The following is a 144,179-nucleotide window of genomic DNA, read 5'->3' on the forward strand; positions in this document are numbered from 1 at the left end:
ACTTTTTAGATTAGAGTCAATCTAAACATCAGGTCATAGACAGAGAACACAGGGGGCCAACACTTTCAACATATTGTCTGGCTCTCACCATGGTTAACAGCTAACCGAGAATGCAACTTTTAAAAAAAAAAGGTTTTGTGATTTACACATGAAAGAAGTGAAACTACCACTGTATTCTAACAGATGAAAGGCTTAGCAATCAATTTTTCAATGTATAATTTCAGTTATATCACACTGTAAATTTTTGCTATAAATTCTATCTGTTAGAATTGAGCCCTCCACTACCACCTGAGGAAGGAGCGTCACTCCGAAACCTAGTGTGCTTCCAATTAAACCCGTTGGGCTATAAACTGGTGTTATGTGATTTTTTAACTGTAATATAGATTTTTTGCAAGGTATCACCATCTATTTCGCTACTTTCTATATCTTCCATATTCTTTTCCACAGTAAATACTAATGCAAAATACTCGTTTAATATCTCCCCCATTTACTGCAGCTCCACACAAAAGCCACCTTGCTGATCTTTGAGGGGTCTTATTTTCTCCCTCGTTACCCTTTTGTCCTTAATGTATTTGCAAAAACCCTTTGGATTCTCCTTAATTCTATTTGCCAAAGCTATTTCATGTCCCCTTTTTGCCCTCCTGATTTCCCTCTTAAGTATACTCCTACTGCCTTATACTCCTCTAAGGATTCACTCGATCTATCCTGTCTATACCTTAAGTATGCTTCCTTCTTTTTCTTAAGCAAACCCTCAACTTCTTTAGTCATCCAGCATTCCCTATACCTATCAGCCTTTCCTTTCACCCTAACAGGAATATACTTTCTCTGGATTCTCGTTATCTCATTTCTGAAGGCTTCCCATTTTCCAGCCATCCCTTTACCTGCAAACATCTGTGCACAATCAGCTTGTGAAAGTTCTTTGAAAGACCATCAAAATTGGCCTTTCACCAATTTAGAACGTCAATTTTTAGATCTGGTCTATCCTTTTCCATCATTATTTTAAATCTAATAGAATTATGGTCACTGGCCCCAATGTGCTCCCCCACTGACACCTCAGTTACCTGCCCTGCCTTATTTCCCAAGAGTAGGTCAAGTTTTGCACCTTCTCTCATAGGTACATCCACATACTGAATCAGAAAAGTTTCTTGTACACATTTAATAAATTCCTCTCCATCTAAACCCTTAACACTATGGCAGTCCCAGTCAATGTTTAGAAAGTTAAAATCCCCTACCATAACTACCCTATTATTCTTACAGATAGCTGAGATCTCCTTACAAGTTTGTTTCTCAATTTCCCTCTGACTATTAGGAGGTCTGTAATACAATCCTAATAAGGTGATCATCCCTTTCTTATTTCTCAGTTCCACCCAAATAACTTCCCTGGATGTATTTCCGGAAATATCCTCCCACGGCACAGCTGTAATGCTATTTCTTATCAAAAACGCCACTCCCCCCTCCTCTCCTGCCTCCCTTTCTATCCTTCCTGTAGCATTTGTATCCCAGAACATTAAGCTGGCAGTCCTGCCCATCCCTGAGCCACGTTTCTGTGATTGCTATGATATCCCAGTCCCATATTCCTAACCATGCCCTGAGTTCATCTGCCTTCCCTGTTAGGCCCCTTGCATTGAAATAAATGCAGTTTAATTTATAAGTCCTACCTTGTCCCTGCTGCCCTGACTGTTTGACTCGCTTCTGTTCTCAACCGTACCAATGTGAAATTGATCTCTTTTCTCACTAATTCAGTGAACTGAAGAAAAGTTTACTTTTGATACTGAGGGAATTAAGGGACATCAGGATAGTGTGGAACAGTGCAATCAGACATGAAAATCAGTCATGAACTTTAAGAATGGCAAAACAGGCAAGAAGAGTCAAAAGGTAGACAAGCAGGAGGCAGGAAGAACATAGCAAGCCAGGTAGCATCAAGAGGTGGAGATCAAGAGGTGGATGTAACCCTTCTTCAGTCCCAGTTGCCTGGCTTGCTGCATTCTTCCAGCTTCCTGCTTGTCTGCCTTGGATTCCAGCTTTGCAGTTTTTTTGCCTCTATCAAAAGAAGAATCAAAAGGCATATCCCCACTTTTATGTTCTGATTAGCAATTGTCTTTGAAGTCGAAAATTGTGTTGCTGGAAAAGCACAGCACGTCAGGCAGCATATCAGGAGCAGGAGAATTGACGTTTCGGGCATAAGCCTTTCATCAGGAATGGTGGGGGGAGGTGAAGGGGCTGAGAGGAGGATGGGGGTGGGTGCTGGGGGAAGGTAGTTGAAAAGGCAATGTATGAGGGGTGATTGTGATAGGCCGTTGGGGAGAGTGGAGCAGTGGGAAGGAAGATGGCCAGGTGGGACAGGTCAAGAGGGCAGTGCCAAATTGGAGGGTTGGATCTGGGATGAGGTAGGGGGAGGGGAGATTTGGAAATTAGTGAAGTTGATGTTGATGCCGTGTGGTTGAAGGGTCCCAAGGGCGAAGCTGAGGCATTCTTCCTCCAGTTGTCAGGTGGCTTGAATTTAGTGGTGGAGGAGGCAGCTCAGGATTTGTACATCCTTGGTGAAATGGGAGAGGGAGTTGAAGTGGTCATCCACAGAATGGTGGGATTGTTGGGCGCATGTTTCCCAAAGATATTTCCTGAAACACTCCACAGGTTGCCCCGTTCTGTCTCCCCAATGTAGAGGATATCACATTGAGAGCGACAGGCATTGTAGATGAGGTGGGTGGATGTGCGGGAAAATCTCTGCTGGACCTGAAAAGATCCTTTGGGGCCTTGGACAGAGGTGAGGGAGGAGATGTGGTGCAGGTTTTATACCTCTTGCAGTAGCAAGGGAAGGTGCCAGGTGTGGAGGGTGGATTGGTGGGGGATGTAGACCTAATGAGGGAATTGTGTTTGAACACCATTATTTCCAAGTTGGCCTCAAAGTCACATGTCCTCCTGATTTTGAATATCACCATTTCTCATTGTCACTGGGGCAATATCCTAGAAATTCCTATTTCACAGCATCATGGAGACATTGCAAGATTTGAAAGAGAAAGTTAACTACCATATTCTGAGAACAAAAAATTATTGGAAAATAAATTAAATGCTGACACAGTATCATCCATATCCAAAAATTTTTTTTTTTGAAAATAGTCTTCAGTTTATCCCTATTACAACGACTGTAGGTTTTATCTTTGCTTTTCAACTTATAGCTTCTCTGTGCAGAACAGTACGATAATCATATAATCTCAAGGGCAGTTATTTTGCAATTTCATGTAGTTGCACAATATTGAAAAAAAAACTGCTTGAACTTTTCAATATATAGGTAAGTCAAAGAGTCATATAGCATGTAAACAGACTGTTCGGTCCAACTAGTCCAAGCCGGCTTTGTTCCCAAACCAAACTAGTCAGACTTGCCTGCGTTTGGGTCATATCCCTCCAAACCTTACTTATTCATGTAATTATCCCAATGTCTTCTAAATGTTGTAACTGTACCTGCATCCACCACTTCCTCATTCCACATACTAACCATTCTCTGTGTAAAAAAAGTTGCCCCTCATATGCTTTTTAAATCTTTCTCCCTTCACCTTAAAAATATGCCACTGACGTGTGAATTTCCCCCACCATGGGGAAAAGACCCTTGCTATTTACCTTCTCTGTGCCCCTCATGATTTTATAAGGTCACCCCTCAATCCTCTGTGGTCCACTGAAAAATGTCCTAGCTTATCCAGCCTCTCCTTATAACTCTATCCTTCTATTCCTAGTGTCACAAACTATATAGAAAAGGTAGTTTGAACAATCACACTTGTATCATAAATCTCTGCGCTTATAAAAAAAACTAGCATTTGGGAGTGAAAAATATTTATCCTGAGGATAGACCTATATTGGTTGAGAAGTAGAGTATTAGGTCAAATGTCTATGCTGTTACTGCTTCAAAAGGGAACAATTGCAGACTAAAAAGAAGTGGTTGGATTAGTAATAATATAATTTAGAAAGGAAATCAGGGCAGTCACAGTTGATACATGAGCTAAATCTATCGCTGTCTTTGTATTTTAAATCACTGGATTATTCCAATCTCCAGCTCAGACACCAGCTAGACCTTCAAACTGAAGCTCATAAAACAGGTTCCCTGATGAATCCTTGACAGTAAAAGCAAATCAAACAATGTTTTGGATTGTATTTAGAAAGCTTTTGAGGGAATCAATTTTACAAACAATGAATCATAGAAATTTATGACACAGAAGGTCATTCAGCCCATCATGTTTGTGCCAGCAAAAAGTGCTATCTAGGCTAATCTCAGCTCCAACCCCTGTGATTGCATATCCATGTACTCTTTAAATATAATAAGGGTTTCTGCCTCTACTACTCTTTCCAAAAAATAAGTTCTACACACCCATCACCCTCAGTGAAAAAGATTTCTACTCAACTTCCTCTAGTCTTTGAATGAATTACTTTAATCTATTTCCCTCTGCTCCCCCCACAAGATATTGACCTCACTGCTAAATGACTGTCCAGGCTTTTGTAGAGCCCTCATAATATTATACACTTCCTCAAATCTTCCCTCAGTCTCTTCCTTCCAAATAAAACAACCACTCTTTAGCCAATCTTTTAGCTTGGCTAAGGTTTATCAGGCAGGGCAAAATACTCATAAATTTCATCTGCAGCCCCTCTTGGACAATCAATGAAGTGCAATGTACATAGTTTTGAGTGCTAAAAATGCCAATGTAACCTCACAGCTCATATATTCAATACCTTGACTAATACGGGAAATTTTCTCATATGCCTTTTTCCTTACCTTATTTACCTTTTTAGGGATCAGTTGGCTGGTTTACAATGCAGGGTGACACCAACAGTGTTGGTTCATTTCTCACACCAGGTGAGATTACCAGAACAACTCTCCTTTTCAATGTCTCCCCTCATCTGATGTGCAGTGACCCTCAGGTTAAACCACCACCAGTTGTCTGTTTCTCATGAGAGGGCAACCCTATTTCTTGTAAGACAATGGCATCTTTACCCTTAACTTACCATCCCAGATATTTTCAGAGATCTGTGAACATGTACTCTAAGGTCTCTCCAGACCTGTCAGCATTGTCATGACAACAATTCATAACTTTGGATAATTATGGACGTATCGAATTTTAATTCCAACACTTTTTGTTTTGAAAGAGGACTGATACAGCCAAAATGACTGCAGATATAAATTCAGTGGCTATCTGGAGAGAAATTCTTGTGTGTCACTCTTGTACAGAGTCAGGAAAACTTGAAACAATAAGTCTAAAAAGGAACCGATAACTAGAGGTTACCTAGCCAACCTCGTCTGAGCAGGCCATCTCCAGAAGATATGTTTGTGTTTTACCCTTTCAGCAATATACAAAACATAAGGTTAAAAGTGAATTTCAATCCTATGTGTATGTTAGTGGCCTGACATCCTAGTGGATTGGTGTCGTTGTGCTATGAAGGTCATGGTTTGAGAACTAGCCATTAAGCACCACTGCACTGCAGGGTAAAGAAAGAGAAAAGACACATCTTTCACTCTGAGCATTGCTAGCCAGCTGCTGTTGGAACTGGGACAAAAGATGGTCAATCAACCTGCAAAGCCACAAAACCTTGAAATTAATTGTTCCACTACCAACATTAACATTACTGGTAACATCCCTTGTAATAGCCACAATATTCTACTCTCCACAAATGACTGAGAGACTGATGCAGTTTTTAAAAATTACTATCTTTGCTGTCTGACTTCTTACTCTTGTGTTGTATGTGCATTGCATTATTATTTCTTTCTCACATTTAGTAAGTGATAAGTTCGCTCTGTTGTTCACTCAGGAAAGCCTAAATTATTTTGGTCTAGTAGAAAGGTTTTCACAAGAACAGGAATTCATTCGAAATTTGCTCCTCTTGTGACCAACCAAGGCTGAAGGAGCAAGTGATTAAAGAAGAGGAATCAGAATTTTATGCAAAATATTGTGCAGAAATTATGCATTGCAGTTTGGGCCATGCAAGGTAGGAAAATATCCATTTTTCCCAGGAAGTAGGAAAACTCCATCTTAGCTGCAGAAGGCAGGAAAATGCTAAGAAATACAAGGAACACCATCTTTATTATTAAAAAAGGCAGGCAAACCCTAAAGAAGGTGGGAAAACCCAGTAAGCCAGAGGTATAGTATTACACAGAACTAGAATTTAAAAGTTTGAAAACAGTAATGCATTACGGAACAGCATTTAATAGAACTAAAAGCTTTATAGAAGAATTTAATAAAATATTTCAGTAATACTGAATTTAAGAGCATGGCAGACAAAGAAATTACAACTCAGTCTTAAAAGACTGGAAAATCAAACAAATTATTATCATATTGCTGTAGTACAGAATCCAGCAAACTTCACAAAAACAAAATTTAGACTGCTTTGATTGAATGTAAGAATACAAGCTTAAAGACAGTACATTATAAGCAGCATTGAGAAGATATAGATCTGAACAGCTTTTCACTAATAAAACTTAATCATATTAAGAAGAAACACAATGAAGCAAAGCCCTACAAGCACAGGGAATGGCCAGTGATGACAAAATAATGTTATGTCTGTAAGACTGTGGAACATTTCTAGAGGATGTGTGGAAGTAGGACACAGTTACAAAGCTGCAAAAAAGGAGGCTACGCACATAAAAAATTCAGAATTTAGGAGAATAAAGGGTGATATAATCAGGATCTTTAGGTTATTAACTAAGAAAGACAGGGTGGATAAACTATTTCCGCTGGTTTAAGATTCTAGAATCAGGGAGCATAATCTACAAGTTAGGGCCAGGTCACTCTGAGAGATGTTAGAAAGCACTTCCACACGTGAAAAGAAGTGAATGTTTGGAACTATCTTTATCAAACCGTAGTTAATGCTAATTCAATTCTTATATTTAAATCTGAGATAAACAAATGTTTATTTAGCAAAGGTATCATGGGTATAGGCCCTAGGCAGCCATATAAAGTTAGGCACAAATCAGCCATGATTTTATTGAATGGCAGACCAGGCTCAAGGGGCTGCTTGACCTACTCTTGTTCCTATGTCCCTAAATGGTCAGGCAATCTCCTTTAAAATAGATAATCAAGGCTTTTGTAGGGGAAATTTGCAATCCCAATGATTCAGGTTTCAAACAACTTGTGTCAATGGACATCCTCTTATTTTTTTTTAACTGGATACAAATGAAAATGTCACTACTCTATCAGACCAGTAAACATGACTGAACCATCAGAGGTTATACCAACAAAGGGGTGAAAGTACATGGGCATAAATGAAGAACAGTCAAGAGCACAAGCATACTACAAGATTTACTGCAAAGCAACATACACAGGAGAGCTTAAAATCTGTACATAGCACACAACCAACAATCTTCATGTTTGAGCCTGAATGCATATTTTGACCTCAACTTTATCTGCAGATCTGAAGTAGTATGACTACCAGCGAAGAATTGGCACAGAATAAAAATTGTGTCAAGTGGTGATGAAGATCTCAATGGGTTCCCTAGATTCATGACAGAATCCAAAAACAAAAACAACAGTTCAAATCACTTATGAAATAAATGTTTCATATGGCTGAACAGAAAATGGCCAGCAAGCCAAAAGCGGCTCCACCAACTTCAACAAGAACAAAGGAGTGTCCAAGATTGCACTGCCATTCACCAGGATTGTGCTGAAGGAGTGCTAGACAGTCCAGCAAGTTGGGTAAGAACAAGTATACTGAGTACTGACTGCATTTCAGAATTATCGACATTCCATATTTTGGATAACATATTGGAAAGGGTACACTGCATACATACAGGTATTACCAGATATACAATATGGGTTCAGTCAGCAAGGTGATAGCCAGGGATCTCAAAAGACATGGAAGATCTCATGACTAGAAGTATACAGGGATGCCAGATCTGATTTGTCTTTAGTGATCGAGTGTTTTTCCAGAAGGTAAAATTCTACAAAGTTGGTGTGGAAGTACTAAGAACATGGATGAGTAGCACAATGGACTTAAGCTCACTCATGAATCCTGACATTCTTTGGAGAGCAGAGCATTGTGAGAAAATTGACACAGCAGAATTGTCAAGGCCAGTAACACAAATCAACAATCATCGAATAACATAACTCAAAAAATTGAAAAGTCCAGAAGAGTAGTTGAACTATCACAGAGGACCATTGAAGATGTCCAGTCTACTCAACAAATTGAGGCTGTGAGCTGCATATGTCCCAGACTAATGTTCACAGATTCAGGACATGGTCAAGATGAAGAAACAATTTGGGTTGAACATCCAAGATACCACAAGGAAGAGTTCCTATTTCAATCAGAACAAAAATCCAGGACATTGCAGAGAAGAAAGTACTTGTTGCAACAAACCAGCTATCTTCCATATTTACAAGAATAAATTTTCCACAGATAAAGTCATAGCCAAATAAATAAGTCTACCAGGAACAATGCTTACGAAAAAGATATCCAAGAGGCAAAATGTCCGACAGTGGAAAAGTGATCCCTATTTCAGTCCTCAAAGCGGTCCTCAAGCAGAAGACAAAGTACAAAGTTAGAGTCTGGGAAAACTGTGAAACTCCAAACTACCTACATTTGAGTCAGAGATTTATGGGGCTATATACACAGCTGTAGAGATTATGGAGAGAAAAGCTTGCAAGATGTCATGTAAGATAATAGCTGTCAAAGAGTTGAAGTTGCATTAGCTCTACCAACCTGATGACTGACACTAACCTTCATAGGGATCAGATATATTCTGCACAGTTTCTGAGAGTGTTTAGTAATTATGCTTGACTAATAAGATACAAGCTACTTATTGCCATTAATAATGAGGGCAGCATGGTGGTTAAGTGGCTAGCATGGAGACCCAAACTCAGTTTCACCAATGAGCCACTATCTGTGTCTGGTTTGCACATTCTTCGTGTCCAGGTAGGTTTCCTCCCACAGTCCAAAGGTTAGATGGATTGACAATACTAAATTGTCGCATAGTGTCTAGGGATGTGTAGACTTGGGGCATTAGCCATGAGAAATGTAGGATTACAGGGACAGCATAGCAGAGCGGATCTGGGTGACTGCTGTTAGAAGGGATAGTGTGGACTCAATGGACCAAATGGCCTGCTTACACACTGTAGGGATTCTATAATTCTATCGAGCTGTCTTGTTAACAAAGACAAACAACTCTTCTGTTTCAATTTTCCACACATCCATTATTAATTATTGAAACAGATCCTAGAAAGTTTATTCATTTGATGTAAATATTACTGGTTAGGCCACTATTTATTGTCTGTCCCTATTTGCCCACATAGGCAGCAAAGAGTCAATTGTGGGTCTGGTAAGGGCATAAATTTCTTTCCTTAAAACAATATTAACAAACCAGATGTTTTCTTACCCTAATTGAAATGGTTACATGATTATCGTTTGGCTAACATTTTTATTCCAGATTTATTTTTATTATTCAAATCAAATTTTGGCATCTGCCATTGTGGGATTTGATCCCAAGTCCCCAAATCATTAGCTGAGAGTCCTAGATTGCCAGTGCAATCCACATGCCACTGCACCTCCCATACATTGGACAAAATGAACCACATGGGCTATGGTGAGAAATATGGCAGAATAATATGAAATGTCCAGTGAGAATTGTGTTGACATTGGCAACAACTCACTGCTTCTTTTATGTTGAGTCATATTCATTCAGCACAGAAACACGCTCGTTGGTCTAACACGCTTATGCCAACCAGATATCCCAAATTGATCTAGGCCCATGTTGCCAGCATTTGATCCATATCATTCTAAATCCCTCCTATTCATGTACCCATCCAATTGCCTTTTAAATGTTTTTTTTAAATCTCACAATACTAGGCTATGATCCAACAGGCTTATTTGAAAGAATAAGCTTTCTGAGTAAATGTAATTGTACCAGCCTCCACCACTTCCTATGGCAGCCATTCCATACACGCACCACCTTCTGCATGAAAAGGTATCTCTCAGGTCCTTTTTAAATCTTTACCCTCTCATCTTGGACTTCCCTATTCTGGAAAAAAGACCTTGGCTATTCACCCTACTTATGTCCCTCATGTTTTTATAAATATCTATAAAGTCAACCCTCAGCCTCTGACCCTCCAGGGAAAAAGCCCCATCCCACTGAGCTTCTCCCTGTAGCTCAAACTCTCCAATCCCAGCAACATCCTCGCAAATCTTTTCGGCTTGTTAAAGACCTTATTAACTGCACATTTTGCCTCATCAATATGGAGCTTCCTACTACCACTCACCACAAACTGAGAACCAGAATGCTGAGAGTTCGTGACCTAGTCAGAGTAGGTAGCTGGCGTTTTCAGCTCGCCAACAGGGGAAGATTCAGCCAGAGAGTTCCAAACAGACCAAATTCCAGTAAACGCTAACCAGGGAGAATTGAATAGGGCCCCGGTTCTATTTTGTTGTGGTTTTCAAAGCCATTTCCATGATTGAGAGACAGTTAGGTTGCAAGATGAACAAAGACAGTATAAACAAAGGAGAGTTGGTGGCAACATACTACCTCAACCAACCTTAGCCTATGCTATATGCTGACAGAGTACCATGAGGTTCCAACAATGGCAACCAGGGAAATATTACAATCTAGTGTGATATTTCACTGCAGTTCTGAGGGAAAATATTATTATTGGAAGTGTTGTGTTTTGGATGAGACGTTAAACCAAGGAATTATTTTCCAATCAGATGGACAAAGCAAATCATATTGAAATATTTGAAGTTCCTGGGTAATATTCATCCCTCAACCAACATCACAGAAAAAAAAAACTACCTGATCATGCTTCCCAGTGCTCAGAGATCTTGCAGAGTGCACACTGGCTGCTGTTTCTCTACATGTTATGGACTCAGCCAGACCACTCAAAACATTCTTAAGCAGGTAGTCCAGACCATAACTTGGCAATTTGTTTCGGTAAGTATACAGTGAAAATTATCCAAAGTAAGTTAGCTAGGTTGACTACCAGGTTTTAAAACATATAAAAAATTATTCACAAAATTATGAAATGAAACACACAGAATAAAGAACACCTACGGAATTCATTCCATCCAGACTAGACTTAATTATGCTGTTCCGAATATGCACAACATTCCCAATGATTAGGAGCCGGAGTGGTTTACAACCCCTCTGATTAAAATCAAGGATACAGTATCCTTGAGAAAAGGAACAGCTTTTAGCAAAAAAGGACCAGCTTTGTGACAAACACTACAGTAAGTACTTTTCAATAACATTTATTTGGCTACAAAGCAATTTGAAGATTGAGCAAAGCTTTGTATAAATAAAAGGTAATTCTTTTCTTTTCCAATTAAGAGTCAACTGCAGGAAGACTATGTTCAGTAAATGATGAGGACTTTCTGTTCAACTACAGCATTTGAACTATTCATTTGAGTGGATTATTTTCCAGAACACACCAGACAGAGGTCCAGCTTTTCAAAATCAATGTTAATTAAAATGACTCTACAATAAAAACATGGAACAATAAAAAGGTCATCAGATAATAATGACTGTTTCCCTCTTTAATCTATATAAACTGTACTTTCAAGGACCATTATAACTACGCTTTGATGAATTTTCTGAGAAATTAATTTTGAGGAAGGCAACAGAAATCAAATAAAACTGTAACGCATTTATCTAGCTCCATGTCTCCATGATTCAAATCTCATGAATAAAAGGAAGCTAATTAATTAAGCTGGTGTTGATGTAATTCACTTTCAGAATATTTAATACAACTATTCATTTTTGTTGAATTAATGAATATTCATTGATTTATTCAGTTTAATTACAAAAAGGTACTTTTGGGTGTTGCGCTGAAGTGAACTCTTGTCATGGACATGTGTTGTTTGGTTGACTGACGTATAGAATTGCATGAATATTTATAATTTAGATGTTTGTAGAAAATAGTAAAGTTTAATCTTTCAGTTTTATTTGGGCTTTATTATCTGACTAAACTTTTTATTGTCACACTTTCATAAAAAATGTTCAACAAGAAAGTGACTTGCCAGCACAGACTTGAAGAGAAGTAAAATGATGCTATTAATGGAACCCAGCTTTCAGGAGGGCGGGGGCAGCACGGTGACTCAGTGGTTAGCACTGCTGCCTCACTGCGCCAGGGACCTGGTTTGGATTCCAGTCTCGAGTGACTGTGTGAAGTTTGTACGTTCTCCTAGTATCTGCGCAGGTTTCCACCAGCTGTTCCGGTTTCCTCCCACAATCCAAAAGTGTGCAGATTAGATGAATTAGGTATGCTAAATTGCCCATAGTGTTCAGAGACTCATAGGTCAGACAAATTAGTCATGGCTAAATGTAGAGTAAAAGTGGAATGGATCTCGATGGAATACTCTTTGGAGGGTCGGTGTGGACTTGTTGGGCCAAAAGGACCTGTTTCCACTCTGTAGGGATTCTATGTTCAAACAACAAAGTCAATGATACTGTAGTGTGACACTATTAAAGTATATTACTTCCTGTGAATAAATACAAAAAACTCCCAACCAGCTAAATGGCTGAGAGATGTTAGGGGAAATGACATGATCAACTATCAAAGGCTACAAACACAGGTCAAGGATGAAGAGGAATAATTTACCTTTGTTAAAATCATATCAAAGTCACAGATTTTTTTTGATGCTACAGCAGGTTAAAAAGTCATAATTGTCCAAGCAGACCTTGGAGCTGCTCCATCAGAAGCACACAACTGGTGATGGTTTAATCTAGAGGTCACCATGCTTGGTCATTCCTGGTAACCTCAGCAGTGCAGGAATTGAGCCCACGTGTTGGCATGACTCTACATTGCAAACCAGCCATGCAGCCAACTGAGTTAACCAACACTTGTGGTAGGAGAGGATGGTTGATAGGTGCTATGGTGATATTCTCAGAATAAACTCTCAATCTCAGAATAAAGGGGTGCCAATTTGAGACTGAGATAAGTCAGAATTTTAATTTAGGATTGACAGTCTCCAGAACTCAACTGCAGAGTCTTTGTATATACTGAAAGCTAAGTTAGATAGATTCTTGATCAGTAGGGGACCCAGAGCTTTGGGGAAAGGACAGAAACATGGACATGAGGAATGTTGTATCAGCCATTATCCTATTCAATGGCCCTTTTTTTTTAAAAAAAAATCAAAGAATTCCTACAGTGTGGAAACAAACCATTCTGCTCAACAAGTGGGCGGCACGGTGGCACAGTGGTTAGCACTGCTGCCTCACAGCGCCTGAGACCCGGGTTCAATTCCCGACTCAGGCGACCGACTGTGTGGAGTTTGCACGTTCTCCCCGTGTCTGCGTGGGTTTCCTCCGGGTGCTCCGGTTTCCTCCCACAGTCCAAAGATGTGCGGGTCAGGTGAATTGGCCATGCTAAATTGCCCGTAGTGTTAGGTAAGGGATAAATGTAGGGGTATGGGTGGGTTGCGCTTCGGCGGGTCGGTGTGGACTTGTTGGGCCGAAGGGCCTGTTTCCACACTGTAAGTCTAATCTAATCAAAGTCCACACCAACCCTCTGAAGAGCATCTCAGATCCACCCCCATCCCAAACATCCTATATTTCCCGTGGCTAACACCTCTAATTTAACATCCCTGGACACTATGGAGCAATTTAGCATAGCCAATCCAGCTAATCTTTGGACTGTGGGAAGAAACCAGAGGAAATCTACAAAGACAATAGGGAGAATGTGCAAACTCTACACAGACAGATGCCCAAGGGTGAAATTGAACCCAGGTCCCTGATGCTGAGGCAACAGTGCTTAATCACTGATCCACCCAAATGATCTTACGAGTTTCAGCAATGGAACACTGAGAAAGTGGGGCAAGAAGTTAGGAGGAAACGTGTTCAAAGACTTGAGGAAAGAGAAATTGGGAATGGTTAGTTTTTAAGGCTAGAGGGATCAAGAATTTAAAGAGAAATGAGCAGAATGAGAGGACTGAACTATTAATATCATCTAACTCTCAGGAAATGAATTTGGATGCCCAAATATTTCATGGGAACAGGATTCACAGACCACTCAGCTATGATAACATTAATATCTTCATTGGCAATCCCTAATAGACAAGGATAGCTCCCTTCCACTCTCAAGGTAAGTCATTAAGGGGCAGTTTGCAGACTGATGCAACTTCCACAGATTCTACCTAACTCCTGGTAAGAGGTGGTAGTGGGAAGGGGTGTGTGGAGTTTGTGTGGCAGCGCACTCTTTCAATGGTTTTCACCTGGCTTCTGCTTTTTCCAGAAGGCAAGTCTGGAGGTGCTCAAAGTCCTTCCAGATGCTCCTCCTACACTTTAGAGTCTTGGGCCCATGATTCCCAGGCATTGGTAGGAATGCCACACTTCACCAGTGATGCCTTGAGGGTATGACTAAAGCATTTCCTCTGTCCATCTGGGACTTGCCTGTTTCAGAGCCAGGATAGCACCTGTCTGGGGAGTCTCCTGTCAGACATGTAAATGATGTGCCCAGCCCATCACAGCTGATCAAAGAGGAATAGTGCTTTGATGCTGGGGATGTTGGCCTGGTCAAGATCACTTGTTGGTGCATGTCTCCTCAGTGGATTTGCAGGACTTTGCACAGACTGTGTTGGTGGCACTGCTCCAGCACCTTAAGGGGTCTGTAGACAGTCCACGACTCCCAAGTCACACAGGAAAGTGGGAACTCCACAGCTGTAATGGTAATTGTTAGTTGGATGAGAAGAGCAGTTAAGATAAATTACTTTGGGAGAAGCCATGAGCTAGCATGAATTCCAGGATAATTTGCAAGTGATGAGTGTTCTTTTCTTCCCCAGACCTGAATGTGTTTTATGTAGTCCAGTCAGATCTGGTGACAAATGGATAATCCAGTTGTTCACTATACCTACAAGCCAATAATTTTGAACAAATACGCGGGTCAAACTGGAGGAACAGCGAGGGTTAGAGATTTAAACTTGCAACAATGCATTGAAGATGAAATGACAGTGTGACTGGGTAGACTGGTAGGTGCAGAAATGCTGTAACGAACAGAGGGGATAAGGCTAGACAATTGGGAATTTGAGTAGAGTACAAAGTGAATTGGGCAGAGTTTTTACAGGTTAGGTACAGAATTTTAAAAAAGGCATACGAGGACAACATGGGATTAGCTGGATAACAAGGAAGCAATGAGTAATGGCCGGAGATGTGTGCCAGCGAGGCCAGATGAGATGGTTAGATTAAACAGGTAGCCATGAGTGTACTTTGGCAGTTTACATAGCACAACAATAAATTCATCCATAATACAGAACTATTTTATGCAGAGACAGGAAATAGTTCAATGAGAAAATTGACTTGGTGACAAAGAACAAGGATCATAAAGGGCAAGGTTAGAAGGGTAGAACAAGCAGAGATGTTCAAACATACGAAAAACTGCCAAAGAGCACAGACAAAAGATGAGACTGAGTAATGAGGCAAACCACTATGATATATGTCTGTTCAAGACAACAGCTAGATAAGGCAGTTTCATTCATTCATCTTCCCAACAGAGGGCAAAGTGAAGCAGTACGGTGGCTCAGTGGTTAGTATTGTTGCCTCACAATGATAGAGATGCAGGTTTGATTCCATCCTTGGGTGACCAGGGGGAGACAGGGGGAGACAGCCCATATCTGCATGCTTTGGTTTTCTCCTCCAGTCCAAAAAGGTGGTGAGATGGATTGGTTACATTAAATTGTCCTGTGGTGTCGAGTGATGTGCAGTCTAGGTAGATTAGCCATAGGAAATGAGGTGGGGGGGAGGAAAAAGAGTGGAGGTAAAGGGTGCTGGTTCTAGGTAGGATGCTCATTGTAGGATCAGTGCAGAGTCAAATGGACTTGAGTGGTTTCTTTCTGCATTCTAGGGATTCTAAAATGATGTTAAATACATCTTGTGTATCCTTACTGTGATTATTTGCAAAAGAGTTCAAAAATACACAAGAATGGGCCTGCAGAAATGCAGAATCTGAGGGGCTGTACTGTCAGGATCCTAAATGTCCATTGTTCACTACTCCAGCTATAGGTTTCCCCTCTCTCTCGTGGCAGAATCAGAAATTTGAATAACACCAAACAGGTAGGAGAAGGATCCTGTTTTTGGAAGAGTGTTTTTGTAACAGTTCTACTATAGTGAGACAGCTGTTTTGAGGGGATAGGAAATGGCTACTTCTGCTACAGGTGCAACCCCAGTCCCAGATCTGGGAATTCACACTTCGGGCTTGTTTATACAACATCAGGTTGTCAGAAGTCAAGCATGCCCAGTTAGTTATTGTTATTAATGTTACTTGCATGTAAGTTTTGATTTATAGTTAGTTTCCCTGTGTGCAATTTTTAAAAACTTAGTTGATTGCAAGCTTCATTTGAGAGTTTGTGTCCAATCACTACTCCAATTGATGAATGTTTAAAACGGTCACATTTTTCATAAATGTTTATGTTGCAGGACACGGACGTTCTCTAAGAAATAAATACAGTGATTAAAAATTATTAAGTTGAATTTTTGTATTATGTTGTACACAACAGTCACCTTGGTTATTGGCCTAATTTGCAATAGAGGTTCAATAGCAAGCTAAAAGAAAGACTTTATATAAAGTCTGAAGTAATCTTTGTCACCCAAATCTTGGAGGAATAAAGAGTAACTGCTACATCTAATTTTGCAACATGCAATAAAAATGCCCTAGCTTTTCCCCCTGCAGAAGACATTTACAGTGATGGCTCTGTCGAGGCTTCTCAATTATTTTGAAAATTGACATACTGGCTTATGCCCATTTTCTTATGGCAATTTGAGCATTATTTAGGAAATTGGGTGCAAAATTAAAATTCAAAGTCACAACATAAGAGAATCCAAATAACCTATATCAACACAAATACAGAAAGTATTGTCATCAAGGGATGCAGTCACATTTCAGTTTGAGAAAATAAGAAGAAAGTTCTAAACACCAATGAGAGAAATTCTTAAGAGGCAATATTGAAAATTTTAATCCCTAGTTGCAAGGCACTTAGTCAAAACTATTATAACCTGTTTCTAAACTATGGAAGAAAGAGCCTCAAATACTATGGCACTTCAATTAACTTGGAACAGCTACACTTCGTGGGCTGAAATACTAATTGTTCAAATATAAACACAGATTAAATTTGCTTCAAAATAATAAAACCCTTCCAAGATGTGATGATCTACCACTCGAGGAAATAAAGAGCACCCGAAATGGGCTGACAGGAGCATGAATGATAATCAAATGTCAGCACCAGTTCTGTCCATCACACTTCATACCAATGCCTGCAGCCATCTTTCTAATATGTCTTTCATTCATGTTTAGTCTTAATCTCAGCTTTATATTTCCCTTACAGGTTTCGTGTTGAGTTGATAAAGTATACTGATTGACCATATAATATACATAATCTGTCTACCATATTGCTATAATATTAATTGTCACTGACTTCAGACATTATCCCAAGTGTTATCCAACCACTGTTAGACAGCGCATTGTAAAATATTCAGCATGCATTCCTTCAAATTTTTTTCAACTTCCACTTCCCAGCACCTTATGGTATTGACTATACACCAGCCTCACGCACCTTTCCTGCATTCCAATTTCACAAGTTTCCTCTTGCCCTATGCCATCAAGTGGGGCTTTTTTGGAAACATTTCCATTAGCAAAATTTCACATTAATAATGAACAGTACTGTACACTTTTCAAAACAATGAATACTGCCAGTGCTTGGTCAAGCATTTTAATAGGTTTCTTGTTGAATACATTGACCATAATACTCCAGTTAATTTACAAAGGAATTATAAAGCTTACAAGTATGTTACAGTGATTTCAAAAAGTATATTTCATTTCTCAAATGGGGAAATGAATACATGCTCGGTTGCAAGGATACATGTATACAAATACATCATAAACCTCTGAATACAGCAAACACCACCCTTTTACCAACTTAGCAGCTCAAGATTTTACATGAAGTACGTGATGTGCTAGTTTTAGAATAAAGTCTTTACAACTACTATAGAATTTAACAATACCACTACACCTACAGCATAATGAGTAAGCTTTCTAGAGAAGCAATATCAATATCTAAAATAATGCAACAGTCTTCACAAATTAAGGAAAATGACAAACTTAAAACAATTAGGGCATTAATTCACTGAAAGCAATGTATGTTGGGTAATTCTCATCCTGCTAATCAAGACTTCCCTTAAAATGAGCGAGAAGTCTCTCACCTAGCTCACCTGCTTAACTGATGTCAAATAGAGTGCAGATCCCAAAGTGTGCCATTTTGAGACATAGTCAGACAATTAGAAACCTTTAAACAAAAAGTTGTTCTTCAGGTCAAACTTATGAATCCTTTGATTTGAGAATTTAGCTTCCAAGTTTTACAAATGGTTCTCAATGAACAACTTGAGTGGACTGTGAAAAACAACTTCAAAAGACAGACAGACACAAAATGCTAATCAATACATGTTGCAGGTCGACAATATAGAAACCGGTTAATTTGTCACTTGTCCGAGAAAGGTTGACAATATAGTGGGGTATATTTTCTTTCGTAATTTCAAGCTACAAAATTCACTCCATAGTATGCCATTTGGTATTTTGTCAAAATAATTACAACGCAAAACCCTTTTATCTTTTAGGTGGCAAACAGGGATTAGAACAGCCAGCAACAAATTGCTGGGTTATGAGCTGTCACACAAGATGTGCGATTAAACAGATTTACAGGAATTGACACATTATATGCAAAATGGCTGCAATAAGAAGTCACCAAACAGAACATCACATCTACTAGTATAATGCATAACTTGGAAGACAACCTTTATAATTAGGTCAATCAGTACAAAGGCTGGACTTGTTACAAACAGATTACCACCTCCAACCAATTCTTCAGAATGAGTAAGTATAAGATTCATATAGCTCTCAGCTAATGTAAAGTTTGATAGCATTATTTTCTTCCTGGTGTTCAAGAAACATATGGAAACTATTTTCATTCAGCTGTGTACATTATTTAAAAAGTTAGTCAAAACAGCAGCTATGTTGTCAATATTATACCACATTGACATTTTTATTTTACACATTAATACTTGCAATTGCATTAATGAAAAAGGATGTACTTTATGGTATTTCCCTTCCCTATTTTTGCAACTCTTCTAAAGCTGGTTACTAGTTAGAGGTTATGGTAAATGAGTCTAGTCATCTTCCAGTAACCCAAAAGTGTGCAATGATGGTGTACAAGCATCCATGGTGAATATTTGTTATCTGACCATAGAAGCATTAGCCATTCAGGTTGCTTGCACTCAAGTCAAAAAAATCCACTTCCAGCAGAGATAATGGAAGTTACTTAAATCAAGACATTGCCTTATTTTTATTTCCCTAATACAGAAAGCCTCTTAACAGCAGAATTTTGACTATTGTTCATGTAGGGAAATAACTGAACAAACTATGAATATTCTTGGTCTGTATAGCTAAATTACATACTGGAAAGAATCTGAACTCTGGGATTTTGTGCATGACAAGATAAACCAAACTTGAAAACTGGCAAATAGAAAGTTCAGTGTGAACTTGCATGTTCTTAAGTTTTAATACTACTATAAAAATTAACTTGGTTTCTTGGACGACAAAAAGCAGCGAAAGGTTCACCAAATTCTGTTTTAGATATCATACATATTGTGTCCAGTAAAAAGTAGAGGCTAATTACTTGCACTGTTCTTCATTAACTCAGTAAGGCAAACTTCAGTTGGTTTTGCAAAATAAAGGTACTAAAAGACTAGTTCTAATTAATTTAATTCCAGCGTCAGAATTTTGACCTGAGCTCCAGTACACTAATGTCAACTGGCTAATTTGTTCCACATATTACAAACACATTGGATAACATTTCTAATTTACACAGTTTTTTTTTCCCATTCTAGTTTAGTGTGGTACAGTTATAGATCTCTGGAATCCTAAGAGAAAATTTTTCTTTTAAACATTAGGAACAATTAAGAGAGCAATTAATATAGAAAGTTTGCTTCTAACATACTAATTACAAATTCTGAAACTGTTAATCTTTGCGTAAATTGTGCATGTGTTATTTGTAGCTTTATAATTAACTAGAATTTGTCAATTATAAAGTCAAAGAGTTATAATCGTTAGAGTATATGGAGGCAATTGGACCTGTTAACCTACTCCTATATGATCTAATCTGTATACTTACTCCCCTTAAACAATTAATGTTCTATCCAACAGGATATTTTATAACTTCCAGCTTCAGGAGAAAAGATTTCATGTGCAGATATTCAGCTGAAATAAACTACTATCTTTTAAATTAACTGACTCACAAATAAAACGTGGTGAACTGCAACAGAGGTTTGCTGAAACAACTAACATTTAGACATTCAGATGTAGGAATTTTACAATTAAACTGCAGGACAATTTAGTTTAAAACAGATTAGTGTGGTTACCTTTCTGCTCAAATTGAAATATGTAAGTAAGGTAAATCCAAATCATGCTGCAATAGATAAAAACAAACAAACAAACTGGCTGAAATCAAAGGAATGGCTTCCTTGAAAGTAGATAGTCAATAGGTAGAATATTCTATGAATGATACATTTCAATGCATTCCTATTGTCTTGGCATGTCTAAAAGGCACGTTCTATAACCATCCACTACAGAAAAGGAGGTGTAATAGTGATTTTAATTTTGTTTTCTGGAATCTTTATAACTTGTGTGGTGCTCAGCTACAAGACAAGACCTTCATAAATTGGTCCATCAGCTTCAGGTGATTCTCTCCTCAGACGCAGATGCTCCAGTGTGTTGTGAAAGTGTTTGTTAATTTGCTCAGTTTCTTCACTGGATTCCAAGTTTGGGAGATCTTCCCTTATTTTTTGAATAAGCTGATTTAAAACTTGAATAGTCACCTGCATAAAGAAGTTTAAGGGAAAGTTTGCAATATTAACATTAACTTTGAAAGTTTATCCCCTTTAATACTGCACACTTAATATGTCTAAACAGAATATTCCACTGAGGTAATAACCACATTCAGAAAGGAACATCATGCATACAGTTTGATATTATCACTAAGACAACAAGTAAATAAGTGGGAAAAAAGCAGGGTTTGCAGAGAGAAAAAAATACACTGTAAAAGAAACTATTGTCAGGGATGCTTCGACTATGGTTTCATAGTTCATAACAAGGCAGCCCAACTAAATTGGAGAGAACTGAAGGAGCAAGTTTGTCTGCATTATCAGTTGTACAGAGGTCAAAAACAGTTTAAAAAAAGAATGCAATGTCATTCTGGATTTGAGGTGTTTTAATGTTTAGGTGGGACAGAAATCTGGTCATCAGGTACAAACTGCACTACTCATGTGAAATCCACAAGATCTTCTCAAACTCAGTCAGATCTTTATCTTTGATCACCTTTTTCAATCTTCATGGTATTCATTTTCAAAATGCTCATTAAATACATTTTTTAAAATGCTAAAAATGCCACATATACACAACTTATTTCATGCTGTCAAATCTCAAAAGGGTTGAGACCGGAGAACTAGTACAAATAGGTTAACAAGAGTGACTGAAGATTGCTCTTTCATTGCATCACCCCTTTTCAATGCAGTATCTAATTAACACAGATCTCCCATGTGTAGCGGCGTTGAAACACCTTACTCAGGCATCCATCGATCAAGTGGGAATCAAGAAACATGACTATCCAGAAACAGTGCAAACATTGAAGTGGTGGTCATAATCACTGCTAAAACTGATCTTGTTGATTTATCAAGTGAGTCAACTGGATAGTGATCCCAAAGAGCAACCTTGACTATTTTCCCCAGAAAAATGAAGTAGCTGAAACCAATTGTTAACCAAGCACCCATCACCTCCATACTGTCCTAACTAGAAAAAAACATGCAACAGATTTGTCTGCATGTCAAAAAAAAAGTTGTGTTGCTGTGTAGAACCATTTGAACTGAAAGAGCTCTATGACTGGACAAAAAAAAAAAACCACCTTTTGCTCCTCAAATCTCTTGGAGAGATTTACACCCACTCATTTTATTTTCACAGCTCATGATTCTTGCCCACCTATTTTCTTCAATGTATCAACACACTAAGAAATATAATGCCTGGTAATTAAACCCATTCACTATTTTTAGATAAATATTTATGCTGCAAACATTACTGCTTGTTCTGCCTTCTCCATTAGAACTATTCAGATCGGAAGATAAATTCTTTTCAGTTAATGATTCCTACTTAAAACACGAGTGCGTAATTTCTATTCACATGAGAGAGAACTTTCTAGCGAGTGGAGTCCAAAATATGTAATGCTCCCTCTCATTAGGATAGCATCTTTCAGTTCAGCACAGACCTTTAAAAGCAGTACTCACTTAGTTTGCTTGATTTATTATAAGCGGATAAGTTATTCATTTTTAATAAGCCTATACATGCAAGCACATTTTACTAAAAATCTGCTAAAAGGACAACTGCCAAAGTAAATAATTCAATAATCACTAATTCAAGCGTACCGCCTCATTTTCTTTTTCGTAAAAGTAAATGTATCGATTAAGGATTTCAGTGAAGAGCTGTACTTGTAGCGATGGATCCATGCACTGATTGGCTATTTTCAAAGCCTTCTTAAGGCATTCCATCACTCGCTTGCCGTCATGAATCTTTGAGGAAAAAAGCAAACATTGAATTGTTTAATGTGTTCAAATTAAGCAACCAAAAACATAAAAGTAACAATTCATGATCACAGTACCAGCAATGGTCTCCCTCCGATTATCCCAAAAACAACATACATGCAACATTTTCAAATAAATATTCTAATTACAAGAACAATTTCCTATTATTTCTAAGACAGAGGTTTTATGAAGTTACACTTGTTAAGCCTACATCAATCTCTCAATTTAATCACTGAATCAGTACACAAATTAAAAATTTCTCAAATGCAACTCTAGTTTTAAGCACTATGATATTACACCAATTACATTTTTGAAAATATCAAAGTGATTAACAATATTTTATCAATTATTTTATTTACATTCCAATGCAACTTGAAGATTCAAATTTGATGTATGTCATATACAGACATTGAGGGCAAAACTTCTAAGCCTTCTGAACATGCAGTCAAACTGAATATCCTTTCACGATTTAGAGATTGCTTATTTTTTTAGAAACTCGAGGCATTTAAATGCAATTATTTACATGTTGAGGGATGAAATAATTCTTACCAATATTTACAATTTTGCAGCAAGCTGACATTAAGTTAATAAACATGAACATAAAAGGTCAGATTACATTTTAAGGGACTTACTGATGGCTAAACATTTAACATTCTTACCTCCTCTCCATTCTTATCAGTGTTCCGCCCAGACCAAAATAAATGAGCACAGATGCTAACAGCACGACATTGATCTGGCTTCTTAAGCAACTTTGAAGCAGCCAATGCACATTGTGTCCTCAAAGGCTCGTGGTTCTCCTCACTGAAGCATTTCATGCGCTCAAATGTCCCAATTATCAATGTGATTGCTGCTAGCTGTGCCTTGGAGTCACTGATTTCATCTTCATACAGAGAAAATGCCTGGAAAATAGTTGTATCAGGAAAGTGTCACAATTACAAGATTTGGTATGACAGCTTTCAGAAAGCAGGCTTCAGAATTGTTTGTCACAATTGTAACATGCTAATGCAGAAAATTTTATTGGGAATTTAAGAAACATGCAGAATGAAAAGTCAAGTATTAATGACTGATTTTACAAGAAAACAGTAGACAAAATATTTAGATTTTATTGCCAGGATATCTTCCTTTCCAATACTTGGAAAAATTTGTGCCACACAAATATTAATCCTTACCTGTGACATGAACTCATAAGCCACAGTTTCATGGTTCTCAAACCCAATATCCCCAGCTGCAAGTGCTCCCTGCAGAAATAGACGGAGAGGCAACTCTGCAAGCTCTGCTTTAATGAGGGCACTGATAGTCTGGTGGGCAAAAGAAAATATCTTCTGGCATTTCTTTTCCCATTTTTCATCCTAGAAGATGAAATAAACAAAGTGCTCAAGGTAAAGAAAATTTCACAGCTGGTCTTTTTTTTTTGAAAAACAGTGAGACTCTACTCAGGTCACAGCAATAAAATATTTGGCATAAACTGCAATTAATCTGACATTAATCAATCCAACTTTGTGAAGCACATGGATTCAGATAAATTGACTCCATAAATTCTCAGTATTAATCTCCGACCAATACTGCAGAAATAACTGATATTGCTGTAATAAAAGAGATGCAAATCTTTAATTTGCTTTTCTTTTCCTTCCAAATGATGTGATGGAAGAAAGGAAACAAGGCAGAGAAGTTCCAGCTGATATCAACATTACAAGTGGAAGGGTAAGAAACATATAGAAAAAGTCAAAAACAATGAGCGTTTTGGGTGGAGGATCAGATACATAGTGGAAAGATTCAGCAGGTAGGTTATGTTGAGTCTTTGTGGAGAGAGGAACCAGTTCTTTGAGGAATCGAAGACAAGGATTTAAAGTAATAGTTCAGGGATGGTGATCCAGCAGAGCGACAAAGGCCGATAAGCCTAAATTGAATACAGCAAGATTGGAGAGTATGAAAGACTGAAGGCTGGAAACGAGAACAATGAAGTAATTTAGCCTGGAAATGTAAAGTGCAGCAATTGCTCTTCTGGAGCAAAAGAATTGAGAAAGGAACAGAAGTTAGTTACTTAATCATTGTCAGTGAGATGAAAAAGTAATGATTTGAAACTAAGCCCCTAGTTGAACAGGATATCATGGATGCCAACAGTTGAGATGGAACCAGACAGTCAATGAAAAATGTACTATACAAGGTGCAACTGGGACCAAGACTAAAAAATATAAATGTACTAATCAAACACTGGCTATATCCATTGTAATTGCAACAGGTCAGGTTGCAGCTGTACTGGACACTGGTTAGGCCACTTTTGGAATGTTGTGTGCAATTCTGGTCTATCAGAAGGATGTTGTGAAACTTGAAAGGGTTCAGAACAAAAATTACAAGGATATTGCCATAGTTGGAGGATTTGAGCTATAGGGAGAGGCTGAATAGGCCGAGGCTGTTTTTCCTGGACCATTGGAGGCTGAGACATGACCTTAGAGGTTTATAAAATCAGGAGGGGCATGGATAAGATAAATAGACAAGTGTTGGGAGTCCAGAACTAGAGGGCATAGGTTTAGGGTGAGGTGGGGGGGGGAAAGAGAAGATATAAAAAGGAACCTAAGAGGCAACCTTTTCACACAGAGGGCGATGAGTATGGAATGGGCTGCCAGAGGAAATGGTGGAGGTGGGTACAATTACAACATTTGAAAGGCATCTGGATGGGTATAGGAATAGGAAGGGCTTAAGAGGGATATGGGCCAAGTGCTGGTAAATGGGACTAGATTAATTTAAGATATTTAGCAGGCATGGATGAGTTGGACCTAAGGGTCGGTTTCCGTGCTGCAAGAACTAACTGGTTATTCGTATTCCATCAACTTGCATAAAGTAAGTGGCGTCAAAGCAATGTGTGAATTATGAATTAGTCAAAACGTTTACCAATGCAAGTGAGATCACTGTTTAACTTAATGAACATGGACTCCGATCATTGAATCGGGTCAAATGGTTTGGCATGAAAATTTAGAGAGTCACCCAAATTCACCAACGAAGTGCAGCCTGAAACATTAAAAGGCTTTGATAAGGACCAATATGGTAGACTAATTAGTAAAGTTAGATCTCATGAGATTCAGGGCGAGCTTGCCAATTTGATACAAAATTGGCTTGACAGTAGAAGAGAGTGGTGAAGCGTTTTACGGACTGGAGGCCTGTGAGGAGGTGGTGTTCCGCAGGAATATGTATTGGGTCCACTTATTTTATCATTTGGATGAGAATACAGAAGACATGGTTAGCAAGTTTGTGGTAACACCAACACTGGTGGTATAGTGGACAGTGAAAAAGATTATCTAAGACTACAAAGAGATCTTGGTCAATGGGCTGAGTGGCAGGGCCCTGGATAGTGTTGCAGAATAAAGTTAGGGATTCAGATATATATGTTGAAATATGCACCACAGACAGAGATGGTGTTAAGGGGGTTTGGAGTGTTTGCCCTCATTGCTCAGACCTTTGAGTATAAGAATTGAGACATCATGCCGAGTATGTATAGGATGTTGGTGAAGCCACTTCTGGAATATAGTGCGCATTCTGGCCACCCTGTTATAGGAAGAATATTATTAAATTGGACATGGTGCAATTTAAAAGACTTACCACGATGTTGCCAGGAACAAAGGCTGGGAATTTTTTGTAGGAATATAGGAGGTTGAGGGGTAAGCTTATAGAAGCTCAAAAGGTTATGAGGGGAATAGATAGACTGAATGGGGGGGAATTAAAAAAAAAGTATTTTCCTAGGGAACATCTTTTTAAGGTGAGCGGTTATAAAAAAAGTTTTAAAAAGGATATGGAGGGCAATAGTTTTTAACATGTGGAATGAACTGCCAGAGGAAGTGGTAGATGCAGGTACAGTTAAAACAGACATTTGGACAGGTACATGAATTGGAAAAGATTCAGAGTGATATGGGCCAAACCCAGGCAAGTGAGGCTAATTTATTTTGGGAAACTTAGTTGTCATGGAAGTGTCTGTTTCCATGCTATGACTATATTACTTTCATGACCAACATTAAATATAAAATTAATTACCATGCTAATCTTGAAGTTGAGTGGTTTATAAAAAATATAAATAAGCTTAAATTCAGCTACTTAAAACCTTGTGCAACACAAACTTTTACAAAACAATATTTTTGAAGTAGGTTGATCCATAACTTTCAGGTCATGGAAAACATCTATTAGATGTTCAAAGTTGAACACTACTTGCTGACGGGATGCACAAAGATAAAGCAATTCATGCAACAAAAATGTTCTTTTTGTACTCAGCCACTGGTAATACTACAGAATAAAAAGCCACTGACAGAAAAGATATTAAAGCTAAATGCAGGCCACTAAATAAAAATCAGAAACTGCAGCTCAACTATAAATATCAAAAGTACAGTTCATTATTTTTAATTGTATTTACATAATGGAAATTGCACATGATTTTACAGTTTATATTGTCTCTTTGCGCCAATGGGGAAGGTGGTCAGTATATTTAGTGAACCAAAAAGTTGGAAAAACTATTATACAGCAAAGAAATTTTCAAATGACAAACTTTTCAATACAGATACAGCAGAGAAACACTCGACTTATCACACCTGTGCCAGAGTACTCCTAAACCAATCCAGAAATAATCAAGGACCAGTAAACATGAAATACAAGGTCTCATCTTCCTCTATATTGCTTTTCTCATTAAGAAAATTACCACATTTTGTATCATTTGCAAACATTAACCTCTTCTGCCCCTGTGGTATTCTAAATTGATTATCTCTCAAACTCTCAACCAGAAAAAAATTTCCAGACTGTCAAAAACCTTTCAATTTACATCTATTAAACTTTCTTTCACCTTATCTTCTTCAGCGAAGACAGTCTCTCCTCACTAACTGTAGTTTCCTATTCCTACCCCCATCCAAGTAAATCTACACAAAATGTCATGGTTTTATGTAAAAATTGCCCAAATATTTAAAAGTCCAAAGTATTCAAACAAGCATTGATCAACTAAACTTCTCGCCCCCAACTATATATTGCTCGAAAAAATCTTCGGGTAAAAATGAGGTCTGCAGATGCTGGAGATCACAACAACACGACGGCTGGAGGAAGAGCGCCTCATCTTCCGCCTGGGAACCCTCCAACCACAAGGAAAGATTTCTCCAGTTTCCTCATTTCCCCTCCCCCCACCTTGTCTCAGTTGGTTCCCTCAACTCAGCACCGCCCTCCTAACCTGCAATCTTCTTCCTGACCTCTCCGCCCCCACCCCACTCCGGCCTATCACCCTCACCTTGACCTCCTTCCACCCATCACATCTCCATCGCCCCTCCCCCAAGTCCCTCCTCCCTACCTTTTATCTTAGCCTGCCTGGCACACTCTCCTCATTCCTGATGAAGGGCTTATGCCCGAAACGTCGAATTTCCTGTTCCTTGGATGCTGCCTAACCTGCTGTGCTTTAACCAGCAACACATTTTCAGCATTGCTCGAAAAAAACCCAATTTTTAAATCATAGACACCTGGACCATCAACTTTTAAATCAAAATGATCAAGGTGGCATATAACCTGGACTAGCTAGCCAGAAAGAGAATAATATCAATTTCTGTACTAATAACTGAATAACAGAAAAGATCCATTCTTCTCGCTAATAAAAAAAAATAGCACTCCTTAAAAATTTTCCAGCTTACCACTTTTGAATTCTCTTTGTAGCAGAAGGCCAGCTGGTAGGCAGAAAAAACCAATGGCGGCAAAGTGAAACGAATCCTTTGATTGCCACCAGCACCAAAATGTTTTCTGGCACTGTTTAAGATCTGTTTAAAAGAAAGAGGACATTAAACAGAAGAGCAGTTTTAAAAAATACACTTTCCTTTCAAAGATATACAACTCCTCCTTTGTAGAGTACATTTAATCTGAAACCATATAAAGTGCACACACAATTGTGGCAATGATAGTAAATTTCCATCAATTTGTGAGGTTAAGAGCTTTAGTAATGACTAAGTAGAATAGAAATGCCTTTTTTTTAAAAAAAAAGTTTTAAAATTTAGGTCAAATGAGATCCAACAATTCAACTTTATTTTTGGGCTGCAAATTTCCAATAATCAGATGTCATGAAATTTAAACAGTGCTTCTATTAGCAGAAATCTGTTTTGACGTACAAGAAGCATCCCTTGCATTTCCTCTGCAGTCCATATGTGAAAGCATTTTTTTAAAAAACAAAACATACATTGACATTTAATATTATATGCTCAGTCTCCATTCCTTTTTCCATCAGGAAATCGGAGGACTGAGACAATTTGCTGTAAACGTGTAACATCTATAGCACATCCATACCTTCATTATGGTGCAGACATTCCAAGAATGTCTGACAAATATGCCATGACAAACATTATGCCATAACTTGGAGGGACTTCTGCAGTCAACTGATGAAATTGTTTTCCATGAAATCTAAAAGGAACTAATTACAGCTCCACTCTACATTAAAACTGTGTTCTCTGAAGTAATTCTACAGGATTGCCGCAGATACTGGGAGGATTACTGATGGCTTGTTGCAACCACAGTCATATTGCTTATAATAAGAAATAACAGTTACCCTCCTAAATTGCTTTATCCAGTTTAGAGTCATCAGCACAGAAGTAGAAGGTAATAGGATTTCTGGTAGGAGTAATCTGCCAGTTCTAAATAGCAAATTACTGCCCAAATGTGTTTTTTTTTGGACAGTTCAGATATTAAAACTCTGCAATGCAATATATAGTTGTTACTGATCTCAATGCACACATTTACATTTTATTTTACAAAATCCAAGCAACCAATCAGAAGTAATATTGAGAATGCAGTCGGCTGAGTCAACTAAAGTTAGGAAACAAAACATTGCAGTTGCTGGAAATCAAAACAACAGAAAATGCTGTACCATAATTGGTCAGGCAGCATCTGTGGAGAAAAACAGAACAAACAGTTTAGTTGATGACCTTTCAACAGGACTCCAGTTTAGATAAAAAGGTTCTGGATCAGCGGTGCTGGAGGAGGCAGCATCCAAAGTGCAGCAAAATCGACGTTTCGGGCAAAAGCTCTTCATCAGGAATAAAGGCAGTGAGCCTGAAGCGTGGAGATATAAGCTAGAGGAGGGTGGGGGTGGGGAGAAAGTAGCATAGAGTACAATGGGTGAGTGGGGGAGGGGATGAAGGCGATGTCAGGGAGGAGAGGGTGGAGCGGATAAGCAGAAAAGGAGACAGGCAGGTCGGACAAGTCCGGACAAGTCATGGGGACAGTGCTGAACTGGAAGGTTGGAATTCGGGTGAGGTGGGGTAAGGGGAAATAAGGAAACTGTTGAAGTCCACATTGATGCCCTGGGGTTGAAATGTTCCGAGGCGGAAGATGAGGCGTTAGCCCTGCCGAGTTTTCACCATCCCTCCAGACCTCCCCCTCACTGAGGACGAACGATCAGTCCTCAAAGGACTCACCTTTATTCCCCCTCCGTCCACGTATCAATGAATTTAATACATGCTGTGACGTCGAACAATTCTTCCGTCATCTCCGTCTCCGAGCTTACTTTCACAATCAGGATTCCCACCCACCTTCCGAGGACCCCTTCGCTCACCTCCAACACACTGCATCCACTTGGACACCCTGCACTGGCCTATTACCTGCCCTCGACCTCTTCATTTCCAACTGCCGCCAGGACATTAACCACTTCAACCTGTCTACCCCCCCCTCCCCCACTCCAACCTCTCACCCTCAACGCGCAGCCCTCCAATCCCTCTGCTCCAATCCCAATCTCACCATTAAGCCAGCAGATAAGGGGGCGCAGTGGTAGTCTGGCGCACTGACTTCTACACCACTGAAGCCAAACGCCAACTCGAGGACACCTCTTCCTACTGCCCCCTCGACCATGACCCCACCCCCCCCATCACCAAACCATCATCTCCCAGATCATAAAGAACCTCATCACCTCAGGAGATCTCCCACGCACAGCTTCCAACCTCATAGTCCGAGAACCCCGCACTGCCCGGTTCTACCTCCTTCCCAAGATTCACAAGCCTGACCACCCTGGCCGACCCATTGTCTCAGCATGCTCCTGCCCCACTGAACTCATCTCTACCTACCTCGACACTGTCCTATCCCCCCAGTCCAGAAATTCCCCACATACGTTCGAGACACCACCCACACCCTCCACCTCCTCCAAGACTTCCGTTTTCCCGGCCCCCAACGCTTCATCTTCACCATGGATATTCAATCCCTCTACACCTCCTCCAAGCCCTCAGTTTTTTCCTCTACAGACGTCCCCAACAGTACCCTTCCACCGACACTCTCATTCGTTTGGCCAAACTCATCCTCACCCTTAATTTCTCCTTCGAATCCTCCCACTTCCTCCAGACCAAAGGGGTAGCCATGGGTACATGTATGGGCCCCAGCTATGCCTGTCTCTTTATTGGCTACGTGGAACAGTTGATCTTCTGTAATTACACCAGCACCAATCCCACCTCTTCCTCCGCTACATTGATGACTGCATTGACACCACCTCTTGCTCTCACGAGGAGGTTGAGCAATTCATCAACTTCACCAACACATTCCACCCTGACCTTAAATTTACCTGGACCATCTCTGACACGTCCCTCCACTTCCTGGACCTCTCCATTTCCATTAACGACTTGACACTGACATTTTTTTTTTTACAAACCCACCGATTCCCACAGCTACCCGGATTACACCTCTTCCCACCCTATCTCTTGCAAAAATGTCATCCCGTATTCCCAATTCATCCGCCTCCGCCGTATCTGCTCCCAGGAGGACCAGTTCCACTATAGAACACACCAAATGGCCTCCTTCTTTAGAGACTGCAATTTCCCTTCCCACGTGGTTAAAGATGCCCTCCAACGCATCTCGTCCACATCCCACACCTCTGCCCTCAGACCCCACCTCCAACCGTAACAAGGACAGAACGCCCTTGGTGCTCACCTTCCACCCTACAAACCTTCGCATAAACCAAATCACCCGCCGACATTTCCGCCACCTTCAAAGAGACCCCACCACCAGGGATATATTTCCCTCCCCACCCCTTTCCGCCTTCTGTGACTACCTGGTCAGGTCCACGGCCCCTCAACAACCCACCCTCCCATCCTGGCACTTTCCCCTGCCACCGCAGGACCTGTAAAATTGTGCCCACACCTCCTCCCTCACCTCTATCCAAGGCCCTAAAGGTGCCTTCCACATCCAAAGTTTTACCTACACATCCATTAAATGTAATTTATTGTATCCATTGCTCCCAATGCAGTCTCCTCTACATTGGGGAGACTGGGCACCTCCTAGCAGAGCGCTTTAGGGAACATCTCAGGGACACCCGCACCAATCAACCACACTGCCCCGTGGCCCAACATTTCAACTCCCCCTCCCACTCTGCCGAGGACATGGAGGTCCTGGGCCTCCTTCACCACCGCTCCCTCACCACCAGACACCTGGAGGAAGAACGCCTCATCTTCCGCCTCAGAACACTTCAACCCCAAGGCATCAATGTGGACTTCAACAGTTTCCTCATTTCCCCTTCCCCCACCTCACCCAGTTCCAAACTTCCAGTTCAGCACTGTCCCCATGACTTGTCCGGACTTGTCCTACCTGCCTGTCTCCTTTTCCACCTATCCACTCCACCCTCTCCTCCCTGACCTATCACCTTCATCCCCTCCCCCACTCACCCATTGTACTCTGCTACTTTCTCCCCACCCCCACCCTCTAGCTGATCTCTCCACGCTTCAGGTTCACAGTCTTTATTCCTGATGATGAAGGGCTTTTGCCCGAAATGTCGATTTTGCTGCACTTTGGATGCTGCCTGAACTGCTGTGCTCTTCCAGCACCACTGATCCAGAATCTGGTTTCCAGCATCTGCAGTCATTGTTTTTACCTTGGATGAAAAGGTCACTGGTTTGGAATGTTTCTCTTCACAGATAACACCTGGTTTGATTAGTATTTTCAGCTTTTTTGTATATTGAAGACTAAAAGATTCTGGTTTATTTGCAGAAATTCAATGGGAAGGGAATGGTCACTCTTCCATCTAACAAACTAACCTGTAAATGATCAAAAAAGAACTTCCTACTTGTTACTTAAGTAGTGTGAACTTGGATATTGTGGACTGACTGAAATAAAACAAATTGTTATCAAATTAAATAACTGACTAGATTCAAAATTCATATTAGCAGAACTTTTTTTGAAAAATTCATTAACTTGAAGTAGTCAACTATTTGCAATGTTTATCCAAAACTGTCACTTCAATGAAAAATTTATGAAGTGCAACCTCATTATCTTGGATAGTGCTTATAAAAATTCCTCAAGTTTACTTCAGCAGAATTAATGGAAAATGTCTCAATATTTCACATAGAACAATACTTTCTGAATTTATTTCACTGTAAAACAGATTAAGCAATTTACACAAATTTAAATTCACTCGTTACATATTACGCAACCTCTTCAGTCCACTACATTTACTTCGTCTCAAAACAAATGGATATTTACATATGGCTCAGATTCAGTGCAGAGCAAAATATGGAAGGGAAAGAACTACAAACATCTAATCGAACATACCTAATTTTCCATTCTTTAAATTGAAGATAAATAAACATTTTGGCAACGGATGTACAGTTTCCTTTTCCACTGCAACCACTTTTCCCATTGCACTCCACTCAAGGGCCTCAATGCCAAGGCAGTAAAGACAATTTTATCTTACTGATTTTACTTAATGAAGATTTTATAATTTGTCAGAAAATTAGATATTTTCTCAATATTTTTTATACGCATTTGCTGTTTCACTGTGAGCTCTGCAAGTCTTGCACATTAAAACCACATTTATGGAATACAAGCATTCAAGACCAGCTTGCAGCCATGATTTTCTTCCATGTGCAGACTGCCCAACTCTGGTTTTCGACAATCAGCAGCCTCGTGATATGGGAGCAGAGTATGCAAAAGTATCTTGAGCCATTTACCATCAGCTGGCTTCAGCCAGCACTGGATGCTCTTACAAAAACATTCCATTTTCTCGGCTTATGGACAGGCTTTGATTCAAGCAGTCCAAGAGACAGAAGCAAGTTGCTATAAATAAATTTTGTTCCTAAGGCTAGATATTTTGCATTTCTATAAATTGCCAAGTTTAGCCACACAAGTTTTCATAACACTGCCATTTGGGACTTCCCTTGGAGAAGGTTTGCTCTCATTTTACATAATTGAGTGACTGGTGGAACGTTTTTAAACAAGACACAGAGAAGCTGCTCTCTATCATTATTTTTATGCATATAAATATTAACTCCGTTCAAGATTACAAATTACATATTATAAAAGTCCTAACAACAAATCCATAAAATCAATGTGATCAAACAATCTCCAAACTACCTAGTTACACTAGAACAGCAAATCTCATAGCTCAAGCACCAAATACTAGTATTAAAATTGGTTAGTCAGAACTTAGAACTCCTAGCAAAGAAAAAGTCATGTGAAGAAAATTTAAAAAATGCATTTATTGATAAATAAGTGGAAGGAAAATATTTGTCGTAAATGACTTACACCAATAGCCAAAATCTTTCATTTATTTATAAAAAAGAAAAAGGAGCACCACCTAAAGCCATCAAGTTAACATACCAGATACTGTTGGTCAGGATCTTCAGATTGAAATAAATGAATAAATCGACCAACAAGGCTTTGTTCTTCAGCAAAATCTTCTGGGTCAGGATCTTCTGCTGGCTGATCTGGTTGATCCTGAATTAATGTCGACACCAGGTTTAGTATTGCATCAACCTGTATAAGGAAAATGGCATCTATGAAAACAGCACAATTCTACAAAGTCTCAATTAATATGCAAACTGATTGGCCAAAACACTCAATTCCGCAAGAACTTGGATCAAACATCTGCATACTGACGTAACTTGATCGATTTGAAACATTAACTCTGTCTTTGCATCCACAAATGCTGTGAGACCCACGTATTTCCAGCATCCATCATATTTTTGTGGCCAGATGATCCAAAATACCACTGAGAAACATCATTTTCCCCTTCTCTCAAAAAACATAACAAGACTCTTCAGATACTGAAACAGTCTATGCCCAAATGCACCAAGACCTGGATAATATCCAGGTTTGGACTGATAAAACAGCAAAGTAACATGAATAGAACATAGAACAAAGAAGGATACAGCGCAGTACAGGCCCTTCGGCCCTCGATGTTGCGCCGACCGAATCCTACCTAACCTATACTAGCCCAATAACTTCCAAATGCCTATCCAATGCCTGCTTAAATGACCATAAAGAAGGAGAGTTCACCACTGATACGGGCAGGGCATTCCATGAACACTCAACCCGCTGTGTGAAGAATCTACCCCTAACATCTGTCCTATACCTACCACCCCTTAATTTAAAGCTATGTCCCCTAGTAACACCTGACTCCATTAGCGGTAAAAGGTTCTTAGTATCTACCCTATCTAAACCCCTAATCATCTTATACACTTCTATCAGATCTCCCCTAAACCTTCTCTTCTCCAATGAGAACAGCCCCAAGTGCCTCAGCCTTTCCTCATAAGATTTTCCTACCATTCCAGGCAACATCCTGGTAAACCTCCTCTGCACTCGTTCTAAAGCTTCCACATCCTTCCTATAGTATGGCGACCAAAACTGCACACAATACTCCAGATGAGGCCTCACCAGAGTCTTATACAACTGCAACATGACCTCAGGACTCCGGAACTCAATTCCTCTGCCAATAAAGAATGTTATACAACTACCAACCAATTACCATCTTCAACAGGAGAGAATATACCCATTGCCTCTTCTTATTCAGGCATTATGATTGTGAATCCTCCATCAATATACTGGGGGCTACCTTTGACCACAAACTGAACAAGTGATGTAAATACTGTAGCTCCAAGAACAGATTAACATTTAGAACTCCTGTAGTAACTCACCTCCTGACTCCCCAAAGCCTGTCCACTATCTATAAGGCACACATCAGGTGTGTGATGGAATACTCCCACTTGCCTGGGTGAGTGCAGCTCCAACAAAACTCAAGAAGCTTGACACAATCAAAAACGAAGCAGCCTATTTAAATGAGCACCACATCCACAAAGGTACCAAGAAGGTACCTCACAAAAAGTTGTCATAAACTAAGAGCTCATGGCATTGCAGGGAGTATATTGGCATGGATACAGAATTGAGCAGGAAACAGAACGGGGGAAAAAGGGGTTCTTTCCCGGGCTGGCAATGTTCAGTGGGGTTCCACGATATATATTAATGACTTGGAGACAGGAAGCAGATGTAACGTAGCTAAATTTGCAGACAGCAAAAAAAGGTGAAAAAACAGGTTGTAGGAGGGATGCAAACACGTTGATAGGTTAAGTGGGCAAAAAGTCAGCAAATGGATTTGAATATGGGGAAAACATGTTAGTTGTTTGTTTCAGAAGAGAACAGAGCATTATTTAAATGAACAAAAAAACCGCAAAAGTAACTTGGAGATACTTGTGCATGAAACACAAAGCTACCACACACTTGCTGCAGGGAATCAAAGCAACTAATGAAATATTAGCCCTCATTTCAAATGGATTTAGACTATAGAGTATGGAAATCTTTATACTGAAACCATATCTGGTATTTGTGTCAGCAATTCTGGTCTCCTTCATTGGAATCGATCAGTTTAGAGAAAGGTTAACTAGGATGATCCCTGATATGGAGGGATTATATTACAAACAAAGGCTAAACAAGTTGAGACTCACTAGAGTTCAGAAGAATGACGGGTGATCTCATTGAAATATACAGAGTTCTTAATGGGCTTGAACAGGTTAAGTGTTGAGAGGATGTTTCCCCTCATGGCAGACACTAGGGCCAAACAGCATAGTCTCACAATAAAAGAGGTACCAATGTAAGACTGAGACAAGAAAGAATTTCTTCTTAGAATTGAGTTTCTTTGGAACTGCTTGCCAGAGTTGTGGGGACAGAATTTTAATGTTTAGGGCGGAGATAGATTCTTGACCAGTAGGTAAATCAAGGGTTTTGGAGAAAGGGCAGGAAAGTGGACATGAAGAATGTTGAATCAGCCATTGCCTACTGAATCCTAAACCTATCACAGGCTTCACAGGTCGAATGGCCTATTTCAGTTTCTACTGCTTATGGCAGTCATTCCCTTCACCAGATAGTAGCAGTAGAGCATACTGTTTACACGATGCACTGACAAAATGAATCAAGGCTCTTTTAGACAGCACCTTCCAAACCCATGACGAACACGATGTGTGGTAAATATGCCACAAGCATTTTTCTTTCAAGTGACTGTTCAGAAGCATCAATTCAATTTGCATTGCAAAAAAAATATCAAATCAGCTTTGGGAAAGTTGTACTTTTAAAGCCTTGTTCACAACAGAACCAGATTTATCACCTAATTGTATCAAAATATAATATAACACCAACATCTCCATCAGTTAATTTCTTACATAAACTTCTGGCCAGAATGTTATATTCAAAAGTACATCTTTCCAAAAAGAAAATTCAAGTTTTTTTTGCATTATTTGCTGTTGTCATTATTTTAATTACTATAGCAAATGAAGTGGTTCCTGTTAAAGATTGCAGAGTACATGCATGAAATCTTACCTGTTCTTGTCCAATTATCTCTGTGTTGTACTCAAGCGCATTGCTTAGTATATAACAGCTCATATTTTTGCGTGACTCATAGTCAAAATATTCAAACAAAGGATGGAAGTGTTTCAACTTCAATACAGTCAGGATGTTGTTGTAGGTGTCAATGGGAATCTTTAAAAGCCGAGTTAACTCTTTAGAAACTGCACTGCTAGTAGCGATACTAAATATAGTGGAGGAAAAAAAAACTTAATGAATTCTTCCACAGCTTTTGAAAGTGAAGTGAACATTTAAAAAAACTCAAGCATAGTTTAAAATACAAAGTTGTGATACAACAATTCCTAACTTGCGATAAAAGCATTTTTAAAAATGAAAAAAAGTACATACTGTTCAAGATTAAGCTTGTTGAAGATCTCTACAGTTGTTTCAAGCACTTTATCAACATAGTCCACCCTTTCAGGGTAACACTTCATGGCCAGATTGATCAGTGATACTTGCAAAGATACTACATCTTCAGATGGCATATCTTGTCTTGACTGAAAATATAACCAGGATAAACAAGTCTTTTTATCAAATCTTACTTTGAAGAATTTTTAGTAAATTGACTTTATCCTTAACTGCCAGGATTGCTAATACAGGAACTACAGAACGTTAAACAAAGGTGAGTTTAAAATAATAACTTGAGACACTACTTCAAATCACAAAACGTTAGCCTTCCTATTGATTAAACAATCACATTTCTTTTCCTATTTTATCAGTGAACAAGACAATTGGTGGAATCAAGGTATAGAATTAGGTATGGCTATATCACTTTTAAAACAATTCCCAAACATATGGCACAAGATTAACCATCACCAGCAAAATAAACTATTTCACAGGATGTGCACGCAAAGATACGGCTCAGACAAATACCACACAAGCACATTCAATGTTGAGGTTAGATCAGGGTAAAAGAATTTTACTTGACATTTGTTCATCTTACACCAGAGTTGGTAATGGTTAGCATTAATGGCAAGAAAATGTTCTCCATCTCAATGCAACTATGCAACAGAAGTTCACAGTAAAGAAGATGTTAACCCCCAGCAAATCCACAAGTGCTGTTGGTTTCACTTATTCAAAATTAATTGCACTACATCCTGTATCAATGCAAGTTATCATTAATATATTACAAGGCAAAAACTGACACCAAGTCAAAACAGCAACAATTATAATCGGTAATTAAAAGATAACTCAGAAGACGATTTTAAAGAGCATCTTCAATGAGGATAGAAATGGAAAGATGAGTGGCAGAGAGATTTGGGCCCAAAAGACAAAGTGTGGCTGCCAGCCATGAAGGAAGGAATTGGGAGTTGATGAAACAGCCTGAATGGGAGAGCTGGCATTGAGCGGAAAGCTTGGGTGGGACGCTTTTTCAGAGAGTCGGTATGGACGTGTTGGGTCAAATGGCCTGCTTAGACATGAAGGGTCTATGATTCTATGATAATGAGATTGAATTTTAAATCAAGCTTGAAGAGGGAGAGTGGATTGAAGACTAGTATTTTAAACTCAAATAAGGGCAACTATATGGGCATGAAAGCCGAGCTAGAGTTAATTGGGAAAATTAGACTAGAAGATAGAGGAATTGAGAAGAAGTGGCAAACATTTAAGGTTCTGTTTCAGAATGTTCAAAATAAGCATATTTGTACGATAAAAGAGTAACTCTAAAGAGAGGACACACCATCCATGGCTAAATAAGGTCATTGCGAATAGCATCACACTTAAAAAAAAGCGTAGCTACACAAAAATGAGAAGCAAGTCTTACAATACAACAGATTATAAAGAATGGCAGAGAATTAAATCAGGATTAAGGATTTTAAGTACAAAAGGAAGATAGGTAGAAATGTTAAACAGACTGCAAAGTGAAACTTGATGAAATTACGAATCACTAGGTGAAGCAAACAAACTGGTGGAGCTAAGCATTGAAATCTCTGGGTCTTGGTAGACCTCATCCTTGGGATTATGATCTCCATGTATTGTCATTTCTGTAATGGGATACTCTACAATACACAACATTTTTGCAGAAATTAATTATTACTTGGCATTTTATGTAATAGAACATGCAATCAAAAAGCAAAATTGTACTGGCTTAATTTTCTCAATCAAATCTACTCCAGGCACAGTCAATGTGACAAACTACTCAAACAGGGAAGCAGGATGGGTAGCAACTATGTTGTTATTGATAGCTACATTAATCTCTCCACAATTATGGAGAGAACTTAATGTCTAAAATTTCTCAAGAGGCCAGCAAGCAGGTAATCAAACCAGACAACCCATTATGAGACTTTCCAGCTATACGATAGAAAATTCAACACAAACTCAATATACTTAGAGTCCCAAATTTGCTCCCAAAATAATAACACACCTAACAGCAATGTATGATTACAATGGTACATCATCCATAGGAAATAAGATGAGGTTTAAATATCCAAAACATTTCTGTCCAATCTATACAGTTCTGCCAGTAGCAATAAAATCAGCTGATTTTTGTGGGATTTCTTGCATTTATCTATAAATTGTTCATTAAATTCAATTCAGATAGTCAAATGCAAATCTGCCTTTTGATATGCAAAGAGTTAATAACCGCTAATAAGTAGGCAGCGAAAATTATCTATTTCAAATACCAAATCACATTCCTTTGTTCGGTTTTTAAACATATCAAATTCTAATATATTCACCCAGTTTCTTCTTTGCCCTGCCCTCAATGCAGTCTTGTTCCTTTCTCATTTTGTTTCTTTGAACACACTGTTTATTCACTCACTATCTCATCCTTCCTGTATTTGTTTCTAAATCCTCAAAATTTCATAGTTCAGAAGATACTCCATTGGTTGTCCAGTTCACAAATCCCAAATGTCCTGTTTCACTTGCTTTCACTTTCAACATGTTCAACGATTTTGCAAGCAAAACAGGAGACAAAGTAGGGAGGAAATGTCCAGATTACATGTTAAATGTGATGCTAGTACAATGTCTTTAGCCTCACACAAACTACGTTCCCAACTAATGTTGTACTAGACAAGTCAGATCTCAAAACTGAAACAGAGATAGATCAAACTGACAGATCATACTGTATTTAGTTTTAGAGATCTCTGACAAACATGGTAAATTTTATTCTCACAATAAAAACAGATATTGCAGATAAATAAACTAAATCATCCACTTACAATTCAAAGAGTTTTAAGCACCCAGTAAAAGTATAATCGCATTAATACCAAAACACTTCAGCGTTTATAATTAAAAACTCCATTGTACTGAACCCAAAAGCACTTCTTGTACAATAGTCAAAAAAATCTTTTCTTAACACCAATATCCATAAGGCACATGTGACTAGCTCCAAATTTGAAATGCTAATAATTTCTTCCTGGAGCTACCATAGACCTGAGCTTAAATGTTCCCAGGTCAAAATAAATCCTTCAAATGCTATCGTACAACACTTACAGTATGGGCCTAATCACTAATTCCTTATTCTAAGGTAATATAGTTTCATTACATTCCCGTCTCAGAAGCACTACTCTATATGACAAATTCCATACAAGGACTTCAAAGAACAATTCATAATGTACAACTGAGAAAAAAAATCTATGTTGTTGAACTTGTGTAGAAATTTCTAACAGACCCTAAAGCACAAAGGTTTACCTTGCTAAGTTGTAAGCCAACCCAAGCAATAAGAGTTAATAATTAACTTCAGAGAACCTATGTGCCACTAACCCAAAAATCCTAAACCAACTCTAAATGACATTAAAAATAGATACTAAATACAGAGCTATACCATATACATGATTATGTTCAATTGCAGCTGAAAATTTTCCAAAATTCAGTTACCAACTCATCTCCAGTCAAAACATACATCTCTCAAAAGCACTTCACCAGCTTAAATGTGTTCACATTTTTACTGGAATATCAATTTATTGACTTGAGGTACATCCCACACCAGGTTCAAATGCCAAGCTGGTTTTATGCAAATAAGGCTCTGTCAGCGCACAGCAAACCACTAAGCTTAAGCTTAGGAAATGCTTGAATTTCAAAAACATCTAACATACATGAGCTGTGAATTCATAAATAAAGAGCCATGGACAAAGAAAAAAGTTTTTTAAAAAAACAATAAAGTCAGTTTCACCTGTATAACTGTAGCTACTTGCTGAGAAAAGATATCAAACAGTTTTATATCAGCAGGGATTCCAGGGCCATCTTCACGATGCGCAAACAAAGCCAACCTAAAAATTACAAAATAACCATTGAAAGCAATTCAAATGAGGAAAATGTAAAATCCCATCATTTATTGAATGAAACTGCAAAGAAATTTAACAGAATCCAATTCATCCAAGTAGTCTTACCGATCAATCAATGCAATGATGATGTTTTTGACATTAACACTTTGATGGAGCTCTGCACAAGAGCGAAGGAATGGATTCAGCGTTTGCAGATGAAACTCATCAGGGAACACCTGCAAAACAAGAAATACTTGCAAGTTCTCCTAAAAATGGTTACACATTTTAAAAGCAGCATGGAAGGATGTTATCCGAATTGAGAGAGATGTAATGCATTGATAGTCCAAGTGAGTAAACATTGCAGTTGTTACTTAAAGAACTGAAAGGCTTGCGTATTTCCAGATCTCTAAATGTGGATTCTTTACCTTTTTTACACAAAAGAAAAGTCATAACCTAATGCCTGTGGTTAGTCTTAAATAAACAGATGGCAATGAGGCATGGCAGCCTTTAACTAAAAAGCAGCATATACTTTTGACACCATCAAGGTGATGGCATTTTCAACAAACACAACTACTTTACTGAAGATCTTACATAGATTTATAAAGTGGGGCTCCTAAATTATTATGTACTAAGATCCTATGCAATGTCACTAAATTTGTTAGTCTGTATGCCATATTAGGCAGTGATCTCCAAAGTTTAAGGACCAAAAAGTGTTTATGAAGCACCTTTCAACAGGATTCACAAACAAAATGGATAGATAACCTCAACCTTGCTCGAAAACAGTACATTGATCATGCTGTTAACAGAGTATTTGAATGTTAAGAACAAGTTTATGATCAAACTTTTCTACCTTATCCAATGAACAACAAAGTACAATTTAAATTCACTTTTTTAAAGTTGTGTTGGGGCTGCACTAACCCCAACTATAAGGAAGTACTTTCAGCACAAAGTACATGTCTAAGTATAGAGGAAAGTTTAAGGTGAGGAGCTTAATAACCTTATTCAATGGAGGAACAGACACAGGGACAATAGGTTATCCTCTGGCCCTTCTTGTCTGCTGTACCATTCAGAAAGATCCAGGCTAAAGTGGATCTCAAACATGCCTCCTGCCTGCCCACCTTAATTATAAACTCAATTTATCAAACTCTAACTCAACATAGTATCAGTGAATTTATTCAATCTCCAATAGCCAAAGAAAATTTTGATCTTAACCTTCAGAAATTCACATCTCTGCACTGCTCCTCACAATAAATATCAAATTTTAGAGGGTGAAAGGAGGAGGAAAACAGTATACTGTTTCCACTCATTTCCTCAACAGAACTTCCTTGCAAGTAATACTCAATTGCAAGCCAATAGCTAAACGTTCAGGAATAGTGCTTCATTAGTTTCATCAAGCTGTCCTCACACAAATGATTCATTAAAGGAAATGTTATTTGTTACATAAATATCTACAGATCAAAGAAAAAAAATTACCTGAATAATACATTCCATGAGATACTCCTGAGCCAAACCATCCCTGCAGTTTACAACTTGCTCCAATATTCCAGTTAACACAATCTAGAGAGAAAAAAAAGCAGAGTCAGTTTGGAGTATTCTCTGGTCAAGTGTTGTGGGATTGAGCATAAATGCAGACTTTTCAAGTCATAAGCTCGGCTAACACACCAAGGATTGGAAGCACTGAATGTTCAGAGTTTGTTTCACGTTAATGTCTCATTCTGTCTGCTTGTTCTGGGAGATCAAACAATTGCTCCAGTGTTTTGAATAATATTCTTCCCTCAATCATTACTTATAAAAAACATTTTTTCTTGCAGTGCCTCACTGAATGAAAAAATGGCTTTTCTTTTTCTACATAGGTCCACAGCACTTCAACTTAATACGCAATCCACCAAACTCATCAGGAATTTTAAAAACGGTATAAAGATAGTATGGTTCTATTTAAATTTAAACTGAAATAACAGTCTCTGCTTTTAGTGAGCCTTTGACCACATTTTCATCAAATACCAATTTAAATGAGCTACAATTAAAATTCAAACTTAAAAGACATGGAAATTTAGATAGGAGAAACTGATTTAAAAAAAGCAAAATAATTTTAAAATGCCACACTAGTAACCTTTGAGACAGAGAATTTTCATCTCATGGAGATGAGATTTCATTTGCAAAAGACAGAACAATTTTTTTTTTGCAGGAACAATTTTCCTCACTTCATATTATTTTTACGGCATTTAGACATGTCTGAAAATCTTTGGGTGCAAAGTGCAAAATCTCTTTCTAAATCAGGTGATCACAAGAAAACTATTCCCTTCCACATAGCACTTGTAGGCACCATTTCAGGTTTTGGAAACAAAAAAAAAAGGAACTCCCTGAAGCTCGAGCAATGTGACAAACCTGCAGGAATTGGAATCATTCTGTCAGTCAAATGGGAGTGAGGAAGACACAAGGCAGGAAGCTACAGGCTGGTAAGCTGAACATTGTATAGGATGATACAAGTTAAAGAAGTTAAAGAAAAATAAAGAAATTATAGGAATAGAATAGAAAAAATCAGGATCAAAAAGAAATCAACATGAGCATAAAAATTGGGACCACAAGTAGGCCATTCAGCTCCTCATGCCTGCTCTGTCCGGAATCAGGTGGTGAGGGGACCAGATGAAAGGAAAATCATGTTTACACCTAATAGGGAGGTCCAAGAGAGAGTGTTGCCGAACAAACAGACCTTGCTTGGAGTATAGTTTCATAGTTCCTTCAAAGTGGAGTCACAGTAGACAGGATAACAAAGGTGACGTTTGGTATACTTGGTTTTACTAATCAGTGCGTGGAATATAGGGGTTGGGAGGTCATATTGCAGCTGTACAGAACATTGGTTAGGCCACTTTTGGAATATTACATTGAATTCTGGTCTCCCTATGATAAGAAAGTTGGTGTGAAACTTGAAAGTGTGCACAAAAAATTTACAAAATGTTGCCAGGCTTGGAGGATTTGAGCTAGAAGGAGAGGTTGAATAGGCTAGGACTATTTCCACTGAATACTGAGGGGTGACCTTACAGAGGTTTATAAAATCATGAGGGGCATGGATAGAGAGTGAATAGTCAAGGCTTTTTCCCCCCCAGGGTAGTGGAGTCCAAAACTAGACAACATAGGTTTATGGAGAGAGGAGAAAGATTTAAAAAGGGACCCACAGACAACTTTTCATGTAGAGGGTGGTGCAGGTATGGAATGATCTGCCAAAAGGAAATGATGGAGGCAGGTAGAATTACAATATTGAAAAGGCATCTGGATGGGTGTACAAATAGACAGGGTTAAGAAGGATAAGAATCAAATGCTGGCACATGGGACTACATTAGATTAATTTGGAATATCCAATCGCATGGACAAGTTGGATCAAAGGGTCAATTTCCATGCTGCATACCTCTATGACTCTATAACCATAATTTATTTGAATTCTTTGAAGTACTAACATTCACTAGTTCTCCTTTATCAATAGTGTATGTACAATGCATAGACTGCCAGAATCTTAAGACAGCGATTAGCATTTCTGCCTCTCAGCACCAGGGACCCACATTAGATTCCAACCTTGGCATCTGTCTGAGCATAGTCTGCACTATTCTCCCAATATTTGTAAGGGTGCTCCAGTTTCCTCTCTCAACCCAAATATGTGCAGGTTAGGTAGACAAGGCACACTGCATTTACCCGGAATGCCCTGGGATGTGTAGGTTAAATGAATTAACCATGGTAACATGGGGTTATGGAGATGAGTCGTTCTTTGGAGGGTCAGTGTAAACCTGATGGGCCAAATGGCCTCTATCTGCACTGCAGAGATTCTGTGATAAATTGCCATGTGTAAAGTATTGCAGAAGATAAAAATTCCGCATAGGGGCAACATATAGGCATGAATACAAGATTGACTAAACAGAAAAAGAATATGCACAATGAAATGAGTAGTGTTTGTGAAACAGAAGGATCAGTGTCTGTACCTCAATATTTATATAAATAATCTGAATAATCAGACCAAAGATATGGTAAATGAATTTGATAACAAAAATAGATTCGGAAAGTATGTTGCAAAGAGAACACAAGGAGGTTACAAGTGGATATTGATAGGTGAGTGGGTCTAGATGAGAATGATCTTGCAAATGAGGCACAACATGGCAAAATATAAAACTGCACATTTCGGCCAGAAGAAAAACATTTTGTCTAAGGTAGTGTTTATTGTGAACACACTAGGTAGGTGCAACAACTATTGACATTCAGGAACTCAGCACTACGGCCAGTTAACATTATTGGGCTCATCTGCACTTCTCTTGGCAGCAATTCTGGCATTATAATGGCCCCATTTATCTGAATGGGGAGAAAATAGAGAGCTCAGAGTTGCAGAAGGATTTGGGTACTTTGTGCATGAATCGTAAAAGGTTTGTGTACAATTCAACAATTAGAAAAAAAATGTCATAACAGTGACCATGCAGAAATTCTGAAAATGGTCAACAGTTGCTGCACCTACTTAGTGGTATAGTCACACTAAACACAACGTTAGACAGAGCATCATTTATCACAAGGCAAACACAATATAAAAGGTTATTTTATAAAATGATGCCATATCTGCAATACTGTGTACAGAATTTTTTTTTACACAAGGAAAAAATGTAAAAAACATTGCAAGAATTCAGAGGGGCTTGAGGGGCTAATACCTGGAATAGGCAAGCTGTCTGTGAGGAGAGGCTAAACAGTTTAGGTTTGCATCCACTGGATTTTAGAAAAGCACGGGGTCACAAATAAAATATTGCATTGTCTGAGGATACATAGAATTGTAGGTAATAGTGCATACACACATCTGGAAACATGTGCATAGGTCCACATGTCAAAACTTCATGTTCAAGTCCACATTGTGCATGTGCAGAGAAGGCACATAATGAAATGGGGTCTGGAGAGTAAGGATGGAGGATGATAGGAGGCAGGGGAGTGTTGAGGGTTTCTGCCTCTACCACTCTTGCAGGCAATGAGCTTCAGATTCCCACAATCATCTGAGTGAAAAGAATTTTCCTTACATCCCCTATAAATCTCCTGCCCTGACCTTGAATCTATGCCACCTGATCATTGATCCTTCCAAGTGGAAATGTTTATTCCAGTCTACTTGTCTACATGCCTCAATTTTAAAATATCTCAAATCCTGCCTGTGCCTCCTTCAGTTTCTGCTGCTTAAAAAGGAAAAGAACTCCAACTTATCCAATCTCACTTCATAACCAAAACTCTCCAGCCCAAGCAACAACCTGATGAATCTCCTCTGCACCTTCTCTAGTGTAATCACATTCCTCCTTAAATGCGGATTCCAGAACCACATACAGTACTCTACCCACTAATTTTCCTATCACCCACAAATTAAATCACCAACCCTCCCACGTTCAAGTGGGAATCATTTATAGATACTACAAACAGCAAAGGTCCCAACATTAACCTAGGTATGCGTTTGATGTGGTTTCTGAATTCATGGTTGTTTGATTACACCATTTATTGGTCACTTAAGGGATTAAACCTTTGTTTGAAGACTTTGTTACATGTTCTTGAGGAGGTTTATTAAATTGTTACTGACTTACTTTAACACAAAAGAAATCTCATTGCTATTGCATGGCACCTGACCACGCTACATTGTAGATATTGAATGTAAAGGGAAGCACAAGGTTTAGGAGCCTTTGAACAACACAGAGCTGGCCTTGTGTCTCAGATAACCAATATGAGCCTTCTAACCTCAACTCCCCTCCACCATTGCAGTGCAGCTTGCAAACTCCACTGGTGAACACAAATCCATCATGAAAACTCAAAGAAAGCCTGACATGAGTACCAAGTCAGTAATGAACTGCGTATGCATTTTGAAGACCATCTGAGATATTGTGTTATAGGTTATCTTTATTAACTCACTCTCCAGCTCATTATATTACTGCATTTTCACACCTTATCAGCCCTTGCTTTTTGCAGTGTTTACCTCTGAATAAGTGTGGCACACAGAAAAATATCTACCATCAAGTCTCCACAAAACATTATAATATGAATCAGCCCTTACCAACTGTCTCCCAGACCGGAATAGAATAAGTACCTGTTAAATACCTTTTAACTGAGCCATTATCTCGGCAAGAAACTGAAATAAATCTCACAACCCAGCTACAGTCATCTGTTCTTAGCTCATAAAATTAGTATTTTTATTAACATAAAAGATAAAAACTAACACTTCAATTATGCAAGCAAACCAAACAGACACTTAATCCTGTCAGAAGTAACAGCCAGCACTAAGCATATTTTAACCCATCTCCTGTCTCCCAAGACAGAAGGCCTTCAAAACCTTGTGTACTATAGATAAAGAAGTAACACCATAGTAATGGAATTTTAATATATGTTAGAACTGTGTACAAAGGGGCTCTTGTAAGAACTGTATATCGAGATTCTATTATCACCTCTAACTTGTGCTGTGATTGCGGAATAAAAGAGACTACTTTCGTCACTCAGAGATTCCAGTCATTATTTGAACACGATCTCTCAACCATAAAGAGCCTGACATGAATTTCTGAAGCCAAAGGGAAAAATGTGGGCCTATATATTCGTTCGGTCAGATCAGTTTCTTTTTTGTAAAAATGAATTTTCTCCTTTTAACATGCATTATGGGACATGCCATAACTTCAAGTTATTTTACCAGTGTCACACATGCAGTTCAGTTGGTTGGATGGCTGGTTTGCACTGCAGAGTGACACCAACAGCATGGGTTCAAATCCCCTCACTGGCTGAAATTCTTCTCAACTTCTTCCCCTAATGGGTGATGATTCTCAGATTAAAACACTACCAGTTATTTTATTCTAATGAGTGTGCAGCCCTATGGTTTGATAAGACTATGGCTACTTTACTTTCATCTGAACTAGCTCCTAAGATGATGGACAAAGGACCAGAAAATTACCTGAACTTTCCTTGATAAAAATAATTCTTCCAGAAGTACAAATCCATATCCTAATACTTATTAAGCAATTTATTTTGGGTACATTCTCAAGGTTGGAATCAAACAAAATCAATAAATACCTTTTCTCTGAATCTCCACCTAATCCAGGAAATCTCTTTGGGTAGATATTGTTATATGAAGATTAATTTCATAATTGAATATTAAATCATAACATGCAGAGAAGGAGAATTCTCACCTGTTTGTACCTCTCTACATTAACTCCTTCCAACTGACTAAGCCGGACTAAGTTTGTACCAACTAGGATTCGCAGCTCCTGACGTTCACGTTCACGTTTTTCACGGTCTCTACTGTGACCCTGGTGCTGCATGCGCACCCAGAGTTTGTTCATTTCTGCAAAGTTCAGCAGCACAAAGTCCATGGAGTCGTTGATATCTCCAGTTACAACTTCCCTGAAACAGGAAAAGGTAAGTGTTGAAGGGGACAAAAATCAAACAGCACAATATACTTCAATACACAAATTATGCTTAGTTATTAGTTTAATTCTGCAAGTTTCACCTTGAATCAATTTTTTTCTAAAAATTGAAACTAATCTCAAGAAAGTATGTATTAGACATCTTAAATACAATTTAGTAGAAACATAACAAAACAGGAGGAGTACTTTATTCATGGATTGATCTAGTTATTAGTCATAAGTAGGTTCAGTTTCAGTGTTAAAGGAGTGCTTGTATAAATCACAGAAAAAGGGTAAATCTCCTCCATACAGGCTTCCATTCTGCATAAAAGTTACTGGCAACCCTATTCTTCCATATGTCTCTCCTTCATTTGTTTATCAATGTTTTCCCATACGTGCATCTATGCTTTATCTTCAACTGCTTCATATGACAATGTGTTTAAAAATCTTCCTCCTATTTAGCAAAAAAACTTTTAAGAGTTCATATAGGATATATTCATAATTATCTTCCTATAACCACAACTTACATTGTTTAGACAATAAATATTTGTATGAAGTAGAATAGAAGAATATATGGATTACAGATAAAGTTTTACAAATCTGTGTGCAACGCTCCAGGCTCTATATTATCAAGAGTAAAAGATTCACAGAAATGAGATGGGAACCAAAACTATATACTTATTAGAAATGACTAAACAGGAATTCCAACCCCCTCACCTCCAACAAAATTGTCAGGACATGCATTTTAACTTTCTGCAGTACTGGAGGTAAAGCTTTCAACCCTGTATTAGTTTAATTGCATTTAAACAATATCTCAAACTGAGGGACAGATTTGAGCAAATTTGTTACACGGGGCAAGATGCAAGAAAGAACTGGATTACTTTTTTGGGGCCAATGTGTCGCTCTGTATCCCAGAACTTTTAAAAGAATCAGTTAACATCAGGAAATACAGCACAATGACTTAATTTAGTCTGCTGATAGTTTTAAAATGTTGTGGATTGTCTCAACTGCTGTGGAAGAATTTGTTGCAACTCTGCTCATTTTTTACTAACTTCCTGGACAGATTACTGGATGTGGCCTGGACTGAAGACTCAGTGAAACAGAAATCTAAAGACTTCTTTAGTTTTGCAGTTAGAGCATTGGCCAGGCAAATAAGAATCTGAAGAGCTGAGTAATTGCAGTCATACTGAGTTTACAGAGGGTGGTAGATATATATACCCTTGATTCAGTGTGCTCATTAATAAAGGAAACTGTTTGTTTGCTAGTTTACACAGAAGATATTTCTACTTGAGGATATCTGCATCTATGTTTACTTGCTATTTTACACATTATCAAAACTCACCACATTACAAGGCTTGATATTGAAGTTGGTTTGCCATTTACACATCCATTCTGCAGGTTTCTGAATGTCTTCTAGTACCTTGTTATTCTCTTGTATCAGCCATACTGTTTAGTTTCACCCACAAAGTTTGAAACTGCATATCCAAATCTTTATTAAAGAATGATCCCACTACATAGAAGTGATAATTTAGCAGGTAAGAAAGTAGCTTAGTGGGAATGTCATTAGTCAAGTGCGGTGCTGGAAAAGCACAGCAGGTCAGGCAGCATCTGAGCAGCAGGAGAATTGACATTTCAGGCATAACCCCTTCATCAGGATGAAATTTGTAATATTCCTGATGAAGGGCTTATGCCCGAAACATCAATTCTCCTGCTGCTCAGATGCTGCCTGACCTGCTGCGCTTTTCCAGCACCACATCTCAATTCTGATCTCCAGCATCTGCAGTCTTCATTTTCTCCTGGGAATGTCATTAGACTAGCAAGAGAGCAATACAGGTTAATGTTATGGGAACAGATTCAAGTCCAAACATAGCAGCTGGTGGAATTAATAATCAATTAATGAAAATCTGGATTTGAAAGCCACTCTGAGTAATTTGGTTGATAAAATTATCAATTGCCACAAAAATACATTTAGTTCACTAACATCTATTAGCAAAGGAAATCTGTCACCCCTACATGGTCTAGCCTGCATGTACCTCCACCCTCACAGCAATGTGGTTAACTCTTAATTGCACTCTGAAGTCACCTAACAAGTTACTCAGTTCAAGAGCAATTAGCAACAGATAATCAATGGGCCTAGCCAGTTATGCCTGTACCCAAAGAAAGAATTTTAAAACAGCTACTGCACAACTCTTTCCTAAATCTTAAGCTAATTGGTCTACATTTCCCTAGTTTTGTGCCAGCCTGTTTTTAAATACAGACACTCTGGCACTTTCCTTTTTCTTATATATACACCAATGGGCATATATTGATTAGTTAGCTATAACCATCTCCCAGGAACCAAAGTCAACCTTTGCTGCAATTCCTCCAGGGCAAGCGTAGTCCTCTTTAAATAGAGACCAAACTGAATAAAGTACTCCAGGTGTGATCTCACCAAAGCTTTATAAGTTCATAGCAAGGTGTCCATATCTTTTATCCTTTGCAATAAAGGGCAACATATCATTTTTCTTCCTAATCGCTTGTGTTATCTATCCATTAACTTTGCGTTCTTTAAACAAATACATTGAAGCTCCTGAGCATCTACATGTACAAGATTTGAGCTTTAAAAAAAATCTACTTCTATTTTTACTATCAAGCAAAGGTGTTCAAAAATCCCATATTATGTACCACCTGCCACTTTGCTACCAATCACAATCTATTAATTTTCCTTTGTTGCTTCAGTGCCATCCCCATACTGACATTCTCAAATTTATCAGCAAGTTTAGATATGCAACTGTCAGTATCTTTATTCAAACAATTAGAGATTGAGTAATTTTGGCCAAAGCACTGATACTTAGGACATTTCACTAGTAACAGCTTACTAAATTTGAAAATGCTATGTTATCCCTTCTTTGCTTCTTGTCTGTTAACCAATTGTCAATACACACTAATATTACCCATACTAACATTATTACTGTCAGCTTATCTCATTGCCCCAGCATTTCTGGCTTACGAGAAACTGGTGCGGCAAATGTTGCACTATGCAACATTTTATGATGAGCATGAGTAGGCAATGGGCCAGGATGCTATTAGATAAGCTGTGATGTCTCCTCAGTGTTGACTGCTGGGTAGGTATTGACTGATTGGGCTAAGAAACAGGTCAGAAAGTGGGAGTCAAATAGAAATAGTTCGCAATTCTTTTGAGTTTTAAAAATTTACTTGGATAGTTTGAATTTTATTCTGTATTAATTTAATTTAAATGAGTTTATAAATATGCAGAGTTTTAATTCGTAAATGACAATTTAAGTTTCTTTTGAATGAAGAAGTTCCTACGAATCTTTAGTTGCACCTCTCAGGAATGCAATGACAACATTAATTACTCAATGTAGTATATTATCTTACAATTTTGCAGGAATTAAGCTGTTTTAAACGTTAAGAAAAACTAAAACTTACTCAGACTCCTCTCCTTCATCCGGCAAAATATTTCTAGTGCACTGAAGTAGGTAGTTCCTGAGGAACAGCCCTCGCAATGGATGCTGCACCCCACGACACATTTCCACCAGATCCTTAAGAATATCCTTCCTTGACTGGGAAAATGACTTAATGTAGACAACTCCAACAGTGATGAGCAAGTAGCTGTACATTCAAAATCAAAAATACACTCAGTTTGGTTAAAAATAAGTGCAATGAGGCCAGAATTGTTCGAAGTTTTACAAGCAACATTTTAAAAGTCATGTAATACAAAGAACTCTAGATGCTGGAATCTGAAACAAAAATTGCTGGCGAAACTCAGCAGGAATAGTAGCATCTGTGGGAAGAAAGCAGAGTTAACAGTGAAGAGTCCAGTGACGACTCTTCATAATTGAAGAGTCACTGGACTCTAAACAGTAACTCTGCTTTCTTCCCACATATGCTGCCAGATCTGCTGGGTTTCGCCAGCAATTTTTGCTTGTGAGAAGTCATGACGGCACTCAAAAGTGACCCAAATTGCATAGTACCTATTTACGTGTTAAAAGTAGCCAACGTAAACTGAACATTTTTAATCAATGATTACCAGCATCCATGTATTTGATTAAAATTAATCACCAGAAGCAACTTAATACAGACTAAATGATTTGCTACCAAAATTTTCCTAGTGAGGGCAAAAAACAATGCAGGACACATGTCAAAAGCAGAGGTTAATATAGTTAACTTAGTCCATCAGACTCTGTTGCTCAATACAGAGCACTGTTCTTCCACTGATACTGTCAAATATTAAGTAGAACATTACTCTCAGTTCCCGAGAACTAACCTTGCATTTCAAATTTTGTCAGTTTGTCACACTAGCAAAGTAGAACCAATTAATAAAAGTCTGGCATCTACATTGTGATTTCAAGCAAATATAGAATTTAATATATAAATGAAGATCAATTTAGAATCAGCTGCCAACACAATGCAGTTTTAAGATACAAATTGACAAAATTTGCTGCATTTGAAGTATATAATCCACTTGCCCATTATCTGTACAATGGAGTGTACTTACAGTCTTGGAATGATGTTGCCGGCATACTGAACAAGTTCATACAGGTCAGCCACCTTTCGTCCCTTAGCAAACTCATCAGTCAGATAAACTTCCAAATAATGCAATTCATCTGAAATGGCCATGTCTATCCTTAAGTTAAGGGTTACTCCCCACTCAAAAGGTGGTTGTACAGAAAGAACATGAAAACAGATGTTTCAAGACTAAGAATTATAGTACTCAAATGATTCTACCGAACACATGAAGAATTATAGATCAAACTAATGCAAGACTTAAAACAAACTGCAATTGTATCTACCTTAAAAATGTCAGCATTTGAGTGGAGTGGGCTAGAAAATCTAGCAGAGACACCATCCTCATGCTAAGCAATTGCTACAGGTCATCAGGTATCACTATTTCAAATTTCGGACATACTAAATTACATGATACTTTGCAACTTTTTTTTGTTAAGGGGATTTAACTAAAAGAGGATCAAATATGACTCTCGCACTCACTTTTCTTGATGGACAAAGCTATCACTTCATCTTTTCTTTGCTAGCTTACCACTTCCTTCCCATATTAATGAAATATCTGTTTACCATATCAGTTCAATAGGTGTTCCATAGGAGCTTTTATTTTAAAAAAAAATCAGATGATATTACAGCAGTTCTCCAAAGTTGTTTTCTGTCTGGGGAGCAGAAGCTAAGATGAGCAACTCTATCCTTGGGTCCCAAAAGAATGAATTAAAATTTCAAAACAATATGCTACAGCACAAAGCACACTCACTGAAGCCATGACAGCAGTTTCCAACTGCTGAATGGTCCACATCGAGGAAAGACAGCAAACAGAGGATCCCATATGCAATTAAATTGAACAAAGCAGCTCAAACTGATGTTCGTTTACATGTTCTTTTCCTGTTTAGTTGTGATTGGATGTATATTTTAAAACAAACCGTTTGGTAGGAGTAACAAGAAGATGGATTACTGGGCTAATGGTAGGCTACTTGGTAGTGTGGATGAGCAGAGGGATCTTGGTGTCCATGTACACAGATCTCTGAAAGTTGCCACCCAGGTAAATAGAGCTGTGAAGAAGGCATATGGTGTACTGGGCTTTATTGGTAGAGGAATTGAGTTCCAGAGTCCTGAGGTCATGTTGCAGTTGTATAAGACTCTGGTGCGGCCTCATCTGGAGTATTGTGTGCAGTTTTGGTCGCCATACTATACGAAGGATGTGGAGGCATTGGAACGAGTGCAGAGGAGGTTTACCAGGATGTTGCCTGGCATGGTAGGAAGATCGTATGAGGAAAGGCTGAGGCACTTGGGGCTGTTCTCATTGGAGAAAAGGAGGTTTAGGGGAGATTTGATAGAGGTGTACAAGATGATTAGGGGTTTAGACAGGGTAGACACTGAGAACCTTTTTCTGTTAATGGAGTCAGCTGTTACTAGGGGACACAGCTTTAAATTAAGGGGTGGTAGGTATAGGACAGATGTTAGGGGTAGATTCTTTACTCAGCGGGTTGAGTGTTCATGGAATGCCCTGCCAGTAGCAGTGGTGAACTCTCCCTCTTTATGGTCATTTAAGCGGGCATTGGATAAGCATATGGAGGTTATTGGACTAGTGTAGGTTAGGTAGACTTTGGTCGGCGCAACATCGAGGGCCGAAGGACCTGTACTGCGCTGTATTTTTCCAATTTTCTATTTTTTTTATTTTCTATGTATATAGCATACCCTCTCCATGTACCCAATGACCATTATCTGCTGGAAGCCACACAGAGACCCAACAATCCTCAAAATTGTCAGTGCAATTCTTCAGACACAAGATTGCATAGCAAATATTGGTAATTGCAGGATTACATGAAGTGTTGGACAATGTTAGGGAAAAAGGTAAAAACATTTTCCACATTTGGGCTGGTTAGATATGTTCAGCATCTTGCTTGGTATAAACAACTGAAGTGATATGCTTTTTGATTCCATCTGGCAGATGGAGATATACAGCTTATGTACATTTACAACAGCACTGACATTACTCACTTGTGTCTACACTTGCCAATAAATCACCATTCTCCTCTTTGATAGTATAAATGCCATTTTATCCTCTCTTTGGCTTATCTTGCTAATTACACTAACACATAGAAGCTGAAAAGTTTTAGCAAAGTTATCTTTTTCAGAAATTCATGATAAAAAAATTTTAAACTAAGTTCAGATTTACTTTTTCTGTGCAAATATACAAAGTGATATGCATTACGTGCAAAACTTGCATTTCTACAAGTGTAATTGACTTATTTGTTCACCATATAAAACATTATCCCTGATAAAATAGCACAAATTATATTCCCTAACTAATAACTAAAACACAGCAAATCAGTTAATGTTCAAATTTCCAGCCATACATAATGATGGGATCAATTTTAGATCAGGACCAAATATTGGTTTTGCTGCAATAACATCTCACCTAGTCAGGTCCATCTTGTTGTACACTACCTTTTAGAAGAACTGCACAGTTGCACAAATTACACATTTTACCAAATAGATTTATTGAACTATAGATCACTTCCCATCTATATTACCCCCACCTCCATCCACAAGCTCCAAAGTAAATGGATAACCATCCTTGGAGAAAAGACTTTCCGAATTCACTTTTAAAATTCCAAATGCTTCCACTGTTCACAATTCTGCAGTTACTGATTTATTAAACCAGCATAATCCCTACCTTTGATATCCTTGACACCAATACACACTCTCCACAGTCGTTACTTCTGAGCAGCTCTCATTTTCATTGGTAATCTGAGGGACAAAATCTTGAAAGAAAATGGTTGACAATTGCATTGGTCATTCATTCAGATCTGAGCCATTCATCGACTCTGATCTCCAGCATTTGCAGTCCTCACTTTCTCCCATTCAATCTGACAAGACGATCAAGCCCTGACTTCTACTGCTCATTGCATTTTAGGATGATGCAGGGACAAAGATAATTCTCAACTTTCTCCGCCAAAAAGCACCTTCTAAAAGCCCTCACATGAAGTATAAAAAGCTTGTACTACTTTGTCAGGGATCAAAACCATCCAAGTCTTTTCCTAATTTATCAAAATGTACTTCAAACTCTGTATAGTGTTTTGATTCTAAACCAAATGACTTGAAACCTTGGCATCTTATTTAATGCCAAGATGAGCTTATAAACACATACCTTAATTAAGATGGAAATAATCTATGGCTGTAGCATTGCTACATTCCCCTAACTTCGGTTCATTTGCCACTGAAAATGCATTTAGTACTTCTTTATGACAACACAATGTTCTCCTATATTCTGCCCCTCAAAATTGTGGTGAGCCAAAACTGTTGCCTCTGTCCTTATTCTCAGCAAGTTACATTCACCTCCTCACGCGGCAGAAACAGAGAGAACAAATGATCGCCCATGTGCATAGGGACAGGAGTTCACGATCTACCCTCAAACAACAGCTTCAATGAATTATATAGTCATTTTACAGGGAGGAGCATCCAGAGAAGGCAACATACATATTAATTGGGTAACATTACAATCAACAAGTATCGTTGCAGAGGTCAAGCCCTTTACTGTTACAGAATGGGTGCTCTTAACTTTGTTAACTGGACTCATACAGTGGATGCTTTTCCCCTTGTTATAGCTGACCTTGCATACTGAATGCTTTCAATATTGTTTAATGACTGCTTTTCCATCGTTAACCAATTACCTTTGCCTCCAGCACCCTATAGTTAACTCTAAGTTTTATCTGAACCTCTTGTTTCACACAACTAACCTAATCCAGTTCCATTTGCCAGCACTTGACCCATACTCCTCTAAACTGTTCCTTTTCATATATCCATCCAGATGCCTCTTATATGCTGTAATTGTACAGTCTCCACCACATCCTCTGGCAGCTCATTCCATACTTGCATCACGCTCTGCGTGAAAAAGTTGCCCTTAGGACCCGACCTTTCTAGCTTTACAACCTTCCCTGTTTTACAGTTAAAATTTGTAGTCATCTAATTCTGACTTTTTGAACGTGCAATTTTAACTTTTCTATCACTGATAGCCACATTTAGTTGTCTAGATCACAAGGTCGAGGTTACCCCCATAAACCAATAACTATTTGCTTCTATCATCAAGACCCTCAAAATCTCTCTCTGATCTAGCTGTTTGCCATCTGCCCTAATATTGTCTTATGTGGCTCTATCTAATTTTGCTTCCTAATGTTCTTGGAAAGTTGCTAAGGATATCTTATTATTATATCAAAACACTATATAAATACAAGTTGTGAGCAAAATATTACTAGATTTTTATTCATTACTAAAAAGGATACAGAGCTCATAATAACTCTTTGGTGACAGCATTGAGGTTCGTAATTCACCAAGCATATTTGAAGCATGTTTTAGTGCATCCATCAATTTATTCTTGTCCTGAAATACAAAATATAACATCAGTCATCAGAACTTGAGCAAATGATTCATTTTTATTCAAAGTTTATATAATAATATAACAATGAAGCCAAAGTGTCTGGCCATGCCACAGCCATTGTTCCTGTGAATGCAAAACAGTTTAAAATCATACATTTGAAAACACATTAATGTCAAAGTACCAACCCATGTCAGTTGAATTAATATAATTCTTTGCAATATAATTGATAATTTCAGGAAATTTAAATACAATCCCAGCTCTATAATTGCCAGTGCTTCAATTAAAAGCACACGAATCTTGCAATCCTGCAATTACCATGCAAAAAGAGTTCCTAAATCACTATCCAAGCATATTATGTTTTCCCAAAATATACCACTGATCCAACAGCCCTCAGTTTGAACGTTTCCTCATATCACCAGTCAGATTAGTTCACTCAATAGAACCTATACTTTTATCACAGTAGGGTTTTAGCAAGTACATTTGGAGTAAAATGTTTTATCACCAAAGTACCCACAGAAAATTCACTGGTTCAGTCATTGGCCATGTTTTATAATCCTGACCATAGAAATGGGGGTCAAAGTTAAAGGGAAAAAAAAACAGCAGGATGTTTAGATGAGGATTGGCTTCTCCTCACAGAGTTGGATGTCTTTGGAATACCCCTCTCCAAAAGGCAATTGGCACAGTACCTTTAAATATTTTTATGGCAAAGGCAAACAAAGGTGATCATCTAGGAATGTCAGATTATCAGGAATATTCAAGAACACAGAGTGGAGGTTAAAATAAGATCAGCCATGATCATATTGAATGGTGCAGCAGTCTTAGAGGACACTGATTGTCCATATGAAGATCAACCTTGGGAACAACAATTCCAAAGCTCCTTCCAAGAATTAAAAGATCACTGGGCTGAATAAAAGATATTAAAAAGAAAATGTTTAAAATAATGACAAACATGGTTCCTATTCATGTCAACAAATGCATCAACTCTAGGACACTACTGCATCCAGTTCAATTATTTTTCTTGGAACATTTTCACTTGCAGAAATTAATATTGATCTGGTGCCTCTGAATTATTAGTGAAGGGTCTATAAATATTTTCTTCTGTGAAGCAATCAATCACTCAAAACCGAAGCAGCTTGTATACAACAGAAGTTTAATTTCTGAGGAATCTAGTCTGGATGCCACACATAATTACCATGTAACAGGAAAGATTTATCGGAATGGTTCCAAGGATGAGGGACTTCAGTTATGTGGATAGTTTAGAGAATTTTTTTTGGTTTTGCCTCAGAGAAACAGTTGAGAGATTCAAGAGCTATCAAGCAGGATAGATAGGGAGAAACTGCTCTCATTATCAGCATGGTTGACAAACAGAGGATACTGATCCAAGGTGAATGAAAAAAGAACCTGAAGATGAAAGGAGGGCAAAGAATTGTTACAAGTGATTGAGATTTGGAACGGACTCCAAGATGACTATGGATGTCAGTTCAATATTTGCTTTCAAGGGAAATCTGCTAAATATCTGGAGAGAAAATAAATATTCAGGGTTACAGGGAAAAGGCAAAGAGTTGGGCTTCCCGAGCTGAACTCTTCCAGAGAGCCACCATACACATAACAAGCCAAGTGGCTTCTTCAGTATTGTAGATATTTTTAATTAACCTCTTTAGATGTGATGTGACAAACTCTGGAGCAGGTGGACGGGAATCTGGGGCTTTTGGCTCGGGGATTTTTCGGGGGGGGGGGGGGCAGGGTTTGGTCCTACCATTTTGCCATAATACTCATCTTTTGGTGTTGTAAACCTCAATAATTTCTCTCTTGCGATGACAATTAAGAGACCATAACATCTAGCAAAATTAAACCATTCAACTCAAATGATGGCTGGTACATTTCTCAGCCTCCCCTCCCCACTCTCCAGATTTTCTCCCCCAACTCTTGATTCCCTTGCTAATCAAAGACCTATCCCGATATTAAATATACCTTAAATAGACTTGGCCACCACAGCCATCTGCTGCAAAGAGTTCCACAGATTCACTATCTTCTGGCTGAAGAAATTCCTCATCTCAGTTCTGAAGGGGCATCACTTCACTGAGGCTATGCCCTTGGGTGCTAATCTCTCCTACCAGTGAAAACATCATCAGCGCATTCACTTTCCTAGCCTCCTACTATTCTGCAAGTTTCATCAGATCCACCCTCATCCTTCTAAACTAAGAGTATAAACTCAGAATCCTCAAACACTCATAAGCCCTTCATCCTTAGGATCCTTCTTGTAAAACCTCCTCTGGACCCCCTTCAATACCTACACATTCTTTCTTCCATACAGGGCCCAACACTACTTAGAATATTTCAAACAAAATCTGACCAGAACCTTATACAGCCCCAGCAGTACATCTCTGTTTTTGCATTCTTGAGCTCTTGGAATGAATACTGCCATTACATTTGTCTTCCTAATTGCCAAATAGACTGCAGATTAGTGGTAAGAACTGGGGCTCCCAAGTTTCTTTTGTGCTGCAGATTTCCAAAGCCTTTCACCATTTAGAAAATATTCCATGCCTCTATTCTTCCACCAAAATGCACAAACTCTCACTTTCCCACATTGTATTCCATCTGCCACTTCTTTGCCATCTCCTCACCTGTTTAAATCCTTCTGCATCCACACCACTTTATCACCACCTTTGTCATCGGCAAACTGAATAATTCAACCAACCAGATCGTACCCCCACCTGTATTCACCTATCACTACTTCACCATTCCAAACCTCTCGCCACCACAGCTGGTCTACAGTTTCCTGTCTTCTGCTTCCCCCCCATTCTTGAACAGTAGATTGGATTAGATTCCCTACAGTGTGGAAACAGGCACTTCAGCCCAACAACTCCACACCGACCCTCCGAAGAGTAACCTACCCAGACTCATTTTCCTCTGACTAGTATAACACAATGGGCAATTTAGCACAGTCAATTCACCTGACCTGCACATCTTGGATGTGGGAGGAAACCGAAGCACCCGTAGGAAACCCATGCAGACACAGGAAGAATGTGCTGCAAGGCAGCAGTGCAAACTACTGAGCCACCATGCCAACCCTAATGCAGTGTTACATTAGTCATTTTCTAGTACTCTGGCACCCTCCTAGACTCCAGTGATTCCTGAAAGATCAAAGCCTCTTCAATCTGGTCAGTATTCTCCTTTAGAACTCTGGCATGCAGTACATAGAAAAATACAGCGCAGTACAGGCCCTTTGGCCCTCGATGTTGTGCCGACCCAAGCCCACCTAACCTACACTAGCCCACTATCCTCCATATGCCTATCCAATGCCCGTTTAAATGCCTACAAAGAGGGAGTCTCCACCACTGCTACGGGCAGGGTATTCTATGACCTCACGACTCGCTGAGTAAAGAATCTACCCCTAACATCTGTCCTATACCTACCTCCCCTTAATTTAAAGCTATGCCCCCTCGTAATAGCTGACTCCATACGTGGAAAAAGGTTCTCATCGTCAACTGCATGGAAACAGACCCTTTGTTCCAACTCGTCCATGCTGACCAGATATCCCAACCCAATCTAGTCCCTTCTACCAGCACCCAACCCATATTCCTACAAACCCTTCCTATTCATATACCCATTCAAATGCCTCTTAAACGTTGCAATTGTACCAACTTCCATCACATCCACTGGCAGATCATTCCATATACGTACGACCCTCCGAGTGAAAACGTTACGTGTTAGGTCTCTTTTATATCTTTCCCCCTCACCCTAAACCTATGCCCTCTAGTTCTGGACTCCCCAACCCCAGGGAAAAGACATTGTCTATTTATCCCATCCATGTCCCACATGATTTTATAAACCTCTATAAAAGGTCACACCTCAGCCTCCAATGCTCCAGAGAAAACAGCCCCAGCCTGTTCAGCCTCTCCCTATAGCTCAAATCCTCCAACCCTGGCAACATCCTTGTAAATCTTTTCTGAACCCTTTCAAGTTTCACAACATCTTTCCGATAGGAAGGAGACCAGAACTGCACGCAATATTCCAACAGTGGACTAACCAATGTTTTGTACAGCCGCAACATGACCTCCCAACTCGTGTACTCCATACTCTGACCAATAAAGGAAAGCATACCAAACGCCTTCTTCACTATCCTACCTGCGACTCCACTTTCAAGGAGCTATGAACCTGCACTCCAAGGTCTTTTTGTTCAGCAACACTCTCTAGGACCTTACCATTAAAGTGTATAAGTCCTGCTAAGATTTGCTTTCCCAAAATGCAGCACCTCGCATTTATCTGAATTAAACTCCATCTGCCACGTCTCAGCCCATTGGCCCACCTGGTCCAGATCCTGTTGTAATCCAAGGTAACCCTCTTCGCTGTCCACTACACCTCCAATTTTGGTGTCATCTGCAAACTTCCTAACTGTACCTCTTATGCTCGCATCCAAACCATTTACGTAAAATGACAAAAAGTAAAGGACCCAGCATTGATCCTTGTGGCACTCCATTGGTCACAGGCCTCCAGTCTGAAAAACAACCGTCCACTGCCACCCTCTGTCTCCTATCTTTGAGATAATTCTCCTTTTATTCCGTGAGATCTAACTTTGCTAATTAGTCTCCCATGGGGAACCTTGTCGAACGCCTTACTGAAGTCCATATAGATCACATCTACCGCTCTGAACAATCCTGTTACTTTTTCAAAAATCTCAATCAAGTTTGTGAGGCATGATTTCCCACGCACAAAGCCATGTTGACTCCTCCACCATTTCTTTGTTTCTCATTACTACTACTCCAGCCTGATTTTCCACTGGTCCAACATCCACTTCAGACTCTCACCTTTTTAGATTTTTTATATTACTAGCTAGCTTACTCTCATCTCAGCTTCTCCCTCCTTTTTACTTTTAAAAGTATCTTCCACAGGTTTTTTAATCCTTCCTAATTATCTTCACTACAATATGCACATTCTCTTTTGCTCTTACATAGACCCCAACTCTCACATAAGCCACGGCTGCCTCATCCTTCCCTTTAGGTTTCTTCTTCACTGGGATGAATTTTTGCTGTGCCTCTCAAATTACCCCCCAGAAACCCCTGTTATTTCTGCTCAATCTTCCTTGCTGAGCTCCCCTCTAACCAAGAAAAAAAAGCCATATTGAAGACATTCCATAAATTCCTTGAGATCTGTTACCAACCTAAATGTTCCCAATCCATCTACATATTGAAATCTCCCATGATTACTGTAGTTGTGCCTTTAAGTACTTTCGCTTATCTGACTTATTTTATTCCCTACGTCTTGACTACGCTGAACGTCTGCACATAACTCCCATCAGAGTCTTTTATTCACCTGCAGTTCCTCAACTCTACCCACACAGATTCTATGCCTATCGGCTGAACACTTACTATCTATTTAATTTTCTTTATTAACAATGCAACTCCACCCCCTCTACCTAATGGCCTATCCTTTCGCTAGGATGGATATCCTTAAATATTTAGTTTTGGGCCCTCATCCCTTTGCAGCCTTGCCTCCAAGATACCCACATTGAACAAGTCAATTTCTATTTGCACTGCTACTTAACTTACCTTATTTCATATACTGCTTGCATTTAAGTACAAGTGCTTCAGCCCTGCATTGACTGACCCCTTTGCATCATTGTCCCCTTATCTGCTATGCCTGATGCTAGTATGGAAACGGTCAGGAATCTGTCCTATTACCTGATCGAGATTAGTTTGTATGAGCTTATAATTAATGCATTATCAGATTAACTGGTCATTAATTATTTTTGTTAGATAACATATCAGACAGCACACTTATAGCTCAGTTGTACCTCACAGCCAGAAAGCCCACATGGCAGATGTGTCATTATATCCCAGAACAGGTTGTATAAAAATATTTTAAAATATACCAGAGTTTCTGAATACAATTACAGTACCTAAAAATAGACACTTTTAGGACAATGCACCCAATGGTTCTCAACATGATAGGTGACAACAGGACTATGTATAAAATCATTGTCTGGAATTAATTGTTTTTGAAAGCAATTTACCTTTTCCCAATGTTGTCATAATGCCACAGGTAGAAGAAACATTTTGAAAATAGTGAAGCTAAATTTAAAAATTTAACAAGATTAGAATGGAGGTGTATCAGACATGAACGGGGTTTCACAAACCCGTTTACAAGCAGACAGATTTGTGAACTAATCAATCTTGACAATTATTTTGAAAAATTTGAATAGCCTGACAACCATGCTCAAAACTGAAAATGTGTTGCTGGTTAAAGCACAGCAGGTTAGGCAGCATCTAAGGAACAGGAAATTCGATGTTTCGGGCCAGAGCCCTTCATCAGGAAACTCATTCCTGATGAAGGGCTCTGGCCCGAAACGTCGAATTTCCTGTTCCTTGGATGCTGCCTAACCTGCTGTGCTTTAACCAGCAACACATTTTCAGCTCTGATCTCCAGCATCTGCAAACTTCACTTTTTACACGAAGATTTTAACCATGCTCAAAACCACTACACAGCAGTCACTAAAGATAAAACTTAGAACTACGGTCGGTTTTTCACTATCCCAAGCCTGGATGACTTAAGAGCTCTTTAAAATGATAGGCAAGTGGCAATTCTACTTCTCCTAGGGTTTCCTATTATGTAGGGTGGCCCAACTTGCGAGCCTGCATACTTCACACTCAACCTGACCAGCTCTATTGCACGGATAGGCATGCTCTTGATCTTCATAACCTTCAAGTCAACTTTTCAAAAAAAAAGGTACGGCTTAGAGGACATATGAACATAAGAACTAGGAAAAGTAGCAGGAAATTCAGCCACTCATTCCTGGTTAGCCATTCAATACAACTATGGCTGATCTCATCTTGACGTCAAACCAGTTTCCTGCATACATTACATAACCTTTCCAGACATTATGAATTAAAAATGTCTATCTCCTCAAATTTACTCAGTGTCCTGGTGTCCACTGCACAGCAGTAGTGATTTTACAGATTCACAATCTTCTGAGAGAAGTGATTCCCCATCTGTCTTAAATCTGCTACCTCTTATCCTAAAGCTACAACTTCTCATTCTCAACAGCCCCATAATGGGCAACATCCACTGTCAACTTTGTCAATCCCCTATATTTTATATAGCTCAATTAGATCTCCTCTCATTCAAATTTAGGAGAGAGCCCATAGACCTAAACTGCTCAACTTCTCAAGACAAACCTCTGATCTCTATCTAGCGAACCTCGCCTGAACTGCCTTCAATACAATTACATCCCTCAGCAAAGGAATACATAGACCACTCCAGATACAGTCTCACTCATAACAATCGCAACTGTTATACTTCATTCCTACTCAATATTCACTTTTTTTTTACCGTCTTTATTACCCGCTATACCTACTGGCAGCATCTGAAGAGAAATCAGAATTAACGTTTCAGGTCCAGTGATCCTTCTACAGAAGTCCACATCAATACATTGTGAGGCAAGTGAATTAAAGGTTATTAGAGATAAATGGGAAAGTGGGATTTAGAAACAAATAAATCAACCACAATCCTATTGAACATTTTAGGTTTATGAGCCATAACTTGAGTTCCAGAATTCCTCATGTCAAACCATGCCGCTTCCACCAGACTCAAAACATTAGCACTGATTTCTCTTAAATGATGCGAGACCTGCTGAGCTTTTCCAGCAATTTCTATTATTGTTTCTGATTTACAGCATCCGAAGTTCTTTTGATTTTCATTTCATTTTCTGTTTTCATTGATTTTCTATAATTCATGCATGAGGGTACCCAAATCGATCTGTCACAAGCACACTGAAGTTTCTCTACATTTAAATACGAAGTTGCCTTTCTTTTCCTTCAATCAACAGGATAACCCCACACTTCTAAATGTTAAAGTCCATCTGCCAAATTTTGGCCTATTCACTCCACCTATCAATGTAGACTTATAAAACCTGCATTTCTTCAGTGAAACTTACTTTCTCACCTATTGTAGTGTAGAATGGCTGTAGAATGATAAGTACCCATGAGTCACAAAAGGTCAACCTAAAGGACAGCACGTAATTGAGAAGATTAATGGGCTGCTATCCTTTAATACAAGACAAATTGAACATAAAAGTAAAAAGGTGTTAAGCTTCGATTATGCAAGACATTGAGACCACATCTGGAATACTGAGTATGGTATCGGTTTCCTTATTTAAAGGATGGATGGAAATGCATTGAGGCAGTTCACAAGATGTTTACTGGACTAATACCTAGAATAAGCAGGTTACTTTTTGAAAAAAAAATTTGGACAGGTTGGCCATGTTTTCACTACACTTTGGGAGCAAGTGGCGATTTGATTCAAGTTTAAAATCCTGTACTATCTTGACAAGGTGGGTGTGAAAACTGTTTTCACTCTCATGGGTCAGTCCAGAACTTGGGGAAACTTAAAATGAAGGGTTACCTTTTGGACAGGGGGGTCCTTTTTCTCCCAGATTAGCCAACTTTGGAACTCTGCCTCAGATGGCGGGGAGGTGGAGTTAATGAATATCTTTATAGTCATGGTCAATATGTTAAGCGAGTGAATTAAGTAAGAATAAACAGGAAGGTGGAATTTAGGACACAAATAGATCTTATTGAACAGAGGAGGTAGGTCTACGACTGCATGAGCCATAGCCTACATGATAGAATTCCTCATGCCAGATTATGCCCCTTCTATTCAATATTGCATTATGAGGTGTGGTTGAGAGCTTGAACTCAAACATTAGAGAACTAAAACACTCGAGTCCCAAGGAAAAGATAGATTAGTTGACCGTTTTAGCTCTGACTGCTTTTGCCAACTAGACAATGTTTACTTGGGCAAATTTCAGAGGCAGGTAGTTTCTGCTATTTAAATTTTAAATTAGAGGGTGACCCCAGTTACAAGCCAAAAGTGTCAACGTAACGAACGAATGACTAATTTATTTTTAAAATTCTGTTTAACTTGTTTATTGACATTATACAATTCATTATTGCAATACAGCATACAGTGGGTGAATGGGTATGGAAGTATAATATGGCAAGGGGAGCCCGAGGGTCCATAGGGCCAAGCGCTGAGTATGAATTAGCATGTTTGAGACTTACGGAGCATGCAAGGAGTGCAGATTAAAGGAGCCTCAACCTTTTGACAGAACTAAGCCATGGTTCCATTGTACCACAGTAGACCTTTTAAACATCTCAACATCAAGCAGTCCTGCACCTCCCTCCAAATCTTTTCTCTGGTCAACAGGCCCAATTACAGCACAAACCTGCTTTCCAGCCACTCCAGGCCCCAACATGCAGTGGTAATTGCATCTCCAGAGCCTCTTTCTCCTGAGGCACTAAGAATTTCTCCAATTCGGCCATCTGCCAGAGACTAGAAATCCAGGCCATTAATGCCAATCCTAACATTTTCAAATCAACAGATCAGCTAAGTCAGCAGATAGAACTCCTTTTTGGTGTCACTGGATAAACTTTGAACCACTGGACAAGCCCATGTATTTTATTCTATTTTACAACATTTATCATTGCATAACTTACACAGTACATTTCTTACCAAGCATCGCTTCATCTGGAAAGACTGGACCTTAACAGTCTGAACAGCTTCATCAAGAAGCTTTTCCTGCTCATCCTGCGGTGACTGTTGAGTTGTAGGCTATATATAAAAAAAAGCAGAAAGGAACACCACTAGTCAAAACAAAAATTGTATTTGCTTGGAACATAAATAATCACATGAATTGTTTGGAAAATAAAATGTTTTCCGGCTGTAATAACTATTATGAAAACATCTTCAAATATCCCCTCTAGATAGAGAAAATTGTACGCACTTTTTCAATTTGACTTTATATTGAGAAGCTCCAAAGGTGTTTCAAGAATCTACTCAAACGTTGATACTTTAAAAACAAGTCTGCAATTTTACAAACTACATTTACAAAAGATCAATAGTATTTTCAGTAGCTAATGACCATTTCACATGGACTGGTTTCCTTAAGAATGGATATCTTACTTTTGAAGGTGGCAAAAGACAAACATCCATTTTGCAAGAGAGCTACAGAAAGCAACTTTGTCCGAGTGCCAGTTAGTACTCCAAATAATCCAGACTTAAAAATTGCATAACAGTTAAAGTTACTATTTAGTACTTTAACCTTGATCCAGGGATGCACCTGTAGCAAAACTGTTTCACTAACTTGCATGGGACAAGAATGAACACTTAACCAAATTCGTCAAAGCCAAAATATTTGAATTCTCTACCAATTATAATAGCAATTTTTTTAGTTTGCATCATACCAAATAAACATCAAGTAGGCACGTAATTATAAGTGGCTGACCAGACCCTTAATTATTAAGTCTTAAACTGTTTGTTCCAGGCTAAACTTTGGAGTGAGGATAGTGTAAAAACAGGAAGTGAGAAGCATGCCATTTGACCCTTCAGGTTTGCATCACCATTCAATATAATCATAGCTGATCATCCAACTCAGTACCAGGTCTCAATCAAGTTTTTCTTCACTTCTCAGATCACCTACTAACTTGACCCAGTATATTTTTTGCCTGATTATACATTTCATTGACCAACATAAAACATAGGTTGATGTTCGTCAAAAAATGTGAACTTGGGTAAAAAGAACAATTTTATGCTGTGAAGGAAAGTGAAATTAATGCTAATTTTTATCCTTGTCATTCTATATGTTAAAAAAAACCCAGTTACATTATTAGTAACTGGCTGAGTAATTAATCATCTGTTGATAGAGACTTATGAACCTTCTTCAGGATTCTGATGAGCAGTCACCTGACTCGAAACATTAATTCTGTTTTCTCCCCATCGATGCCACCAGACCAAAGTTTCGTCAACAACTTCTGTTTTTGATTCAGATCTCCAGTGCCCGCAGTTCTTTGTTTATGAAGATCTCTAGATTTTTGCTGGCTTTATTTTAAAAGATGAAACACAGTGGTGGAAGCAATATGTAAACAGCTGAACAACCTCTAATACAGGTTAGTCTCTAAAACCACATGATATAGGGGTAATTATAAGCCATTAAGCCCACTTGAGTCTGCTCCACGATTCAATCGTGTCTTCTTTCCACAACTCTCGATTCCCTTACCAATCTAGAATATTTCTGTCTTAAATACACTCAAATCAGTTGTCTTCTACAGCCCACTGCAATGAGTCCTGGCTGAAAACATTCCTATAATTCTGAAGGGTCACCACTTCATTTCAAAACTGTGCCCTCAGGTCCTATTAGTGAAAACTTCTCACTTCCACTCAACAAAGCCTCTCAAATATTCTCAAGTTTCAAAGAGATTATCCCCCTATATCCTGCCAAACTCCATAGAGTACAGACTCAAGGGTCCTCAACCGCAACTCTTCATCTCAGGACCATTCTACAAATCTATTCTGGACCCCTGACAAGGCCAGCACATTCATTCTCAGACAAAAGGTCAAAATTACTCAATATTTCAAATGCAGTCTGACCACAGCCTTATACAGCCTCAGCAGTATATCTCTGCTTTTGTATTCTAGCCCTCTTGAAATGAATGTTAACATTGCATTTGCCTACCGAATTGCCAAATGAATCTGCATGCGAACCTTAGAATTCTGAATTAGGACTGCCAAATCCCCTTGGGCTTCAGGTTTCTGAAGCCTTTTTGCCATTTATTTAGTTTATGCCTTTATTCCTCTTAACAAAGTAGGGAACCTTTTCCACATTGTCACTACTTTGTCCACTTTCAAAGTCACTCTGCAGGTTCAACACAACCTGTCCATCCGCCTATCGTTGTATCATCTGTAAACTGAACAATGCCCTCAGTCCCTTTGTCTAGATTGTTAATGGATAACATGAATGATTGTGGTTCTAAGACTAACCTCTGTGGAACTCCACTGGTCACTGGCTGCCATACAGGAAAAAGACCCTTTTTTATGCCTACTCTCTGCCAGCCAGTTGGCCAATCCTCTTTGCCAGTATCTTGCCCCTAACACCACAGGCTCTTATTTATCAGCCTCCTATGCTGCACTTTGTCAAAGTCTTTCTGGAAGTCCGAATAAATCACATTCACTAGTTCTCCTTTGTCTAACTTGTTTATTACCACCTCAAAAAATTCTAACAAGTTTGTCAAACATGACTACCCTTTGGTGAAGCCGAGTCAGTCCTATTTTACTATGCACTTCCAAGCACTCTGCAATCTCATTCTTAGTACTGGACTCTAAACATCGACTCTCCTGCTCCTCAGATGCTGCCTGACCTGTTGTGCTTTTCCAGCGCCACACTTATTGACTCTAAAATCTTATCAATAAGTAAGGTCAGACTAGCCAGCTTACATTTTCCAAGCTTCTACATCACTCCCTTCTTAAACAGGGTGTTACATTAGTCATTTTTCAGTCCCCGGCATCCTCCCCAATTCCAGTAATTCCTGAAAGATCACCACAAATCTCACATCTCTGGCATCTAGTACATCTGGTCTGGGTGATTTATCCATCTTTAGTCTTTTTAAGCTTCACCAACACCTTCTCCTTAGTGATTGATGACCACTGCACTTGCCAATGACCCCAACTCTCAAAGTTCTGGTATACTGCTGGTGTCTTTCACGTGAAAACTGATACAAAATACCTATTCAGTTCCTCCACCATTTCTTTGTTCCCACAAACAGTCTCCAGCCTCATTTTCCAGTGGCTCAATATCCATTCTCACCTTTTAAAAAAGGTATCTAAAATGCAATCTTCTCCATTACTAGCTAGCTTACTGTCAAATTTTATATTCCGCTTCCCCTCCCCCCCAAAATCGCTTTTATTAAGCTATCCTTTACTTGCTTTTAAAAAAGGCTTCCCACACATCTTCACCACACTACAGTATATGGCTTTTATGCTGTCCCTGCCTGCCCTTGTCAGCATGGTTTCCTCATCCTCCCAATTCTGCTTCTTCATTGGTGATGAATTTCTTCTGTGCCTCCCAATTCCCCCCAAAACTTCTGCCAATCTTCCTTGTTAGGATCCCCTTCTAGTAAAAAGTGAGATCTGCAGATGCTGGAGATCAGAGCTGAAAATGTGTTGCTGGTTAAAGCACAGCAGGTCAGGCAGCATCCAAGGAACAGGAAATTCGACGTTTCGGGCCAGAGCCCTTCATCAGGAACCTGCAGAGTGACATTCCTGATGAAGGGCTCTGGCCCAAAACATCGAATTTCCTGTTCCTTGGATGCTGCCTGACCTGCTGTGCTTTAACCAGCAACACATTTTCAGCCCAGGATCCCCTTCTAGCCAACTCTGGTCAGTTCCTCTCTCATGTCTTCATAGTTACCTTTACTCAATTGTAGCTTCTTCCTCTCAAACTGCAGTGAATTCTATTAGATTAAAGGTGACTAACCCTCAGGGTTCCTTCACCTTAAGCTCCACAATCAAGCATGCCTCATTACATATCCAGAATTTGCAATGGGCTCTACCATAAGTTGTTCCAACAAAAAAAAGCCATCTTGTAGACATTCCATAAATTCCTTTCCTTGAGATCAACTACCAACCCAATTTTCCCAATCCACCTGCACATTGAAATCCCCCACAATTATTGAAGCAGTGCCTTTCTTACATACATTTTCAATCTCCTGACTTATTTTCTTCCCTACACCAAGGAGTACAACTCCCATCAGGATCTTTTGTTCCTTTGCAGTTCTCCAACTGTCCCATGCCTTCTGACTATGTCACTTCTTGCCCTTTGTACTGGAACAGTTCGTCTTTCCCCACTTTTAGTGCAAATGTTCCATGACGTTGAACCCATTTCTCCCGTACCATCTTTGAGCTACACATTTACCTCTATGCTTGTTGACCCTGTGCCAATTCACTTGTGGTTCAAGTAATAGCCCAAAGATCAATGTCATCCTGGTTCTGGTTTTTAAATTTAGCTTCTAGCTTCGCATATTCGCCCAAGAGACCTCTTTCCTTATCTACATATACTCATTAGTACTTATGCAAACCACAACAACTGGTTCTTTCCTCTCCCACTCTAAGTTCCCCTGCAGCCAGTGAGGTATCCTGAACCGAGCATCAGGCAGGCAACACAGCATTTGGGACACTCCATTCTGGCCACACAGAACAGTATCATTTCCCCGACTGTACAATCCAATTACAACTACATTTCTCTTTTCTCCCACCTCTTCAACAGCTCCCCATACCAAACCATGGACATCTTGTTCATCCTCCCTTCAGCTCCACTCTTGCCCACACAGGGAGTAATAATCTCAAACCTGTGGGACAAGCTTAAGGATTGAGGCTCCTTCAGCACTACCTGCCTTATGCCTAGTCACACCCTTCTGTCCCTTACTGAATTCAATGTAGTTAATCTAAGACATGTTTGCCTCCTGAAACACAGCAATTGACTGTCTACCTCCCTGATATGTCATAGTGCTTGAAGATCTTGCTCCAGCTTAACTGTGAACCAGAACTCAAGAAACCAACTGCTGCTTCAGCCAGTTACTATGAACCACAATGGGGTCTTGACACAAGCAGCTGCATATACTTAAAAGGAACATATACAATTCCCTATCAGGAACTCTTGCAATGCAGTGGTAGTATGGTGCAGTAATAGCCTAGCAGTTTGTTAAATTACAGGCACAGGTAATGTTTAGGGGACCCAAATAGAAATCCCACCAAAGCAGATAATGGAATTTGAACTTAATTTACAAATGTGGAATTAAAAGTCTAATGACAATCCATTGCTGACTGTTCACGATAATCCTTTACAGAAAGAAACTGCAACCCTTACCTGGTCTGGCCTACATGAGACACCAGACCCACCAGAATATGGTTTAATCTTAACAGCCCTCTAAGGATGGGCAACAAATGTTGGTCTAGCCAGTGACGGCCTCCTCCCATGAATAAATAAAAACATAGCCCTATCTCAGCCGGAAGGTCTGGGTTCAAGTCCCACCTGCTCTAGAGGTACATCATAAAATGTCTGATCAGGCAGATTAAAAATACTAATAAATTCCCTATTAGAACTTACCCACTCACTCAACATATCAATAGCTTTGTCAACAACTCAATTTACAACAGACATAAGACAGATTTCATGTATAGGATGTGTTTCCTTAACTATCATTACCAAGAGCATTGAGAGATTTAGAAAACTATATTAATATTTAAAAATGTCTAACTTTCCAACAAGTAATTACTGCAAAGCGATACTATGAAATAATACAGCTTTAACCTCATATAAACTAACCATTTACATACAGATTTAACAAAGAGTTCAGGATTTATCAATGAACAGATAGTATAATAGTGAAGGAACCCAACTAAAATGCATTTACCTGAGCAGATACCTGTTTTACTGACTGACAGCTTTAGTTCATTGACGTGAAATGGAGAGCAAAATGCTTCATGTTTCATTTATAAGCAACAGAGGAAGACTGAACTATGACATTACTGAAGATATATCTGAAGTTGCACTGTTTCATAAAGGCAGGAATAACTATATACAAAATGTGCTTTGTTTATTAAATACCTCTTTAAAAGCTAAAATATCTAATATTCAATGGATTCAGAGGCAATCGAAGAGACCATAAGCGTTCCAACTTCAGATGCAAGTTTGAGTTTGTTGCTCCTTTATACTTCAAAATGTGAAAAAATCCAAGCATGCACAGTAAATGCATGCTATATGTCACATACCAATTCCACAAAAGCATTGCTATCAATAACTAGGATATCATAGGAGTTTTGAGCAGTGCAATGCATTATATATTATCTTTTGAACAAAATATGCCAAAAAGGTCACAGATTTTAATCAGTTTTATTACTATTATTGGGACAACAGCATAGATTAAAGCACTAGACCAGGAGAGTACACTATTATGGCTTAACCTTACTTTTAAAATGTTTCAAATCTGAAGTGAAATGTTGTACATACATTTCCCCAGATCTCCTGTAGAAAATGTGTATGATGCTCACTTTGCAGAGTAGTGTAAGAAAGACTGAACTATTCAAACACAGGAAGATAATTATGAAGACTTTGCTCATATATAGATGAAAAGCAATGTGATTAATTCCCTAAATCATCTTGTTTCAATCACACACTGCACACTTGATTAAATAATCTTTCACAAAATAATGACTGTACAGAACATTTAGAGAAAATATAAAGCACTGATGTTCTGGCTGCTATCTCCTCCTCTCATGAGGTAAGTGAATGCAAATAGCTGAAGCCCTCTAAAGCATCATAAAAATATTCCAGACCAATTTTATAACTTCAGAACATGCCTCAAAATTTTGCACTCAAAATTTAAGGAAACAATGATTCCACTGAAGTTTTTTGTTCTAACAATATAGATCCCATTGCTAACTAAGGCAGATAATTTGGTTATAATTTATAGAAATTAAAAATATAAAGCTCAAGATAGATTGTATAATATCCTGCTGTCATGTGCAGATTAGGTCTGCTACAATTTTGTCAACATTGGTCAATAAAAGAAGGAGAGGTGCCTGAGCCACTGAACTGCATGATCCTCAACCATAAATACACTATCCTCTACTAACAATACATGGAAAGCAGATAAGGAGAATTAAGAAATTACTGCATGGCCATAATGAATGACAGGAGAAAGTGAAGTTTGCAGATGCTGGAGATCACAGTAAAGAGTGTGGAGCTGGAAAAACACAGGTCAGGCAGCATCTGAGAAGCAGGAGAATTGACATTTCGGGCACAAGCCCTTCATCAGCAATGTCCTTCCTGATGAAGGGCTTCTACCCAAAACGTCGATTCTCTTGCTCCTCAAATGCTGCCTTACCAGCTGCGCTTTTCCAGCACCACACTCTTGACCCATAATGAATGACAGTAAGCTTAATGAGCCATATGATGCATAACTAGTTCTCTTAGCCTGAAACAGCCATTTTGTGCGTACACATGCATTCTAAACACACACACATTCAAACACAAGAAGAATGACAGGTGTTGAGGATCACAAATCTTCTCAATACAAAGGCCATTCCATTTAAATGAACTCCTGCGCTGGCTTGGATCATTTATTAAAAGTGGTAAAGATAAAGTTCCAACAGTACTTTGCTGTGTGAATTAAGACTCCAACACTTCAGGGCTTGCTCCTTAAATTGTCCCAATGGCTCACGTCAATAGACTATATAGATACAAGTCAAACAATAAACTGAAATGATTGACTATGTTCGATTCGCCCCACTCCAATATGAGATCGAACCTATGTTCTCGTGATTCGGGGCAGGGAGGGAGACATTTTGGTGAGTGAAAACGATGGCTTAGAGGGCACCCCCTCAACAAATATAATAATTTATTGACGACGTTAGAGTTTTAGGAGTAAGAGAAGTCAAGCAAAGCATAAAGCTGTATCAATGGCATCACGTTATAAATTAAGACACCAACTCCTGGTTCAGATTTCAGGAACGAAAATGGTTTAAAAATTGAATCTGGGCCCAAGACAGTCACAACCTCGAGGCCTCCGTTCATTATCCCCACGGTTGCAGCTTCTGCAAACGAACCATTTGCAGTAGAACCTCAGGTCCCATGCTCCCCCTCTGTCAACTGAGGGAGTTATCATGAAAGCAGGCCCAGGCCAAGCCTAACAACGCCCATTCACAACTCTCTGCAAACCGGGAGTCTAACTGCCGCTCCCCACAGCGAGGCTCGCTCTTGCTAACAAGTCGACACCAAAATCTGCAGCGTTGAAACTCACCATGATTAACGCAGCTCGATTCAGCTAACACGAGCTCGAGTCAGCTGACACACCGTCCCTCAATGGCTCCAGGAACAAGCCGGAATACCCAGCGAAGAAGCCGTTCCGCCACCTCGACTGATTGATTGACGCTGGCAACGAACCAAAGAGCAGCCGTCGCTGTGCGGGCCGCTCACGAGTAACCGGATTCAGAGGCGGGACCACGGCCGCGGCTGCGATTGGAGGACGCTCGCGAGTCGTTCCGGTGTTACCCGGTTTAGCCAATGAGAAGGAGGCGGTTGGCCCCTCGCGCTATGATTGCTATTCAGAGCATCCAATCAGCACCGGGGCCAGCTCAGTTTCCTCGCCAATGACCGTTATTGGGAGTGGGAAGGCGCGGAGTTTGGAGGGTCAGGTGCGGGAAGTTAGGGAGGGGGCGCGAGGAGGCTGTGAAGGTGGAGAAGGACATCTCTATTTTGTTGTGTGTGATCCTGGCTTTCCCACTGAGTTTCGTGATGTAGTGCCATTCTTCTGTCTCCCCGAACCCCTACACGCTGTTTCAACTCCAGTACTCATCTAAAGAACTCTTGAGTGTCTCCATTGAGCCCACGCACTTTTGTTTCGAAATTTTGAAAATGGATCGAGAGATGATTGTGCGGCTGTGTGTTAAACTAGGGATCGAATCAAGGAAAGTGATCCAGTGAGTATGCAATCCCAGTCGGTTTGCACCTGCCAGTCTCCTTTTTGGAGAGACTCTCAATGTGGTGTTTTTTTATTCCCTAATCAGCCCTACTCTTAAGGTTTGAAGTCAGCTGGAACCTTCAACCAGTTCCAGTGAGTCGGGTGCTGACTACTCTTAACATTCACCTTTGATCAGAGTTAGTCTAAAAATCATTAGCTTTGGAAGCATTAGCTTTCGAAGCGCTACGTCTTCCACAACCACCTGGGGAAGAAGCAGTGCTTCATAAGCTAGTGCTTCCAATTAAACCTGTTGGACCATAACCTGGTGTTGTGTGATTTTTAACTTTGTCCACCCTAGTCCAACACCGGCACCTCCAAGTCTGTAAAGAAAGAAACACCTTAAGTGCTGAGTGTTTTAGTCTTGTTTCTGTCAAAGCATCACAATCGTTTTATCCCCCAAAGCTGACCAGTTAGCATTGAACCAGAATTTTCCGTTTTGTTTTGTTCCAGTTAATCTGATTTTATTTGATCTTCACTGATAGAAGCCTCTTTCTTCTTGGAGTCTTAAAGCTAATTTTGCTACTTCCATGTTTATTGTTGTCTTTGTGCAGCTAGGTTTTTATGGAGTGCCATTCTCACCTGAGATATCATAAAATTATATATGAAAAAACATGGGTTTTGAGAATACTAAGTTTTGGCTATTGTATTGCTACATTGTGCCTTTATCACAACTCTGATGGTTAAGAAAAAGAAGGAAGCATATGTCAGGTATAGACAGGATAGATTGAGTGAATCCTGAAAAAAATATAAAGGAAGTAGAAGTATACGTAAGAGGGAAATCAGGAGGGCAAAAAGGGGATATGAGATAGCTTTGGCAAATAGAATTGAGGAGAATCTAAAGGGTTTTTACAAATATATTAAGGACAAAAGGGTAACTAGGGAGAGAATAGGGCCCCTCAAAGATCAGCAAGGTGGCGTTTGTGTGGAGCCACAGAAAATGGCGGAGATACTAAATGAATATTTTGCATCGGTATTTACTATGGAAAAGGATATGGAAGATATAGACTGTAGGGAAATAGATGGTAACATCTTGCAAAATGTCCAGATTACAGAGAATGAAGTGCTGGATGTCTTGAAACGGTTAAAAGTGGATAAATCCCCAGGACCTGATCAGGTGTACCTGAGAACTCTGTGAGAAGCTAGAGAAGTGATTGCTGGGCCTCTTGCTGAGATATTTGTATTATCGATAGTCACAAGTGAGGTGCCGGAAGACTGGAGGTTGGCAAATGTGGTGCCACTGTTTAAGAAGGGTAATAAAGACACGCCAGGGAACTATAGACCGGTGAACTTGACCTCAGTGGTGGGCAAATTGTTGGAGGCAATCCTGAGGGGCAGGATGTATATGTATTTGGAAAGGCAAGGACTGATTAGGGATAGTCAACATGGCTTTGTGTGTGGGGAATCATGTCTCAAACTTGATTGAGTTTTTTGAAGAAGTATTTCCAAGTATGGGACCGGCAAACATACTTTAAAGTGAGGGGAGATAGGTATCAGACAGATGTCAGAGGTAGTTTCTTTACTCAGAGTAGTAAGGGTATGGAATGCTTTGCCTGCAGCGGTGTAGATTCGCCAAGTTTAAGTGCATTTAAGTTGTCATTGGACAGGCATGTGGACGTACATGGAATAGTGTAGGTGGGATGGGCTTCAGATTAGTATGACAGGATGGCGCAACATCGAGGTCCGAAGGGCCTGTACTGCACTGTAATGATGAGGGCAGGGCAGTAGATGTGATCTATATGGACTTCAGTAAGGCGTTCGGCAAGGTTCCCCATGGGAGACTGATTAGCAAGGTTAGATCTCATGGAATAAAGGGAGAACTAGCCATTTGGATACAGAACTGGCTCAAGGTAGAAGACAAAGGGTGGTGATGTAGGGTTGTTTTTCAAACTGGAGGCCTGTGACTAGTGGAGTGCCACAAGGATTGGTGCTGGGTCCTCTATGTTTTGTCACATACATAAATGATTTGGATGTGAGCATAAGAGGTACAGTTAGTAAGTTTGCAGATGACACCAAAATTGGAGGTGTAGTGGACAGCGAAGAGGGTTACCTCAGATTACAACAGGATCTGGGCCAATGGGCTAAGAAGTAGCAGATGGAGTTTAATGTGATAATGCGAGGTGCTGCATTTTGGGAAATCAAATCTTAGCAGGACTTATACACATAATGGTAAGGTCCTAGAGAGTGTTGCTGAACAAAGAGACCTTGGAGTGCAGGTCCATAGCTCCTTGAAAGTGGAGTCGCAGGTAGATAGGATAGTGAAGAAGGCGTTTGGTATGCTTTCCTTTATTGGTCAGAGTATGGAGTACAGGAGTTGGGAGGTCATGTTGCGGCTGTACAGGACATTAGGCCACTGTTGGAATATTGCGTGCAATTCTGGTCTCCTTCCTATCGGAAAGATGTTGTGAAACTTGAAAGGGTTCAGAAACGATTTACACGGGTGTTGCTAGGGTTGGAGGATTTTAGCTATAGGGAAAGGCTGAACAAGCTGGGGCTGTTTTCCATGGAGCATCGCAGGTTGAGGGGTGACCTTATAGAGGTTTACAAAATTATGAGGGGCATGGATTGGATGAATAGGCAAAGTCTTTTCCCTGGGATGGGAGAGTCCAGAACTAGAGGGCATAGGTTTGGGGTGAAAGGGGAACGATATAAAAGAGACCTCGGGCAACCTTTTCACGCAGAGGGGGTATGTGTATGGAATGAGCTGCCGAGGAAGTGGTGGAGGCTGGTACAATTGCAATATTTAAGAGGCATTTGGATGGGTATATGAGTGGGAGGGGTTTGAAGGGATATGGGCTGGGTGCTGGCAGGCGGGACTAGATTGGGTTGGGATATCTGGTCGGCAATAGTCTGTTTCCGTGCTGTTCCGTGCTCTGACTCTATGATTCTATGACTTAACTGACAACGTGCATACATGAGTGTTGATGAATGGATTGCATTTGTTGGGCTTGTGTTTATCTAACTTTCCCAATATTCCTCACATAGTTCACTACATGGAGGACATTGTTAATGTCCATAATTCTGTGTACAGGCGAAACCATTACTCCATAAGTCAATGTAAGGTTGAGGATTGAAAAGCTTGCTTTGTAAGGGGAATTTGTATTTAAAAGGTGAATTGAATTCCATTATAGAATCTTTTCAGTACTGTCTAAGGTCAGGACTCAATGACTATCTTAATAAATTGTTCCTGTGTTCCAGTTGTGTTCCATACAATGTTAAGCAATGCTGTAGCTGATTTGTTACATGCTGCCAGTATCTGTTATTTCTTGGTGATGTGAAATTCTACCCTTAGGCTAAATGCTTTAATTAATTTAAGGTGATTTTGCTGAAAGAATATTAAATATATTGACAGAAATCAGGTTACAAATGTGTAATCATGTCATTTTCTGTTAATATTTAAATATGCTGTTTTCTCTAGAAGTTATTACATTGTTTTTTTTTAACTAAATAAATTGTGCCTGAAATTTGAATATTTAGAAAGCAACTGTACTGTGAGCAGAATGACATTGTATGGTTCTATGAAATGGACTGGATCTTCTGGTGTTCTTGTAATTTCAGGAATATGTCTATTGTCATTAATTTTAAAGATTTGATTTTTGTTTAGTTTGTAAGTATGAAGTGATTTAGTTTCTTTTTATTAAGTGAAATTTAAGCATTTTCTTTCAACTATTATGAATAAAAATATTAATTTCCAATGACTAAACATAAAACAAACTTCAGTATGAAAGGCTTTGCTTCCAGTTTTATTCATCTGATACGAGAGAATCAGTGACATGCTTTGTCTTATGTTTCAGGAAAGCAGAAGAGTATTTGCGTCTGTCAGAGGTGAAGTGCACAGGATTTTCTGCACATGTGACAGCAACCAGCAGCACAATAATGTGTCTTGATCTTGCAGCAACTTGCCTTAAATATCCACTGGACAAGGTAAACACACATGGAGAAAAAAGTTGGAACATTGCATGTTGTATTAAGAACTGTGTCTCAAGGAATTGTCAACATTGTGACAACTAACTGCTCCATAACTGATGGAGTCCACCAACTTAGTATTGCTATGGTTTTATTCTGGCCTTTGCATCATCTGATTGTTTGTCTGAAATCCTGTGCTGGATGAACAGGAATTATATCCAACAAAATAACAGGAACACAAACAATTTCTTTTTATTCCCTGCCAAAAAAATCTGCATTAACCATCCCTCTGTCTAGCAAAAAAGCCTAAGGTTGAATCTGACTATTTGCAAGCTTGATGACATATTTGACCCTGCAATCAGCTTCTGAACACAATTCCTAATACCACTAAGACAGCCAGTTTCATTACCCAGTGATGAAACACTTGTGTTTGTCTATTCTAATTTTGGACTTGAATATTCCAGTGTCCTTCTGGATCACTTCCAGATTCCACACTTTATAAACATGAGGTCATTCAATATTGCTACCTGTATTCTAACTTATCCTTCACACTTTATTCATTGACTGGCACTTAAGCAATGGCTGATACAAAATTCTCACTCTTGTTTTTAAATTCTTCCATTGTCCTTTTTCATATTGATCTCTAATTCCATCCACCCCTCCAACCCTCTGTTATTTGTGCTTTTCGGGCCTGTCGTACATGCCTGATATGTCTAAGGATTATAATTTTTGAGAACACTGCAAGTAAAGGAAATGTTTCTGGTAAATGTCATTGTTAGTGATTTTAAAATAATTTGGTCTTTCAGAAACTACATTCATGTAGTGCCTCGTTATCTTAGAGTGCGCCAAATCACTCCAGAACTAATGAATATACTATTGAGGTTGTAACAGAGGAAATCGAGCAGCCAATGTGTAGACAACAAACTCCCATAAGTAACTAAATGATCTATTTTCAGTGATAATTGAGGTGTAAATACTGGTGGGGTCATTAGGATAACTCCCCTGCTGTCCTTTGTGTAGTATGGGATAAAATAGAGGTTTTAAACAGATACTGTATTAAGATGTATAAATAACTATTGTATTAAATTATCTTATAATTCTACCTTTTTATATGGGCAGACGGTGGCACAGCAGTTAGCACTGCTGCCTCACAGTGCCAGAGACCCGGGTTCAATTCCCACCTCAAGCAGCTTGTCTGTGTGGAGTTTGCACATTCTCCCTGTGTCTATGTGGGTTTCCTCTGAGTTATCCGGTTTTGTCCCACAGTCCAAAAATGTGCGGGTTAGGTGAATTGTGTTAGGTAAAGAATGGGTCTGGGTGAGTTGCTCTTCAGAGGGTCGGTGTGGACTTGTTGGGCCAAAGGGCCTGTTTCCATGCTGTAAGTAATCTAATCTAATCTTAAAAAAAAAAGCGCAAGGCACTGATTCAAGTCCCAATCTAGTTCTTGAACACAAGAATCAAAGTTTACAAACTCTAGTGAAGTACTGATGGAGAATTGCACTGCGAAGCAGCTATTGTTTGATGAGACATTGAACTGAATCCCCACCTGCCTGCTAAGCTGAATGTAAATGATCCCATGGCACAATTTCAAAAAGCAGAACAGTTATCCCTGGTGTCTTGCCCAATATGTATCTATCCGTCAACATTACAAAAAAAAAGTTGATGGTTTCTGGAAGTTTGCTAAGTGCATGTTGGCTGCTATATTTCCTAAATGTTAACTGTGACCACACTCGTAAGTGTCCAAAACGATCTGATGGTCTTGAAAAGCACTATATAAATGAAAATGATTTTCCTTTCATTTCTCTACGGCTTTTCTTGTAAGTTAAAGTTTTACATATCTTCAAGGATCGTGCTCTAAAACTGTCTGGCTTGACCAAGAGGGCTTACCAGGTTCATTTGAAAGCATTGGAAAGTATCCTTGGAATATACTCTCAGCTAGGAATCCGAGATCTTGCAGTTCAGTTTGGCTGCACAGAGGCAGTGGATGCATCAGTCAAGATTCTGAAGAGGTAAAGTTTTCCTTAGAAAATTGTGTAAAATATCTTTCAAAAAACCAGCTGGCTCTGGGAAGTTAATTTGAAATTTGTTGAAAGAAATTTGATTACTTTTGCATAAAGTTTGTAAACTTGTATTATTTTTGAAAGTGGTGTCTCCATCATACACGTAATTCAGTCATAAAGTATTATATATTTAAATTTGTCTGGTCACTTAAAGTTGTGACTTCTTGCTTAGAGTCTGTTGATTTGCCTTCCCTTTTGAAGTAAATGTATACATTACTATCAGTGGTTTGTCATGTTTAGGTACATAATGTAACGGGAATTCAATTACACATCTGCAGCAATCACTTAATATTGTTCACCTAGGCTTAGGAGCCATGTTTAGATTATATGTAATTATTAAATCATGAGGTCAAGACTGGAACTTTGGTTTTATCTTGGGTAATAGATGATAGACTTGAGATTTTTGAGGAGATCTTTTTGGTGGCTAGTTCTAGAGTTGACTGATTTTGATCCTGAGGATAAAAATGACAGTGTTCTTCAGTTCTTCAAAACGTCTAAGCCTTGGAAATGGACTCTGAAGATTCCATGGTGGCCAGGTGGCAGTTCACAAATCAGTTTTATATGATGTATAGTGAAGGAAAGTTAAGACTTCTTTGAAAGTTAGTCACATCTTTTCACTTCATTGCAACAAAGTGACATCGGTCATTTTGATGTTCTGATATCCTTTTTCTTTCATGTTACATGATTTATTGTTACTCATAACCAAATAATTTACTAAATGAAATGGCAAAATATTTTGTGAATGGTGGAAAATATTGATTTTAAGAGGGATCCAAATACTCTAATATATCCACGGTAAAGTTAACAGCAGCTTTTGGAAAGCAAATGGTGTGATCGCCAAATTATAGAAGATTTGGACTTCAAGAGTTAAGTACAATAACTCCAGCTTCACAGGGTGTTGGTAAGTTGACATCTCTGAAGGACAATTGTGGCCTCATTATGGGATGAAGTTGCCTTGTAGGGAACTCGCCATACTGATTACTAAAACAGGAATAAAGTTGCCCCAAGTGGAGAGACTGAGTAAGCCTGTATTTCCTAAACTTTAGAAAAAAAGGAAGTGATTTCATGTAAACATAACAAATTATTAAGAAGCTTAGGAGAATATGTCCTTTCTGGTTGAAAAGTCTAGGACCAAAACCTTAGAGGCCCGAACACTGTCGGTTATGGCGAGATATATGGCAGAATTGAGCAAGGAGTCCAGTGAGGCCTAACTCAACATTGGAACAAATTACTGAATCTTTTAACTAATATCTGGGTGTCGTGGTGAGATTCTTGCTGTACAGTACACACAGATGTCAATGTAGCACCAATAGTAAGTGAGACTGGCAAACACATGACCATATCAGTCACATGTAGAGAGTTTGCATATAGTCCAGGGTCTTGGCCATGATGAGTGATCTGTTCAGGCCAGCTAAGGTTGGGGACATATCTGACTGTAGTCCAGGGAGTGGGTAATAGTTAGTCCTATAGGGCCATCACAGTCAGGGGAATTGCATGTCATCACTTTGCAAGCAGCAAAGACAGCATTTTGGAATCTAGGCAGCCATGTCTATGGCCTGCTTGTCAACAACATTCTTGGGGGTATGTTTATTGATGGGGAGGAATGGACATAGGAAGGTCTCATTTTCAAAAAGAGGTGGAAAGTCAAGATTGGTAGCAAGGTGCAGCAACATTGTTGAGGTCAGGGCTAGGGTGGGGTATGCAAAACAGCAGCAGTAAGCATGATGGACTAAGGGAAGGTTTGTTATAGGCGGTGACCACCACTGTGGCTTCCACAGGAATTGCAGAGCCAACTAGGATTGGTATCATTTAAAATGTAACATTGGACTTGGGGGCAGTGAGGATAGTTGCGGGCAATAGTAATGTGAAGGATCTCCACCATGGGTGGGGTGGGATGGGATGGGTTGGGTAGAAATGGGCTGTTGGGATAGTGTGAGATAAAATTGGATATAGAGATTCTGGAGAGTACCTGGTGACTAGACAGAGGCTAGTCATCACTGACCTTCTGAAGAGCATCCCACTCAAATTCACTTCTATGCTATCCCTGTAACTGCACATTTCACCTTGGCTAATCCACCTGGCCTGCACATGCCTGGACTCAATCGCCAATCCATCATGGCCAATCTACCTAATCTGCATATTGTTGCACCATGGGAGGAAACTGCAGCACCTGGCAGAAACCTATGCAGACATGGGGAGAATGTTCAAACTCCACATACGGTTGCCCAAAGGTAGAACCAAACTTGGGTCCCTGGTGCTGTGAGGCAGTAGTGCTAACCCCTGAGCCACTGTGACACCCAAATTGTCTGTCATAATGTATTACTATGGGCTGTCATGAATGCGGTGATGGGCTTCATGGTTCATGTGGGTCTGAGATGGAAAGAGGTTTAGGTAGCAACAGACCTTTTTTTGATTACAATGCATTGTTTGTTCATCTGACTTGGTACCTTCACCAAGTTGATGCACATGCTGTAACTGGTGCGTGATGGAGATGCAACCTGTGTTTTTGGAGTCCTACATGTCATATTGAATGGAGAAGTGGCTGCACCCCTCACCTGCCAGTATGTCACCAATGATTTCTGAGACTAAAGAACTTGCTTTGCTCCTGGTGTTCCTAACGCTAGTCATTTCCACCAAGAGTCATGTGCCCAACTAGTGAGATGTTATTGCTGTGATTGCATTCCCAAAATGGTGAAGGACAAAGACCAACAGCAAGTCCAGAAGCAGCAGCAGACCAGGCACAAGCTAAGATCATCCCACGCAGGCTGAGATCACAGCTGCAGAGTCCCTTGGGATACGTTGGCTTCACAGGAGTACCCAAGTGTTTCACCCTCACCATTTCCTGAAGGTAAGTGCGGAGCAGTGTTACCATAGACTGTATGTCCCAGTACACTGACAAAACTGTGTCAGTTGCTAGTGCAGGCCCTGAGGTCTGCAGATATGAGGGGCCAATCTATCCTGGTGGCTAGTGACAGTCTAGTTTGAATGTCTACTGTATGAACTCCGTACAAGGAGTGATGGGTGAACCATATGGGACCTTTCAGTCATGTACATGCAGCAGGACAGTTATTGAAGCCATCTGCGCAAGATCACAGTGGTTCATTTTGTTTCCCGGTGACTGTGTTAATGCTGCAGCCTGGGCAGTAGGATTTGAAAACATTCCTTACAAGCAGGGTGCTGTTGACTGTACACACATGGCACTGAAAGGGCCCGATCACAATGTTTCAAAGCTAATCAAAGCAAGGGTTTCATTTCAATTAATTGGCAATCTGTGATTGCAATTAACCACCTCCTGGAAATTTATGCTTGCTACCCTGGAAACTGCCACAACTCCTGGAGCACGCCTGTGAAGCTGATAAGTTTCAGGTACAAAAGCTTTACAAATTTGTTTTCAGTGACAATGCAGCATTGCTCATGATACCATCACACAACCTCCTAACTGATACGGAGCCCAGATACAATACTTCTCATGCTTTGAGTTGAAAATGTGTTGCTGGAAAAGCGCAGCAGGTCAGGCAGCATCTAAGGAACAGGAAATTCGACGTTTCGGGCATAAGCCCTTCTTCAGGAATCCTGAAGAAGGGCTTATGCCCGAACGTCGGATTTCCTGTTCCTTGGATGCTGCCTGACCTGCTGCGCTTTTCCAGCAACACATTTTTCAGCTCTGATCTCTAGCATCTGCAGACCTCACTTTCTCCTTCTCATGCTTTGACCAGAGCCACAGTGAAGCAGACAATAGGACCACTGGTTCTGCTGCTTGAATTAATCTGAGCATGCCATTCAGCATGGCCTGGACAGTGTGCCATGGTACTCTGGCATGCTGTGCTCTACCCAATTGGAGTATGCAATAAGATCAATGCTGAAGAGCTGGAGTATCAGGAGCAGTCTTCAGATGAGGATTGGGAAGGAGAAAGCTCTCCTTGTGCATGACTGAACTCTGCTGTGTTGGCTACTACAAGCCAGGCAGGACCTAATTAACACCAGTTCAAGCAAATGAGAGCTAGCTGCAGCAGACCATGGAATGCAAAATAGACATTGGTTTCATGGCAACATTTTGTTTGCATTGTGGTGAATTGCAGCTTGTAGTCATTTTGTTTGTGTTTGCTGTAAATTCATTTGGAATTGTCTGATTGCTTGTTCATATGTAGTGTTCCCTTCCGGAATACTGGGAAGTTGCAGGTTTACAACAGGCATTGCGGACAGAATAGCAGTGACCTAGAGAGTATGTTTTGACAGGATATAACTAACGACAAGTAAATTGTGTAAGTTTCAACCTTAGAACTAAGTTCACAGTCTTAAAATATGAGGTTGAACATTTAGAATTTGCTGTCTTCATTCTGAGTTGTGGATCTTTGAAATTTCCAACCTCAAAGACTGTAAACAAGTATGTTCAAGTCATAAATCAATGGATTTATTTGATAATAAGAGTATCTAGGATTAAGTGGATAGTATGGGAAGATGGAGTTGAGGTTGAATTCCACTATGTTTCTCTTGAAAGGTGGAGTAGGCTTACTGCTTGTTCTGATTTTTTTTTTATGGTCTTTAAACTTCATTACCATTTGCAGCCCAAATTCCATCTACTTCTGACAATTCTTTTATTCAAATACAAGAAGAACCGTTGTGGTTGTGTCAATGAAACAAAATAATTGGAGTTCTGAATTACACTCTCATCACATATTGTACGAAGTCACAACCTACTTCATTAGGAGTGAGGATTTGAATATAAGAATGGGTAGCACAGTTTTTTCTGCTTCTAGATCGGCAGAAGTGCAGAATGGAGCTGGGATAACCAACACCTGTCACAGATCACATGTTGGACATATAACTGCTAGGTGCTGAGGCAGGCTGATTAAAAGATCCAGTTTGGCCCAGTTGCTTTCTAGTTCTAAAACCCTTACCCATCTCCATGACTCCTTATGATGCTAACTCAGCCCTTTTTGCTCTTGCATGTTCCACATAAACTCACCCGACATCTAACATGGACAGATATAAGCAGCCATGGCTGAGATTTTAAGAAAAAGTACTAAACATCTATTACACAGGTCACTGTTCTTAGAAAAAAATATATTAATTCATTTAAGTCCCCTCAAGTACTTCTTTACAAAAACAAGTACTATATTTGTAACTCCACCAGCCAAGTCAGCTAGTCATTTATTAACATCATTCAGCTGTCAAGCAAATAGAGTCATAGAGATGTACAACACGGAAACAGACCCTTCTGTCCAACTCGTCCATGCCGACCAGATATCCTAAATTAACTAGTCCCATTTGCCAGCTCTTGGCCCATATTCCTCTAAATCCATCCTATACATATACCTATACATATCTTCCTGAAGAAGAGCTTGTGCCCGAAAAATCGATTCTCCTGCTCCTCGGATGCTGCCTGGCCTGCTGTATTTTTCAACTATACATATACCCATCTAGATGCCTTTTAAATGTTATAATTGTACCAGCCTCCATCATTTCATCTGGCAGCTCATGCCATGCACACACCACCTTCTGCATGAAAAAAATTGTCTCTTAGGTCCCTTTTAAATCTTTGCCCTTTCACATTAAACCTATGCCCTCTAGTTCTGAACTCCCCTACCCCAGGGAAAATACCTTGTCTTTTTATTCTATCTATGCCTCTCATGATTTTATAAACTTCTATAAGGTCAACACACAGCCTCCATGCTCCAGGGAAAACAGCCCCAGCCTATTCACCCTCTCCCTGTAGCTCAAACCCTCCAACCCTGAGAATGTTCGTGTAAATCTTTTCTGAACGCTTTCAAGTTTCACACCATCCTTCCTATTAGGAGGGAGACCAGAATTGCACACATGATTCCAAAAGTGGCTTAACCAATGTCCTGCACAACTGCAACATGACCTCCCAACTCCTATACTCAATGCTCTGACTAATAAAAGAAAGCATACCAAACACCTCCTTTGCTAGCCTAGCTCCCTGAAAGTGGAGTCACAGGCAGATATGAACCTGCACTCAAAGGTCTCTTTGTCCAGCAGCACTCCCCAGGACCTTACCATTAAGTATATAAGATGGTAAACTCACAACCCCCTTCCCACTATGCTAATGCTGTGGAAGGCAGTAAATGGGCAATTAGTAATGTTATAATGATGGCACTTGAGGTTTTGTTAACAAAGAAAAATTGAAATTACAAGAATTTTTTTTTAATTTTCAGAAATACAGGCAGTCTAATTTTTTTTTTAAAAGGGTAATGCATTTAAATAACATCAGTTTGTCAAGTCTAGATGTCCAATTGTCAAGACCTTGTGCATAATCTCTACATATTTGTAACCTTCACATTGCAGGACTCCTATTCCAGCAAAGTTGGTTTATTGACACTGAGTCAAAATGGTCCTTCTGGGTTCAGGTTTCCTACAGGTGGAAGTAGTGTTTCACCCTCACTTCTGAAAACTTGCTTCTGTGAGATATTGATTAGATTAGACTCCCTACAGTATAGAGACAGGCTCTTCAGCCCAACAAGTTCTCACTGACCCTCCAAAGAATAACCCACCCAGACCCATTCCCCTATCCTATATTTACCCCTGAATAGTGCACCTGACACTAGGCAATTTAGTATAGCCAATTCACCTATCCTGCTCATCATTTGATTGTGGGAGGATAACGGAGCACCCGGAAGAAACCCACTGAGAACGTGCAAACTCCACACAGACAGATATTGGAACAGGATTTCCACATCCATAGTCTGTCTGCCTTTTTGGACATGGAAAATCCTGCCCAGAGTCCCAAGTGTTAAATGTTGCATATTCAAAAAATGTGGTTCTACTATTTTGACCGTCAATTTATAATTGTTTTTTTCTGTTGAATCTTATAAATAAATAAAATTTTATTTTGCTCTTTCAGATATGAAAGTAGTCTGTCAGAAGCACAGCAAAGTGATCTTGACTTCTCAAAACCACTCTTCACCACTGCAGCTTTATTTACTGCATGCAAGTAAGTAGATTTGGGGTAATGTAAGATTTTCCTCATAATGTGCCTAATACTTGGTAAGGATGCTACATTTTTACAAGTCAACTGCCTGATATTTGATTTGTTGTGTAGAGGAATTTAGTGCAGGGACATACTACTACTAAAAATTCTCTCAGGCACTTTGAACAACTTGCAGAGCTACAGCAAGGATGTGATTGCGTTGTGGATACTAACCTGTCATTTCTGCATTTGTTGATTTATGATGTACAATGGAACCTCGATTATCTGAATACCAATTATCCGAAAATCAGATTATACAAAGGAGATCTCGAGGTCCCGATAGAAACATTACATCAAAGATGTGTTTCTTACAGTGATCGCATCTTTTGTTTCCTGTGATTAAACAGCACTGTCTCCAAATGACTGACCTCCCACCCTCTCTTTCCCTACACTTTCCCTGGAGGTCTACACAGGGAGGTGGGGCCTTGTGCTGTGTGCTGCTTCAGTCTCCTGAATGAGGAGCAGACTTTAAAAAACTCTGAGCCGCAGAGGAAAGGCATTTAATCGAGTAGTCAAACGAAATAGTGGCCGCTCACCTCGTTCAAATAATCAAGGTTCACCTGTATACTGTAGATAGGTCGAATAATCAAATAATAATCGGCATTACCAAGTATCTGTGGAAATCAATGTAATTGTTCCACATCACCTAAGTAATTGTCATGCTTAGTTCATCACACAGCCTCCCTAGTTGCGGTGGGTTTAATCCTTGAGTGAGATGTTCAGTGGAATGCCCACGCCAAATGGCAACACTGACAGTAAATGTGGCCCATTTTGGAATAAGACTTATGTTCGATGACATATGGATAAACACTGAGTCCAGAGTGCCCTGCGTCTATAAAAATCCTGGTTGGGCTGCCTACAAGAATGGTGAAGCAGACATAATCAATGATTTGAAGAGGAAATTAGATTGGACTTTAGCCTGAAGTCTTGTGTAGTAGGTGTATTCGTATTAGTTTTCCAAAGTTCCATAGATTCAGGAAAGGTTTCCTTCATCTAAAAAATAGCAAATCTAACACCCCATTCAAGAAGGGAGGGAGCAAAAAACAGAAAATTACAGTTTGGTGTTTGTTGTGTTAAAATAGATCATTAAAGGGATAATAACTGCACATTTAGAAAGGTTTTGAAGGAATTGAGAAGAATCAGAATGGCTTAATGAAAGAAAATAACATTTAATCACTTGAGTTCTATGAAGAAGCAACTTGCTGTGGCTAAAGGGGAACCTGTATGACTTGGATTTCCAGAAGGCATTAGTTAAAGTGCCACTTCAAAAGGTATTGCAGAAAAATAAAAGCTCTTAGTTCAGCGTGGATAGAAATTGGCTGCTTGCAGAAAATGGGATATGCATAATTTTTTTTAATCTAGTTGGCAGAATGTGAAAAGTGATGTCCAATCTGTGCTAGAGCATCAATTTTTCACAATTTACATAAAGGGAGTAAAGATGTAATGGCTAAATTCATTCCTACCATGATAGGTAGGAAATTATGTTTGAGAAGAAATTAAAATGAAGTAGCAGACAGCTTGAGTGAGTAGACAAAAACTGGCAGAGTGGTCATGATGTGGGAACATTGAAATTATTTGCTTTGGCTGGAAGAGGAATTGACAAAAGTAGGGATGTTGTTTCACTTATTCATTGTTAAGACTGCACCTTGAATGCTGTGCAATTTTGATCACTGAATTTAAGGAAGATTGTAAATGCATTGGACATGTTTCAGAGTAGGTTACTGGAGGAATTAGATTTAGCTTTTATTATCACTGTATTCAAGTACAGGAGTACAGTGAAAAGTGTTTATACTTTTGCCACGCATGGCACTACCTTTGGTACTGAGATACGTAGGTACAAAGTGGTAAGAGAAACGAGAGTTAAGAGTTAACCATTACTTCATACTATGAGTAGAAAAATGAAGAATGATGGTAATAGTTAACATTTAAAGTCTTTCATAATTTAAACTACTGAAATAAAGGAATAGTCTTTGAGTCCTCCACTTATCTCTCTCTCAGCATGTTTTGAGAAGATTTGTAGCTCAGGTTGAGGTTCTGGATGTAAGTTTGCTCACTGAGCTGGAAAGTTCATTTTTCAGACGTTTTGTCACCATGCTGAGTAACATCAGTGAGATTTCAGTAAAGCACTGGTGTTAGTGACCGCTTCCTATTTATGTGTTTAGGTTTCCTTATGTTGGTGATGTCATTTCCTGTTCTTTTTCTCAGATGGTGGTAAATGGAGTCTAAATAGATGTTTGTGTTTGTTGATAGAGTTCTGGTTGGAATGCCATGCTTCTAGGAATTCTTGTGCATGTCTTTGTTTGGCTTGTCTGTGGATGGATGTGTTGTCCCAGTCGAAGTGGTGTCCTCCTTCATCTGTATGTATGGATACTGGTGAGAGTGGGTCATGCCTTTTTGTGGCTAGTTGATGTTCATGTATCCTGGTGGCTAGTTTTCTGCCTGTTTGTCCAATGTAGTATTTGTTACAGTTCTTACAAGGTATTTTGTAAATGACATTAGTTTTGCTTGTTGTCTGTATAGGGTCTTTCATGTTCATTAGCTGCTGTTTTAATGTGTTGGTGGGTTTGTGGGCTGCCATGATGCCAAGAGATCTGAGTAGTCTGGCAGTCATTTCTGAGATGCCTTTGATGTAGGGGAGAGTGGCTAGGGTGTCTGGACGTGTTTTGTCTGCTTGTTTGGGTTTGTTACTGAGAAATCGGCAGACTGTTCATTGGGTGCCGTTCTTTTTTAATATGTTGTATTGGTGATTTTCCTCTGCTCTGCATAGTTCCTCTGTGCTGCAGTGTGTCGTGGCTCATTGAAATAATGTTCTAATGTAGCTTCATTTGTGAGCGTTGAGATGATTGCTTCTGTAGTTCAGTATTTGGTCTGTATATGTTGTTTTCCTGTAGATGCTGGTTTGAGGTTTCTCATTGGCTGTTTGCTCTACTGTGACATCTAGGAATGGCAGTTTGTTGTCGTTTTCCTCCTCTTTAGTGAATTTTATGTCAATAAGGATATTATTGATCGCCTTGAAGGTTTCCATTTAGTGATGACAAAGGTGTCATCCATGTAGCGGACCCAAAGTTTGGGTTGGATGGTTGGCAGAACTGTTTGTTCAAGTCTCTGCATTACTGCCTCTGCTAAGAATCCTGATATCAGAGAGCCAATGGGTGTTCTGTTGATTGTCTGTAGGTTTTAGGTGGAATGCCTCTCAATCACCATTGTTTTATGTTATTATAAATGAGGACCGAGATACCAATTGAAAATAAGGCAGTATGTTTTAATTTGAGGCATAAAAATATCTATAATGATTTTAAGTAGTTTGAATATGATTCTTTTATCTTTTGATGTTTAATTAATTTGTTCTGATGCCCTTTAGATGCTTGAAAATTAAAATTGATAAGTCCAAACTCATTGCCTCGTCGGGTGTGAAAAAGACCATCTTTGACCGACTCTGCTCTCAGATGGAAATGTTTGGACAACTTATTTGCAGTAAGTTTGAATTCCTGCTTTGGTGTACTTTCAAATTAATTGTGAAGGAGGACAAGATCATCCATGTTTTAATAACTATTATTGTTTGAATTAATTTGCAGATGAATCTATTGAACAACCAAAACACAATAAGAGACATAAGCCATTGGAAGAAAAACTAGAAAATGAGGATGGTATGAACTTGGCTTAGATGTGTGAAAGATACTTAATTGCATTTCAGAATCAAATCCATTATTTGTTTTAAACATTGAAAGAACTGAGGACACTGGAGATCAGAAACAAAAACAGAAATTGCTGGAAAAGCTCAGCAGGTCTGGCAACATTTTTGGAAAGAAATCAGAGTTAACGTTTCAGGTCTAGTGACCCTGCCTCAGAACAGATTGAGAGTTATGAGAAATGGTTACTGCACCCAAAATGTTAACTGTAATTTCCCTCCAAGGATGCTTCTAGATCTGCTGAGCCTTTCCAGCAATTCCTGTTTTTATTTCCATTATTTGTATTGTTTTTTACAATGGAGTTAGAAGTCCAAAAGCAAATTTTATTCAATCGTATTTAATTCTTCTGTTATTTTCCAAAAAAGCTTTTCCACAGGCGTCATATACTTTTTTTTTTATTTTGACTTGGCTGAAAGGTCTTTAATGATACCATTAATGATACCGTTAATGTGTCTCAAAATGTTTAAAGCTTTGTTTCTACTGTAGTATTGTACACTACACATCTGTCCAAGAACAGGGTGAAACAATCTGCTGCGTTAATGTCTTTTAGTAACTGAGTTCATTAACTTAATCTAATTAAAATGGGGCCTTGCATCTTCAGAAAACCTTAAAGAAGTGTTCTCTCCAATATGACCAGTTGTTACTTTCTTCAAGATAACGTGCCAAATTTCTTAAGTGTGATGATCTTGAATTGTCAAATCGGGCAATATTCATTCAAATGAATCCAGTTAAGAAAGTGGCCTAACTGAATTAGATTTGTTTTTCAAAAAACAAACTGTTCTAATTTTTAGCATATGAAGACGTTGCAACAGAACCCAAACGAGAAAAGCTTGAATCTAAAGCAACTCCGGAACAGGAATATGAAGACTGGAAAAGGCGGATTCTTGAAAATGCAACCAAAGTCAAGCAGAATAGTTCTTAGTTCACCCTTTTGAATTTTTCAAATCTGCAAAATTTGTTTGAAATTTGTGGTGGCAGAAATGAAATCTAATGTTCTGCCAATTAAACTATTGATTCACTGTAAAATCAGACCTTTGATTTCTATTGACTTTGTTTTTAACAACCTAACCTTTGAACTTTAACCTACACACTATTTATCCCTGACTATAAATATGAAGCTTGATTCTGGTTATACAAATCATTGAAATGCACAGCTTAAATCAACTTTGCAACAACCGGTGCTTTCACGATACTGTCCAGTCCACCACAGAAGACATGAGGAATATGTGGCTACTGAAGAAACTGAAACTGAGCAGTAAATCAAAGGACTTCCAACAAATTTTTTTGACGAGTAATTTATTTTGGCAATTTAATTAACTTGCTGTATATCTTAGGAACTTATCTTTTAAACTTATTTTTGTGTTGATTATTTGAAGTACAAATTCCTCTTTGGTCGAAACTTTTTAAATGTAAGACTTTTGAGTTTTCTCCAGTATTTTGAAATCGCTTTCAGAGAACCAACAAAACTGGATGCTGGGTCTTGTAAAAATTAAATTAAGTCTTTAAGGTGGATTTTCCATTTTTTCAAGCACAGATAATATACTTTGCCCACTAATCATAGGTCACTAAATCATAAGCCTACAATTCTGAGTGCTCATGACAAGATGGGCCTCTCCCATTCATGTAATGCACCTTGTTTTAATCCTACCAGTAAAGAGAAAACTATTACTACTTAAATCTCTGTCCAACTGTTGATTACAAAAATAATTATATATAGGTTGATATACCAAAGTTGATTTTTTTGTCAGTTGTTGTTAGCTGCAAATTCATAATTCTATGAAAATAAATCAGATTATATTTGTCAATTTGCGAGGAAGAACTTGTAGGAACTTGCAGGAGGAAATAGATGTCCATAATAAGCTGCTTCTACAAGTACTCTGCTGAAAATGTGTTGCTGGTCAAAGCACAGCAGGCTAGGCAGCATCTCAGGAATAGAGAATTCGACGTTTCGAGCATAAGCCCCTCTCCAGCAGGAATAGGAATCTGAAGCAGAAAGTTCAACTGTCAGCTGAGATTAACTAATTTACGATAGACTGACATCCTGCCTTTTTATGCTTGTACATGAATGTGGTCTCATACAAATAGATCAGAAAGTTTATATTTGATCCTCAGTCCTTGGTAAATGTGACCTTGGAAGCCATGAGACAACGCCAAAATTCAACAACAACCTGCTTTTTACTAGAACCTTGTTAATGTAAACAAAAAAAATGTTCTGAGGCTGCTTTGCTACACAAATTGCAGTCCACTCTGGTTTAATTCTTTTCCTCTTCAAAATTGTTATTATTTTACAGGCCCCTCTACCAGCCCATCATTCAAATTAGATCAATGCTGGTCCATGACTCAAATCTGTTTATCTACCTTTACCCTTTGGTACTGTTGTCTAACAAACTCTAATCAATCTCAGTCTTGACAAGATTAGAATGCCAACGAATGCAGACTTCTGATGGGGAGTGTTCTAAATTTTTAACTTTTGTGTGAAAAGATGCTTCATAATGTCACATTTGAAGTTATGGGTATGAGATTATATCTTTTTGCTTCAGAGCCAGTAGTTTGTCTGCATTAACGATATAAAGTCCTTTAATCGTAATACATCACAAATTAACCTTGTATATTCAAGGGAGTAAAAGCCAATTTTTGACAACTTAATTCAAAGTGTTACATTAAGTCCTGGTGGTAATCTGGTACATCTTCACACTTTCACACTAATATAATCTTCCTGAGGACTGCCTGTTCATTCTTACTGGCATTCTGTCTTTCAAATGTGATGATATTGTGTTTTTAAAATATTGCTACTACTTCAGCCATTCTTTCCACAGACATTCAAAGCCTTAAGTATTAAGGTGCTGTTCATCCCCATTTGGTAGCCAGGTGACTGTAAATGCCTACTACGTCATATTCTTTAAATTCCTGTTTCTCAAGAAACTAGAAACAAAATTTGTTGTTAAATTTTAAATGAATATCCAATATGTAATATAGTTTACTTGTGAGATATAGTTTATTTGTGAATGTTCTTACATTTCAAAGTGAGGTAATGCAGTAATATTCCACCATGTATTCACCAATAGAATAGGCTTGGCTATTTCTTATTTAATTTTGCCTTCATGGAAGGTGATTTACATAGTGTTTTTAACTATAGTATGGAGGCAGTGGTGGTTGAAAACACCCCATTTTCAGTTACAAAGCATAAATTTCATGTTGTTCACATTTTAATTCTCAAAATTTGAATAGTCATTCATACAAATACTTAGTTTTTTAAAGGGAATTTGTTAAACATGCACTTGAATAAATCTTTCTGTTCTAAGTTTTGAAAAATTTTCAAGTCAAAGTATAGCTTCTTCTAACATAAAGAAGGAAGTTCTGCACGCTATTATTTTTTTTTCGACATAAATTTCACAAATGAGGTGAAATAAAAAGGGAGGAGGAGGAAAACACACTACTTCCTCCTGTTGACATTAATGAATTGAGTGGATTTATGTGGTTGGCAGCAGTGAAACTCTAGTAACTACTAAAGATGATTTAATTAAAGGAAGTTCAGTTTGTGGAAGAATACTGTTTTGTACACAACACAATTTTGAATTTTACAGTTTCTTTTATTATAGTCTTTAATATTTGGATGTGTTGCATATAGGTGAATTATTTTTGCTTTTCTTCAGAGCTTTGAGTCTTGAAAATTTATACGTATGTACAGAGGGACCTCGATTATCCGAGTATCAATTATCTGAATTTCAGATTATCCAAAGAATATCTCAAGATCCCCATCGTAAAATTCCATTGAAGAGGTTTACAATGATTAAAAATGAATTCGGCAGACTGAAATACTGCCGAGAACAATCCTGGACATCAATGGGAGCTCAGGCACCGTCTCCAAATGACTGACTGACTGCTCTCTCGCTCTCCCCACAATTCCTCTGGAGTTCTGCGCAGGGGTGTATCCTAAGCCTCCCCAAATAATCTCTCCAACATTGGCCTGAGGTTAGGGCGGACAGCAGGCTGGGTTGGGGAGGGCGGGGGTGCACGTGCGGTGTGCTGCTGCCTAGTGTCCTGAACGGGCAGCAGACTTAGCAAGTGCTGGCTGTGTCAATCCCTTGAACTGATGGGGGCATTGGAGGCTTCAGCAATGCTGCTGTTCCGTTACAGAAGTGTGTCTGCTTAGAAACAAACCCTGAGACAAAGAGAGGGAGCAAGGCAGGCAGATTGAGGAAAAAGGAAACTTCAGAGAGGCATTAAATCAATTAACTGAATAATCAGTTATCTGAACGAACTACTGCACGCCTATCTCGTTCCGATAATCAAGCTCTCTCGGTATACACAAAAGCCACTACAATGTACTGGTCTGAAGAAAGATGAAACATAATCACTTTGCAGCCTTAAAATATTAAGTCCTTACATTTCTAAAGAAGCAATGCTTCTGCACTTTGCTCTTATCCTGACCAAAGAATGTTAAATGTCTGCCACAGCTACAATTGAGTATAATTTTCTTTCTCAATATCACGCTGGTGCACTTACGCCTTGAATTTCCTTGAGGCCTGTGAAGTGATTCTTCATTTGGCAATAATGTGTTGATTTTGCTAGAATGATGTGACATGGCAAAGTATCATAATTGTGCATGACAAAGCAGCCCTACTGGGACTAGTAGTCCTAGATAGCAAATAGGCTAAATTTTGGAACTCTACTTTCTTGGATGCATAGACAGCATATAAACATGAGAGCCGAGGCTGACGGAGCAAAACCCAGTGAAGAGACAAACAACGATGGCTGAAAATGCCATCTTGTTTGCACCTGTACCCTGGAGAAATTCAGAGGCCTGATGAAGCAGGGACCAGAACTGCAACCACCCACAATTTACTCTAGTATATGAAATGACTATAGGGCGTAATATGCAATCAGTATTTGCTATCGTCCTCAATGTAGTAACTAAATTGCAGGTTGTATCTGTCTTGCCTTAAGTGAGCCATACGTTTCCTTTTGCTCTTCTATCCCAAATGTATCCAGTATGTAGATAGCAGGGTAACTAGTCTTTTTTCTTTGCCCAGCATGAGTTACCTAATCTCCCACTCACCAGTTCACCCCGGGAGACAGTGAAATGAAGAATTAGCACTAGGAGAGTTTCAAATCAAAAGGGAGCCAGGGGATGAAAGAGTGCACTGCCTTTTTCTATGAAAGGTGGAAGAGTTAGGGTCTTTTCCTTTTTTTTAGAAAAAGGGGCTCTATATATGTTTAGACTTGAGGTCAATATTCTAGAATGTGCAACAGTTGGTAAGAGTCACCATGAAACCTGTTACCTTTGCGCAGCAACATTAGGAATCATTTCCTTTACTGCAGATGGCAGTGAAACACGTGACAGCTTTACTACATGCTAAAGTTGTTGTTCTCCTACAGAGGTGGCTTCAGAACAAGTCAGGTCATAACTTTCAGCATCAGCATCAGGCCTTGGGAAGAGTGCTGGGAACAAACGTATTTCCATTTGCAAATATTTCAAGCCAAGTTACAAAAAAACTTCTTTTGAGCCAACCAGGATCTTCTGAAATCTAATACATCGGCCCTTCAGTTGATCAGTCGCCAGCAAGAACTGTGGTTTGATTCTCTCAGGATAGTACAACAGAAATATCCCTCGTAGAGAGCCTGAAGAGCCCATCTCAAACAGCACAAAGGTCATTTGGTTTTTCTCTTGAGGTGGAAATGAAGTGTCATAGTTTGTTTCTTAAACTCAAAGATAGCAGTTGTAATGTGATGAAATTGGAGTGATTGTGAATGCTGGGGAGATATTCTGATGAATATAAGGAAGTTATGGTAATTCACTGAGTTTCTGCATGTAATCTCTACTTCCCTAGCACCTGGGACAACGTTGTCTGAATCAAGAGCCTCCTGTTGTTGAGAAGTGCTTCTGCCTTGACATCAGCCAGAAGTACATTTTCTAAAATATTGTTGATGTTGTAAAACTAACAGCTAACCAAAATTTAATTCCAGGAAAAGAACAATTTAAAAACACATAATAGTCCTTACACTCAGCTTTATACAACATAAAGGAATCTTGAGAGGCAACAGCTACAGCTTAATATTCACTGTAGTAATAGTAACATAAATATTTAAATAATAAGGTCTAAGGTTCTTTCTAATTCAAAAACAATATAGAATTAGTTTGTGTGATTCATCCCTTAAGAGATTTCATTTCACTTTCCACTAAAGATCTGTTGCTATTTGCTAGACATGTATTTATAACACATTTGCAATTTGCTACATTGTAGGATAAAATGTACATTTTGGAACACAATCTTATCAGATTCTCACTTCAAGATATTAATTGTGTATATTTGTCAGCAGTTCTTCTGTGTATTTCTATAATATATTTTGTGCAGAAACTGCAGATTACATTTCACTAGAATGATCAAGATACTGCTGCTAAGTCTCAAGCGGTAGATTTCTGGCACATTTCTTTAGTTTATAGCTTGCATTATTACTACTATCATCACTGATTGTAATATTAAGAAAAGTAACAAATGTTTAAAGTGCAGCATCTTGATGCAGGCAACAGCAAAATGGAGTAAATTCATTGATTTTCCACTCCTCTCATGGTAATTTTCCAACTACCAGTTGGCTCCATTTCTGCTGTGTTTGAATGTCAGTCCCAAGCTAAGCATTTTTCTGCTGGTTGAGCTTCCTGAGCCTGTTTACAGCAGCAACTGCGTAATAATTTTTCTGTAAACAAAAATTAAAGTGTATTGTTTAGGTTTCAGGCTCTTTTAAAAAACAATGGTAGCATTTTTATTCCCACTCACCGCCTTTACAGAGGTCTCCTACTCATCAAAGACACTCACATCTCCAAAGGTGCAAGTATCTAGACTTGGTTTTACTTCACTGAAGTGTTGTCATGGTAATTGAACAAGAATAATATTTATTGACTATGAAATGCTGTTCTTTAATTTCATATTATTTCATTTTTAAAACAGTAAACACTCATAATTTATTGTCTTTGGAATGATATAGAGAACACATTCTGATGAGAACAAGTAATAGAAAGTCATTTTCTCTATTAGAATGCTGTTATTGTATGATTTCTGGGACTGTGTTATAATAAAGGCAGTTTGTGGGATTCAGTATATCCTATGGTTTTATAAATACAACTGTCAAGAAATTGTCTGATGGCTTGGTGAGTTGATGGACTCATTTTGAATGGATATGAGCCATAAAATGGGCTTTATCCGTTGATCTTGTGTGGAAATACTCACTTTACCAGGTCAGAGTGGATAAACAAGCACAATTTTCCAATGATCTCTGGAAAACTCAAATGTGTTGACATAATGAGGAAACAAGATTAGGGTGGCCTGTACTGGTCCCTACGTGATAAATAGGAGACAGTGAAGTCTGTCGATGAGGGAGATCAGACTTGAGAGTGTGTCGCTAGAAAAGCACAGCAGGTCAGGCAGCATCCGAGGAGCAGGAAAATCAACTGGGAGCCTCTGGGGTGGAGAGATAAATAGGAGGGGGTTGGGGCTGGGGAGAAGGTAGCTGAGAATGCGATAGGTGGATGGGGGTGGGGATAAAGGTGATAGGTCGGAGAGGAGGGTGGAGCAGATAGGTGAGAAGGAAGATTGACAGGTAGGACGGGTCATGAGGATGGTGCTGAGCTGGAAGGTTTGATCTGGGGTAAGGTAGGGGTAGGGGAAATGAGGAAACTGGTGAAGTCCACATTAATGCCCTGGGTTGAAGGGTTCCGAGGCGGAAGATGAGACGTTCTTCCTCCAGGCATTGGGTGGTGATGGAGAAGGCCCAGGACCTGTATGTTCTCAGCAGAGTGGGAGGGGAAGTTAAATGTTCAGCCATGGGGCAGTGGGGGTTGATTGGTGCGCATGTCCCGGAGATGTTCTCTAAAGCGTTCTGCGATAAGGCGTTCAGTCTCCCCCAATGTAGAGGAGACCGCGTTGGGAGCAACGGATATAGTAAGTGATATGTGTGGAAGTGCAGGTGAAACTTTGATGGATGTAGAAGACTCCTTTGGGGCCTTGGATGGAGGTGAGGGGGGGGGAGATGTGGGCACAGGTTTTGCAATTCCTGCGGTGGCAGGGGAACATGCCAAGAAGGGAAGGAGGCTTGTTGGGGGGCGTGGACCTGACCAGGTAGTCATGGAGGGAATGAGCTTTGCGGATAGGAGTGGGGAGGGAAATATATCCCTGGTGGTGGGGTCCATTCGTAAGTGGGAGAAATATCAGCGGATGATGTGGTTTATGCAGAGGTAGGTGGGGTGGAAGGTAAGGACTGGGGGGGTGTTTGGAGGGGTGGGGTTCGAGGGTGGAGATGTGGGATGTGGATGAGATGCGTTGGAGGGCATCTTCAACCAGGTGGGAGGGGAAATTTCAGTCTTTAAAGAAAGAGGCTATTTGGTGTGTTCTGTGGTGAAACTGGCCCTCCTGGGGGCAGAGGCGGAGGAATTGGGAATATGGGATGGCATTTTTGCAGGAGGTAGGATGGGAGAAGGTGTAATCCAGGTAGTTGTGGGAGTCGGTGGGTTTGTAAAAAACGTAAGTGTTTAGTGGGTCCTCATGGATGGAGATGGAGAGGTCCAGGAAATGGGGGGGGGGGGGGTGTCAGAGATGGTCCAGGTGAATTTAAGGTCTGGTGGAATGTGTTGGTGAAGTTAATGAACTGTTTTACCTCCTCATGGGAGCATGAGGTGGCGCTGATGCAGTCATCAATGTAGCGGAAGAAGAGGTGGGGAGTGGTGCTGGTGTAACTCCGGTGTAGCTATGGCTACCCTGTTCGTCTAGGGGAAGTGGGAGGATTGGAAGGAGAAATTGTTGAGGGTGGGGACTAGTTCAGCTAAATGAATAAGAGTGTCAGTGGAAGGGTACTGGTGGGGACGTCGGAAGAGGAAGAAATGGATGGCTGGAGGCCCTGGTCATGGCAGATGGATGTGTAGAAGGACTGAATGTCCATAGTGAAAATGAGGCATTGGGGACAAGGGAAATGGAAGGCTTGGAGGAGGTGGAGGGCGTGGGTGGTGTCCCAAACATATCCCCACACTTCCATCCGCTATCCTAGACTTCTCCATCTCCATCCATGAGGCCGACTCAACACTGACATTTTTTACAAACCACGAGGGAGGGGAAATTTCGGTCTTTAAAGAAGGAGGCCATCTGGCGTGTTCTGTAGTGGAACTGGCCCTCCTGAGAGTAGATTTTTTTACAAACCCACCGACTCCCACAACTACCTGGATTACACCTCCCACGCTACCTCCTGCAAAAATGCTGTTCTGTATTCCCAATTCCTTTGCCTCCATCACATCTGCTCACAGGAGGGCCAGTTCCACCACAGAACACACCAGATGGCCTCCTTCTTTAAAGACTGAAATTTCCCCTCCCATGTGGTTGAAGATACCCTCGAACACATCTCATCACGTCCCACACCTCTGTCCTCGAACCCCACCCCTCCAACCGCAACAAGGACAAAGTTCTTCCCCCGGTCCTCACCTTCCACCCCTCCAATCTCCACATAAACCACATCATCTGCTGACATTTCCGCCACTTACAAATGGACCTCACCAGCAGGGATATATTTCCCTCCCCACCCCTATCTGCTTTCCACAAAGACCGTTCCCTCCGCGACTACGTCAGGTCCACACCTCACAACAACTCACCCTTTCCTTCCTGGCATGTTCCCCTGCCACCACAGGAATTGCAAAACCTGTGCCCACACCTCCCCCCTCACCTCCATCCAAGGCCCCAAAGGAGCATTCCACATCCATCAAAGTTTCACCTGCACTTCCACACATATCATTTATGGTATCCGTTGCTCCCAATGCAGTCTCCTGTACATTGGGGAGGACGCCTTCTCGCAGAGTGCTTCAGAGAACATCTCTGGGACACCTATACTAACCAACCCTATCGCCCCGTGGCCCAACACTTCAACTCCCCCTCCCACTCTGCTGAGCACATGCAGGTCCTGGGCTTCCGCCATCGTCACTCCTTCACCACCCGATACCTGGAAGAAGAGCACCTTATCGTCCACCGTGAAACCCTTCACCCAGGGCATCAATGTGGACTTCACCAGTTTCCTCATTTCCCCTCCCCCAACATTACCCCAGTTCCAACCTTCCAGCTCAGCATCATCCTCACGACCTGTCCCACCTGTCAATCTTCCTTCCCACCTATCCGCTCCAACCTCCTCGCTGACCTATCACCTTTACCCCCACCTCCATCCACCTATTGCACTCTCAGCTACCTTCTCCCCAGCCGCACCCTCCTCCCATTTATCTCTCCACCCCTGAGGCTCCCAGCCTCATTCCTGATGAAGGGCTCCGGTCTAAAACGTTGATTTTCCTGCTCCTTGGATGCTGCCTGACCTGCTGTGCATTTCCAGCAATGCACAGATAGTAATTATTTGAATGAGATACTAGAGATGGGTAGCACCTATGAAACTGTACACCTAACACTTGAAGAAGAAAGAGTAGAATGGGGAAACCATTCCTTAAAACTGTCCTGTAACATTTGATTATTATAGAGGATATAATACTTCCACAAAATTAACTCATCTGATTGTAACCAATTGTCTCATCCTACCTGTGCTAGCTCTCTGAAGGAGCAATTAACTTAAGCCTTCTCTATGCAGCTATACACATATTTTTCTGTCTGAGATAAGAATCCAATATGTTCTTGAAAATTTGACACTGCCTTCAGCACACACTCTCAGGCAGTGCATTTCAGATCCCAAACATTGCTGTAGGAAAAAGCATCTCCTGTCTCCAGTGTTTCCTTTGTCATATAATTTTGTATTAGGTAAAATGTATTTCTTCTTACAACATACTTCATTTGGTTTCCCAAGGATGATTTTACCCTGTAATGTGAGATTCATTTATGTTTTAATATAATTTATAATATAGTTTGGATTTTGAACCAGTGAGTTGTGGTTGTTGGTTTATGTATGAGAGGATTTAATGATTAACTTCTCAGTATTTCTGGAGTCATGTTTTTCTTCAAACCAGAATGAGAGAGAATGTTCCGAGAGAGCTAATGGGAATTTGTTTGCATTGGTAAAGTATGACTTGCTTCCATTACAGGATCAGTGATTGACTTATTGTTTTGCTTAGTGGAAACATCAATAGCCTGAAAAGCATTTAGTTTCAGTTTTCAGAATGTCCAGTTAGGGGAGTAAGGACCTACTTAAGAGAGGTATCAGCAGGGCAAAAAGGGGATATGAGATAACCTTGGCAAATAAGGTTTAGGAGAATCCAGTGAGATTCGATAAGTACATTAAGGGCAAAAAGAGTAACTAGGGAGAGAATAGGGCCCCTTAAAAATCAACAAGGTCAACTCTGTGTGGAACCACAGGGGATGAGTAAGATTCTACACAAATATTTTGGGTCAGTATTTACTGTGGAGAAATACACGGAAGCTAGGGAACTTGGGGAAATAAATAGTGATGTCTTAACAGCAGTTCACTTTACAGAAACAAAGGTGTTTGAGATCGTTAAATAGATAAAAATAGATACAAACCCAGGATCTGATGAGATGGTTCCAGGGCATTGTGGGAAGCTAGGGAAGAAATTGTAGGGCCCCTAGCAGAGATATTTGTATTATTGACAGCCACGAGTGAAGCTCCATGAGACTGGAGTGTGGCTAATGTAGTCCTTTTATTTAGGAAAGGCTGCAAGGAAAAATCAGGAGAATATAGACCAGTGAGTCTGACTTTAGTGATGGGTAAGTTGTTGAAGGAAATTCAGATGGACAGGATTTACATGCATTTAGAGAGGCAAGGATTGATTAGGGATAGTCAGCATGGCTTTGTGCGTGGTAAATTGTGTCTCACAAACTTGATTTTTTTGAAGAGGTGACCAAGAGGATAGATGAGGACAGAACGGCTGACTGAGTACATAAACTTTAGCAAGGCCTGATGACAAGATTCTGCATGGTAGACTGATTACTAAAGTTAGATCACATGGAATCCAGAGAGAGCTAGCCAATTGGATACAAAATTGGCTTGACAGTAGAAGACAGAGGATGGCAATAAGGAGTCTCTTTTGGACTCGAAATCTGTGACCAGCAGTGTTCCACAAGGATTGGTGGTGGGTCCATTATTATTTGTATAAACAATTGGATGAGAATATAGGAAGCATGGTTGGTAAACTTGCGGGCGCCACAAAATTAGTGGTAAAGTGAATGGTGAAGTAGGTTATTTAAGAGTATCCAGTAATGAGATCTGGATCAGCCAGGCCTATTGGCCAAGTCATGGCAGATAAAATTTAATTTAGATAATTGCAAGATTTTGCATTTTGATAAGGCAAATCAGGACAGGACTAACACAAGTCCTGGGGAGTGTTATTGAACAGAGGGACCTGGGGGTTCAGATACATAGTTCCTTGAAATTGGTGTTACAGGTAGACAGGCAGTGAAGAAGGCATTTTGCTTGCTTGCCTTCATTAGTCAGAGCATTGAGTACAGTATTGGGACATGTTGCAGCTATACAGGACATTTGTGAGGCCACTTTTGGAGTATTGCATATAGTTCTAGTTGCCCTGCTATAGGAGAGATGTAATTAAATTGGAAAGGGTGCAGAAAAGATTTATAAGGGTGTTACCAGGACTGGGGGGGGGGGTTGAGTTATAAGGAGAGGTTGGATAGGCTGGGACATCTTTTCCTAGAATGTAGGAGGTTGAGGTGCGTCATAGAGTCAAAGAGTCATACAGCACAAAATCAGTCCATGCCGAACATAATACCAAATTAATCTAGTCCTACAAGCCTGCTGCTGGCCCATATCCCTCCAAACCTTTCCTCTTTGTGTATTCATCCAAATGTATTTTAAACATTGTAATTGTAAAATAAAACCAATCAAGCCAGATTTCAGTTGTGGCTTGACTTGTCCAGCAATAATATCAGCTGGGATCATAACAGTTGGGACTCTTGCAAAAAAAATCACTGTATTTAAGAGGAATCTGACTTTTCCAGTAATAAAATTATCCTAGCTGATAGCAACAAGCAATGCTGAGAATTTGGAGATGATTTGTAGCTAAGGTTGTGGATCAGGGTTCAGCTTTGCTCGTTGAGCTGGTGGATTTTTTTTCAGACATTTTTGTCACCATTCTAGGTAACATCATCAGTGAGCCTCCGGTAAAGCCTTGGTATTCTGTCCCACTTGCTATTTATCTGGCTTGGTTTATTGTGGTGGGTGATATCATGTCCTGTTTTTAAGAGGCTAGGAAATGGGATCCAAATCTATATGTTTGTTAATGGAGTTCCGGGTTCAACACCAGGCCTCTATGAATTCCCATACTTTGTTTAGCCTGTCCCAGAATGGACGTATTGTCCCAGTCGAACTGATGTCCCTTTTCATCTATGTGTGGATACCAGTGATAGTTGGTCATGTCTTTTGGTGCTAGATGGTGCTCATGTGTCCTGGTGGCTAGCTTCCTGCCCGTCTGTTCAATGTAATGTTTGTTGTTGTCCTTGCAGGATATTTTGGATATGACATTCGTTTTGTTGGTTGTTGGTACAGGGTCCTTTAAATTCATCAGGAGATGCTTCAATGTGGTGGTAGGTTCATGGGCTACCATGTTTCCTCGGGGCCGGAATAGTCTGTTCGTCATCTCTGAGATGTCTTTGATGGGTGACCAGAGTCTCTGGGCGTGTTGTGTCTTTCTGTTTAGGTCTGTTGTGTAGGAATGGGCAGACTGCGCTTTTTGGATACCCATTGTTACTGAATATGTTGTATAGGTGTTTTCCTCAACTTCTTGTAATTCCTGAGTGCTGCAGTGTGTTGTGGCTTATTTAAATAATGTCCTGATGCAGTTCTATTTGTGGGTATTGGGATATTTGCTCCTGTAGTTGAGGTTCTGGTCCGTGTGTGGCTTTTCTGTAAACACTGGTCTCCAGCTCTCCATTGGCCTTTCGTTCTACTATGCTGTCTAGAAAGGGGAGTCTGTGATTGTTCTCTTCCTCTTTGGTGAACTTTATACCAGGAAGGAATGTTGCTTATGTGGGTTTCTTCTAATTTGAAGCATTTTGTGATGATGAAGTTGTAATCCACATAGCAGACCCAAAATTTGGGCTGGACCGTGGAAAGGGTTGTTTGTTCTAACGTCTGAATAACTGCTTCTGCTATAAGTCCTGATGTTGGTGATCCCACAGGCGTCCTATTGATTTGTTTGTAGATCTTGTCATTGAAGGTGAAGTGGGTTGTGAGGCACAGGTCTAGTAGTTTGAGGATGCTGTTCTTGCTGATGGAGTTGGTACTGTCAGGTGTTTGTGTTCTTGGTCCGTCTAGCAGTGAGGCCAGTGTATCTTTGGCTGGAGCGATGTTTATTGATGTGAATAGGGTCGACACATTGAAAAAACCATGACCTCGTTGTCCTCTACCTTGGTGTCTTTAATGATGTTAAGGAATTCCTGGGTTGATTGGATGGAGTGGGTTGCATCTTCTACCAGGGGTTTCAGTTTGTGTTGTAGCTCCCTTGCTGGTCTGTATATCGGTCTGCTAAGAAGTCAGACTATGGAGTCTGAGGGGGGACCCCTTGTTAACGAACCTTTGCTAATCCATAGAAACAGAGTGTGTTGGATCCTTCAGGTTTCATTCTTTAGAGGTCTGTTTTGTTAATTTCACCTGCCCTGTGTAATTTCCTCAGGGATGCTGTAACGTGGTTTTCTAGCTGTAGAGTCGGGTCCATCACCACCTGTTCCTAGGTGTCGGTATTGGCAAGTAGCTTTTTCAATGTATTGCATTCTGTTCAGGATGACAGTCATGCGCCCTGTGTCTGCAGGTAGGATTACAATATTTCTGTCATTTCTGAGTCCTTCCAGGGCTTTCTTTTCCAGAGTGTTGAGGGTGTTCCCTTCTTTCTTCCTGCTTAGTGTTGGTGCTAATGTCTGTGCGATGGCCTGCTGGGTTTCTTCTGTAAGTCAGTTGTCTTTCAGGGTAGATTCCAGTGCTGCTAGGAAGTCCTTTTTATCACGTCCCTGTGGTTGAAGTTCATCCCTCATACGACAATGGCTTCAAACTACTAGATCTGTGCCTCGTTATCCACTTCACAAAACGTAACAAATTAGAAGAAACTCAGAAACACATAAACAACATCCCTTACCAGTATAAAATTCACCAAAGAGGAAGAGCCCAATAACCGACTCCCCTTCCTAGATGTCACAGCAGAATGAAAAGCCAACAGAGAGCTGCAGACGAGTGTTTACAGGAAAGACACACTGACCAGATACTCAACTACAGGAGCAAATCTCCCAACACCCATAAATGGAGCTGCATCAGGACATTAGTTGAATGAGCCACAACGTACTGCTGCACCCAGGAACTATGAGAAGCTGAGTAAAAACACCTATACAATGTATTCAGGAACAATGAATACTTGATAAGCACAGTCTGCCCACTACTACACAACAGACTTAAATAGGAAGACACAACACGCCCAGAGACTCTAGCCACCCTGCCATACATCAAAGACATCTCAGAGATAACAACCAGACTACTCCGGCTCCTAGGCATCATGGTAGCTCACAAACCTCTCACCACACTGAAACAGCCCTTGATGAATTTAAAGGACCCTGTACCAACAAAGAGCAGAACAATCTTCATATGCAAAGTAACCTGCAAGGACTGCAAAAAACATTACATTGGACAGACGGGCAGGAAACTAGCCACCAGGATACATGAGCACCAACTAGCCATCGAAAGACATGACCAACTATCACTGGTATCCACACACACAGACAAAGAGGGGCACCAGTTCAACTGGGTCAATACATCCATCCTGGGACAGGCTAAACAAAGACACGAACGGGAATTCCTAGAGGCCTGGCATTCAAACCAGAACCCTATTAGCAAACATATAGATTACCAATCTCTCAGAAACAGAACCGGAAATGATATCACCCGCTGATACAGAAAAATAACAAGCGGGACAGTACACCAACCCTTCACCGGAAGTTCACTGATGATGTTACTTAGCATGGTGATGAAATGTCTGAAAACAATTCCACCAGCTCAACGAGCAAAGTTACAACTTAACATTCAATACTTACTGACAGTATTAATATGTTGAAGATATTGTAGTGAAGTGATGATATCACTGGACTAATGCTGTAAGGAAGCAGGGTCAAATCCCACCATTGCAGCTTGTAAAACTCAAATCACGTTAATAAAACCTGGAATCAGAAAGCTAGTCTCATTGGTGCTGACCATGAAACTATCATTGTTTGTTATAAATAACTAACTTGAGGGAAGGAAATCTTCCATCTTTAACTAGTTTGGCCTACAAGTGGCACTGGACCTATAGCAGTGGAGTTGATTCTTATGTGCTATCGGAAATGGCCTTCTCAATCCACTCAGTTCAAGGGCAATTAGGAATGGGCAACAAATGCTGACCTTGCCAGCAACATTGCCATCCCATTAAAGAATTCCTTTTGAAATCCAGTCCCACCTGCAAAAGGAGCTTAACAAAACTGGCTTTAAGTGTTTGCTGTAGATGGGAAGCTGAGCCACAAATGGATTATTTGTAAGTCATGTAAGCATGTTGCATCGGGTTTACTACTTAACGTTCTCATCATCAAAATGACTGAAATGAAAACAAACTAATGTATTACCCTCCATAAGCGTTGTGTGATGTACTTCCGCAGCATCACTTGAGATTTGAGTCGAACCCTGCACTTCTTTGCTTTTTCGAGTAAATTGTTGAGCCAGCTGTGTTTCAGACACTGTCCTGCACTGAATCTGTTACTAGTAATGTTAAAAATATACAGTATTAATACTGGAAGGAAGTGTATGCGAGCCATTCTGTAGAGAATTTTGCAGAGTGAAATCTAGATTTGTTAAACAGGTTCTTCCTTGAGAACATGCACGTCCCAAACCACTCCGTTTTGCCACAAAATCAGTAAAATGGAAATGCAATGAAAAATTCTTGCTCTTCATTTCAAAGCATTACATGTAATTTTTTGTAGAAATACTATATGCAAAGGAACAATTTTAACTCCCAAGAACAGCTGTCAGCAACCCCTGGAGGCACCTTGTTGGATGACTGGCAGATGTTCAATGTTGGACCTCCATTGAACACCACCAGAAAGCTTCTACCTATTTTGAACAGAAAGTGTCTACCGGATGTTTCTAATAGAATGGCTCTGCCTGTATCAAGGAAAGCTTGTTGATGACAAGGTAACCTTGAAGAAGTGAAGGGGGAGCCTCAGTGATCAGGAGTGTGTCTGCTTTTGTTCCATGAACATTATCGACGAAAAGTTTTGTTTTCTAATTCACCTTTAAATAAGTGCTGCCTTCATATCAGCTCTATTTGAGGACAACCTGGCTACTCCCCACTTAGGAATTGGTCAAAAATCCATCAATGTGTCACATCCAGCATAGAAGACCAATCTGCATTTAATAATGAGGCTTCTGTCGGAGGGTGACAAAAACGTCTTTTGTCATCAAAACCATGCATTAAAGTAGGGCATTGCTGTTGTGCAGTGCAAAGTTAAATAGCTACATTTTACACGTTTGTTTATTCCATTTTAAACATTTGAGGGAAATGTTCAAACTCTTCCTCTTTTACAAGTTTCAGCGCTGTACAACATCTGCAATTCTGAGAGGATTCGTTAACGAACTCACTATTGTGGTTATGTGGGAGGAAAAGTGAAATTTCCAAATTAATCAACAGATTAAACAACTCTGGTGATTATGTAACAATGAAATAATAACTCATTGGAGACAGCTGACAGGAACCCTTCTGTGGAGGATTAATTGGCACCATTATACATAAAGCAAAGGGAAAAGACCCAGTTCCTTTATGTTTGGAACATAAATCACTAGGTCTGACCAGATTACTTTTCCTCATTACCCAGAAGGAAGCTTGCTTTGTTCGCAGGATTTCCATTTAACATGAAATTCGACTTTCACACCAGCATCCAAAAGAAAAGCTAAGACCTTAGACCATCAAATATTTTAAGAAAGAAATACTTATTGAATCCAAACGTTTCATTACTTTCTTTAGTATATTTTTTTTCCCAGTAACTTTTATTTCAGGCAGTCATACACAGCAAACTGGTCAATTTAGGAATCTGGAAAAATTTATCTTGGATCCTATAGAGCTGGCTAAACAAATTTGAATGTAGTCTCTCATAAACCTTAGAAGGGAGAAATCTCTACAAGGACAATTATATTTTTTTTTGTCTTACCTCTTTTCTTTAACAAGGAGGTTTGAAACAAAATCTTTTGCTTCTTCAGACACACTTTCAAATCCTTCTGCATCAAATTCCCAGTTTGCGTTAATAATATTGTTCATGGTTTCAGTGTCATGATCACCCAGGAAAGGGGACAAGCCACTCACCCTGGAAAAAATAGACATTCATCACATACTTGGGTATAGAAACAACAATTTTATTAAATTTAACAAATAGAAATTGGCCAAGCCTACAGGCCATGTGCTAGAACATAGGATTAGAATAGTTAGGTGGTAGTTTTTGACTGGCACAGACATGATTGGTTGAAGGGCCATTTTATGTGCTGCACATTTCTATGACTCTAAAACCTAGTTGGTCTGATATTGGAACCAATAGTATTAGTAATAAAAGCACAATGCTGTAGATCTGAAATAAAAATGATATCACTGAAACATTCAGTCAGTCTGTGAAGAGTGAAACAGGGTCACAGTCTTGAATCAGTTTGGGGACTGTTCCCAACAGAGCAATACAGAACTGTAATATTGAACTTTTCCAGAAGTGTCTGTTTTTATTTCAGCAGCACCAGTTTCCTTTGGTCACAGATTGCTGATTTGGGGGCAAAGAAGTTTCTGAGGTGCATGCACATGAAACAAGTTTCACTGAGTCCCATACTTATGGGGATGTTAACAGTGAATCGCTACTGGATATATGCAATGTGGTAATGTCATGATGTCAAACCATCTGCAATATGGGTCTGACACTGGCTGGGTTATTTTAGGACTCAATTCTCTGGCCCATGCCATTTTTTAAACTGCGCAGCTGGTCATGTGTTCTGCTCAGGAGAATACCTACACAAACATTTTTTGGAGGGATTTGTTTCTTCTTCATTCATAGAATGAGGGTAGCACTGGCTGGGCCACCATTTATCTAATTGCCCTTGACAAGGTGGTGGTAGGCTTCCTTCTTGAACTGCAGGCAAGTACACTCACAGTGTTGTTAGGGAGTGTGTTCCAGGTTATTGATCCAGTAACAGTGAAGGAAAGGCAATATAATTTCAAGTCACAATGGTATGCAGGTGGTAATGTAACCACGGTTGTGCTGTTTTGTCCTTCCAGCGGCCACAGATTTGGAAAGTGTTCTTGAAGGAGGCTTGGTGAGATGTTGCAATGCATCTTGTAAATTGTACACACTGCAGCTTCTGGTGGTGTAGGGTGTTAATGTTGAAGGTGTTAAATGGGATGCCAATCAAACTGTCTACTTTATCTGAGATGGTGTTGAAGTTGTTGTTGAAGTTGCACTCATGCAGGCAAGGGGTTAGTATTCCGTTACACTCATGACTTGTATCATGTGGTTAGTGGACAGGCTTTGGAGTGTAAGTTGCTCAATGCAGACTTCCAAGCCTCGGAGCTCCTCTTGTAGTCACAGATCCTATGTGGCTGATCTAATTCAGTTTCTGGTCAATGGCAGCCCCCAGCATGTTGATAGTGGAGAATTCAGTAATACCATTGAATGTCAAGAGGCAATGGTTAGATTTTTGTTTGTTGGAAATGGTTATTGCCTGGCACTATGTACCACAATTTTTTTCTTGACCCCCATTAATACATGCCTGAATGTTTTCTATTTCTTGCTGTATTTGGGCAGGAGACTATTCAGTATCTGAAGAGTCACCAATGGTGTTGCACACTCTCGCTTCTAAGTAAATTGGTGATTAATTTATTTTGGCAGTTGGCACAAAACTGTAAGTGTTTGGTTCTTTAAGTTATTGCTTTAAATTGCAAACTTGAACAAGATTTATTGTGGCAAATGAACAAGGATTCTTGCTTCACTCAAAGCTCTGGAAATCAGTACAATAGTAATTATTACCTTTATGATTCAGAATAATTTGAAATATGAATGAAAGCCACACAAAGTAGGATGAGCTGCAAGCTGGGATATGGAGGGGGGAGGTGGGAGGAAGGGATTGGAGATGTCTGCAGGCAACTGTAACTACCCAAGGTGTATGGGGAACAACTTTGCTATCTGAACCTCAGTGTTGAACAATCTGTGATACATCTGTGCTTCAGTAAGATTCCTTTCTTTTTAAGTACGAATTCTTCACTGCAATCTGCCACAACTACAGAATGGCAAGAATTACATTGCCAGCAGACATAAAGTGAATGTTGTGTTAACCTAGCTCCTTCTAGGCTGCAGCTGGAAATATTTACAATAATATCTTGCAGTTTTCTGTCCATTGACACATACAGGAAATCACAGAAACCCACTATTACAGATGCATTTCATTCTCTATCTCTGGATAGAAACCATGGTGTAGGGTGCCATTGATAGCAAACATATTGCTTCACAAGGAGAAATCAGCCTATAAAATAACAGAAAGAGATTTTGCTCCCTCAATGTCCAGCTAATGGACTTTTGACAAATGCAGAAATGAAGTCATGGTTACGGTCTTTCCTTCCTGTTACTGACCATTGCTTGGTCTTCATGTAAAATTTAAAGCACCAAAACATAAATATTTCAAATCAAATTTGTACATGAAACCACCCAGTATTCCATACAAAAGTCAACCTATCATGCATATATGTTCCTTAGTGCCTATATTGCACACAGCCTTGCAGTATGGCTTGTGGAAGACTGCTCACTTTCAGTGGTGGAGACTGTATGTGATTGGCCTGAGAAAGATGTCTAGCAGGTTGAGGCCTATAAAAGCCAACTACAGATTGTGTCCATTCTACGTTGTCTAGGGCTGGCTGGTTGACAGACAACACCAAAAGCTATACCAGTGGACTGTCAATGGTGGAAGGATTTCCTTTTCCTTTTGCTTTCCTTTTGTTGCTGATAATTGTACTTTTGCCACTCCCACTTTTTAGAAAATGTTTTGTTTCTTTGTTCCCCTCACGGTCCCTTTTGCTTTTGCCCCCTCACCCCTTTTGTCATTTAATTTTTCTTGCCTTCCTTTCCATTCTATTCTTCTTGCACTCCCTCTTTTGCAACCCCTCCCCCCCCCCCCCCCCCCCCAATGCTAGGATCACAGGATTACAAATTTCCTCAGAAACTAGCATAATATGACTATAACCTTGCTATTATCAATTTCTATAGAGATTTACGATAAGAATTATCTACATACATAAAAATCAGAACATGGCATTAATGATGTCAGGTACCTAAACAGCACAGAATCAAAACTGACTTCCATCACAGTAGGACAGTAAAGTTTCTGCATTCTACTGTATTGTGCAGTAGAATGTCCTGATTACAAAAGGACTTATCTGTACAGCACCACTTACTGCTTTTCTAAGTTGTCCTTTCTTAATACTGTGCAGTGTTTCTACTATTCAGTGTTCCAGTTAACTCTCGTACAAATGAAAAAGTCAAAAGCTTGCATTTTGCAATGAGCAGCAAAGCACAAGCATTCATTGCTGACCTCAAAATAAGTTGCCCACAAAAATCTAGTAATCTCTGTGTGTGCCTTTTTCCTCTCTTGACAGCTGTTTAAAGCTGGTGGCAAATCAAGGGACTTTTATGGTGGTGATATCACCAAGGTGACAAACCAATTTACACAATACCAAACCAGAATGATAAAAGCACTTATTCCTTAGTTTTTGAGTTAAAATTTTAGGTCGAGAAATCAATGATTATTATTGATTTAAGGTAGATGTTAAAATGAAGGTGGTGGATCAAATGCAAATATTTCCCAAGTGATTCCATGCAAAGGATTGTTGCAGTTTTTGTAAAGATCGCAATAAATAGTAAGGCCCTGGGTGGTGTTTTAGAACCGAGAATTCTGGGGTTCAGGTACATAATTCTTAGAAATTGTCATCATAGGTAGACAGGATGGTTAAGAAGATGTTGAGCACGCTTGCCTTCATTGCTCAGACATCTGAGTATAGGAGTTGAGGTTGTACAGACGTTGGTGAGGCCTCTTCTGGTGTACTGTGTGTGGTTTTCATCACCGCTATAGGAAGGATATTATTAAACTGGAGAGGGTTCAGAAAAGATTTATTAGGATGTTGTAGGGAATGCAAGATTTGGGTTATGAAAATAGGCTGGGACATTTTTCACTGGAGTGTAGAAGGTTGAGAGATGAACTCAGTAGAACCTTTTGGCCCATCAGGTCCACACTAACCCTCCAAAGCGTATTCCAGAACACTCCCCGACCCTACCCCTGTAACCATGCATTTTCAATGGCTGATCCACCTAGCCTGCACACACTCTGGGTAATTTAGATTGGCCAATCCATCTAACCTGCACATTTTTGGATCATAGGAGGAAACTGGAGACCCAGAGGCAATGCAAGCAGACAGAGAGAAAAGGTGCAAACTCCACACAGACTGTCACTCAAGGTTGGAATTGAACCAGGTTCCCTGGTACTACAGGGCATCAGTGCTAATGCTGAGCCACTGTGCTGCCCATATAGAGATTTTTAATTTCATGAGAGGCATAGAGGAGGTAAATGGTGAAGGTTTTTTCTCTAAAGTGGAGGAGTTCAAAACTACAGAGCAAATTTTTAAGGTGAGAAGACAAAGAACAGGAGGGGCTAACCTTTTTACACAAAGTGTGGTTAGTGTGTGGAATGAACTGCCAGAGGAAGTGGTTGATGCAGGTACAATTTAAAAGGCATTTGGATAAGTAAGTGAATAGGAAAGGTTTGGAGGGATATGGGCCAAATGCAGGCGGGCAGGACTGGTTCAGTTTGGAAACATGGTCGGCGTGAACTGGACTGAAACGTCTGTTTCCTGCTGAATTATTCCATGGCTCGATAACAGATTATCTAACTATGCTCATTGTGATCTTCCCCAACATATTGAAGATATTAAATAAGATGAGTGATGGTAAGCAATGTTGCCTCACTCTTCTCAGTGACCTTGTTTAGTAAGCTTGTCTGTCACATGGATTTTAGGACTGATCAAAGAAAGTCTGTTTACCTTTAATTCCTGATGCTGCTTGTCTTTCAAGGCATTAAAGATAAAGTACACAGTCATAAGAACATATTCCAATGGGAATTGGTTTAACTCAGTTGGCTGGATCATTGGCTTACAGCAGTAGTGTGAAGCCAACAGTGTGGGTTCAACTCCCACCACTGGTTTGCGGTTACCATGAAGGACTCTCCATCTCAACCTCTTCCCTTGCCTGAGGTCTGGTGGTCCTCAGGTTAAATCACCATCAGTTGCTTCTCTCTAATAAGAGAGCAGACCCTATGGTGTCGGTATGACAATGGTGATACAGCAATGTGTTCCAATAGTCTAGATTTAATTGGCCTGTCTTTACTGTTAAATTAACTGTTGCACCAATTTTAAACAGGATTCACTTCTGAACATATTCTTATTAGATATGTGAGATAGCAGATTCTCTGAGAAGTGTTTAATACATACAACATGTAGGCGATGACGCCCACACTCCACATGTCTGTGGGGAATGAAACATAATCATAATTCACCACTTCTGGAGCAAGAAATTCGGGAGTACCAAAATGAACTTTCAGTTTCTCTCTTGGTTTATACCTAAAAACAAACAAAAATGTTTAAACAAACATTACAAGTGAGATCTTCTTCATGTATTTGAGTAATTTCTTATATTCTACTGCTGCATAAGGAGCATAATGTTGTGGTGATGGAATATATTTTAGGAAAACAGAAAAACCTTAAGTCTGCATTATACTGACATGGTTAAAAATCACACAACACCAGGTTATAGTCCAACAGGTTTAATTGGAAGCAGCTTTTGGAGTGTCGCTCCTTCATCAGATGGTTGTGATCAGCCACAATCACCTGACGAAGGAGCATCGCTCCAAAAGCTAGTGTGCTTCCAATTAAACCTGTTGGACTATAACCTAGTATTGTGTGATTTTTAACTTTGTACACCCCAGTTCAACAACAGCATCTCCAAATCATTATACTTACATGATTGTGTCCAGGCTATTTCCTCAACTCCCCATGAATCATATTCTGAACTCTGCCTAACTATAACTGATTAAAATCATTCAAGGCCGGTAAAATTAGAGAGCAATTATTGCTAGAACATCTCACAGATTGACATTGAAAGAGACCTTAACATACCTTCCATTGATTTGGCTGGAGAAGAGTGAGTGACTCAAGGAAGTAAACCCATTACAAATTAGGGTTTTTTTGCTCTTTAATTGAATTTGTAATTCTAACACTCAAAAAGACATTTATAACTGAAAAAAGTTTTGTTAATCAAGCCACTGTCATGAATATATTTGCCAAAGTTTTTACTTTGTCTGTCACAGATATTGAAATAGTAACACTGCCTGATACTTAACCACTCATTCTATCCTATCAAACAAAACAATTCCTATAACAGCTGACATTGTGTTTAAGTTTCAGCTCCTTATTACTAAATAATGATAATGAGATTTAAGGGGTAGAACCTTCATGATAAACTGTTGGAATATATTTGTTCTGGTTTGAGAAGGTCAAAAAAAACCAATGGATCATCAATATTGCAGCTACTTCACTGCTGTGTGTTTACTTGATCTGTATGTTTAACATTATGGTATGGAAGAAAACACCTAAAATTTGCTGAACTTTTTTTCATAACGGTAAAGATAGAAAGGACTTGACATTTATGTCCCCCTTATATACTTGAATCATGACATTGGAAACTGTGTAATTTGAAGACATTTCTATTTTGCTAAATCATCCCTTTTTGGTGTGAACAGATTTGCATCAGCATAATAATCCAAAGTTACAATTATAACATAACAATCATGTTTGTGTGAATTGTAATAGAGACTGTCGAAGATGATCTGTATCAATAACAAAAGTATTTTTACAAGAGGTCCACTTGTCCACAACCAGTGTGAAAGTAGTTATCCTGAAGTGAAACTATGCTCATGAAAGTTGTTTATATTTAACTATCTTTGGAGGTTCAATTGAAGCAGAAAATGAAAATTTGCACGCAGATCTTCGAGTATTCTTTGAAAGTCTATCACTCCCATCCCCTAGACCAAGCTGACAGGTCCTACTTCACCCTGCTCTCCCTAACCTCCCCTCCAAACACCACACTTTTTCCTGACATATTGACTCTCATCTGACCAATCAGATTAGCCCATACACTCGACACCCTCCAATTTACTCCACAATCTGACCCACCACACCCACTGTCATCTTTATCCACTTACATTCAGCTGTTCACCTATCCCCTTATCTATTCACTCTTATATTCTACTCACAAACATGATGGAAAGGTGTTAAAATGTCCCCAAGTTTTGAAGTATACAGTATATATAATAGTTATTGCCTTAAGCACTGGGTGAAGCTTGTCTTCTGCTGCTAATCCAGCACCACCAGGAAGGTGCTCAAAGCAAAACTGGTCCACCATTTCTGTAAAAGCTAGATTGAAGGACAAGGCCTGAAATGTCGAGCTTCACTGGAACACAGAAAAGTAGGAGCAGAGCTACAAGCTGACACTAACTCCTGGAAGATTTGGGCTATAATTGCAGCAGATCATCACTGCATCCAATCTAATACATTAGACATTGCACAGAAAATGTAACTTCGCATCTCCCTTCCTCCATGACTATTCAACTAATACTTTTGAAATTGTGGGCAGACTTTTGAATGCAGGAGCATTATAGTCAATCCGATTCTATCTTCAGTCATATATCTGCACTTCCCAGCATTAGTCACTAGATGGCAAGCATAACAAGGAACTCTGCCTGATTTTTTTCTCTTTTGTTTTGTTGCTCTGATACCAATTTTCACAATTTACTTTTTACCTTTATTCAATATGAAGCAAGGCTCAAATGTGAGGCCATCTCAGTCAGAAAACCTCTGTCCTAGACTGGGTGGTGTTCACACAAACTGAATGATGAGGCATTTAGGTGTTTAATCTATAATATTTTAGTTTTGAAGAACCAATTTTCACATTATGCCTATGATTTATAGGTTATTTAGATAATCAAATATCATAGAGTCCCTACAGTGTCAAAACAGGCCAATTGCCCCAACAAGTCCACACCGACCATCTGAAGAATATACCAACCAGACCCATTCCCCTACCCTATTGCTCTACATTTCCCATAACTAATGCACTTAATCTACACATTCATGAACACCAGGGGCAATTTAGGACCTCAAATCCCTCAATTAGATTCCAGTCTGTAACTCACTCCCGGGTACGTGTTGTTCTGTATGTAACACACCCTGAACCCCTCATTTAGATTCCATCCTGCAACTCGCTCTGGGGGATCTGTTATTCCTATATAAACCATCTGCAAAACCCTCGATTAGATTCCAGTCTATTTATGGGTTAACATTGCCAAATAGATTCCTTGCACTGTAGAATATTTGAATCAAACAATTTATAATTATACTATAGCTCTTACCTTCTAGCCAGACCAAAATCAATAATTTTGATTTGATTTCCTGTGCTGTTTACACACAAAATGTTTTCTGGCTGTGGGAGACAAGAAAGACATTTGAATGAAATCACAGATGCTGGGCGCATGCAGAAGTTTCAAATTTGTCGAGGCATCACATGACAACTCAAACGCCAGTAATATCCAACAACCACCCATTACACAAAAAAACTTATTTGCGTATTTATTTGAGATGCAATTTTCCATCCCAATTACTCAGGCAAGAGGCTAAATGTCAACTTCTAAGCTTCTGTCACTCCATAGCTGATAGGATCCAAGAGTCCTAAGATGATCTAAATGTCAATTTTCCCTATATCAATCTGTGTATTGACCACATGGACCCATGTGGGATTCAAGGTCTTGCCATACGATAAATGTGTGAAGCTTTTCATTACCACTCTGTCTTTCAGGCAATTATCTCTGCAGTATTATCAGGTAAACTTACTTGATTTTAAGTAAGTTTACATCATTTTACGCGGTCAACATCTTTTAAGTTAATAAAATTGCTCCTGAATTAAGTCATTACAAGTATTACATCCTGTTCAATAATGGGTGCAAGGATAAGCCCAGCAACTCCGGACTAGCTAGTATTACAGTGGTAGGAAAGTTTTGAGGAACAATAATTTGGAACAATATCAGCAATCCTTTTGATAAATGCTAATTCTGGAAAAACAGTGTGAATTTGTCAGGAGTTTAAAATGCTTAAGAGTTTTGACAAGGTAATAAGGGAAGAATTTTTCATCTAGTTCCCATTTACTTCACTGTTGTCAAGGCTGCTTAATGCCAAAATCAGTCAAATGCTGTCTTGTTGTCAAAGACAATCACTCTCACCTCCTCTCTTGAGTTCATCTCTTTCAGTCATAATTATTCCAAGACTTTAATGAGTTCAGAAACCAAGTGGCTCTGTCAGAACCAAAACTGAGTATCAACAATCAAATTATATTGTGACATCATCCATGTTCGTATCAAATGTCAGAGCAGGGTCATCGGGCTGAATTGCCTAATCCTCTTTATTTTTATGGTCGTATGCAGGCTCTCCCTGATAGCACTGCTGACAACACTTCCATCACTTTATTAATGATTCAGAGAATGCTGATGGGACAATAATTGGATTTCGGTTACATCTGTGGACATGACATAACGACAATTTTCTACACTACCAGGTAGATGTCAGTAGTGTTGCTGTACAGTGTAATTTGGGCTAGCCACAAGGCTAGTTCTGGAGCACAAGTCTTCACTCTAGCGTTATTAGGGCCCAGAACCATTGCAGTATCCAGCACCTCGGCCTCTTCTTGATTTTGTTTTATTATTTCATTGGATGTGGAGTCACTGGTTGGGCCAGCATTTACTGCCCATCCCTGACTGACATTGAGAACGCAATGATAAGCTACCTTCTTCAACTGCTGCAGTCTACCTGGTTGGGTAGATCCACAATGCTATTGAGAAGGGAGTTCCAGGATTTGACCCAACGAAGGAATGGCAATATATTTCCAAGTCAGGATGGTAAGTGGATTGGAGGTGAACTTGCAGATGACTGTGTTTCCATGTTCCCTTGTCCTTACAGTGTTTGTGGGTTTTGAAGGTGCTGCTTTCAGCTTTGGTGAATTTTTGCTTGTAGATGGTGCACACTGCTGCTACTGAGAATGGAGGGAGCGGATGTTTGTGGATGTGGTGCCAATGGAGCAGGTTGTTTTGTCCTGGATGCTGTCCTTGAGTGTTGTTGGAGCTGCACTTATCCAGGCAAGTGGGAAGTGGTCCATCACACTCCTGACTTGTGCCTTGTAGATGGTGGATAGGATTTGTTGAGTTACTTGCTGTGGGATTTGTAGCGTCTGACCTGCTCTTGTAGCCACATTATTCATATGATGAGTCCAGTTCAATTTCTGGACAATGGTAACATCCAGAATGTTGATCTTTGAGGATTCAGTGATGTAATGACATTGAACGTCAAGGAACAAAGGTTAGATTCTCTCTTGTTGAAGATGGTCATTGCCTGACACTTGTGTGATGCAAATGTTAATTTCTGTATCACTCGGAGTGATTTGGATGGGCTGAAGATTGACACCTATGATGCTAAATACCTCAGGAGGACGATGAAAGTATCATACACTTGGTAGTTCTGGTTGAAGATGGTTGCAAATGTTTCAGCTTTGCCTTTTGTGCACAAATGCTGTGCTCTACATCATTGAGGATGGGGATATTTGTGGAACCTTCTCCCCTTGTTAGTTATTTAATTGCCCACCACCATTCTCAACTGAATTTGGTGGGATTGCAGAGCATTGATCTGACCCATTGCTGTTGAATTGTTTAGCTCTAGCATGTGCCGCTTGTACTGTTTGGTATGCATATGGTCCTGTGTTGTAGCTTTCCCAAGTTAGCACCTCATTTTTAGGTATGCCTGATGCTGCTCATGGCATGCGGTCCTGCACTCTTCATTGAACCAGGGTTGATTCCTTGGCTGAATGATAATGGGAGAGTAGGGCATATGCTTGGTCATGAGATTGCAGATTATGGGTAAAGATGATTCTGCTACTGCTAACTATCCACAGGATATGTCTAGTGTTGAATTACTAGAACTGATCTCGATTTATCCTATTTACGATGGTGGTAGTGGAACATAACACAATGTAAGTTATAGCTCAGTGTGAAGATGTGATTTTGACTTCACAAGGTCCATATACTAGTCACTCTTACCTACACTGTCATGGGCAGATACATCTGCAGAGCTAGGTTGGTGATGATGAGGTCAAATAGGTTTTTCCTTCTTTGTTCGTTCTCTCACCATTTACTGCAGACCCAAACAAGGCTTTAGGATGTGGTCAGTTCAGTCAGCACTGGGATCCCAAGTCACTCCTTGTGAAGGCCATTGACATCCCCACCCAGAGTACATTCTATGCCCTTACAGCCCTCAGTGCTTCTGCTAACTGATGTTCGACGTGGAGGCGAACTAATTCATCAGCTGAGGGAGGGCAGTAGGTGGTAATTCGTAAAAAATTCCTTGGCCATGTGTAACCATATATCATAAGACTTTCATGGGGTCTGGAGTAAATGTTGAGCACCATGCATCCACTTATACACCACAATGTTGCAACATCTGCTGTGCTGTCAGACAGACCCATGGAGGTGGGGAAGTAGAACTTGGAATGTTTTTTCTTACAGAGAGCCAGTACAAATCTGACAGGCCAAATGGCCACCTTCTATTCTGCAATCATTCTGTGCCTCCATAACACTAACCAATTTACAGCAGCAAGATTGATAATTAAAAGTAAAATTCAAGGTCACCTATCACATTTTTACATATAAACAAAAAAAAATCATTAAATAAAAAATCATTTAGTTGTGGTTTTAGAAATGGAGACAGGTCTGTGGGTGTTAAACATACCTTAAGATCCAAGTGAAGGACATATTGTTGATGTAAATATTGAACACCTTCACAGATTTGCTTCACAAAGATGATTGTATCCAGTTCTGTCAGATTATAGTTTTCATCAATAATTCGGTCAAACAACTCTCCACCTCCAACACTGCAATTAACACAATCTTATGAAGTAATTTAATCATGCATCTCAATTACTTCTTACATTATATAAACAGATATTTTAAATAGTCTCAGGAGATTTGTTCCTAATGTTTGCTTTTTAAGAGCTTGGCAGTATATGGAAGAAAGTTACTGATACTCCCTCTCTCCCTCCATATATTTCCTCTGACAACTTATTCCTCATTTGGTACTGTGGGAACTGTAACATGCAGCTAAAAGGAAAAATGGGGACTTGATTTAATATCTCATTGAAAATTCTGACTTTGCTCAGTGCCACAATCACTCAGTTCTATAAGCAAAAACCAGTTTAAACTTTCTGTTCAAATCTCTAGATTGAGATTTGCAAACTGTGCTGAGGCTAACTTGACTGTAGACATATCTGAAGTATATCTGACTGTTTTGATTTTATTTCAGATGTTATATTAGTCATTATGGAGGTAGTTGCTGAGCTTCCTAATTAGTTCTGACATTTTTTCATTGACAGAGCTATTTAGCAATATGTTGGGTGATTTGACAGTGACTCAATCCAAGAAGACTACATAACCTTGTTTCCAATGGGGTAACATGTAGGACCAGCTGCTTGTAGATTTCAGGCAGTAAGATGTTGGTTTTGAAGAAGAAGTTATGGAGTTTAATTCAGAACTCCTGGAATGTTGTGATAGTTCCACAGCCCCAACACCACTCAGAATCAAAGGCCTGAATTTATAAACTGTCCTATTAATAATAGCTGTGTCAACTGCCAAGCTGTACTTGATACAATATTTTTGGTTGTGTACACATGATACTGCAGGTCATGTGTTAGCGTTACAAATAATAAAGGAGCATTGAGTTTTTAAATCTAGAGTCAAGATCCAAATGCCCTCAAAGTGTCATTCTCAGAGTTTCAGAATGTTCAAGATGTTTCCATTTATTTTATATGAAACTATCAAAAAAACTTACTATTCCATAATGAGGGTGACATTGTTCTTGGCTTCAAATGCATCATAAAGTTGGATCAGGTTGACATGACTCAACTGATTCATGACAGTGATTTCATTTTTCACTTCCTCCTAAATTAAAACAGAAATCAAATAGCAAGCTTTTAGGAACTGATTAATTGTAACTCAGGAAATAAGTTTGAATATTCTATTTAAAAATCGGGAATACACATTTTAACGTTTACTTTCCTCACTTACCTTCCCTTACCTCCCAAAGGCATTGATTCATGTTGGGGTCAGTCACTTTCCGATGCTTGACATTGTGTGCCAATGTGTAAGAGGAGAAATACATAATAATCAGGACTACAGACTTACCCAATTCTTTCTTCCAGTGCAGAGGAACTGTACCATTCACAGTGCCCCTACTGTTGTCTCAATTAAATCAATTCAACTGATTCACCTTAAACCCAAAATCTATACCTAGGGTATTCGTATTATTTTATTGCACCCTAGATAGAGCACTAGCTGATCAAAAAGCTTTTTTTTTCAATATTTGAAAAATGTATTAGTTTTGTCAACAGTCAAATCAAATTACCTAAATGATTTGTGTAGCATGAAATAGGGACATATAAATTGGCAATTGCCCAGAGTTAACATGTTATATGTAGTGGGGTGTGTGATTTCAGTCTGGGTACAGTGATATCACTAATATTGATCCCTAGATTAGGAGAATGTGGAAAAAGATTTTGCAGGGATGTGAAATTACCTCACAATCAGTCAATCTGCTGACACTTGTTCACTTATATCACAATGTCACGTAAAATAGTGAAGGGCTGGCAGACTCTTCATTCCTGATGAAGGCCTTATGCTCAAAACATTCATTCTTCTGCTCGTGACTGGCTGTGCTTTGCCAGCACCACACTCTCAACTCTGTGAATGGTCTATTATTTCCAGAAAAGAAGGAATAAAGGACCGAGATGCACTTAAAAAGGAAATAATTCCCAGGAAGATGCGAGGCACAACATTAGCTCTTCCTCCTCAGGCGGTTCAGGAAATTTGGTATGTCCATGAGGAGCCTCACCAACTTCTACTGATGCACAATTGAAAGCATAATGTCCGAATGCATAATGGCTTGGTATGGCAACTGCTCTGTCCAGGATTGTAGGAAACTACAGAGGGTAGTGTGCACAGCCTGGGCCATCACAAGAGCCACCTTCTATCCATGGACTCCAATTACACAGCTTACTGCTGTAGAAAGGCTGCCTACATCATCAAAGAACCTTTATACCCTGGTCATTATCTCCTTCAACCTCTTCCATCAAGCCGAAGATACAGAAGCTTGAACACACTCACCAGTAGGTTCAGGGGCAGGCTCTTCCCAGCCATTATTATACTATTGAATGGAATTTCTAGCCTCAAATAATGCTGATCTTGCTAATGTTGATCTCTCTTGTGTGCCCTGTGCACTGTTACCTGTATGCTTTTGTCTAAATCTTTTGTTCTGTACATCCTTGCTTTCTATGATCTGCCTGTAATGCTCATAAACAAAACTTTTCACTGAACTTTGGAACATATTACAATAAAGAAATCAATCAATTTGAAGTTCTTTCACCATTAACAGAATTTATACAGACCAATAGAGAGCGCTGCCTTCTGAAACCGCTGAAGTGCCAGCAGTTATCATTCACAATTCGAAGCAAAATTTTGCGGGATATGACTATAAAGTGGCATTGATATCTTTAATTCTACATTTATGACAGATAAATGGATTTACCCTTCATATGCCAATTTGTTTATATCAACCATATCATCAACAGAGAGTAGGTAGTTTACCAAATAAACAGAAAATGATCAGAAGAATCCAAACTTTTCTTTTTGATGCATCTAGTCATAACCAAACACAAATGGTAGTCATTAATGTATGGGATTTAAATATGTGTGCCATCTCTGCAAGATACACCAGATGTGAACTTAATAATAGCCAAAATAATTATTAAAAATGGGCATTAACATGGGTAGAAATGGAATTTTTCAAAAGGACAACTAATAGGCCAATTAGCCTAAACTCGGTTGTTGGTAAAATTCTAGAATCCATCGTTAAGGATGAGGTTTCTAAATTCTTGGAAGAGCAGGATCGGATTAGAACATGGATTTAGTAAGGGGAGGTCGTGCCTGACAAACCTGTTAGAATTCTTTGAAGAGGTGACAAGTAGGTTAGACCAGGGAAGCCCAGTGGATGTGATCAATCTAGACTTCCAAAAGACCTTTGATAAGGTGCCACATGGGAGGCTGCTGAGCAAGGTGAGGGCCCACGGTGTTTGAGGTGAGCTACTGGCATGGATTGAGAATTGGCTGTCTGACAGAAGGCAGAGAGTTGGGATAAAAGGTTCTTTTTTGGAATGGCAGCCGGTGACAAGCGGTGTCCCACAGGATTCACTGTTGGGGCCACAGCTGTTCACGTTGTATATTACTGATCTGGATGAAGGGACTGGGGGCATTCTAGCAAAGTTTGCCGATGATACGAAGTTAGGTGGACAGGCACTGAGGAAGTGGGGAGGCTGCAGAAGGATCTAGACAGTTTGGGAGAGTGGTCCAGGAAATGACTGATGAAATTCAATGTGAGCAAATGTGAGGTCTTGCACTTTGGAAAAAAGAATACAAGCATGGACTACTTTCTAAACGGTGAGAAAATTCATAAAGCCAAAGTACAAAGGGATCTGGGAGTGCTAGTCGAGGATTCTCTAAAGGTAAACATGCAGGTTGAATCCATGATTAAGAAAGCCGAATGCAATGTTGTCATTTATCTCTAGAGGGTTGGAATATAAAAGCAGTGAAGTGCTACTGAGCCTTTATAAAGCTCTGGTTAGGCCCCATTTGGAGTACTGTGTCCAGTTTTGGGCCCCACACCTCAGGAAGGACATACTGGCACTGGAACGTGTCCAGCGGAGATTCACACGGATGATCCCTGGAATTGCAGGTCTAACATACGAGGAACGGCTGAGGATCCTGGGATTGTACTCATTGGAGTTTAGAAGGTTAAGGGGAGATCTAATAGAAACTTACAAGATAATACATGGCTTGGAAAGGGTGGACGCTAAGAAATTGTTTCCGTTAGGCGAAGAGACTAGGACCCGTGGGCACAGCCTTAGAATTAGAGGGGGTTAATTCAGAACAGAAATGCGAAGACATTTCTTCAACCAGAGAGTGGTGCGCCTGTGGAATTCATTGCCACGAAGTGCAACGGAGGCTGGGACGCTAAATGGCTTCAAGGCAGAGATTGATAAATTCTTGATGTCACAAGGAATTAAGGGCTACGGGGAGAATGCGGGTAAGTGGAGTTGAAATGCCCATCAGACATGATTGAATGGCGGAGTGGACTCAATGGGCCGAATGGCCTTACTTCCACTCCTAGGTCTTATGGTCTTATGGTCTTAATATTGCATTTAATGTTGCAAAGGTACACACAGAACTGCCTGAATATACATTCATATTAATCGTTACAGATAACAATCCGGGCAGGCAATTGTGCTGGCGAAGCTCAATTAAGGAGAGCTAAGCAAGTTATGTAAAAAAAAGCTGTAAATCATTGCAGTATCTACGTCATTCGCCACGCTTTCAACATGAAACATCCCCCAGGTGACTGCAGTTAATCAAAATGAGGCAAGTGACGAGTCATGTTTGACAAAGTTATTTTAAGTAAGGAATTTACCCTGTCCTTTGGTCCTTTTACTTTAATTATTTTGGCAGCGAGTTCGAGGCCGGTTGATGTTTCTGCACATTTGAGAACTTGGCCAAACCGACCCCTGTCATTACAGAAATACAAGAGTAAATATTTAATGCACATACCACAGGAAATTACCATAATAAGTAACAGCTAATCTTTCTCTCCACCTCATTGCTGAATATTTCAGAATTTACTAAGGTAACTGTATGATTTGTTTTACTTATCATGAGTAAAGTATGAAATAATTATTGTTATAAGAAAATCCCAGTGGAATAGCAAAGCTATAATGTAAGTAGTAAAACACAAACAGTTACTTCTTTGAAATTTATGCTGTGCTAAGCACTTTTCAGAAAAATCCTATTGGTTCAACCAGTCTTTTGTATTGTACATTATCCAACAACAGCATCTTAAAAATATAACAATGTGTGCAATGATTTTGCCACTTTTCTTGTTTTCTAGTCTGGAAGCTCTGGTTCTTAATGGTATGAGGTTCCATTAATGCTTCAGACCTCCAAAGCCTTATTCAAGTGGTCATTGTGGAGCCTGATGACAGCAACAAGCTATTTTAAGATTGATGTGGAGTTGGGGAGGATGCATGATAGCTCATACTGACTTAATGTTCACTTAACATGTACATATATGCACTACCAGTGTGAACTATGAGATAGAACCCTGATCCTTTTGTCTCCTTCCCAGCTCAAAGAAGATTAAGCTAACTGCAACAATCCACCATCTCCAAACACTTATAACTGATATCAGCCCAGTTAGTTTGGGCCACAGACTCAAGACTGTGTTCTTCAGTGCAACAGTCAATTTACCCCAAAAACACTAGAGAAACAGTTGGGTGTAGACTCTATACACCTCAGTGAAGTTTTACTCATACACTATTAAATATATAGAATTACACCAATTTTAAAGTACCAATAATCTGAAACATTCAAATTATAAACGTCTAATAGAAAATAATTATTAATATTTCATCATGAGCTTCTGAGGGGTGTATTGACATAGGGGTCAGTTGGCTAAGTTGTTTGGTCAATTGGTTTTGTGATGTAGAGTAAACCAACAATGTGGGTTCAATTCCTGCTCTGGCTAAGGTGATCAGAAAGGATTCTCCTCCTGAACCTCTCCCCTTGTCTGAGGCATAGTGACCCTCAGGTTAAACCACCACCATTCCTCACGCTCTCTAATGAGAGCAAACCTATGGCCTTCTGTTTAGATTATGGTGACTTTATCTTTACCTTAGACTTATAATTAATTTATTGCTATAATCTAAGAAGGATTGACTGGAGACTGTTCCAGGTCAATGCTTTCTAACTATAACAAAATGATTTGAAAGCTTTATACTTATCATTATTAGTTTGGACTGCATTGCACATCTTTACATAACTATTGTTCATATATGTTTCAAACCAGAAGCCATGAGAATGTAATTTGTAAAGCTACATAGTGAAATATTTGCCGAATAATGAAGACCTTCATAATTATCTCCCTTCCATGGTCTTTTTTTTGTAGTTATCCAAAATGACTGAAAGATGCAATTAATAACTTACCCACCAAGTACCTCATTGTAATGAACTGTATATGAAGAGGTTACAAGTATTTTCTTAGTAGTTACTATACGATGACTGAAGGGGGCTGGAGGTGACGGACTATCATCTGAAAAGGAAAATCAAAACTTCACAATTGGGGTAACTTTAGAGTTTTACAAACAGGGTTGGAAGTGAAATATTGGATGTTGGAAGTAATGATGGGATTATGAAAACTAACTCACCAATAATGATGTGATCTTCTGGCTTCTGAACAGATCCCTTCTGGTCTTGTTCTTTGTTTGTGATTTCTGTAGAATCTGTTTCCTTCTTTGCCAAAACATTCATTTCTGTGATGTTCTCAGATTCATTGCTTGCTTTCTCAAGTTCTTTTGAATCCTTTAATTTACTACCTGCATCTGATTTGCACTTATTTTCTGCCTTATTTTGACAACTCTCAGCACTTTTCTCACTTCTCTGGCTTGTTTGAGTTTTGATGTTGTTTAAACCTTTCTCCTGGGTTACAGATGGCTTGGATAATTTGCAGACATTTTCATCTTGTGCTGGTTCTTTATCCTTTGTGGTTTTCTGTAGTATTGTAGCTTGCATGTCTTCTTTGGGCTTTTGTTGTGCTTTGTGTTTTTTATGTGGTTCCTTCTGTCCTTCACACAATGCAGGCACAAGCTCCTTGGTGGCTGTTTCCTCTGAACTGACTTTTTCTGTAGGAATGACTGGCATTACCTGTGTAGTTTCAAAAGCCCTGAAAAATAATTGCGGTACTAATTAAATAACAGCCATAATTTTTGTGAACACTTATTTGTACAAATGTAAAACCTCCTTTATTAGTGAGTACCGGAAACAAGTTTTCTTACCTTCAAAATTCCTGGATAGCCTAGCTTGAAATCAAGATTACAGTAGCATTAGAACATCACACAATCTCATTAAGTCACTATCAAGTAGCTTTGCAAAGCAAATTTCTAAATCACTAAATTAGGTGATGCCATAATTTGCTGGAGACCTAGTTTTCAATATAATTTGGCTCTTAGAATGACAATTCTCTTTCTTTAATAAATGAAATATTCAATTTATATAGAAATTATTCTGTAATATAATTCAATATTTTTGTGATCAAATCTGTCTCATATTTGCCTGTTTATTAGACAGAATGTGAGTTGCATATTTAAAGCAATAGGCTGGTGAATAAAACATTTAGCATCCAAAATAATTAACTAATATCCTAAGGTAAGTTCCTTACAAAGGATCATTGCTGCGATGAGCTATTCTGTTTATCAATACTGAGCCTGGAGACATTGTATGGGCATTCGTCCTGACTTAGTAACAATAACTTAGAGTAATGAGAAGAACTGGCGGCAATGAATCCACCCAAGACATTTCCTTTGATTCTGGCAAACAGGACCTCAACAGACACCATACCCGTGGAGCTAAGATCCATAAATAACTATAAACTTCCAGCAAAGGAAGTTGTGATTCAGCTGTATCATGGATAGATCAGATCATATTACTTCTGATCACTGAGAGAGAACGGAACCATTTGAGCACTGGAGTTAACATGGAATAGAAGTCAAACAATTACATCCTATGGCTGAAAATCTCAGTTATGGAGAATGACAGGATGACAAATATAAGATTGTCGGTCTGGAAAAAGAAAGAGAATAGTCCATCAATGGCAGTGAACTATTGTAGTCCTTGATTGTCCAATAGCGAAATCATGCCACATGGTTAGAAAACCACACAATTTTCTTCTAGTGAAGGATCATAACCTGTGATCTATTTCTTGGCCCTGTTCAAGGACATGGGAGCTCAAACAACATGAAACAACAAAGTTATTAACGGACATGTTTACGAGAAATGCCTCAGCTTTTTATAACCGACAAAGGCTATCCATGCTAACCATGCAGACAGTTTCAACAAATGTAAAAGTAATATCAGTCAGGAAAAATTCAGAATTTAAAAGTTTATCTTGTTTATATTGTTAAACATGTGGTTGGAGGCACTGGATACTACAAAGTCTATGGGGCCTGACAACATTCTGGCAATAGTACTGAAGATTTGTGCTCCAGAACTTGATGCTCCACTAGCCAAACTCTTCCAGTACAGTTACAACACTGGCATCTATCCAACAATGTAGAAAGTTGCCCAGGAATGTCCTATGCACAAAACACAGCACAAATCCACCTAGCCAGTCACTGCCCTATCGGTCTACTTTAAATCATCAGTAAAGTGATGGAAAGTGTCATCAACAGCAGCACTTGGTCAACAATAACCTGTCTGTGTGGAGTTTGCACATTTTCCCTATGCCTGCGTGGGTTTACTCTGGGTGGTCTAGTTTCCTCCCACCATCCAAAGATGTACAGGTTAGGTGAATTGGCAGTTCAAAATTGGCCTTGTGCACAGGGATTGGGTGCATTAGTCAGGGGATATTTAGAGTACTAGGGAAAGGAAACGGGTTTGGATGGGTTACTCTTCAGAGCCTCGATGTGGACTTGTTGGGCCAAGTGGTCTGTTTCCACACTGTAGGGATTCTATAAAATCCTATGAAAAACTTGTTCATCTCCAGGAGATGACTGCAGGGGTTCCTATGCCCAACCATTTTCAGCTGTTTCATTAATGACTTTCCCTCCATTATAAGGTTAGAAGTGGCAATGTCCGCTAATAATTGCACAACGTTCAGCACCACTCAACTCCTCAGTTATGGAAGCAGTCCATATTCAAATACAGCATGATCCGGACTATATACAGGCTTGGGCTGACAAGTGGTCAGTAACATTGTCAGACAATGCCAGACAATAACTACTAGCTACCTGATGAAGGAACAGCGCTCTGAAAGCTTGTACTTCCAAATAAACCTGTTGGGCAATAACCTGGATTGTGTGATTTTTAACTTTGTCTACCCCAATCCAACATCAACGCCTCCACATCATATTTCCAAAAAGAGACAATCTAATGGTTGAATAAATAAAAAATTGAATTGAGGATTAGGGTCTCAATGAGAATTCCGAAATGTCCTCTGAGCTGTAAGTAATTATTCCTAGTCCTCTAGTGCCATTCTGTGATGTTGCACTTGCCTGTTGTAATCAAGTGAAATTGTTAATTCAGGAAACTTGATATCACCACTGATTTTAGTAGGAGTAGGGCAATTAACTTTCCAAAGGGAATCTCTGTGAAGTATAGACCAACACATTTTTGAGTACTGTCATAAACCATTCATTGTAATTTTCAAGAATTTCTCCATCATAAGAGTGCTGTTGCCCATATGTTTTGCTCATATTTGGCAAATTGCAGCTCATTCGCTTATCTTTGAGGTTTTATAAAATAGTTGAGTATATGGAAAAGATAACATGGAATATTTAATTTAAAAAGTGAAATTTCAGTGGATATGGTAATATAGTGGTTTTATTTCTGCATTAGTAATCCAGGGCTCTGCACCAATGATCTGGAAACTTGAGTTTAATTTCAATTCAGTTAGAACAAAGAACAAAGAACAAAGAAAATTTACAGCCCAGGAACAGGCCCTTCAGCCCTCCAAGCCTGAGCCGATCCAAATGTACTGTCTAAACCTGACGGTCAATTTCTAAGCATCTGTATCCCTCTGTTCCCACCTACTCATGCATCTGTCCAGACGGGTCTTAAATGAATGCCTGCCTCTACCACCTCTGCTGGCAACGCATTCCAAACGCCCACCATGCTCTGTGTGAAGTACTTGCCGCGTGTATCCCCTTAAACTTTCCACCTCTCACCTTGAAAGCGTGACCTCTTGTTACTGAATCCTTCTCTCTGGGAAAAAGCTTGTCTCTATCTCTATGATTTTGTAAACCATGAAGGGTATAGACAGGGTAGATAGAGACAAGCTTAAGTTCATCAAATAAATCTAAAAACAAGAAGTTAGTCTCAGTGATGGTAATCATGAATCTAGTGATTGTCATAAAAATAAAATATCTGACTTTCTCATGTGCTTTAGAAAAGGAAATCTGCTGTCCTGATTCAGTCTGATCTCAATTGGCCCAACAAGTCCACACCAACCCTCCGAAGAGAATTGTGCCCAGAGCCATTCCTTTACCCTATTACTCTATATTTCATCTGACTAATGCACCTAACATACACATCCCTGAACACCATGGGCAATTTTGCATAGCCAATTCACCTCATCTACACATCTTTGGACTGAGGGAGGAAACCAGAACATCCAGCAGAAACCCATGCAGACACAGGGTGAATGTGCAAACTCCACACAGATACCCGAGGCTGGAATCGAACGCAGATCTTGGTTGCTATGAGGTAGCAGTGCTAAACACTGAGCCACCATGTCTCCAGAGCCATCTGGAGGCTTGTGCCAAAATCAGTAGAGCTTCGCATAGCCTAGCCAAACAATAGCTGAGCACAGCCATTGTCACTGGATCATACATCAGAGCCAGTATGACAGACACCATCCCTGGTAAGCTTTACCTTACGGGCAGGACAAACCTCCCAGTGGTGCAACAAAATGGGTGCATAGGGAGGAAACAATGGTCTTGGAACATCCCAGCATTGACACCTAGCATCAGTGCCCATGAAGTCTCATATTTTCAAGTCAAAGAATCAACCTTCCAAATCCCACCTCTAACACTCTCAGCCGATGAATCAATCCTACTCCATGTTGATCACCTCTTGGAAGAAATACTGAGAGTATCAACAGAATATAATGTTTTCAGAGATTTTAATATTCACCACCAAGATTTATTCTATAGAATGCATCTACCAGGTCTGCTGTCAAGGAAAGGCTGCCAGCATTCTCAAAGATCCATCTTATTTTATATTAATGATATATTATATGATTTTGTATCATTAATGATGGTGAAGTCAAAATGGAAACATATGCAACCACCTTCAAGTGGATGATCCATCTCAACCTATTACCGATATTGCCACCATCAAACAAGCCACTCTTCAGCCAATTCAATTCATTCAAGAAATGGCTGAGTGCACTCAGTCATAGGTAATATCTCAACTGTGCTGACTATGTAAACTGTAGAACTAGCCATATCTCAGTGTATTCCAACTGTCAACATAGAAAATTGTCAAAAATGTTCTATCCACAACAAACAGGTCAAATTCAATGCAGCAATTACTGCCCTATTGGTCCACTGTTGTCATCAGTGCCATCAAGTGGCAATTGATGAAGTATTGTATCAAGGAACCTTAGCAAAATTAAAATCAATGGAAAAATTTCTTTATTGGCTACGGATATATCCAGACAGATATCCCCACATGAGGCTCAGCAGATGGAACTTGTGGATCAAACAAAAAGCCTCAGGTTCTTGGCCAATGAGACCTGTCTGCATCCTGCCTTCTAGATCTCTATAGATCCCAGCCCCTAGCTCTTGCCTATGGTTCCATCATTTAGCCACTAGCCCTAATTGTCAAGGCGCCAGTCCTACCTCTCAGTCATGGCTCCAGCTTTCAGTCTCCAGTCCCAGCTTTCAATTTCCAGTTCTCACTCCCCAGTCCTTTCTCTCAGCCCTGGTCCCAACTCTTGGTTCAGTCATCACCATCTCTAATACTTTGACTCAAGAATCCCAGCAAAAAGTTCTGCTAAAAATTCCTCAACATTGAACTGTCAGCGCTGACTGTTCTAGCTGCTCCTCCAATCACAGGCTGTTTCTGTCCGAGGGTAGTTGTTGATAAGTTTACAAGTAAGTTTATCAATAGTAAGCATAGTACAGAATGAACTCATGATTGGAGGGGCAACTCTTCACCAGTCCATCTATTTTGTTTAGCAGGGCAAAGTCTCTCCGATTGGTCACCCCATAGTCATCTTGTAACTAAAGAAGCTGTTATCTAGGTACCTTTGTACCCCAGATGGTGATGTAAGTGACAACATATAAACTTTTCACTGTAGTCATTCAGTATATGTGACAAGAAAGCTCATTCATTCATTCATCTTTATTCATGGATAACTTGGAGACTTCTGGGAGTGAATTTTCCCACTATCACCATGTGTTTTATCTGTCTCCCAAACCCACGAAATAAGCTTGTATAATGGAAAAATTTGAGAATCTTTTAGTGCAGATTTTTTTTCAAAATAGCCCAAATGGAAAATCTTACATGTATTTACCTTGTAATAAGCAAGGTCAGCAGTATTTTATCTTAAAATCAGATAAAAACAGATTCCTTCTTTGTGAAATGTAATCTGCTTTTGAAAGGAAACTTATGAAGCAGAAATATAGCTGATCTTTTCATCTTTTTAAGGCAGTATAGTAACTACCATAAGAAGCTTGGTTATTCATTTTCTTTTTGGTAACTGGTCTAAACCATGAACTCAGAATTCACTTGATCAGTTCCATGATATTTTCTGTTATAACTAGTAGTCATCAATGGTATAACAATTAAAGAAAAGCAAAAGTTTGAAAGATAAGGATAAACAGTAATTGATAGGTTGTTGAAATTTAAACATACCTCTGTACCAGTGCTGAGGAGTTTCCAACAACTTTTGACTGATTTATCACCAGACTGACCTCGGGGGGTTCAATTGTGACATTGTCCGTCTCTTTTCCTTGGCTTCTTTCAACTCCATGTGTTTTATATGAGTCATTGTTTGTGCTGATTTTATTTATTTCTTTCATGTTGTCTGTTGTTGAGGTCTGATTCTGTGTGTACTTTTTGTTTTCCTGTGGAACTTCCTTCACCTTTTTTGTTCCGGTAGAAATTTCTTTTTTGCAGACACCTCCAGAGGTATTTGTTATTGCTGAAGCCCCCTGGGGGTCTTTATGTTTTCCAGCTGATGCTGGGGGTTGGTGCAGTGATTTACCTCCTTCAGAATTAATTGTTGCCTGTGATGCAATTAAAATGATGCTGTTTGCCTTTGCATGCTCATCTTTACCTTTCTGGACATTTCCACTGGTTTGGATATCTTCATTGGCCTCTGAGCAATGATGTTCAACAAAGAAAGTTATATGTTTCAAAACTTTAATAACACCTATCATTTTGTAAAATGCCATTTAACATTCAAAATTAACACTGTTACTCTCACCTGATCATAGGCTACCATTGTGGATTAGCTATCCTGAGTAGAAGCCTATAGATAGTGCACCTGTTATGCAATACCCTATTCCCAAACATAATGAGAATGGATTTGTTTTAATGAAAAGGGAAGAAAATAGATACATTTCAATTACAAATTAAGCAAATGAAAAGAAGGACAGTTGTGTAGCTCAACACATTTTGTGTCCAGGTTGGTCAGGGGTTTATGCTAAGGTAGCAGAACTAGCCAAGTTATTTTTAACAGGTACTAAGTATGTTACAATAAATCAAGGGCATGGAAATTATTAGTGGTTTGAAAAGTTCTTTTCATTCAAATTATGGTGGAAAAGGACAAGTGAAGTGTGTTCTGTTACTCATATAGGTTTTGGAGAGTTAGGAATCCAGTCTCTGACATGGTCTTGTTATCGTGTCAAGACCATATCTTTTTTTATTGTTGTGAATTTTTGATTGTTAACACAATTGGGAAAAGTATTGGTTTAAAAGTGAGTGATTAGTCTGTGAACCAGCATTCCCTCTAATTTCTTTCTGGCTTCACAGGCCCCTGAGGTGTATGTGCAGCAGAAACTTCCAGAACCAGAAGTCAATATCATGATTGGTATGCCAACACTGTTTGCCATGCACAGAACACTGGAGCATATACCATGGCCACGCAGCTTGGGTGGAATGTTACTATGGACTATTAACTAATTATCAATGAAAAGATCTCCTCCCAGCCAACAATGACATGATTGGTTCCTAGGTAGCTAAGCAGCTAAGGGGTGTGAATGTTTGGGTAAATGTAATCAAATCTCGGGAAGGGAAGGAACTGTTTTTTCTTCTCAGCAATAAAAATTATAATCCTGAAGATAGCCAATTTATATCAATTACTGTGAATTCTAATTAATAAGTCAGAGGCTTTCATACATTGAACCTGTAACCCTGTGCCTCCTGCATCGAATCTGAAAGAAGATCAATAAGCAGCATTCTGATCAGTGAAAGGATCATCTCAATAAACCCTGCGAACAGAGACTATTGAACTGCCTTGTCAGTCTTTCCCTCCATCCATAGCACCATTTGTCTCCATGTGTTTCTGTATTTGTAGAGGGAACTGGAACAAATAACAGCACAGGAGCAGGCCCTTTAGCCCACCAATCCACTGCTGACATATGGCTTCTTCCTAAACTAAAATCCTTTTGCCTCTATACAGTCTGTATCCCTCAATTCCCTATTCATGTATCTGCCAAGATGCCTCAGAAATTGCTTTTGTGTCTGTTTCTGCCACCTCCACTGACAGCACATTCCATGCACTCATCACCCTCACAACTCCTTTAAATTTACTCCCTTTTACCTTAACCTATGTCCCCTAGTAATTGACATTTCTACCTTGGGAAAAACTATGCATTCCATCCATGCCTCTCATAATTCTGTAAACTTCTATCAGGTTGGCCTTCAGCCTCTGATGTTCAAGTGAAAACAAATCAAGTCTGTCCAATCTCTCCTCATAACTAATACTGTCTGAACCAGGCAACAACCTAGCAAACCATTTCTGTACCCTTCCCTAAACTGCCACATACCTCTGGTAGGTGACCAGAACTGTATGCAATATTGCAATATTCCAAATGCGGCCTAACTAAAATTTGAGGCAGCTGCAACATGACTTGCCAATATTTGCACTAAATGCCATAATCAATGAAGGCAAGAATGCCATATGCCTTCTTAATCAACTTATCCACTTGTGTTGCCATTTTCAGGGAATTGTGGACCTGTACACCTAGATACCTCTGGATGTTGACACAACTAAGAATTCTGCCATTTACTGTATGTTTCCCTCCTACATTGGATCTTTCAAAATGCATTACCTTGACAAATCCTCTGTCTGGATTAAACTCCATCTGCCATTTCCCCACCTAAGTCTCCAGCCTATCAATATCCTGCTGTAACCTCTGGCATCATCCTCACTATCTTCACACCTTCTTGTGCCATCTAACAAATTACTGATCAAACCACTTATGTTCTCCTCCAAATTTATATACATTAAAAACAACAAGGTTCCAGCACACACTGATCCCTGTAAAACACAGCTGATCACAGATTTCCAGTCAGGAAAACACTCTTACAACACTACTGTCTGTCACGTATGACTAAGCCAGCTTTGCATTATTGTTACCAGCTCACTGTGGATTCCATGTGACTTCACCTACCATGAGGGACCTTGTCAAAGGCCTTTCTAGAGTCCAAAAATACAATATCTACTGCCCTGCACTCATCAATCATCTTTGTCACTTTCTCAAAAAACCTTTTCAGGTTTGTGAGACACGATCTTCCCCATACAAAGCCATGCTGCCAATCAACATCAATTTCTGTATGTAGATTAGAGTTTTATTTGGTGGAGATATATATATATATATATATATATATACACACACACACATATAAATGATTCAGAATTATTTAATTGTTGTTAGAGTCTATTTATTTAAGTGCAGAACGGTGGTCTGTATTCAGTCAAACTGAGGCTAAACTGAAGAACTCTGCAAACGTTTTAAAAACTTTAACTCCTTACTCCAGCAATAGCAGGGTTTGATTTCCCATGTGCTACCACAGTAAGATGTAAATAGCCATAGCTTTATGTGTCTGGTCAGTTGGGTTCCTGCTCAACAGTGAACCACAGGACACTGATAGTGCAGGATCATATGAAAGCTCTTCAATATGAAATGGTTGTGTTTCTTCAGATGATCAAAGCTGACCCTTGTCATTGCTTAAAATTTTATGATGAAAATATTTAATGAGTTTTCAAGTTTTTTTTGGATGCAAAATATTTAAGAGAAAGGAAAGCTTTTTCTTAACAATTCTCTTTAAGGGTGTTTAGCATCAGTGACTATATTGGATGCAGTTGCTTTGCTGCAGTAATTATGAACACCTAAATATGCATTGTACAAGCTCTGTTGGTGAAAGAAAACTTAGAAAGCAGTCAGCATACAAACACAGGCCCATAGTGTTAGGTGCATTAGTCAGAGGGAAATGGGTCTGGGTGGATTCTCTTTGGAGGGTCGGTGTGGATTTGTTGGGCCGAAGGGCCTGTTTCCACGCTGGAGGTAATCTAATCTAATAAAAACAACAGTTCAGAGAAACAGGTTAGTTACATATAAAGATGTGGGTCTGGTATTTACAATGGTAGCAGGCTTAATAACTGGTTTAATATTCCATATCTGAAAAGCACATGCATTGGGGGTAAATATGTACCAAGGCACACTCACAACTGTCCACAACTGTTCAGAAAATGAATAATCTTTCTATACCTTCAAACAATTCTCTGTTTACTTGTGCTTGGGCCCCTCTGTTGCTATATCCATGCTTTGGTTTGGCACCTTTCTCGTCAGCTTTATTGTTTCCCTGTTAAAAAGAAATTTCACAAAATTTTAAATGGTCATAAAAAGTATTAGTACACAGGCATCTAAGTGATACAAAAAAGGGTATCAATTTTGAAGTAATTCACAAATTAGCATTGCATGACCATCAAGTTAACATTGTTTCTTAACTATTGTGGAAACTTGTAGCTTCTGTCAATTTAGACATACATATACTTGGCACGGTGGCTTAGTGGTTAGCACTGCTGCCTCACAGCACCAGGGTCCCAGGTTTGATTCCAGCCTTGGGTGACTATCTCTGTGGAGTTTGCACATTCTCCCGTGTCTATGTGGGTTTCCTCCCACAGTTCAAAGATGTGCAAGGCAGGTGAATTGGCCATGCTAAATTGCCCATAGTGTTAGGTGCATTAGTCAGAGGGTAAAGGGTCTGGGTGGGTTGCTCTTTGGAGGGTCTGTATGGACTGGTTGAGCTGAAAGGCCTGTTTCCACACTGTAGGGAATCTAAAACAAAGCTTTCTAGATCATTCAACCACTTTAAATAGTATGTGCAGTATTGTGTGTGATAAAGCACTGCAGCCTCGAGATGGCCTATGAATTCTGAGCTCTGGCAATCTAGCTATTGAAGCTCCTTAGTTCAATTTATCAGTTGCATCTTGGCTTTATTTTAACTTTATCAACCTGAAACTTTGGAAAGCACTGTTGAGTTCATCCATGGTTAAATTCTGAAGGATAAGAGCAAGATTGGTTATCATTGAAATAACTCCACAGAGGCCCATATTCCATCATCAAAACACATTTTATTTACACTGATCCAGCTTCCTCAGAGTTAGCTCTCTGAGTGAGCAAAACCTCTGACATTCCTGGTTATATCTGTCAGCCAGGGCTTCCTGATGGGGCCAGATTAACAGTCCCAATTAGGGGACTCATATTCGATGAGGTCTAACTGGCTGACTTCATTACAATCACTTTATTTCAATTACAGTGCCTGAAATAAAGGCAAATTAATGGAAACATTGATTTAACAACAAACCTGCATGATACACTAAAATTCTAATTATCCAGCCTCATGGAAACTTGAATACTCCACCTACCAGAACTGTGATATCCTCATTATGACTACAAATCATACATCTCAATTTCATTTTCATTTGAAGGTGCTAGTCCTGATGTAATACTATTTTTGATTTTCTGCTTTTTGCATCTTTCTCCTTCTTTATCCAAGTGGTGTTTGGTGCATAGGAGCAACTGAGCATAACAAGTGTTGAGCAATAATTGTCTTCCCAGTCCGCATTTCTTTTCCATGCTATTAGTAGCAATTAATTATTGCTTTCTGTATGAAGGTTTTTGAAGGGAGTGTTTGTTGTCTCCAAGTACAACTATCAGCCTTCCTTTCTGAGGAACTCAAAAGCATCACTCCATAAATAGGCAGACAAAGTGATTGTTGATAGTAGGCAAGTTATCATTGTGGGAGGGAAGGGAAGGGGAGAGAGCAGAAGTGCAGGAAATAGATCAGACCCCATTAAGGACCTTGTCAACCATGATTTCAAGGAACCCTTAGTTGAGGAAAAAGGTGGGCCTATCTGAGGCCCCCCTGTGGAGGGTGGTATCATCAGAACACAAGCAACGGAAACAGAGAGACTGGGAAAATGGAATAGAATCCTTACAGGAAGCAAGATGTGAGGATGTGTAGTCTAGGTAACTATGGGAGTTGGTGAGTTTGTAATGGATATTGGTGGTCAAACTAGCTCCAGAAATGGTCACCATTTGGACGGAGATGTCAAGGGTGGGAAGGGAGGAGTCAAATATGGACCAGATGAAGCTGAGCGAAGTTTGGAAATTGGAAGCAACATGGATCCGTTTTTCCAATTCCGAAAGTGAGAGGGAAGCAGCACCAAATGATGTCATAGATGTACCAGAGAAAAAAGTTGTGGAGAAGAACCAGTACAGGACTGTAACAAGGAATGTTCCAATACCCCACAAAGAGACAGATATAACTGGGGTCAATGCAGATCCCTATGGTCACAGCTTTGATCTGAAGAAAGTGAGAGGAATTAAATGAGAAGTTGTTCAGGATGAGGACGAGCTTGGCCAGGTGGACGAGGATGGTGATGGATAGGGACAGTTCAGAAAGAAGTGGAGAGGCCTGAGACCATCCTAATGATGGGGCAATGGATGTGTAAAGGGATTGCATGTCCATAGTGAAGATGAAACAACTGGAGCCTGCAAACTGGAAATTCTGAAACTGACACAAAGCATCAGAAGAATCACAGTGGGAAGAGACTGGACAAGAGGAGAAAAATATTGAGTCGAGATAGGAAGAAATAAGTTCTATTGGGCAGGAACAGGCAGAAACAAAGGGTCTGCCCAAGCAATCTTGTGGTGGATTTTAGGGAGAAGGTAGAAGTGGGTTGTACAGGATTGGAGGACTCTGAACTGGGAGTCTGTCAGCGGGAGATCCCCAGATGAGATGAGGTTGGTGACCATCAAGAACACAATGGCTTGATGCTCGATGGTGGGGGAAGATATAGGGAGCTGTCCAAGAGCTGGTGCTCTGCAAAGTAAAGGTCAGCACACCAGACAACAGCAGCACCACTTTTGGCAGTAAGTTTGATGACAAAGTCATGGTTGGATCTGAGAGCACGGAGTGCAGTCGGTTGAGAGAGGGATAGGTGAGAATGGCTGAGCAGAGATATTAAGGTGACTGAAGTCACATCAAGAGTCCTTGATGAACAGGTCAAGCGCATGTAAGAGGCCAGAGGGAGAGGTCCAAGTGGTGGCAGAGAGTGGAGGTGGGTGAAAGAGTCCAAAGAAATGGGCACAGAGGTGAAGACATTGTGTCTGAAATTTGTCGACGTGGGGCACAAAGGGATAAAACTAAGCCTTCGCTGAGTAAAGAACATTCAGCATTAGAGAGTAGATGGTCAGAAGTTAGCCACTGAATTTACATCTGCAATTAACATTTGATTGTATGTCTCTTTTAAAAGGTATCTGTTGGATTTTAAAAATTCAATGTGCTTAGGTGATTTGTGGTCATGGCAATGGGCACAACCCATTACTTCACGTATTGAAACTACTATGGGAGCAACAAGCAGTAATATACCTGAAAAAATACATATATAAGATATAGGAGCAGAATTAACCCATTTGGTCCATTGAGACTGCTCTACCATTCAATGAGATCATGACTGATCTAATAATGCTCAACTCCAATTTCTTGCCTTTGCCCACATAACTCATTCCATTACTGATTAAAAATGTCTACCTCAGCCTTGAATGTACGTAATAAGCCAGCCTCAGTAGCCCTCTGAGAGAAAAAATTCCTTCTTGCTCTGTCTCAAATAGACGGCTCCTCACTCTGGTTCTCTGGTCCTTGACTCCGCTACAAGGAGCGCAACCTCTCCACTTGTAGCCTGTCAAGCTGGCTAAGAATGTTATGTTTCAATAAGGTAGTCTGTCATTTTTCTGAACTCCAGTGAGTTCAACTCTTACTTACTCAAACTTAAGAAAATCAACCGAGCCAACCTTTTCCAGACTGCCACCTATTCTTCTTTAGATAATTTTGCAGTATTCCAGCTCTGATCTGACTAGTGCCTTGTATAGTTTTAGCAAGACTTCCCTATCTTATACAGAATTCCTTTTGAAATAAAGACCAACATTCCATTTGCTTTCACTATTTCAAGCCGAAATTGGATTTTTGTGATTTATGAAAAATTAGAACTCCTTTAAATTCCTCTGTGCTGCAACTTTCTGGAGTCCCTCTCCATTTAAATAATATTCAGGTTCTCTATTCTTCCAGCCAAAGTGCATAGTGTGTAACATTATATTCCATCTGCTAGATGTTTGCTCACTCGTTTAACCTGTTCATATCCTTATGCAGACTCTTTGTGCCATCCTCATCACTTGTTGTCTTGCCTTTTTTTTTCATTTGCAAACTTGTTGATAATATATGACTTTTCTCATCCAAGTCATTAATATATGTTGTAAATAAGTGTAGCTCCAGCATTGATCCTTGTGGCACATCAGTACTTACAGCTCACCATTCTGAAAATGCCATCTTTATTCAACTCTCTGTCTCTTTTAGTTATTCTAATATATTCATGCTATACTGTAATATACCTAATATACATTTTAACATATTATTCCTAACACCATGAGACCATATCTTATTAAGTATCCTTATGTGCAGTCTTGAATTATCTTTAAGTTTTAACAGTAGTGCCTCAGTAATTTGGTATGGAGATTCTGATGACTGGGTTTCTGCAACAGCTAGCGTAAATAAAATGTCTCTACATAACCATTCATTTGTCACTGTTTATATTAGTCATCTACACAAAGAAAAGAGATATAAATAAATTAGTGAATAACAGTTTTTATTTATTCAGGCTGAATTACCATCACCAATTGGGCACTGGCCTAACAAATACCAATTTAACTGCAGCAGCAATTTAGCTGCTACTATTCCACTTTGGACTTATTGGTGGTAATACCATGCTTTCTGTTATACATTATACCAGTGCACAAAAAGGATTTCCTTGGATTTGCTGCCATTGTCACATTCAAACTAACAATGTACTGCCAGCATAACATACATTAAATACCAGGAGCACAGGGATTCAAGATTTTATAGGCAGTAAATCTACTGGTGAAACTTATGAAAGTGATTACTGTGTACAGTTCTAGTCACCCTGCTATAACGTGGATATTATTTAATTGAAGAAAAAGGATGTTATTGGGACTGGAGCATTTGTGTTAGAAGGACAGGCAGGATAAACTAGGATTTTTTTTCACTGAAGCATTGGAAGATGAAGGGTAACCTTATCGAGCTTTATAAAATGAGGGGCATAGATAAGGTGAATAGCAAAGTTCTTCTCCTTAGGGTTGAGGAGTTCAAAAGCAGAGGGCATAATCTTAAGACAAAAGGACAAGGAGTTAAAAAGGGACCTGAGAGGCAACTTTTTCACACAAAGGTTGGTTCC

General features: G+C 39.5%; 3 protein-coding genes across 3 annotated transcripts in view; 1 reads left to right on the plus strand and 2 right to left on the minus strand.

Moving 5' to 3' along the window:
• Window positions 1-17,641: 17,641 nt before the first annotated feature.
• vps35 (VPS35 retromer complex component) lies at window positions 17,642-75,433 on the minus strand. Its single transcript, XM_060838101.1, has 17 exons — window positions 75,243-75,433; window positions 67,123-67,221; window positions 57,518-57,614; window positions 53,227-53,350; window positions 52,158-52,340; window positions 48,513-48,726; window positions 42,823-42,906; window positions 41,476-41,585; window positions 41,259-41,355; window positions 37,496-37,644; window positions 37,124-37,331; window positions 34,136-34,291; window positions 28,210-28,332; window positions 23,734-23,913; window positions 23,224-23,463; window positions 22,409-22,552; window positions 17,642-20,812 (listed from the first exon to the last, which is right to left on the minus strand). The coding sequence occupies exons 1-17, from the start codon at window positions 75,243-75,245 to the stop codon at window positions 20,633-20,635; spliced, it is 2,391 nt and encodes a 796-aa protein (XP_060694084.1). The 5' UTR covers window positions 75,246-75,433; the 3' UTR covers window positions 17,642-20,632.
• A 158-nt stretch (window positions 75,434-75,591) lies between these two features.
• orc6 (origin recognition complex, subunit 6) lies at window positions 75,592-94,279 on the plus strand. Its single transcript, XM_060837691.1, has 7 exons — window positions 75,592-75,921; window positions 79,754-79,883; window positions 81,711-81,874; window positions 88,788-88,877; window positions 92,275-92,387; window positions 92,489-92,560; window positions 93,394-94,279. Exons 1-7 carry the CDS (start codon window positions 75,857-75,859, stop codon window positions 93,522-93,524), a joined length of 765 nt encoding a protein of 254 aa, XP_060693674.1. The 5' UTR covers window positions 75,592-75,856; the 3' UTR covers window positions 93,525-94,279.
• Window positions 94,280-99,014: 4,735 nt separating this feature from the next.
• The window catches only part of mylk3 (myosin light chain kinase 3), a 47,561-nt gene continuing 2,396 nt past the window's right edge, over window positions 99,015-144,179 (minus strand). Inside the window, exons 2-13 of the mRNA XM_060837692.1 lie at window positions 139,135-139,228; window positions 135,272-135,737; window positions 129,064-129,578; window positions 128,843-128,948; window positions 127,275-127,368; window positions 123,588-123,697; window positions 122,493-122,634; window positions 119,078-119,148; window positions 116,103-116,231; window positions 110,752-110,904; window positions 109,174-109,306; window positions 99,015-99,298 (exon numbers count right to left, since the gene is read on the minus strand). Coding sequence (XP_060693675.1) covers window positions 99,233-99,298; window positions 109,174-109,306; window positions 110,752-110,904; window positions 116,103-116,231; window positions 119,078-119,148; window positions 122,493-122,634; window positions 123,588-123,697; window positions 127,275-127,368; window positions 128,843-128,948; window positions 129,064-129,578; window positions 135,272-135,737; window positions 139,135-139,228 — 2,079 coding nt within the window. The 3' untranslated portion in view covers window positions 99,015-99,232. The remainder of the gene's footprint in view (window positions 99,299-109,173; window positions 109,307-110,751; window positions 110,905-116,102; window positions 116,232-119,077; window positions 119,149-122,492; window positions 122,635-123,587; window positions 123,698-127,274; window positions 127,369-128,842; window positions 128,949-129,063; window positions 129,579-135,271; window positions 135,738-139,134; window positions 139,229-144,179) is intronic.

This window comes from Hemiscyllium ocellatum, chromosome 17, assembly GCF_020745735.1.
Source record: "Hemiscyllium ocellatum isolate sHemOce1 chromosome 17, sHemOce1.pat.X.cur, whole genome shotgun sequence".
In the NCBI taxonomy this organism is placed as follows: Eukaryota; Metazoa; Chordata; class Chondrichthyes; order Orectolobiformes; family Hemiscylliidae; genus Hemiscyllium; species Hemiscyllium ocellatum.

What these genes read in the sequence shown, in the direction of transcription:
- orc6 (XM_060837691.1), top strand. Translation starts at nt 75,857, where the DNA reads ATGGATCGAGAGATGATTGTGCGGCTGTGTGTTAAACTAGGGATCGAA. An exon ending in GCTTTATTTACTGCATGCAA is followed by an intron (nt 88,878 to 92,274) that starts GTAAGTAGATTT and finishes GATGCCCTTTAG; the next exon opens with ATGCTTGAAAATTAAAATTG. An exon ending in GTTTGGACAACTTATTTGCA is followed by an intron (nt 92,388 to 92,488) that starts GTAAGTTTGAAT and finishes ATTAATTTGCAG; the next exon opens with ATGAATCTATTGAACAACCA.
- vps35 (XM_060838101.1), bottom strand. An exon ending in TCATGGAATGTATTATTCAG is followed by an intron (nt 41,586 to 42,822) that starts GTAATTTTTTTT and finishes CTTGTTTTGCAG; the next exon opens with GTGTTCCCTGATGAGTTTCA. An exon ending in ACAAAGAGAATTCAAAAGTG is followed by an intron (nt 23,914 to 28,209) that starts GTAAGCTGGAAA and finishes TTCATCTTCTAG; the next exon opens with GATGAAAAATGGGAAAAGAA.